At 41.0% G+C, this 122,675-nt stretch overlaps 1 protein-coding gene across 1 annotated transcript; it reads left to right on the top strand.

Annotated features, from left to right (window-relative positions):
- Positions 1-43,912: 43,912 nt before the first annotated feature.
- CACNB4 (calcium voltage-gated channel auxiliary subunit beta 4) lies at positions 43,913-114,605 on the top strand. Its single transcript, XM_075180880.1, has 13 exons — positions 43,913-44,159; positions 79,773-79,892; positions 83,233-83,355; positions 84,971-85,101; positions 85,276-85,352; positions 91,576-91,595; positions 91,681-91,761; positions 95,428-95,486; positions 96,193-96,302; positions 103,911-104,062; positions 105,209-105,304; positions 107,199-107,384; positions 111,418-114,605. Exons 1-13 carry the CDS (start codon positions 44,115-44,117, stop codon positions 111,676-111,678), a joined length of 1,461 nt encoding a protein of 486 aa, XP_075036981.1. The 5' UTR covers positions 43,913-44,114; the 3' UTR covers positions 111,679-114,605.
- The last annotated feature ends 8,070 nt before the right edge of the window (positions 114,606-122,675 follow it).

Below are 122,675 nucleotides of genomic sequence, written 5' to 3'. Positions count from 1 at the left end.
AAATGGAGTGGACATTAGGGTAGGCATGCATGAAGAAGTGAGTTTTGTAGGTGAGTAGTATAGGGGTAAGGAGGGGGGGGGGGGGGGCGGCAGAGGAGTGTATTACAGAGCGGGAAGAGCATTCCCAAGCCTCACTACATCATGTGACTGTAGTTACATGACACTGAAAGCTATTCAGATTTATAAATCATTTAAAGCAGACTGAAAAAGCAAGATTCATCTTATAGCCTCCTGCAATGATTTATGTTAAAAAAACAAAAACAACCCTCATTGTTTTTTCATTGGACTGCTGCTTTAATCTGCTACATCATATCCTACATTGACCACTATATATTCCTCTTAAGGGTTCTGCTACAAAAGTCTTATTTCTGCTAGACTCACTGACCTTGCACACTTTCCTTCTGTACCAGTTGCTGTATTAGTTCCCTATACACAATGAATATTGGTTTTGTCCACAAAATGTTTCCACTCTGTGTAGACCAGTTTCCCAAATCTGGTCCTTAGGGAGCCCCAACACTGCAGGCTTTACAGGTGACTAGTGAGATAATTATACCACCTGTGGATCTGTTACAATGTAGCAGTCAGTAATGAATACACATGTGCTCCAACAAGGAGATAGAGAAAAGATGCAGGTGGGAATTTAATTCCCGCCAAAGTACCGCCGCGTTAAACGTATTACCGTTATTACAGTAATGTTAACCCGGCTTTCTGAGCTGCAAGCAAAAATTGGCATTAAAACTACCGTAATAACGGTAGTAGTGTGCAGGCCGTGTTACTTTTTCAAGTAATGCGCCCAATTGAATTCCCCCTGCACTGTTGGGTCTCCTGAGGACCAGGTTTGGGAAACTGGTCTACACACAGTGGAAACATTTTGTGGACAAAACGAATATTCATGGGAGTGTACCCTGTGAATTGACAAGGCACTACCGATATAACAAATGCACTGACCTAATATTAATTAGGCACATGCTACATATAAAAAGCAAAATACTGGGATTCATTATGAAATTCTTATGTTTATAAATCAATCTTATTTTCAGACTATTCTGACTTATTTTAAAGGAAACCAAAATTTTTTTTTAATTTTTTTTTATTCTCTGTCTAGTATTAGTATGTCTGCTAATTCCAAATGAGCATGGAAACCTCAGACGTATATCAATTTCTAATAAGCAGATGTGTTATGTGTGCATAAGCTGGCTACAAATGTACAGGTTGTTTTTCTTGTATAAAAAAATAAATTGTATCTTTCACCATACACTGAGCAATCGTATTGTAATCAGAATGTTCATATACATTGAACAGCACATATACACCACAATTTTACATAGGTGAAATAAGCATTTGTTAGATTGTTTCCAATCCAGCCAATTAAGTTTATTTTCTTGATGTATAGTACCTGATCAGTCATTGCACATACAATAATCATGTAAGTCTACCCAAGCAGATGTATTACAGCTCTAGCAGCTCTTTACGTGTGCAGGAAAAATTACTTTAAATGCTTTTGTTAATATACTTCTTTGTTCATGCTTATTTGGAACTTTTTAGTATTTTTTTTTTTTTCTTTTACCAAAAGTAAGTGGTTACAGTAAGGGGATAGTGGTAAATATTCTAGGTTGTTAAATTGATTTTGCCTTTAAGATGGAATAAATTCCTATTTTTCCACCATATAATATAAGCTATGTCCTGTTCCTTCATATATGAAAAGAATGAAAGCTGGAAAAGGCTCTCTTTGAAAATTCATATACACAGCTGCTTCTAATTGACTTACCCGTCTAGAATTATTTTGTATTCTAAAATGTGCATGACCTGCTTGAACTTGTAGTTCCACAGCAGCTTCAGCTCTACCGCTTGTCCAGGTCTGCCCTGCATATTAAGTTAATGCCTTATATTTCTACCTGTCTATTTAGCTAGCATTGGCATCCCTGCAAATCTAAAGACTGTTCTGAAGTATCTCAACTCCTAATGAAACCTTCACTTCAAAGACAATTTTGCCCTGAGCACTGAGGAATATTCAGAATGTTAAAAATGGTTCTTGCATAGATCTCCCTGGGAAAGGCAACTTCTAGCTGCAGACTTAACCACCTTTCCCCACATAGCACAATAAAAGTGTGTAGGCGAAAAATCAGCTAATTACAAACAAAATTCTGACCTGTACGAGTTTGAGCAGTATTAACAAAAGAACTGGAGCTGCAAAGGTTTCTGTAGAAATACATTAAGTTCACTTTCACACAGGCTGCCACATTATATTTTTTTTCTTTCCTGGATTATAATGAATGCATGTTTGGATTCCAAATGCACTCGAAGAACAGTGACAATGCAAGAAGATCAAGGTACCAATTATCTGGCTGTCTTCCAAGTCATAGCTAAACTTGGTGCAGTATTAGAGATTTTGAGAGGCTGGAAAAAAAAAAAAAATGGGTACAATGACATATCTGCAGTTCTGCACAGACTGCCCTTAAGAAAGTAGAACATGATGATTAACACTCATGCATGAAGACATATGGCAGTGCCTTCTGAAAAGCCACTGTGAGTAGATTACAGCAAAACGTTTCTAAAATAATCATCAGAGCACAAAAGACCCCTAGAGTATTCATCAAAAAAAATCACAAGCAAGCGTATGTGAAACAGCACTGAGGCAGCAAGGTGAGGGTAGATCCACACAAACGAGCTGTCACAGCAAGAAGGCAAAAATCCATTCTGGTTCATCACAGGTTAATTCACATCTCCACAGTTAAGGCAGGTCCTGGGAGAATCGGCAGCCTATCAGACTCTTGATTTAAATCCACATTTCAAGACTGTCGGTCCAGCTCTCTCTTCCTGGAAGACCTTGAGAGGTAGGTCACAGCCCGTAAGCACCTTACTACTGAAGGGCTGGAGAAGGGAGCACATCCCAGGCTGGATTTGGGGACCTGCTGATGGACTGCACAGACTTTGCAAAGCACCAGTAACACAGACAGCATTCCTGTCCCTGCTCTCTGATGCCATTTTTGGAGTTCTGGTGATGATGCTGGCATTGGAGAACAAGGTGATTATGGAGAGCTAGTGAGATGGTAGACCAGAAGCCTGGTGAGCTTTGGTGATCCTGTTTAGTGATCCTCTTTTACTCCGTCTGAGTGGACATGCTCGTGTAGACATGTCCAGGAATTCCTACCCCAAAAACGGGATAACAGAAGCACTGCACACTCCAATCTTCCAGGTACAACTATCAGTCTAGAACATCTCTACCAAACCAACTCATGATGACCCCCTTCTAGTGTCTGGAGTGATGTGTAAAGACGAGGGCAGAAAGCCATAAGTGTTATTTGGGGATTGTTTATGTATTGGAAGATGTGTTTAATTTTTTTAAGATTAATGTGGCTATAAAATATGGTTTTCATTACTAGATTGTGATAGAAATTGGGAGTGCAAGTTTGTTGACCCTTGGAAGATCTTCAAGGTTGTAGCTAAAATAGATTGGTCGGAAAAGTGACAAGACCCAATATAAGAGAAATCAGTGTAGCAGACTCAATAATTTCTACATCTCTGTAAAAGTCTTGATAGATTTTAGGTAGACTTTGGTCTTCAATGTACTCAGGGAGTCTTCCATTGTTGTTGAGATCAGGTATCGAGAGGGACCTCGTCTAGAAGAAGTAGGTTGAAGAGATCGGATGGGAGTACTACCTCTACAAGCTTCATCCTTCGACAGGTAGGAGTCCTCTATTTGTTATTATATTTAATTTAATAGTGTAAATGTACTGTTTATATTTTCTCTAATACAAAAAATATTATAGTATCTCAATTCTCCCTTTTAAGTTTTAACCCCAGCAATATCTAAATCCTGAATGACAAATGAAAGTATGTGCTGAAGATATTTATTTTTAGGATATCTTGTTATCTTGATATGAAGTGCGAAGAGTATAAAATGCAAGAGATCGTGCTTTTTAAAGTGTTTGAAGCCTAATATTATTCAGTAAAGATAATATATAAAACCTAGAGTAAGATTTAAAGAAGCAAAAACTGAAGATGTTTATTTAGAATATTTGAGTTTCTTGAGTTATTATTTATTTGTGTTGCATACTCAATTATAATTTATTTTAGGGTGGTATCACATGCCTAATCGCTCCACACTGAAATCATTTATATGAGTTATAGGAAGTGGATGTCGCACAAGTGTTTTAATCGCTTGAGCGTTTTGTAAAGCGCCGATAGCAGCGTTTTGGACAAACGCTCAATAGAAACAAAAACTCTGCAATATTTTGCAATATAATCCATTATATTTGAGCAGACCCGGTCACACCATTCATTTTAAGTGCTCATTACAAGCTGTGAGGTGTAAATCCGTGCACTTTCCAATTGTGATAAAGACACTAGTTACACATGAACACTTCTGAAGCTAGAGAAGTGTTAGTGTGAAACAAGCCTTAAGCTGCAGGTCACTATTTACTATATCATTTCTGTGATCTATCTTTCATATAGGTTTTATAATCAGCTGTCAGCTGTTCAGACAGTAAAATAACACGCAATGTACAGTGTGAGACATGTTCCTTTGAAATTCATTTTGACTTTTATAATGAAACAGCATGTTAACCGGTAATTATATGACGCTCTGTACATAACTACAAGGTTTCACTGTTTATTCTCTAGTGTTTAGCAGCTGATTACGCTGTTGCGGGTTAGGTGGCGCTGGCTGGCTTTGCAATGAGATGGAAGACCAGATGGCCTGTTAGCAAGAACTCAAAACTCCTTATGTATCTGTTACTTACACACAGTGAAGGCAGCCATTTTGTGGGTGGAGTCAATATTAGAATGCATCTTACACATTAGCCCCACCCAGTTCAGGAAAACTCCACCCACCAACGTGCAAATTACAGTAAAACCCCCATCCCTTTTGCAGCAGTTGGGAGGTATATATTCACTAGAAACCAGATAGTATAGCGGACAAGTACACTTTAAATGCATGTATAATAAAGCATTACTATGTTACTATAAAAACTATTTCTAGAATTCAGAATTCTGCAAATCGATCTTTGCGTCATGGTGCTGCAGCATTTCATCATCATCATCATCATCATCACCATTTATTTATATAGCGCCACTGATTCCGCAGCGCTGTACAGAGAACTCACTCACATCAGTCCCTGCCTCATTGGAGCTTACACTCTAAATTACCTAACGTACACAGACAGACAGAGACTAGGGTCAATTTTTGATAACAGACAATTAACCTACCAGTATGGTTTTTGGAGTGTGGGAGGAAACCGGAGCACCCGGAGGAAACTCATGCAAACACAGGGAGAACATACAAACTCCACACAGATAAGGCCATGGTCGGGAATTGAACTCATGACCCCAGTGCTGTGAGGCAGAAGTGCTAACCACTATGCCACCGTGCTGCCCCATTAAATAAAAACCCTTTGTAACTGAATGTGGAAGCAGGAATTGCACATTGGAGTTGCCAGGGTTCCAAATGATTTCGAACTTCCTTTAGGTCACCCATTCATTTTGCATGCCCTATTCTCACTTATTCCCATGGCATGTGTTTGTGCACACAGAGGCTTGGCACCTGTCTGCAGTTGTGATTGTGACATCAAAATTAAGAACTCTTCTAAAAAATAATTTGAAAACCTATTCTGTCAGATAGTAGTACACGTATTTGGTATCCCTATACTCATCTGAAGTAGCTAGTTTAAATTGGCCCTGTGCAGCACGCACTCCGCTTGTCAAAAAAAAGCACACAAACCTCAAAATGGTTTTGGGTAATCTGGGCCCCTCAGTGCCCACTGGGTTCTAGACAGGAGCCAGGTAGGCTTAAGGGTAATATTTGGGGTTGCACAAATTCTCTAAAAAGTTTTGGAAAGAATCCTAGGCAAAGTGAATTATTTTATTTATTTTGTGCCCAATTTTTTCACTTAGTTTCGCTTTTCAAAGCTTGACCTCGAGGGCTGAAGATGGCGTTAGCTGTTCAATCCTATGGGGATAGCTTAGCAGGAGAGGGATCTTTGGATCACTCTCCGGCAGCTTTCCTGCTCGCCCCTGCGTTAACTAACCAGGTTGCGCATGCGCAGTAAAAGCTCTGGGTCAGAACCCTGGGTTTTCATCATTAGAGTCATCACCGGGACAGCCTCCTATCAGGTGGGCTGTACCAACATGACTTTAATAGTAAATTGCTCCGTTAAGTCATCTGTCATCACTGCGATGACAGATAATATTTAACAGGGCAAAATTGGGAATCATGTTATATTGGCCCCATGGTTTCCTATTGATTTTTTTTATTTTTACGCTTTTGTACAACCCTAGAAGTAGAGCTGATGGCAGTGAGATGAAAGACCAAACTCGTACTAGCCGTGACTGGAGGTGTGTTGTAAGCGCTGCTCCTGAATGGTTATCCTATCTAAGAATAAACTCCACACTAAACTTCATATTTATTATTGGGTACAGTTCACCAAGTTAGAATAAAACTCCGGTGTATTGGTAAGAGCCACCAACTTCAGCGGCTATGGAAGGGGGCCCCTAGAAGTTGCTGTAATGGGGCCCGAAATTCCTCTTGGCGTGCCTGTGCGGAGGGAACAGCACACTTCCAGCAGAGGTAGGATAAAAACAAGTCTGTGCTGAGGATAATCCAATAAGAAATAAAATGACCAAACTCAATGGACCAAATGGTCTTTATTTACAGTCAGAATGCAAGAACACTTCCATTTATAAATTGTTTCCCTGTAGTTTCCTTCCCTGCATCCTCCTGACATTAACAGGTGCCTCCGGCGGCCTAACCTCTAACAATACATCATCCATGAAATAAAGGCCTTGCTTTGTTTAAAGGTTCTGGATATAAATTTTAAGTATGTGCTGAACAAAAAAAAAGCTTTACAGTAGGTCTCTATTTTGTAGCCTTACATGTTAAGCCAGAGCTATCCTTAACTAGTCATTTGGATCCAGAGAAATATGTTCCTGTCAGGTAGAGAAATGGCCGTGCATTGATTAAATAACCCATAGTATGTATTGCTCAAGGACAAATATATCCTATATACCAGCACCTTGGGTGTCACTCATTCTTGCGGACGTCACAATCTATATCCTAGGCCTATTTTTAGACTGCTGGTGGGGGCATACCTGTGTAGCCAAGTGTATATACTGAATGATTCATCCTATGATGGTCAGGCAGAGAGTTAGATTCACATTTTCTGCTGCTAAATGAATGTCCTTTAGCGTCTAATCATGTTGTCATTGGTTGTGAATATCGCAGTCACCAAACCAGTGCTTTGTGTGTGTTAAATAACCAATCTATCTCCCATATTTCTGTGTTGTTTAAAATCTTGTTTTTTTTTTCAAACTTGGTCTATCAGAGACACAAGCAGTGCATGATGGGAGTGGGTTCTTATACCTAGTTTTGTCATCTAAGAACCGTGTTAGTAGATTGTAAGTACCAAGGCAATAAAATATAAATGTGTATATACCTTACTTGTTTAGAATACTTAAAGCTTATACATTAATTGCGTAGCTCGTGTGTGTAGCTAGACAGACAATAGCATGGAGTGCACAAAAAGGGCTTATTCATTTCTGCTGGGATGGTATACATGCTAACAATCCTGATTTGCACTGGGACTGTCCCCGAATTGCGACATCAGAAGTGGGAGTGACCTACCAGGGAAGGGGCTGTGACCTTCTGCAAAATGGGAGGGGCTTATGTTGATTTGAGGGCTTGGCCTAATGTCCCAGGATGGGCTTTTCTCAGGTAAATGCAGCCAACCCTATGGAGGGCTTATTTAACAAGGACATTGGCTGTCCTCCAATTGCGAACGCTATCTCAGGATAGAATTAGCCGGATGCCCACAGGGAATAATGCTTTATTATAAAAATACAATAACAAAAACATTTGCTCTGGAACCTGTGTGGCCTTTGTGACTCCACTGAGATGAACATTTATATAATTTGGTTCCAAATAACTTTCAGAAGCAATTTTGATTGATCAGTTTCCATAAATGTCCCCCCACTGTGTAATAAAACTTGTGCCGGTCAATTCTGACTCGCTGAAGTCACCCCTTATACCAAATTACGCCATAAGACTGAATTCGTGGAATAGATGCTAACCAGTGTGTACACTTCGGGTATCTTGTTCAAGCTGTAGGACTGAACATTTGTGCGGAATTCTACTGATGTCAATGGCTTTTTAGGATGCAGCCTATCATTGCACTCGGAACCAGTGACGTGCCTCATTGCTGATGCTGATTGGTCCTGAATGAAATGTTAGGCTGCCGTGGGTTGCTGGCTCATTGGCTTCATACTCATTAATGTTGGTTTAGCCCACAAATTGTCAGCCTTCTCTGTATGTAACTGGTGGGTAGACTTAAACATGGGTTAAATGCTTGCAGCACGATGTACATTGCCCATATTCATCCACATTTCTAGGGGATGTCTGGTAACCCAGGCAGGATGCGTTGTGTGAAGAGCCAAATTTAGCAACTTGTGTGGAAGTAAAATCAGACTTCGCAGAGAACATGATCTGCAAGAACAGAAAATAAAGGTGTGAATTTACATCACCACCTTATGTGATTTATTTAAATGAAGGACAAAAATAAGCCCAGACTGTAATTTAGCTGCATAATGCTGTCGCTCTGAGAGGGGGTGACAGGGCTGGGACTAACCAGCAGCTATAGAGCGTGTGTGTGTGTGTGTGTGTGTGTGTGTGTGTGTGTCTGATGTCTATTTATGAATGGGAGATAACCTGTTTTTTTCCATAGTTCCTCCTGGAAAAAACCGTTCCCATGCAAATCATAATGAAGCCTATTTACGAAGGATCATGGTGGTACACGTACGAACGTAATCCTCATATCGCTGCCTCCTGATGGCAATAGCTGAAGATGTTACATGAAAAAAATGTTTTATTTAGATAAAGCATTTTTCACTGCTGACTGGCAGCAGCAGCCTCATTATTATTTTTTTATTTTTTGTAGCCATTCTTAATCTTTTTTTTTTCTTTAATTTATTTTTTAATTGTTGTTGAAAGTGGAATTGTAAGCCTGTAAGTCCAGGCAAAGCCAGGTCACACATGTCTAGATGCGTTCAGGACTGGCTGGTGAAACGCTCACTCCTCTTAGCGTTGCCAGTCAGTATCACTCGGATGCTCTGGTGACATTGTCTTAATAAATTTTGACGATACAAGTTTATCTATTGCTGTGATAGGAGGCGATAGAACATCTTAGAGATGGCCGAGTTATAGTTAATAGGTTCCATAATATTCCTCACATTATATACACATCGTCATACGTTTATGGTCTGTAAAGTGTTGATTTAGCCTTGAGAACCGCGCACCCCTCAGTAACTCGAGGATTGGAAGGTGCCGGTTGTCCCTGTAAGATGCACACTCTGGAAATGATGGTGTTAAACTAAATACATTGCACAGGGTTGCACTGAACAGCAGATTGACATGGCAGCCTTTCAGGGTGGTTGCCTTATCAGATAACGATTTAAACTCTCTACTTTTATGCTACTTGGCTCAGAGGGAACATTGGTAGGCACAGCTAACTGCTGGGCTAGATTTATACAGGATGATAGTTGCATTCTGGAAAAGAGCCAATTATTTTTAAGCTTTCTCTCATTTCTATTACCAGGTTCTGCATTGGCTATTTTTTACTTATTACATAGCGTCTTGGCACCATGTGATGAGCATGGCCGTGTTTGCCCAGGAGAGAGCACATAATTAGTACACTCTCGGGCTGTCTGTACAGGCAACGCTCTCTCCTGTATGTAATAAACATCTCCTCCATATATATGAAGGGCACTTAAGTAAATTACTTAATTGCTTTTGTTACGATTCTCGTAGAACTGTACTTAAGTGAAGAGTTGTTGTTGGTTTCTCTGAAACATTACAATATATATTTTTGTTACATTCGTTTTCAATGTCCCTTTTTTAAATCCTGCAGGCGGGATACAGGCCTGTAACATTGTAGACAGGGAATTAATGTGGGACATTATCTCCTTTTCATCTGGCATATAGAGTTTCAATCAAAATTTCATTTGGGAACATAACCAATTACCAGGATATTAGGCTGAGGAAGTAAGTAGGTCAGCACTTGTCGTACTTTCTCATGATATCATCATTCTAATGTCACATTAATACCAATCCTTCACTTCTGCTTGCAAACTGCTTTATTTGCAGGAAGGATTGGTGGTGCAGTAAGACGATCCAGGGCCCTGGGCTGTAACTTTGCCATGGGAACCCACCCTACACGCTATAGAGTCGAGACCAGGGGCAGGCTGGGCTGAGGGGCAGAAAAGCATCTGCCCCCTGGGTCGGTCCCATAGTGGGCAGCACAGTGGTGTAGTAGTTAGCACTTCTGCCTTACAGCACTGGGGTTATGAGTTCAATTACAGACCATGGCCTTATCTGTGAGGAGTTTGTATGTTCTCCCCGTGTTTGCGTGGGTTTCCTCCCACCCTCCACAAACATACTGATAGGTTAATTGGCTGCTAACAAATTGACCCTAGTCTGTCTGTCTCTGTGTGTGTGTGTGTGTGTGTGTGTGTGTGTGTGTGTGTGTTAGGGAGTTTAGACTGTAAGCCCCAATGGGGCAGGGACTGATGTGAGTGAGTTCTCTGTACAGCGCTGCGGAATTAGTGGCGCTATATAAACTAATGATGATAGTGGGCTACCTTGGGCTGTGTTCCTGAGCCACCTGTTTTTTTTTGTCCTTTAAAGCCCCCGGGCTTAAATTTGCCAGCCCTCCCCTGGTTGAGACATACTTAATACGCTGTATTTAAGTATATTTACTTTCCTCCTATCTCTTTTGCCTCTCCTACCACATCCACTCTCCCACACGCTGCCAATCTATTTGTGTCTTCTCCCTCCCTTTAACATGTAAGCTCTAACGAGCAGGGTCCCCTCTCCTCGTGTTCTCCTTCTACTATTCCATCACCCTCTGTACCTCTAGGCCGTTTATCTTGTGCCCAGACCTACTTCACTTTGTATATTACCATCATTCTCACTCTCTATCCCGTAAATAACTTGATCTGCATTACCAAGTTATCTGTGTGGTCTGTTAACTAGTAGATGCCTGGTCTTTGTTTTATTACGCTTAGTCTAATAATGTATTAGGTAATGTGCTATGGATCATTGCTGTCTGTGTATACTACTGTGAATTTAATTAAAGGCGCTGCAGATCTTTTGTGGCGCCTTATAAACAAAGGATAATAATATTCAAATTGATTTTTTTTTTAGCCGGAGAAAGGTAAGAACAAACCAATCTATAGGAATAAGGTTAACATATATAGGGAGTTTTTATAGAAGGAGTGTATAAGGTGAGGGGGGGAGAAGGAATACACTTTGGATGAGATAAGGAGGAAGTCTGATTCAGAATAGATTTATCAAAAGGAAAAGTGGAGATGTTGCACATAGCAACCAATCAGAGTCTAGCTGTCATTTTGTAGAATGTACTAGATAAATGATAGCTAGAACCTGATTGGTTGCTATGGGCAACATCTCCATTTTTTTCCTTTTTAGAAGGTTTATAAATCCACCCCTTAGGGTCTCTGCAAATTTTAGTAAAAGCACATGAGAACTGGGGTGGGCTGAGAAGAAATGACACAAGGATTATATGCAGATATACATGAATCAGGATGCAAAGGTTCATCGCAATAACTGCACACATAAACTAGAGTAATATATCTATTTTCTCAGGACTTGCACCCAGAGTACATAAGACACGTTTTGAATCTTGGAATGTCTTTAAATCCACGTCGTCCATGTGACTCTTAACTTCTCATACCTTTATTGGGCAGACAAAGTAATTTCACCCATTGACATAAGGAAATGTCTTTTTTTTTTTTTTATATACCACTCTGTTATGGAGGGTGGGGTAGGCGGTCTCCAGTGAATCAGCGTCTTGGCTGCATTATTAAATATATAGCTATATACACACATTATATACATATATATGTTTGAACACAGACCCCTATACATATATGCAACACATACATATCATCTTATACCGTAAATAGACTTATGTCATTTTAATAAATACAACAGAGTCAGATCTAAATCTAAGTCCTGAGTTGGTCCTGCCGAAGACTCTTCCTTTACTGGTCCAGGGGTGGCAAGAAGAGTGACCGTTCATTCCAGCACAGAGCTGATTTACACTCGAAGGAGAGGCCAAAGGCTTGTTATTTTGTTGACCCAGTTCTCCTACGGTTTGGGGCAGGATCCCACTATGACTGGGGGGCCCTACCATGTTGCTGCAGGTTACTGCTTTTCAGGGATACACCACTTTGTTCCCGACAGCGGGAGAAGGGGCGTTACTATGTCACAAAGGGGGCGTAACCACAGTGCTAGGCTGCCCGTTACATACCTCCTTTCCCACAACATTCCCACCTGTGGGACAAACATGTTCCTGGGCAGGACAGAGCTCTATATTCATGACTGTCCAGCTAGAATATGCTGATTGTCCCTTTGTTTTAGCAGTAACCAGTCCAGGCTGTAGCACTGATGCTGGATATCATTTAAGGGGAGGCGGACCAGTTTTTAAAGTTGATTATGCTGATTGGCTTGTCCTTACTCAGTTTGTGTCTACATACCAAAGCGTATCTTTGCTGTGGCCGCATCCATACACTGATGTATCCTAAGATAACTGAACATGCACACATAATACTGAGATTTTACAACCACATTTTTGCACTTACGTTAGGGATGCATTTTAGTGACCTGCTCTAAATATAAGTCTATATTGTTTAGAGGTTATACATGGCTCTCTGCAGAGGGTATAATCAGGTGTGGTCATACAGGGCTTGATTCAGAGTCCAAATATTGTGTGCATGGGCGCCTCTAGGCCCATAGTGTTTAAATGCATTGTGTCTTTGTTAGGATTGCTAAAGAATCTTCATCTACTGTTACTAATTAACACTTTCATCAAGCACTGTATTATCGCTCCACACATAATGTCACATGATTCATGTATTAAATTCACACAATCTCACAAATTAGAGATGTAGAAGGCCATATATACAGGGATCTGCCCTTGAATGTTGATGCGAATATTCACAGTCCCTTGTGTGAACAAGGGGGTTGAGATTACAGGCGTCCGATGCACCTCCCACACCTCCGTTAAATAAATATTAACCAAAACATCCCAAGACAATAAAGAAGTACAAAAGAAAGCCTGCAGTACCACTTATGGCCTCTGGGTGACAGAGCTATTCCACATAACATGTAAATTTAATGTACAATATTTGTATACCCATTTGGGAAGAATGAATATAACATACTTGTGGTATGATATATATATATATATATATATATATATATATATATATATATATATATATATATATATATATATATATATATGACACACGCACACACTATATATCTAAGATATGATTAGGTATGTGACGGAGAGAAATTATTTGAATGGCACCCGTGAAATTCCAGTGTTCTCCTATGATAATTTCCATGTACTAGCTTTATTTGAATTTATCCCCAAATAGCCTTTACCTTTACATTCATCTGCTGAAAGCAAGAGTTTCTCTGGATTATTCGCTGTAAAATAATATCCAGACAAAGGTGAGGTGCTAGATTTACTAAACTGCGGGTTTAAAAAAGTGGATATGTTGCCCATAACCAGATTCTAGTTATCATTTATTTAGTACATTCTACAAAATGACAGCTACAATCTAATTGGTTGCTATAGGCAACATCTCCACTTTTTCAAACCCGCAGTTTGGTGAATATACCCCGAGATCTCTTTTAGATGTTTGAGTAATCACGTGTAAGTGACCAGAGGAGAGTCTTATTGTGCGAGGGAGAGAATAGAGTGGGTGCAGCCCGAAAAAGTCCTGTAACTGGGAATGGGAGGATGTAATGAGGGTGGATGAGAGACGCAGATCTTGTGCAGAACGGAGTTGGGAGATATTTTGAGACGAGAGGAGATGTATGTTGGTACAGCTTTGTTGATGGCCTTCTAACCATTATCACATTTTCTCTATAAGTCTGTTTCCCGAGGAATAAAATATGTATATATATTTATTCTGTAGTCATTATTATTGAATTTTAGACAATTGGTCATTTGGTATCACATTATGATATTTTGAATTTGGATATTTTGTAGGGAGATGTATGGAAAATGCACGGTCATGAATTTACTTGTTGTACTTGTTTCCGCTGTCAGTACAACATTGACTCTCTGAATCTTACTAGACCAAGGGGCTGAATCGTTTTCTGTCAAGTTATTTTATATACTTAATCTTCTGATTTTACAGCTGCTATAATGCAGAGAACATTTTTTTTTTTTTAATATCACTTGTAACGTTGACATTTTCTCTACATTTTCCAATTGCAGTAACCCGTGCTAAACTAAGTAATGTAAATAATAAGAATGCTGCCATTTAATGACCAGGAAACCATGTGTGATAGGATAGGCTTAGTCTGCCACGCAGCCCTCGCTGTTTACCTGTGGATTTACCATCAGTAACCTACCATTACTGACCACTGTGTGACTCGACCACCAGGCATTCATCGACTACAAGCAGTTGTAGGACAGTAGTCTCTGCCATCACCAGGCTCTCTCACTGGCACCCGAACATCTTACTTCTGGGTGTTTGTTACAGCTGCTGTAGCACCTCTTTGCTGATGACTGGCAAACCAGTGATTTTCGTGCCCCTGATTTTGCTGATGCCAGCACTGGTGTTTGTTTGACTCCAAAGCCTATCCTACAGTTTAGGTGTATCTTGCGCAAATGTGATAAATTTGCGAGTATCTTCGGATACCTACGACTCTGGCTGCTACACAAATTGCACGGTCGTAATTTAAACCTACGTTTTGGCGTAAATAACTTTCAACTCTACATGAGGCCCATTATGTTTAGGTGGCGATACCCCCTGTCAGTGGTCTATTACCTCCTGTGGTGTTGGTCGGCTTGGATGGGCTGCAGATCATCATCATCATCAGTTATTTATATAGCGCCACTAATTCCGCAGCGCTGTACAGAGAGCTCACTCACATCAGTCCCTGCCTCATTGGAGCTTACAGTCTAAATTCCCTAACACACACACACACACACACAGACAGAGAGAGACTAAGTTCATTTAATAGCAGCCAATTAACCTATTAGTATGTTTTTGGCATGTGGGAGGAAACCAGAGCACTCGGAGGAAAACCACGCAAACACGGGGAGAACATACAAACTCCACACAGATAAGGCCATGGTCGGGAATTGAACTTATGACCCCAGTGCTGTGAGGCAGAAGTGCTAACCACTGAGCCATTGTGCTGCCCATATGAGAATAACACATGTCAGCAACTCAATGTCTGGTGCAATGACACAAATACTGATACAAAAGACTCATGATTCATTGTTGAATGCTACAGGAATATTAAAATATTAAAACAAATAAAACCAGAGTCATAGCTATGAGTGTGTAAATTAATCACAAATTACAGCTACTTTGTGGCATTTACAATTAAAACCTAGTTTGCATACACTCCCCATTGTCATATCTCCAATTTATATTAAGACTTTTCCTGTTAGCTTGAAATGCAATTACTTCTGATATTTGACATAGTCTGCCTCTTTTATAATGCAGTTTTGACTACAGTGCATTTATTTTATTTGTAACCAATAACATGTTTACAATGAGCACAAAACTTTGTAAAATTTGGGGCTTGGTTTGTTTGCAGACTCGTACTTTATATCCTTGTTTAAAGAGCATTTCATGAAGTCATTAGTCATCTGTCATTTATAGTGGCATTATGCAGATTGGAAAGTGTGTAAAACAAAATGCTAATACAGTGTGCGTAGGGAGACAAGGATGAGTCAAGAACTTATCAAGCAGAGCATAAAGAACATTTTACCAAATGTAATGGAGCTGGAGGTACCTCCCACAGGCTGTCAGGAGTAGGGCCTTCAAAAATGTATTGCTTTCATGTCAAAAAGCAAATCTACCTACTCCATCCTTTCAACATCTCGAGCTTCACTGCTCTAACATATCTACGTTCAGGGGTGATTAGAAATGGTCTGTGCGTCAATTGCAGACCAAACTTTTCTAGTGTCCCTAGCATCCCTGGCAACAGTCATAGGATTGAAGCACTGATCCCATAAATGAAGCATCTTTGATGGTTAGAGACAGAAGGATACATTAATTCGATAGCTCACAGAATGAAAGTGCAGCAGTACAAGACCGATTTCTCATAGAATACTGTTCAATGTAACATTATTTATGTCCTAAATAACTTATGACAGTAAGGGAACATCTGGACTGTTTTTATTAATATGCCACAGTTGTATATTTTAGTTACATTGGCTTCTAGTGACATATTAATATTCATTATAAACCAGCCCAGTGAAGTATTCTGGTATACCTCCCCACTATCAGTACTCATCATAGGGATGCATGAGGCTGTTTGCAGTGATTGGTGTTGGACTGATTCTTCCTCCTACATGAGTGTATAATTAGGGTGGATATAGATATACTGGCAAAAAGTGTTTTCCCCACTACTGTGCACCTCATCCTGTATCTATAAGGAGTGCCAGTTACGGGTGCTGGGAGGAGATTAGAGAAAGGTGGATTGTATACGGTCATGACAAAAAGTTTTGAGAATGACACAAATATTATTTTCACAGAGTCTGCTGCCTCAGTTTTTTATGATGGCAATTTGCATATACTTCAGAATGTCATGAAGAGTGATCAGATTAGTTGCAAATAATTTCAAAGTCCCTCTTTGCCATGACAATGAATTTTATCACAAAAACATTTTCACTGCAATTCAGCCCTGCCACAAAAGGACCAGCGTTGACGAGGACAAGGCTGGAGATCACTCTGGCATGCTGATTGAGTTAGAATAACAGACTGGAAGCTTTAAAATGAGGGCGGTGCTTGAAATAATTGTTCTTCCTCTGTTAAACATGGTTGGCTGCAAGAAAACACGTGCAGTCATCAAGGGCTTCACAGGCAAGGATATTGCTGCTAGTAAGAGTGCACCTAAATCAACCATTTATGGGATCATCAAGGACTTCAAAGAGAGAGGTTCAATAGTTGTGAAGAAGGCTTCAGGGCACCCAAGAACATCCAGTAAGCACCAGGACCGTCTCCTAAAGTTGATTCAGCTGCAGGATCAAGGCACCACCAGTGCAGAGCTTGCACAGGAATGGCAGCAGGCAGGTGTGAGTGCATCTGCACGCACAGTGAGACAAAGACTATTGGAGGGTGGGCTGGTATTAAGAAGGCCAGCAAAGAAGCAACTTCTTTCCAGGAAAAACATCAAGGACAGACTGATATTCTGCAAATGGCACAGGGTTTGGACTGCTGAGGACTGGGGTAAAGTAATTTTCTCTGATGAATCCCCTTTCAGATTCTTTGGAGCATCTGGAAAACCGCTTGTCTGGATAAAGAAAAGGTGAGTGCTACCATCAGTCCTGTGTCATGCCAATAGTAAAGCATCCTGAGACCATTCATGTGTGGGGTTGCTTCTCAGCCAAGGGAGTGGACTCACTCACAATTTTGCCTTAAGAACACAGCCATGAATAAAGAATGGTACCAAAACATCCTCCAAGAGCAACTTCTCCCAACCATCCAAGAACAGTTTTGATGATGAACAATGCCTTTTCCAGCATGATTGAGCACTTTGTCATAAGGCAAAAGTGATAACTAAGTGGCTTGGGGATAAAAACATTGACATTTTGGGTCCATGGCCAGGAAACTCCCCAGACCTTAATCCCATTGAGAACTTGTGGTCAATCCTCAAGAGACGGATGGACAAACAAAAACCCACAAATTCTGACAAACTCCAAGCATTGATTAGGCAAGAATGGGCGGCCATCAGTCAGTATGTGGCCCAGAAGTTGATTGACAGCATGCCAGGGCGAATTGCAGAGGTCTTCAAAAAGAAGGGTCAACACTGAAAATATTGACTCTTTGCATAAACTTAATGTAATTATCAATAAAAGCCTTTGACATTTATGAAATGCTTGTAATTTACCTCAGTATACCATAGCAACATCTGACAAAAGGGTCTAAAAACACTGAAGCAGCAAACTGTGTGAAAACTAATACTTGTGTTATTCTCAAAACATTTGGCCATGACTGTAGACTTGAGTCAGCTCAAAATTTGAATGAACATGTCCTTTCATTTATTATCTCACTATACTTAAGGCAGGATAGACATCTACGTACCCCTGCTGCTCTCCCATACTCCTGCCGAACAACGTGCTGCCTGTCTGGAAAAATAACAGGTTGGTAGAAGCAAGGAGAGTAGCTGACATTGCTTAGGTCCTTCTTGTTCGAGCATACTCTTTATTCAGACAGGTGGTGCGTTGTCCACTGACGTTACACTATCAGCAGGAGTGAGTATAGGGATGTGCAAGACGTCAGGAGACTTGATGGATATCCTGAATGCCAAACCCCAGGTAAGTGATAATCCTTTATTTTCTCCACTTGTAGCAAGTAGATTAGGGGAAATTGGAAACTGTTAGATGCCAGCGTGGTCAGTATAGCCCAGGGCCAACGGTTCTATTCTGACCAGGGATATCAGAGGGGGGTTGTATGTTCTCCCTGTGTTTGTGTGGGTTTCCTCCTACACTCCAAAGACATACTGGTAACTTATTTGCTTCTGATAAACTTGGTAGAGAACCTAGACTGTAAGCTCCACTGGAGCAGGGTCTTATGTGAATGATTAAACATCCTCTGTAAAGTTCTGCGTAATGTTCTGTATAAAGTATAATAAGGAGTAGCTTGAATGTGTATCTGCTAGCACAGCTGGGGCCCCTGCATGCACAGCTGGGGCCCCTGCTCAGAAGAGCAGCATTGCCGGATCCTCTCCCTCTAACATTTTGCTGCGTTGTAGTCCAATGTTCCGCCCCTGCATACAAAATGGTTTTGCTGAGAAACTAAATCTATGCAGAATGTACCTGTTCAGCAATGATGGTCAGAAATCCAGCATTAGTCAAACGTAGAAATACTTGTATCAAAGGACCCAATATGACCCAACATGTGCAACAAAACACACCCTGTCCCACCAATAACAGCTAGCATCATAAGCATGTGTTTATTTCCACACTGATCCTCCAATCAGAATGAAACCGCATGAACTGGTCACAATTCCATTGGCTAGATGTTATGTAAGTGGTGGCCCGTTCTCAGTAAACCCATAAACCCAGCGCTGTGGCTGTTCCTGATTATCCTGGCACAGTAGGTGCCTACTACCAAGACACGTTCAAAGTCACTTCTTTGTTTATTTAATTTGCCCTCCTAATTACGTACTTACAGGGTCGATTGGTACCTGCCTACATGCATTTACAATACACTTTAAGTTTCAAGATGTAAACACAATCAACTACATGCACCAACATTAGTTATTATTGGAACTGTGTCGTTCATCCAGTTTCATGCATTTAGCAAGTTAAAAATTATAAGTAACTACATAGGTGTTTAAGTACCCTGAAAAGCACAATGTTCATGGATGATGCTCTTGCTGGTTGAGCAGTTAATTACCTGAAGGTGAACCTGAGAATCTTGCTGCTCAGTGAGGGGAATTTAGAAAAGGCTTTTTGTGATTTAATTCATTTGCATGTATAGCCTTTAGTAGATCCCCATATTTTGGATTTTTAGCTTCCTGCATTTTGCCATGAGAAAGGGACAGGTTTCAGTAAAAATAGTGCAGACCAGATCAGGACTGCAGCGTGATATGTACAGAAAGGTAAGCAGCATCATAGCTACATGAAAACAAAGAAGAATTGCAGCTATGCCGGCTCAGACCTGCTGTACAACAAGCTCAAAGTGTCAACTCAGCTCTTATAAATCTAGGGCATTGTTACCCATTACATTTCTACAAATTAAATTTAGGATCATCCACAACAGATTTACAGTCACACATATATTTCTACTTTTGAAACGTTCCTTGATTTTCAGTGTTCTGTAAATAATTCTAAATATAACTTTTTATTCTGCTGATGTATTAAATATTATACTATGTGATTATTTTTTGTAAGATATGAATTCACTAACATACACAGTAGGGTGGCAGCAACAATACGTTTTCTGGAGGTCCCGCAGTTCAGCTGTTTGCCACTAGATGGCAAATGTGAACGCTGTTTTTCCCAACCATTGCTGATTTGACACTTCACACATATGCTCTTGTAAAATGGTGAAAAACACATAAATAATTAACACACGTTTTGCATTTTTAAAATGTTTTCCACATGCTTCACAGGCGTTGCACTTTTATTGATGCCATCTATTGTATTAGTGGCGTGCATTAATGCATGAGATATTATAGGTCGTTAGGCGATGATAATATTTAAGAATGCAACGGTGGCACCATTGATTCTTAATTGTCCTGTTTTTGTGTGCTTTTCAATAATTAATAAATAAAGTGTTAAAAAGGTGGATAGGTGTGAACAAGTCCTTACGTACATCTTGATTAACTCTTTGTTAGAAGAGGGAGAATAAACGTTGCCCTTTTAGAGTGAACCAGGATTTACAGAGTCATTTATTCAGTTATATGGCCTGCATCAATACCCTCCCTCTAATAGTCCTGGTTTTGTTGGGGCTATCCCAATTCTCTGATCCCAAAAATCTTGGAGAGGGAGTTTTTTTGAGAGGTCTGTCTTGCCATACCTAGGGGTGCATGGCCATTGGCACTCTTCAAAACGATTTTTGCACCAGCTTGGAGCTGGTGTAGATTGTATCTGGTTTCGAAGTCCCCTGCCTATTAAACTAAAAGAGTAAAAAAAAAAAATGCATACACAATTTCCAAATAAGCTTTAATTGAAGAAATTAAGCCCAAAATCCTAGTTCACCACTTTATAGAATAAAAAAAAGATCAAATTGTTTCCTGTTTCGTTACCATTTGTAGTCCAAATGGAAATAAAAATCTTCCTTTTTTTATATTTTATGGCTTCATCCTTCATATTCCAAATCAGAAAAAGAAAAATCATGCAAAAACTCAACAAATCAACGTAGAAATCTACCCGCCCGCACTACGAATGTACGCAACAAAAAGATCAAAAGCTGTCATTGGCCTGGAATCCCCTTCATAGCCAGCCAATCACAAGCTGCCAGCATGGGTAACTACTTGTGAGTGGCTGGTGGTGAAGGGAAGCCCCAGATAATCCCAGCTGTGATCATTTTGGGTTGTTGTTGATAGATAGTGGTTGGGTCGTTTTACAGGGATTTTTTGTTTTTTGGACTTGGACTTGTCCAAATTGTTCTAGTCTAGCGCCCCCCCCTCCCCCAAACTCCCGCCAAGCCCTACACTATTCATTAAACACACCTATTTTAGATTCTGTAGCCTCACCAGTCTGGTATCATAGGAGAATATAGCAGCAAAGCTCCTTTTGTCAAATCATTTCCCACCCTTGGTCATTGAACTGCAGGACAGTTATAGAAAGGGGGAAGGAATCCTCCAGATCGTATTCTTTAAAGCTAGTGTATAGTGGCTGGCTCCCCTGAACTTGGAGCAATTGACTGGCATGCTACAATGCTACCGGAAATATGTGTAGCGGGACTCTCTGTAACGGAGCCATGGCAGTCAGATGTCTTGGGTCTCCATTCCAATCTGCCGTCCAGCTACCATAACTGTGACCTAGAGAGGACTTGTGGCTTCATCAGATCAGACTGGTGTACTCAAAGTCACTGCCTGAACTCTGGACCCCTCTCTGTTAGTACTCTGGTGCATTTTGGTACAGAGGTACATACTAGAAAACCCCTCTTCTCCTACTATGGAGATTTTATACTAAGCAGCCTGATAGGACAGACTATCATAAGTGAGCTGACTTCTGCCATATTCCTCTTCTGTTCTGACCCTGTCCTGTTTCATCATTATTACAGCTACATGCAGCAGCCAGTCGCAACTTTTTCTATGTGATCTAGATTTTGACTCTGTGCTCTCTGCAGGAAACTCTGTGTTACAAAGATTTGGCTGCCACTGTTTACAGGGCTTGAGGTTCTCATTTCCTTTTAAATTCCTAACTCCTTTATATGAACAGATTCCTGCAGGTAGGTATATGCCACCCAAGGTCGTCAATAATGAAGGAGCTGATGGTAAAAAGAGAGCTCTGCAAACAGCCAAGATTCACTCAAGGCCGTTCCCTCTCACTATGGGCTTCATGTGAGATCTCTTGAGCTATACTTATAATATGTTTCAGCACCCATGACAAGATTTCACAGTATTTATAGAAACCCTGGCTCTCTACAGCAAACACTGACTTAACTGAAGGAAACGTACTCTGAAATGTTGACTCCTCCTCAGCACAAATGCTTCTGTTGGAGTCACTGCGGTAGATGAACAAAACTCTCTAAGCTAAACTAGATGGCTTGGAGAACCAGTTGAAGTGCAACTGTCTTAAAATCATTGGTCTACTAGACAGTGAGGGGCAAGGAACGAATAGACTCTCCCAACTCCTGTGGCTGCCAAACAGATTTACATCACTTATACTAGCGAGAGAAAACAGATCCCAACCTGATAAAATATCTTCACTTTACAGATAACGTAGTCTTGCCAAAAGCCTATTGTTGACTGCCTGGTTGTCTCTATAATGACTCTAGGCTACTATGGTTCTAGAACCTCTCAACAGAGCTTAGAAGCCAGAATAAAGGGTTTACCCCTACATGAAAGCTGTTGCACACTGCCAAGATCAAATGTTGGTGATTCACTCGGCTAAACTCCCAAGGGTCTGATTCATTAAGGAAAGTAAACAAAAACAATTGAGTAACTTTGAACCTTTGCAAAATCATGTTGTATTGGAGGGGAGAGATAAATTTAAAAAGTGAGATCAGATTTTTTTTAATTGGGATAAAGCATGTTCTAGATCAACTTTAAATTTCAGTGTATAGAGTGCGGGGAAACCGGATCTCTTTTCCACGTTTTCTGGTTCTGCCCTAAATTCAGACCTCTATGGGACAAAGTTTTTGGGTTAATCCGATAAGTAACTTCGCTGACTATTACACTGCATCCATCTCTGGCCCTTCTCCAGCTCTATCAACCGGACTTTCCAGCTTATGACCCTTATATCACGGAACACATTTTAATTGCTGATAGAGAGGCTATTGCTCAAGACTGGAAGAGCCCGGCTCTCCCGCCCCTCTCCAAAATTATAGCAAAAACTCAACATAGCTATGTGATGGAAACTATAGGTTTTAAATATTCCCTCTGGGTCCAGCTAGGATTTTACTACCTTTTCTTGACCCCCCTTCTGTAGGGGCCACTACATACCCCATCTGACTGTCTACTTAAAGCAGCTCCAGGAGTTGACTCCATCCCCCACCTCACTTTTACCCTTTAGCTTGTGTTCTACTCCTCTCTCTGTCATTTTGGCTTGTTGTGTGTATATGTGTTAACAATACCTAATGCTTTTATCTGCCATTTGACCTTTGATTGTTCATGTATAGGTATATTTACTTTGTCCTATTTTACTTGCTTTATTTTTTGTTTTTTTCTTTGGAAAATCCAATAAAAAATGTTGAGTTAAATTTCAGTGTAATAATAAAGCTATCAAGTATTTATGTGCTACATGAAAAACAGCCAGTATTTATCTTATTTACAAAATAACAACTCATTGTAACATGGTTTGTCCAGGAGCAAACACTCATTTTTGCCTTACTTTCCTTAATGAATCAGGCCCCAAATATTTACTGTAGCCAGGCCAGAATATTCTTGGATGATTCCTGTTTTCTACCTTTGCCTATAGGAGTGACCTTCAATCCATACAGAATGCTGCAGCAAGGCTCATTTTCCTCTCCCATAACTTCTCTTCTGCTACTCCTTTTAAATCCCCTCATTGGCTCCCTATCTGTTTCAGAATTCAATTAAAGCCCCTTACCCTCACTTACAAAGCACTTTCCAACATTATCCCCCATACACCCTTGGCCTTGTCTTAAGATACATACCCACCTGCTCCGCTTTTGACCTCTGCCTCAATTCACCTCTCATTAGCTCTTCCCATGCTCGCCTCCAAGACATCTGCCGTACTACCCCCAAACTTTGGAACTCCCTTCCCTGTCTCACTCGACTCTCCGCCAACCTACAGTCCTTCAAACACTTGTTTAAAGCTTGCTTCTCTCCTACCGCCTATTAACCATTCTATCCACCACCTCCTCTTCCTCGTTTGCCATCTCCATTTTCTCCCAGTTGGTCCTACTGTTTCTCTAGTATGTAAGCTCTCATGGGCAGGGTCCTCGCTACCCCTTGTCCCTCGTTCGTCCTGTCATGTCTTTTTGCTGCACTTTTGTGTGAGTCCACATAGCATTACTCACACTCATCTGTGCTACTTATACGTATTGCCTCATCTACTTGTTACTTGCTTCTGGATCCGGCGCTATGGAATCTGTGGCGCCTTATAAATAATAATACTCCTGGGTGTTTGTGCGCTGAATGTGGGGACTGGCAAGGGGATATGGTTCCCACTTGATTGACTGGAATATCCGAAGGCGACTGAAATGCTGCGAGGATCAGCAAGTCGCCTTCCTTCATCAGGGTCTCTGTAGGGTCTTGTGGGTCCGCCGAAAGCGGAGTGACAGTGAACCAGGGCGGCAGTCTTGCTGGCAGAGCCAGGGAAGAACCAGTCACAGCATTAACATAAGCCCGGATTGGGAGCCCAGTGCAGCTACTTATAGATCGTTATAGTACTTTACATCTATGTCTAATATTTTGTTACACACCATAGGGTACCCCAGTATTGTGACAAATGGCATCTCTGTAAACTAGTCTAGAATATATTGACAAAGCCTTACAGCGGAAATGTATATTACTAAATGGTGTCCATATTTGATGATTTAAGGTATATGTAAGGCAGTGGTGCCCAACAGGAGGTCCAGCAAGGTAAGTGAAGGGAGCGTATCCTTCCCTAAAAATTCTGGGAACCACATTATAGTTTTGCCAATGGGCCCACAAATGTGTTGTACAGACATTAGTACGTCGAAACCTACGTGCATCTGTGTGAACACCCCTTTAATGTACTCGGCATACTTTAGACCTCTCCCCCCCTCCCCCCTTCTGCCTCTCCAGATGTGCACCATATGCATGCTCTGCCTTTGCGGGCATGTGCAGTGCAATTTGCCATCATCTATGCTACGCAAGCTTGCATAAGTGTAAGTCTGCATCAGGCCCAATGTATTTATATCTCAGTCACTTTGGCAAATATGTGATTACTCTATCACACGGTCAGGTATTGGTCTGGGATGATGTAGGGCAGCATGGTGGCTCAGTGGTTAGCACTTCTGTGTGGAGTTTGTATGTTTTCCCCGTGTTTATGTGGGTTTCCTCCGGGTGCTCCGGTTGTCTCCCACACTCCAAAAACATACTGGTAGGTTAATTGGCTGTCTTAAAATTGACCCTAGTTCTCTCTCTTCTATCTTCAATGGGGACAGGGACTGATGTGAGTTCTCTGTACAGCGCTGCAGAATTGGTGGTGCTATATAAATAAATGATGATGATGGGCAGATATTGGTGGGTAGGTGTCAATTTAAGGATGAAGCCGAGCAAGCTGGTCGAGGAACATTGCAGTACTGTCCTCCCTACCCATTTCCTGCCCTGACCTGGATTAATCTATGCCACAGTTGGCCTCCTTCCAACGGGTAACCTGACAACCTCTGTGAAAGATTATATATTACACTGACTTTACAAAACAGAATCACTTCACATAGAGCATCTTGCAGCGAATAAAGTTGATCCAACGGCAGCAGTCTTCTTGGCTTATGGAGATGGTGGTCACAGTAATGTGGTCACTACAATAATTATGGAGGTTCTCCTTTAAGAACTACAGGAAGGTCATTTGGCCTAGCTATCCAACCGCTTTCATAATGAGCAAATTGGCCTTCACAGATTATTTTTAGCTTCCATATGCATAAATGAGAATAAGCCGTGCTAAGACATGTCTTAATTAATCTTAGCCCAAAATATAGAAACCATTTAGTGCAAATAACATTCCTGCAATTACAATTTGCTGAACCTATTTCTGTGACGTCTTTAGAGCTGTCTGTTTTGCCATCAGTGTCAATAGAAAGTTAATTTTAGAAGCTCTCAGAGCTGCAGCCGGCCAAAAATGTACCACGCACTCTTATTACAGTAGGGAAAAGACACACGGGAAGAATTATGAGAAGGAGAATGATATTTTCATAGTGAAGCAGGTTTTATAGGATATGAGGAAACGCTCGGGACAATCTGTACTTTCTCTAAATCAACAAAGCCACGGGAAGAATCTTAGTATACACTTGTCACCTAGTCACCTGTACATCATGGGCATTGTAGACTCCCTGTCCCTGGAGGCTCCGTCCTCTGATAGATATCAATGACTGCAGGTGGAAGCCCATTGTGTGGTCTCTACAGTAGCCTGAGCCACTGGGGAATGGGTATATATTGTATTCTGGAACACTGGGAAATAGCCTTTGTTTAAGCCATCAAGGGATATATTTATAATGGGCCCATTAACCTCATGAAAAAAACTGTGGATTATTTCAAACATTTTAATAGATTTGTAATACATTTTTTTTTATTGTTGAGTAGAATATTTTAATTCCACCCCAAAAAAACAACTTTTTTTGGATGCATTGAGGCGAGATAAGTCAAATTAGAAAATGTCCCTTACCTGCTTCCACCCGATTCTGCAGGTTGTCCTGAGATGCCTCTGACAGTTAGAGTAGACCCACTCTCTATGGGTGGGCTATTTTCAAGCTCCCAACGGCGCTGTCGAGGCCCCTTCTCTGCCAGCCTCCGATTCTGATGAATGAGGAGCGAAGGAGAGGAACTGACCTTAACAATACTGATGGTAGTTTCAAAGCAGCCCACCCTGAGACGGAGAGAGGGTCTGCTGCTCAGAGCGTTAGAGGCATTGTGGGATATGCTGTATCGGAAGAACAGTGCAGGGCAGGTAAATACATAATTTCCTACTGTTCGGGAATTTCCGTGAGCTTCTCGAATTTCGGGGAATCCTCCCGGACTCCTGGAAGGGTTGTTATCCTCCCAGGTCTTGTTGGAGGTGGGGCTTAATGACTCGATTTGAATCATCAAGCCCCACCCCATCAGTGCAATGCTGTGAATTTCGGTATTTCATAGCAGGGGGCGGGGCCACAGCGATGGAAGTAACAGAGGTTTAAAAAGTCGGCAAGTATTGGTAAGTGACATTTGTGTTTTGTATAATTTTGTCATTCTGACTGTCAACTATGGTGGAGTATTTTGGTGCTTTGCAAATAAACAATGAGGGTGATATTTTAAATATCTCACCTAATTCCACCCACAACAAATATTTCTAGCGTTTGTTGCCTGCGTAAAACTATTGAGCCTTGTATAGAAAATCATAATTGTCTACCCTTTTAGAATGTTGGAGAGACTCCCGGATTACGGTAAGACTTCCGGGACTCCAGGAAGACTGCAAGATGGGCGGGGACATGATGATAATCATGTCATCAGCGCAGAGTTTGCCCTCACCCCCTCACCACCAGGCTAAAATTTGCCAGCTAGCCCTTGCATCAGTGAACACTGAGTTTGCAGGGGCTATAACAAAGCAATTAGGATCGCTATATGTTTTTCCTGCTCACTTCATTACACAAATTGCATCATAACGTCACGCCCACATCTTTCTATAACTTACCTTCCTGTCTCCCAGAAGTGCTGTATGAAAAGTATATATGTATGTGTTATTTATACTAAATGCACCGATAAAACGTGCAGGCTATAAGAAAGCTACTGCTCAAAAATCAATCAATCGATAATACATGTGATATAAAATCTTACGTATGAGAATCGGCTTAAGATGAAAAAAATATAACAAACGATACATTCATTTAATTTGCATCATATGCACAGTTAGTTTAATGCTTCTTTCCTTTTTATTACATTTATTCCTACATAATAAAGGTTCCACGTGTTAGATCAGTATTGTTTTCACTTTTCACAAACTACAACAGTGATTTATGGAGTAGAAAATGCCACTAGTAGGGCAGACTGGAACTACATTTGACTGTGATGCAAATTAATCTTACTGACCTAAATAGAGGACACCTGTATACTTCTGCTGCTAGATATACTCATATCGCAGGAGCTCTGTCAATGTGACTTATCTGCTTAAACCTTACAATCTGTTGGGACACCTTGCTGTGATAGTTTTGCTTATTGAAGCTGCACCACTTCATGAAGAGTGATTGAATGTGGTAACCCCTCTCTCAAATATACAGATGAGGGTGAATCGAACTAATATTCCTTCCTTTGGATGTCAGAACAGTTCCTCTTACTCATAAAAACATTCTGCAGTTGCTTACTGCGCACTGCCGTATTTTTTAAAATACACCTTACATTCCAAGTCCTGAACTTGGATCAATGAATACACTAAGGTGTTAGCAGTGAAATATGTTACAGAAGTCCTCCTTAACGGCTTCTATTTATTTATTTAACTTCAGCAGTGGTGGATGTGGGCTGGTATACGCTGGTATGCCCTATCGCCACTTGTTCCATTGCTTTAATTGTAAAACTATCAAATTCCATTCACTTACATTCCCATTACATTTTCCATGCCACCACTTCTAAATTTCCACTTCGACCACTGCACATCAGCATAAACCTTGGCTGTTGGTAGATACAGCACAGATTGTAGAACTTGGAATGAAATATCCCTCCTGTACTACCTCAAGAATTAATCCATCTCCTTCACTGAGAGTTAAAGTCTATGTACAGCTTTTGTGGACAGTCTGTATTTTACCAAAGGAGGCACAAATTTGGGTTGTTTTTGGAACCACCTGCCTCCCGGCTACAGTGTGTTAGACACATTTTCACGTGGAACGTATCTAATATTCAATTTGTGTAACCTATCCCTTACGGACATGACTATAATGAGGCAACCTAAGGGGGGTAACAGAATAACGGTAATAATTAAATATAAGCTAGTGCTATTTGCCCTCTTGGTAAATCTAAACAAAATGATAACATTTGTCTTTTAAAGTACATACAACTATTTATATGCATATAACAATATATACAAATATTTATATGCATATATTCTTTAATGGACATGTTAAGTCATACGTATCATTTTACAGTAATCCTTTTTCTCCCAAATAGCAGAACATTGGACTCTTATGTCCAGGACCCCGGCCATTTGTGTGATACAGGTCCCATATCCAGGACTGAGGCTTTTGTGGCATGTCCACTAGTCCAGGGGCTGACTGTGCTGGGGGGGGGGGGTCCGGTCCCATAGTGAGCTACCACGGGCTGGGTCAAGTGGGCCACCTGCATTTTTTTTCCTTTAAAATGTTCCTTATAGGCTGCTGAGTCGAGTTTTGCCCCCCCCCCCCCCCCCCCCGGGCTAAAATTTGCTGGCCCTCCTCTGCACTAGTCCCATCTCCTCCTGGATGTCTTCACGCTTTCTTAAAATTAACATCTCCAAAACTGAACTCATTGTCTTTCCCCCACCCAGACTCCCTTCCTACCATGACCTCTCTATAATTGTTGACAACTCCACTATCTCCTCTGTCACCCAACTCCGCTGCCTAGGAGTCACTCTTGACTCCTCTCTCTCTTTTGCCCCCCACATTCAATCCCTTGCCCAAGCCTGTCGCTTTCAACTCCGTAACATTGCCCGCATCCGTCCTTTCCTCTCTCAAGATGCCACCAAAACTGTCATCCATGCTCTCATCATCTCCCGCCTCAACTACTGCAACCTCCTCCTTACTGGCCTCCCCTGCTCCCACCTTGCCCCCCTCCGCTCTATACTTAATGCGGCTGCGAGACTCATCTTCCTCTCACGCCACTCCTCCTCTGTCTCCCCTCTCTGTCTTGCCTTACACTGGCTCCCCTTCCCCTACAAAATCCTTTTCAAACTCACCTGTTCCTTAAGGCCTACCAACCATCCACTTAACCTCTCACCTCTTCTGGTTCTCCCTGACTCCTTTTTACTCTCCCCTTTGCTTCACTGGCTCCCTCTTGTGCCTGATTTTGTCTACCCTCCCTTAGGATGTAAGCTCGTATGAGCAGGGCCCCTCTCCCCTCCTGTCTCCATACCTGTTCTTCCGCTCCATCTTTACAGTATTTGCCTGCCTGGAGTGTCTGAAGTTCTGGTACTTTGTGTTTATTGTTCTGTATTGTTTTACCCTGTATAGTCTACTGTTTGTACCATGTACGGCGCTGCGGATACCTTGTGGCGCCTAACAAATAAACGATAATAATAATAGTCCCGAATCCAGGAACCTATTTGTGAGATATTCACTGGGCCCATGTGCAGAACTCTCACTCTGTGAGATATTTACTAGTCCTTTTTCCGGGACCACCAACTTTGTGAAATATTCACTCCCAAGTACATCCACTGGTGCTTCAGACAGGAGAACTTTGAGTATTATAATTTCTGACCCCCAAAGTATTTATCGACTCTTAACTGAACGACTGCCAAACCCAATACTACTCCTCGGCTGGGCTTTAATCGTATTTTGATCATTCAAGCCCATTAACCGGCTTGCCTGATGCCACAGTACAAGCGCTTTGTCCACGTAGCCAACGACTACCACGGTTAGTTTGCGATATTCATTGAAAAAGGTGAAACCTGCATAGATTCTCTTCTCCCCGAAGACAGAGGAGCAGTGAGTCATTTTATGTGTAAGCTTCTTCCCACACATCTGACTGGATCTTTCAAAAGAAGCCTTTTTTTTCTTTTTTTTTTTACTCAGACACATTGTCATACAAAGAAATATTCCCTTTCTTTTTTTTTTCTTTTGCATTAACTTCTAATCAAGAGTCAACACGGAGGCTTCAGCCTTACATTGAAAGTGAGAATCCAGCTCACCCCATGGTAGAAAAAAAAAATATGCCGCAGTTCTAGAACAAAGTTCAGTTTCGAATTGGACCTATCACCATGGCAACCGTCCTTCAGTGAATAAAAAAAAAAAAGGGAACGCAGCAAGTTAAAAAGCAGCAAGTTTTACGCTTTCGTAACTTATCTACACAATAGAATTGCAGCTTGTTTTCAGTGCGCATTCACTTCAGATTGAATATTCTGGTTTTCAGATAGAACGGAATGCTCTGGACTGTTCTAATAATAGACACAGATAAAGACATCATCATTACAAGTCAGGTACAAAGGAATATTCTGGCAGAAGCTACAGAATATATAATAAGAGCTGGCAGAACCTGCATTAACGTAATTTCCATTTAAGGGCTAGATTTACTAAGCTGCGGGTTTGAAAAAGTGGGGATGTTGCCTATAGCAACCAATCAGATTCCACCTGTCATTTTGTAGAAGGCACTAAATAAATGACAGCTAGAATCTGATTGGTTGCTATAGGCAACATCCCCACTTTTTCAAACCCGCAGCTTAGTAAATCTACCCCTTAGTGTGGGAACCACCAGTTATCTGATAATTCTGAAATATGGGGATGTATGTGTGTGGACTTTTCAGCATCATAGTATATCACAGGGAAAACTGACGCCATTTTGCTTTTACATTTTGTGCAAGTACAAAATATTTTCAGTTAAATGTAACTGACAGGTACTTTATTTACACTTTGCAAGTTATTTTTCGTTTAAGAGCTTCTTAATAAGTCCCTGGCCAACCGGAGGCTGTCCAGGTGTTATGAAACTACAAGTCCCAGCATAACCTGTCAGCTAACAGCTGGCAAAGTATGCTGGGACTTTTAGAGAGCCACAGGTGGTGGAGGCCTGCCCTACAGTGTGTTACTATGGTTCACTGACCCTAGCAACCAGTGTTAAAGGACCACTAAAGTTAAATACACGTTGGCTTATAAAACATAGCTAAATTTATAAATAAATGTAAATAAAATAAAGATATTTGAGATAAAATTAGGAATACGTGGAGAGACATATTCCTAGGCTTCCTGTCAGGAGAGACTACCCGCTACTTTTAACCAACATTGGCAGAAAATGGTGAATAACAGAACAATAGGTTATACTCTGATACATAGAAAATGTAAAATACAATGGCCAACATTTAGAATCCCGAAAGCAGGACAAAATAAGCCACACCCCATTCTGATCAAACTCCACCTACAAATGGGCAAATTAGGACAAAACTCCACCCAGTTTCCTGTAAATCTCCACCTCTTATGTGGCCCACCAATCGGGATATCCCTCTAAATCGGTACCATTGGGAGGTATGCAATGGTAAATATCTCAAGTTCTGTCAAGGTATGGCTCTATGTACTAACAGCAAGCCACCGCATTGCTCCATTTGGAGGAGAGTGGTGTCATATGCAATAATTGTTTATTACATACGAGGTGAGGAATTATGGTAATGATTAATCTCGTTACCATGCATGGGTGCGGTAGCTCCTCCCTGACTCCTGCTACTAGCACCCAAAGCCACCAATGAGGATATATGAGAGAAAAATGTTCCATTATTTACTCCATATTTGCCATAGTACATAGATCCCATATTTCTAAAGGTTTTTTGTAGCTCTTTTATATAAAACAACTTATATTTTAGGGTTTCTGGTCCTTTAATCTAGTCATAGAAATCCATTGGAACTGGGACTTAGTAGTAAAATCCTATAGGCAGACAAGATAAGAGGCAGAGCTTGTAGAGCTTTCGGAAAACCAAGAACTGCAAAAGAAACAACTGTGTGCATTGGTGCAGCAGGTACGGTGTAATGGGATCCACTGAAAAGGGAACGAAATTGAGGCAAAATATACCCTGCATGATCAGCCACAACATAACCCATCCTGTTGCACTAAACCACAACGCTTTATTTACAAAACCACGCCCACTTTCTGACGGGCCACACCCCCTTTGGCATCAGCCAATCAAGACTTTTGAAAGGTATAATATTTTGCTCTGGGGTCCAGGAAACTTTTTGGAATTCTTATTGTAACAGGTTTTTTTTTTCAAAATGAATATATCAAAAGCATCATCATTTCTAAAACTACCTTTTTTATCCATAGCAGAAGTAGGACTGCTAGCGTAGGTATTCAGGGGTAAGTGAATGGATATGTCTGGTAAGCTAGAGATTCCATTTATTTTTTTAAGGGCACTGATCAGCTGGTTACTGTAAGTAGCTTAAATTAGTAACATATCTGGTGAGTGGTGCAGGATATCTTATGTCACACTTAGAGAGGGTGGAATGAGGAAGCTATGAGGAGCCTTGGTATCTTGTTCTCTAATGATTGTTGATTTCAAATAAATACACAGTAAACCATATATTATTCATTGCTTGTTTGGTACATAACTAACAATGACAACAAATTGATTATATCTACAAATTGCATAGCATCATTAAACTTGAGCGGAAGGAGTCATAAATTCTTTTGGAACCATGCCACCAGCGTGCCTGGGGCCAGGGTTAGGCAGACAAGGCTGTTGCCTAGGGTGTAAGTTCCAGTTTTCATCTTGCTGCAGGTGAACATGTTTCTTGTGTTTTCCATTTCCTTCCAAGCTCTCTTCTGGTTGTCCAAAGACCCCAAGGGCTAAATATATTAAACCTTCTACATTTTCTAGAATGCGCTAGGTAAATGAGAGCTAGAATCTTATTGGTTGCTATGAGCAACACCTCCGCTTTTTAGAAGGTTTGATAAAACTAGCAGCAGGGCAATGCTACATTGACACGTCATGAAGGACCGCCATGTTGGGAAACTGCCAAAACATCTTGACCCGCACCTAGCTACGACTGGCCAATATATAGTATAAAATGTAAATGGCAAACGTCCCTTTAACTGAAACCTGAGTATTTGTTATAAATATAAAAATATTCCTCTAACTGGGGTGTGCAGAGCTAAAGATCGCCCACTAATGACCTCCGGAAAGCAGAGCTGAGCTTCCTACCTTTTTCCTTCCTTCAATTTGTCAAAGTCTATCTGGAATGAGTCTGATATTGACACAATTGAAGAAAAATGAAAGGTGCATACATTAAAGCTTCACCATATCAGGCGAAAAACTGGGTAAAGTTTATGCAGCCACTACGAGTAAATTAATGTGCTGCGGGGGAAAATGACAAATGCTTCAAAAAGTAATTTTATGGTCTCATAAAGTTAATTAGTCCTGGCTTCAATTATACCATAAGCTACAGTCTGTGAAAAACAATATAATCAATACTTAGATATCCACAGCCCTATAATTGCTATTTGTGTCAGCTAAGAGACTAGGGTTGGACAATAAAAAGGCAACACTTGTAAAATGAGAGGCGTTTAGCTCCTCATACACTGGAAGACCATCTACAGCATCTGTACGTTCATATTTATGGCTTATTATTTAATATGTTACCTAATGCAGAAATCAGCCCCTATACTTATATTACTGCATGCCGCCTGAGACTGCAAACCTTAAGTGCAGTGAACTCTGATTGGCTGTTGGAGTTCAGAGGAGGAGGAGCAACCTTTGCAAATAATGATTGGTTACTTCATATCCATAGGCAAACTGAGGAGGGGTTTACTAGTGCCTGGAAACCCCCCTCCAAGCCTGGGACACTGTATAATTGAGGTGGCTGGACCGTGCCCCCGCTTCACACGGCTCTACTTGAAAAGGGAGAGCTGCGTGCACCTAACAGTAGTGCATGCAGCATTGCCCATGTATATTATGGGGATAGGAAGAGTTGGAGAACAGCTAAGATTATAGCTACGCTCCCATGTATGCTGGTCACACCCACTGGCGGCATAGTGTGGAAACCCCCCTCTACAAATCCTGCGTTTGCCCCTGATATCAGTGCATCTGGTGAATTGCTTTCATCCCAGCATTTATTTGAGGCACTATGACTCACAGGGGTGGCGGTGTAACATGGTCAAATAGTAAAATCAATTGGGGGCTGCACTTCATACTGGTCAGGTAAGGTCTGTGTTCTACATAGATCAAATGGGTGCAGTTCTGTATGCTTGTCAGAGGGATAGTGATTGTATACTTGGCAACTTGACACAACGCTATAGACTAACTGGATGAGTGCTACATTGTATCCTGGCCACACAGCTGTTTTTAGTTATGGTATACCGTGTGTATATATATATATATATATATATATATATATATATATATATATATATATATATATATATATATATATATATTATTTTTTTTTTTTAAAATAAAATGTAGTGTAGACAAATTACATGTAATACCTTTAAACTGGGGCTGATAACTTTATTTACTTTATATTGAAGTATGGCTTAAATACGCCTCAAAAGAGAAATCATTATTCCGTATAAAGAATGACGGGTCAGTACACACGTTTGTATACATGTAACATTGTGCATGCAATTCAAGCTTCACTTGGCATTTGTATGAAAAGCTCATATATAGCTACAAGTTAACCCGTGCATGATACTCATGCATTCTAGTCAAATCAAGCTACTTAAGGTGTTAAAAAGGTTCTTGTCATGCATTTGGGCCTAGCCCAAGCCTCCTCAGGGGAAGAGCGTTACTTCCCGACGCAAGCGCCCTTTTTTAACGTGGTTTTGTCCACATGTCACCACCTCATCATTTTTCTCCATCACCTCATCCTTCATCTTCATCGCCACATCCTTCATCAAGCTACTTAAGGTGTTAAAAACTCCCCACACAAGTTAACCCGTGCATGATACTCATGCATTCTAGTCAAATCAAGCTACTTGAGGTGTTAAAAAGGTTCTTGTCATGCATTCGGGCCATAGCCCAGGCCTCAACCACCAACCACTCCCCACTGTCACCCCCGGCAACCACCAACCACTCCCAACTGTCACTTCTCCTTCAAGAAATATATAGGTCAGTGTATAACTCTGCCCAGCAGGTGGCGCTGCAGTTTGGTGTTTTTTTTTCACACACGCCACTGGGCATTTATATAGTAGATCATTTGCCGCTTCCCGTCAACAAAAAGCAAACGTAGAGCAGGTGCCCGTGTTTGCCATACCGGCACAATAAAAAAACACTAAGGGCTAGATTTACTAAACTGCGGGTTTGGAAAAGTGGAGATGTTGCCTATAGCAACCAATCAGATCCTAGCTTTCATTTATTTAGTGCATTCTACGAAATGACAGCTAGAATCTGATTGGTTGCTATAGGCAGAGCCGGACGGGGTGCTTTATTGTAGGCTTGGTACAGATAGTGCAGTGTTCTGTAATTGTGAACAAACGAACAACCAACAAAATAAACGCCTTTTCTTTTATTGATATCTAATAAGGAAAGCGTTTGTTGCACATAAAATAAATGGATAAAAACCTGGGTGTGGACGTGTGCCTGGTGTAAACCTGACACATATGTTGCTGGTGCCGACCTGCATGGCGCAGCTTATACGCTATTTTTACGGCATATTTGAAAGTAAATTGTATTCATTTTACAGCCCACTCTGCATCAGGCCCTAAATACCAGCTACAGACCCCTTGTCTGTGGTCCCAAATCAGAACTCGACCCCCGGAACACATGTAGACACCAGAGAAGTACCGTTAGCAGATGTTAGAGACTTTTCTAGTTCTGGATAGTTGCTGGAATTCCGTCAGTGACGTCATCTGCTCTTCCTGTGAATGACAAACAAAGCTCTGCTGATGCTTCATTGGTAACAAAGAGAGGGAGAGAAAATCAAGAAGCCCAAGTAGCATATTGAGGGTAACAGCTAAACCCAAAAAGATACCGGGAGCCAGTGCGTTTGCTACACAACTACTACTTACAGTATGTTATGCCGCTACTTAACACTGTGCAACATTTCATTCATACAATGTTGTGTCACTATTGTTGGAATTTATTTAAAAATAAAGTGAAAATAAATGCTTATAATTGGTGTAATCCCTTAAGGAAAAGTAGTCACTCAATTTACATCAATAACCAAAATCATATGTCAGGAGTGTTCAATACTTCTTAATAGTATAATCAGTTATGTGATTCTCATATTAATCATTATGTATTAATCACTTTTCTATACATTAATGGGGATACTGTTATCAGGAAATCAGAGTGATAAATTACTCACAGCAACCAGAAAATACCAATCACCGACCAGGAATTATTATCGTTATAAATTATAAAATAAATATAAGATATAACCAATACTTTGCACTCTTTTAATTTATGATTGAAATAAGTAGCTAATGACATAATCACAATATTTAGAGTGATCTGCCCCCTTGTGTAATTATGTTATTGTTATGTTATATATATATATATATATATATATATATATATCTGTAATATAAATGTCTAGTGGCGTGTGTTAGTCTGTCTGTGTGTGGAAAAAATAAAACCAAGCTGCAGCGCCACCTGCTGGGCGGAGTTATACACTGACCTACTAAATTCTTAGTGTGTGTGTAAAAAAAAATTCAGAAAGTGCTGAAATTTGGTATACTAAGATGTCTTTAATTTGTTAATTTCATTTGTTAATTGTTAAAAGTGTTTATAAAGATTTTAAAATATATATATATTTCTTGAAGGAGAAGTGACAGTGGGGAGTGGTTGGTGGTTGCCGGGGGTGACAGTGGGGAGTGGTTGGTGGTTGAGGCCTGGGCTATGGCCCAAATGCATGACAAGAACCTTTTTAACACCTTAAGTAGCTTGATTTGACTAGAATGCATGAGTATCATGCACGGGTTAACTTGTGTGTGTATATATATATATATATATATATATATATATATATATATATATATTAAGTCACAACATTTTAACCACCTGCCTAATATTGTGCCACCAACACTGCTCTGACCCGGTGAGGCATGGACTCAACAAGACCTCTGAAGGTATCCTGTGGTATCTGGCACCAAGACATTAGCAGCAGATCCTGTTTAGTGAGTTGCGAGGTGGGGGCCTCCATGGCTCTTACTTGGTTTTCCAGCACATCTCACAGATGCTAAATCAGATTAAGATCTGGGGAATTTAGAGGCCAAGACATCACCTTGAATTCTTTGTCATGTTCCTCAAACCATTCCTGAACAATCTCTGCAGTGTGGCAAAGCGCATTATCCTGCTGAAAGAGGCCACTGTCATCAAGGAACATTGTTGTCATGAAGGGGTGTACTTGGTCTGCAACAATGTTTAGGTAGGTGGTAACGGTCATATTAACATCCACATGAATGCCAGGACCCAAGATTTCCCAGCAGAACATTGCAGCATCACACTGCCTCCGTCGGCTTGCCTTCTTCCCATAGCACATCCTGGTGCCATCTCTTCCCCAGGTAAGTGACGCACAGGCATCCGGCCATCCCCATGATGTAGGAGAAAATGTGATTCATCAGACCAGGCCACCTTCTTATATTGCTCCATGGTCCAGTTCTGGTGCGCACATACCGATTGTAAGCACTTTTGGTGGTGGACAGGAGTCAGCATGCGCATTCTGACTGGTCTGCACCTACACAGCCCCCAAGCTGCGATGCACTGTGTGTTCTGACACCTTTCTATCATAACCAGCATTTATTTTTTCAGCAATTTGTGCTACAGTAGCTCTTCTGTGGTATTGGACCAGACGGGCCGCCAGCCTTCGCTCCCCACACGCATCAATGAGCCTTGGGCACCCATGACCCTGTTGCCATTTCACCGGTTGTCCTTCCTTGGACCACTTTTGGTAGGTACTAACCACTGCATACCGGGAACACCCCACAAGACTGTGCCATTTTGGAGATGCTCTGACCCAGTCGTCTAGCCATCACAATTTGGCCCTTGTCAAAGTCATTCAGATCTTTACGCTTGCCCATTTTTCCTGCTTCCAGCACATCAACTTCAAGAACTGACTTCACTTGCTACCTAATATATCCTAACTCATGACAGGTGCCATTGTAACAAGATAATCAATATTATTCACTTCACTTGTTAGTGATTTTAATGTTGTGTCTGATCGGTGTATATATACATGTAACCACCAGCGCCATTTGGTAGCATATGTACACATCCTGTGGAGGAGGCGGCTTCACATCACATGACTGTACCCAGCTGCCAATGAAGCATAGTAGGAGGCTGAGATAGGTTCAGTCCCCGGGCCACCTGATTCCTGTACGCTGTTTGCTGTGTACAGGCAACGGTGAACTGTGTCATTCCCGTACGGTGCAGAGGAAAGCCAGTGACAGTAGGCCGGGGGTGGAGGGGCGGCTGAGCAATCTAGGAGTAATATTCTAAGAGTAAACTGTCACGTCAGCCACTATTAGGTCCATTATCAATTCCACAGTGTCTGCCGTATAACACCAGTTCCGACGTGTTCTAAGAGGGAACTCTGTACTTAAAATAGCAAAGACCAATCTGAGCCTCCTCTCATTGTTATTGTATCCCCCTCAACTGGCTCATTAAAAAAGAAAAGAACAATTTTAAAACCTGTTACAAATAGAACACAGGAAATCTAGAAACTAGAGTTGGAGCATTATTTTACCCCAAGGATCTGTACTTGGGCCAATGCTTTTTAATATATTTATTGGAGACATTATTGGAGACCTTGCAAATGGTATTGAAGGGACAGTATGCCTATTTGCAGATGATACAAAGATATGCCACAGGGTAGACACACCAGGAGGGGTAAAACAAATGACTGATGATTTAGGTAGACTAGAGGAATGATCAAGAGTGTTGTTGTTTAATGCCAAAAAATGCAAAATCATGCACTTGGGTCTCAAAAACGCGAAGGCTAAATTTAGTATTAATATATAATGGAAACTACTGAGGAGGAAAGGAATCTAGGAGTCACTATTTCAGGTGACTTAAAGGCAGGTAAGCAATGTAATAAAGTAATGAGAAACGCAAGTCAGATGCTTGGTTGCATAGGGAGAGGAACAGGGGCGGGCTGGGCAGGGGGGCCGCTATTAGGGCCGGGGGGGTAGGCCGGCCGGCCACCCCCGGATGCAATATACCACCTTTTCACCGGCGGCAACATCTGATGACATGATGCGGCCGCATCACATGACAGGCGGCCGCATCACATGACAGGCGATGCGGACGCGTCGGCAATGACGCGGCCGCATCCCGTTTCATGTGATGCGGCCGCCTGTGTGCCCCCCGGGCTTCCCTCTCCTAGCCCGCGCCTGGAGAGGAATGAGTGGTAAAAAGAAATAAGTAATAATGCCACTGTATAGGTCATTGGTACGGCCTCATCTAGAATACTGTGTTCAGTTCTGGAGGCCGTATCTCCAGAAGGATATAAATACATTACAGATTGTACACAGAAGGGCAATTAAAATGGTACATGGTCTACAGCACAAAACTTACACAAAAAGACTATAAGATCTTAATATGTATAGTTTGGAGCAGAGTAGGGAAAGGGGGAAATGATAGAAACTACTTCACAGAAAGGGTAGTGGATAAGTGGAATAGCCTCCCATCAGAGGTGGTAGAAGCTAATACAGTAGAGCAGTTTAAACATGCTTGGGCTAGGCATAAAGATATCCTTATAAAGAATAAAGGATCAAATAGGGTTTGAGGTTACCATATGTTAATAAAACAATGGTCAGACTAGATGGGCCAAGCGGTTCTTATCTGCCGTCAAATTCTATGTTTCTATGCTTCTATTTTATTTTTGTTAAAGGTGCAAACAGAAAACGTGTCTCTGGCAACTCTCCCCCAACCTTCAGTCCTTCAAACACTCAGTCGTAACTCAACTTTTCAAGCTCGCCTATCCTATCACCTCCTGACCATCTTATCCATCACCTCCTCTTCCTTAACCTGCCACCTCCATTTTTCCCCAGCTAGTCCTACTGTCTCTCACCACCCCTCCCTTTAGAATGTAAGCTTTCACAGGCAGCTTCCTCTCTACCTATTGTCCCATGTCTGTCTACTGTCTAACTCCCTCGTACGTCCTGTCATGTATTTTGCTGCACTCCGTGTGAGTCCCCATAGCATTACTCACACTCATCTGTGCTAATTATGTGTATAACCCCATAATAATTGTGCTTGTGTTGTGCAGCACAGTGGCCTAGTGGTTAGCACTTTTGCCTCAGAGCACTGGGGTCATGAGTTCGATTCCCGACCATGGCCTAACCAGTGTGGAGTTTGTATGTTCTCCCCGTGTTTGCGTGGGTTTCCTCCGGGTGCTCCAGTTTCGTCCCACACTCCTTAAACATACTGGTAGGTAAATTGGCTGCTATCAAAATTGACCCTAGTCTCTCTCTGTGTCTGTGTATGAGTGTGTGTCTATATTAGGGAATTTAGACTGTAAGCTCCAATGGGGCAGGGACTGATGTGAGTGAGTTCTCTGTACAGTGCTGCGGAATTAGTGGCGCTATATAAATTAATGATGATGATGTATTGTGTCTGATATGACATGGAAACAATGGAGACCATTGCTTGCTGTGAAAATGAATAACATCGTTTGCAAAGCATCTTATAAACTGGAGGATATGGATTAAGAGCAAACAAGTGAATATCTCCTTTAAAAAACCCGAGAATGTTTTCCTGCGTTCACATCCAGAAACTGAAGTCATTGCACTTTTTCTACACATTCAGTTCCATCGTACGAGTCAGCGAGCACCACCATGGAGACTGACCTGCAAAGCAATATGCTAACTCTTACCTCTCTGAGCCACTATTGGAATTTTTTTTTTTTCATCAATGCAGGCTATAAGTGACTTTTTATTGCTGCAATAAGAATTCATATTTATCACTATGACGGGGGTATTAATAATGAATAAACCCCTATGAATTATTAGTGCCTCTATTTAGTCATCAGCAGGAGACATACAGCATGTAACATTAGTGATGGGAAAAGTGTTTTGTACACTAAAGGTTTCATGCAAACATTTCAAGTCTACGTCACTGAAGGAGTACAGCAGCCCAATACAGAAACCCTGATGTTATTAGAAGGCTGGAAAATAATATAGGCCCTTTATTTTTTTATAAAAATGGACAGGAAATGGTTGGCTAAAGGAGAACTCCAGTGAACTTGTTTTTGGAACGAACCACGCGGCCCCAATATATTGATGCAGATTTGCAGGATGCTACAAATTATTATTATTACCATTTATTTATATAGCGCCACTAATTCCGCGGCGCTGTACAGAGAACTCATTCACATCAGTCCCTGCCCCATTGGAGCTTACAGTCTAAATTCCCTAACACACACACACAGACACAGGCTAGGATCAATTAGTTAGCAGCCAATTAACCTACCAATATGTTTTTGGAGTGTGGGAGGAAACTGGAGCACCCAGAGGAAACCCACGCAAACACGGGGAGAACATACAAACTACACACAGATAAGGCCATGGTTGGGAATTGAACTCATGACCCCAGTGCTGTAAGGCAGAAGTGCTAACCACTAAGCCACCATGCTGCCCAATACAGCATCAATCTGCATCAATACAGTACGGCAGATAATTTATGCTGGGTACACACTACAGAAAATTTCTCCCAATGCCATATAGTTAACAATTTTACCAACAACTGAAATAAAATAAAAAAAAGCTCAGCACGCCGATTCCTGTGTACTCACTATTGATGTTTTACAGATCTGTGCTTTTCACCTGTCATAACCATGAGATTGACTTTGTACACTTCATAAAGATCTATGGACACTGCTGGTCCTGAGTGCATACACACTGCAGTATTGTTCCATTGTTGAACAAGATTTTTCGTTCGGTTTAAAAAACAAATGTAACGATACGATGCGCTTTGGAACGATAATCCTTCATTGTTGCAGCGTACACAGGAATGCATGTTTATCATGGGATTGACCCCATAATCGGCTGAAAACCTGTAGTGTGTACCCAGCCTTAGACTTAGCTGCAAGGCTGCCAGGTGATGCAAGTTGGGGGCAGTGGGTTTTGCAATTCTCCGTTTAAAGTTGAAAATATTATTGCAGATTTGTATATTTGGCATAAGACGGTAAGAGGTCCCAGTAACAACACCTCTGTCTCACATACAAATATTTGCTATTTTAATAATTCTGCCAACAGTTGGGAGTGATTTCTCCAGCATTGAATGGAGTATCATCATCATCATCATCACCATTTATTTATATAGCGCCACTAATTCCGCAGCGCTGTACAGAGAACTCACTCACACACGTAGAGACTAGGGTCAATTTGTTAGCAGCCAATTAACCTACCAGTATATTTTTGGAGTGTGGGAGGAAACCGGAGCACCTGGAGGAAACCCACGCAAACACAGGGGGAACATACAAACTCCACACAGATAAGGCCATGGTTGGGAATTGAACTCATGACCCCAGTGCTGTAAGGCAGAAGTGCTAACCACTAAGCCACCATGCTGCCCAATACAGCATCAATCTGCATCAATACAGTACGGCAGATAATTTATGCTGGGTACACACTACAGAAAATTTCTCCCAATGCCATATAGTTAACAATTTTACCAACAACTGAAATAAAATAAAAAAAAAGCTCAGCACGCCGATTCCTGTGTACTCACTATTGATATTTTACAGACCTCACAGATAAGGTCATGATCGGGAATTGAACGCATGACCCCAGTGCTGTAAGGCAGAAGTGCTAACCACTGAGCGACCGTGCTGCCCCACATTCAGTTGATAACATACAGCACAATATTGCAACTGTTACATATTTTAACATTTATATTCCATACAAATTATTCTGACAGGTTGATTATAATCATGAAAAATATATTTATAATATATACATTTAAAAAATAAAATGAAAAGTTAATGGAGCAGCTACAGCACCATCTCTGTAGCACCGTGAATGTGCACGGAAAACTAAAGATACTCCCACAGGCAACTTTGAATCATATCAAACGTGCAGAATAATTTGTGACTAATTGTTAATATTTTCTTTCACTGTGCACCACGTTATATAGGAATTAAACTGGAGCAATTCTTGGCAGCAGCAGGATTTAAGTGCTAGATGTAACCAGAATACAATAGTGTGGGGTTTTGTTTTTTTCTGCACTCTCAGGCGTTTTAAAAAATGGTGAGTCCTAAGTAAGAATTAACAGGGAGAGAAGGGGGGGAAAAAAAAATCCAGAGAAGGATTCTTGCATTTTACAGTATAGACCTTCTGCTCGTCATCTTACTATCAAAGCAAATGAGCATCCAGCTGAGAGATTCTAGCCAATCACAGGGCACATTCCTGGGTCTCTCACCAGTCCTCGGTGGGGAAGGGTTTTGCTTTCATGCTCTGAATTTGGAAGAGAGATAAAAATGCCAGGTTTGAACTGCCTCTAGGGATAACCTTCCCTCTATAATATGAATGAACAGCATCTTGACTGGGGGATCCAAACAACAAAATTGACAGTGCAGGCTTGGTGTCTTCCTGAGGCCTTGCATTCTCAGCTGTGGTGTGCTAGCTATTTCGATTCTGCATTGAGAGGTGCATTGGATCCTAGACCTCCATGTACGACAATTTGTACCTACATGGGTTTGAAGATTCGGAGGCGGTAAGCGATTCTTCTCCTCTTCATCATTTCAGCTTGTGCACAGTAGAGAATGATGTAGACTGGATGTGCAGCAGCTAAAGGGATAGATGCTGTGATAACAATCTGAATGATTTTGTACCATCCTATATGTTATTAACCAGAAAAATTCATAATCCAGGGTTTTTTTCAGTTTTGCTGTTCTCTATATTTTTTTAAAGGGGTGAAGATTTGACAGCATCTGGGTTATATATCCAAATATTGAAAGGAAATGTACATCTATGATTTGGACATGTGTTTTAGATGCAAAATCTTGGTGAATTGTTGCATAATTAAACGTGGTTACAGAATAGAGTTTTATAAAAATGGATAGAAAACTACCTGTGTTAGAAGAGAGTGGTCATTGTCTTGGATTTGCAGAAATGTTACACATCTTTAACACTGACCATTACAATGATGTCTACACTGTGCTCAGGTATCTGTTTTTGAATTAAAATAATAGTATTGCAATTAATGTGCCTCTGATATTAAGGGTGGAAGGGCCCCCTCTGTAAGGCCAGTGTGACAGATGCAATAGGGACTCTTGGGACTCTAAGTGTGGATTATTGGTTTAGAATTCAGCGGACGCACAGTGGGAGTCTTGTAGGAACCAGCAAGGCAGCATTGTTTGAGAGCTATATGGAAGGAATGTTATGTAAGAAGTCATTGATTTTCATAAATGAGTCCAGCATGTACGTCATTGCAGATGTGTAAACTTACTGGTGTGATAACCACAGGGGAGCGGATAAGATTACATATCAGCCGTGGTACTGCGCTCTTTCCTCCAATAAGCAGCAGCAGTAATCAGGCTACAGTATAAAATGTGGTTTTCTGATGTCAGCTGCTGGTACTCGCACAAATTTAGCATCTCCTGCAATATTAACCAGTGAGGAGCTGCGTCTCCCAGTTCCCCTCTGTGTTTGACGGAATTAGACGTTATTGGAGTGTTTTGCATTTAAATGTAGAAGGTGAGGTTGGTAGGAGGAGACAGGGGGACTTGAAAGCTGCTTGCAAAGGATGTGCAGGATCCAGGGAGAGGATGGGAAGGAGGATGGGGGGGGGGGGGGGACCAAGTCTCCGGAGATGTAGTCTTTGTGTAGCAGCAGCAGCAGCTCTTGGAGGGAAAACCAAAAGCAACATTTTATTTCTAACTATACATATTTTGTGTGTGGCATCCATTGTATTACAGGTGCGATTGGACTATATTAGGGTTATGTATCAGAATACGGCTAACTGTGGAACTACAAATCTCAACATGTCCCAGCAGCCTCTGGGCAGATTTAGGTAAAGTGGCTCACCACCTGTTGTGGTACTATAAGATCCAGCACACCTTGTCAGTCAGCTGTAGCTGGCCAGCTGTTGTGGTACTACAAGTCCCAGCATTCCAAGCAGGGTGTGACTTGTGGTTCCACTACCGCTGTCCAGCCACAGGTTGCCTTGGCCTGTTATGACTCATTAAACAACCTAATTAGGCTATTTATTTAATCATTTGTATCTGAGCCATGGTACAAATTTCAGGCCTATTGTGCAAATTTGAAGTATGATACACTGAGGTTTTTCTGTAATTTAGGGTGTGATAAAATATTGCTTCTGAACGTGGGATAAAAGAGCCCCCACAGAAAGGTTAAAGGAGTTTGACAGCATGTTCTAAAGAATGCAAAACAACAGTTTATTGTATTAGTAACAATGAAAATGACAATCAGAGCAGGAAACACAATAAATATTTAGGGTTAGTTGCGCAATCTAAAGAATTTTACCACAAAACAGAGATCGCACATTTTGATACTGATTGTTTCCTATACGCTTTGCTACACACCAGGTTGGTTGTGTGGTGAGATGATCACGCAACACTGTAACTTAATAATCTCTTCCATAGTGTGTGATAACCCAAGTGATTCATTATAAGAGACTTTGGGCACAAAATGTTCAATTGAAATAGAGAACACAAGAAGGATTTGTGGTCTATGACTTGGTACACTCAAGCAATAAATCGGGTATTCACCTCTCGTAAGCAAGTGGACCTGTATACACTCACTTTCTGGCAAGATTCCCGTCAGTTATAACATTTTCTGCAGGGTTCATGAGCGTTAATGCTCGATACAATATGAAAACGCTCATTAAGTATATAATACAGTTGCCGTGAGGCTTTGAGAACGCGCTCTGAATGCTGTGTTGAAAATGAGTGCAAAATACAAGGTTTTGCCTTAGTTTTTACCAGGCATGGCGTTTCAATGCTTGTGTGTATCAGCTCTTTGGGCAATTCAATTCATGTGATTAATCTCATAAAATCACTTGTTTTTTTCTTAACTAATCTAATGGGATTTAATCTCACAATTAAATTAACCCGGGCCCTATAGACAGTACTTAAAGCAAAACTAATCCCCTCTCCCCCAAAACAATGACTATTTTGAATGTTATTGAGGAGAGTGAACTATAAAATATATGTCTTTTCTGTGTTTGTAATGGTTAGAACAGCTCTGCTTTCTCATCCAGAAGTTGTTCACTGCAAGCTACCATATTTAACTGCCTCATAACTAATTTAAATACACTTCCTTATTAGCAGCAATATCCAGTATTACTTAAGCTATCTACACAAGGGCTATTGGTTACAGCAATAGGGATACTTTCCAATTTTGACATGCAGATAGGCAACTCTACATGACTGATCTCGCTAACAGGTATTTCACTGTACCCAGCACAGTACTGACCACTGTCAGAGGTGTCAGCGTGACATTAGCAAAAGCTAACGCTGTGAAAATCATAAGATTATTATTATTACCATTTACTTATATAGCGCCACTAATTCTGCAGCGCTGTACAGAAAACTCACTCACATCAGTCCCTGCCCCATTGGGGCTTACAGTCTAAATTCCCTAACATACACACACAGTCAGACTAGGGTCAATTTATTAGCAACCAATTAACCTACTAGTATGTTTTTGGAGTGTGGGAGGAATCCAGAGCACCTGGAGGAATCCCACACAAACACGGGGAGAACATACAAACTCCTCACAGATAAGGCCATGGTCAGGAATTGAACTCATGCGCCCAGTGCTGTAAGGCAGAAGTGCTAACCACTTAGCCAAGAGATGTCTTATATATGGAATTTAAAGCTAGGCATGTATTTTTAAGGAGAGTTTAGTCCACTTAAAGCACAACTCAAGCCAACACTAATTATTAGTAATGGGTGTCAATGAGATAAAATGCAAATTAATACTAACCTGGTTTCCACCACTTGGTACCTGCTGCTTATTATGTTACACTCCTAGGCCGGCCGGGTCCTTCTTCCTAGAAAACTGCCTATATTTTTTTATTTTTTTTATTTTTATTTTGGGGGAAGTCCTGGTTTTATTTATAGACAGAAGACAGTACTTGGTAAACATGTATAGACAAAAGGAAGAACATAATAAACATTAATTGGATACAATAGGATAATAAACAATTATGGGTAAGGTATTTTCAGTGGTGCACATTTACGGTATAAATACAGGTCAGATATCATGTTATAGCGCAGGTAAAGCCTCTAGTATGTGTTTGTTTGTTTTTTTTACTGTATGGCAAATTATAAACAGCCCAAAGCTCAACACAGCTGCGGAAAAATAGTAACATTTTGCGTAGAGTTTTCAATTTATGCTTCTTTAAAGCTGTATATGAAAGTGTCAGCTCATATCGCTCCACTTCATTAGATGATCAGCACTTGCTAAGATTAATGTGGACTTTCTGCAGGTGGGCTACCATCCTACACACACTGGTGCCCTTAGCTGGCCATAGGGTTTATGAGGCTAGTGGTGACCACTGGTAAAACAGACAGTTCTCCTTTCTCCATTGAAGAATGGACCACACGCTAAAAAGTTGTGTTTCCCATTATCTCAGCAACTAGTTCAAAGTTTAGTTTTATAGCTTCAACAATAATTTCCAGAGAAGCACAGATAAGAAAAATAATTATTATAAATAAGAAAAGAAGAGGAGAAATTGCAATCACAGGATAAACCGTCCCACTGGGACAGACACTCGCCAGAGGGAAATAAGGAGAATTGTCTTACTGCAAACAATAGTGTTCCAGTCATGTCATGTAATTATTCCTCATAAGGAAAAATTATCCCACAGTTTTTATGGAAAAGATCACTCACAGTCTCAGAAATGAATCCTGGTCATTACTGTCTATAACACGCTGGTCAGTACTGGCTATAACATGCTGGTTATTACTGTCTATAACACGCTGGTCAGTACTGGCTATAACATGCTGGTTATTACTGTCTATAACATGCTGGTCATTGCTGGCTATAACATGCTTGTTATTACTGTCTATAACATGCTGATCATTGCTGACCATAACATGCTGGTCAGTACTGGCTATACCATGCTGGTTATTACTGGCTCTAACATGCTTGTTGTTACTGGCTATACCATGCTGGTTATTGCTGGCTATAACATGCGGGTCAGTACTGGCTATACCATGCTGGTTATTACTGTCTATACCATGCTGGTCATTGCTGGCTATACCATGCTGGTTATTACTGTCTATAACATGCTGGTCATTGCTGGCTATAACATGCTGGTTATTACTGTCTATACCATGCTGATCATTGCTGACCATAACATGCTGGTCAGTACTGGATATACCATGCTGGTTATTACTGGCTCTAACATGCTTGTCGTTACTGGCTATACCATGCTGGTCATTGCTGGCTATACTATGCTGCCCATTGCTTACTATAACATGCTGGTTATTACTGTCTATAACATGCTGATCATTGCTGACCATAATATGCTGGTCAGTACTGGCTATACCATGCTGGTTATTACTGGTTATAACATGCTAGTTGTTACTGGCTATACCATGCTGGTCATTGCTGGCTATACCATGCTGGTTATTACTGGCTATACCATGCTGGTTATTACTGTCTATAACATGCTGATCATTGCTGATCATAACATGCTGTTCAGTACTGGCTATACCATGCTGGTCATTGCTGGCTATAACATGATCGTCGTTACTGGCTATAACATGCTGGTTATTGCTGGCTATACTATGCTGCCCATTGCTTACTATAACATGCTGCCAGTTGCTTACTATAACATGCTGGTCATTGCTGGCTATAACATGCTGGTCATTGCTGACAATAACATGATGGTCATTGCTGGCTATAACATGCTGGACATTGCTGGCTATAACATGCTGGACATTGCTGTCTATACCATGTTGGTCATTGCTAACATGCTGGGCACAACAGACACCTCTAAAACAGTATCTTTCCTCAGCATTTTAGAGATTGTCCCCCAGTGTGGAATATTGAACGATATCAGCCTACCTCCCAGGACTTTGTTGACAGCTTGCCACAGGCACTTGATCCAATGATAGGTTCGGCTACAAGGGATGCCCTGGGTGGTTCAGTTAATAGCCCACATTCTATAGCTCCACTAGGCTCCAGGAAGTGGGGAGTGAATGCTCTGACTGTTATCAACAAAGCTCTGAAAGAGAGGCTTTCAGTCAAGTAGTGGGTCTTAACATGGAGATTTAGGTTTCAATCTTAGCAGGTGGCATTTACTGCTACATGGTTCCACAAATGGAATTCAAGGAGTCATGTGAGTATAAAGATGAAGGAGTCATGTGAGTATAAAGATGAAGGAGTCATGTGAGCATAAAGATCTAGGAGTCATGTGAGTATAAAGATCTCGGAGTCATGTGAGTATAAAGATCTCGGAGACATGTGAGCATAAAGATCTAGGAGTCATGTGAGTATAAAGATCTTGGAGTCATGTGAGCATAAAGATCTAGGAGTCATGTGAGTATAAAGATCTAGGAGTCATGTGAGCATAAAGATCTCGGAGTCATGTGAGTATAAAGATCTCGGAGTCATGTGAGTATAAAGATCTCGGAGTCATGTGAGCATAAAGATCTAGGAGTCATGTGAGTATAAAGATCTTGGATTCATGTGAGCATAAAGATCTAGGAGTCATGTGAGTATAAAGATCTCGGAGTCATGTGAGTATAAAGATCTTGGATTCATGTGAGCATAAAGATCTAGGAGTCATGTGAGTATAAAGATCTCGGAGTCATGTGAGTATAAAGATCTTGGATTCATGTGAGCATAAAGATCTAGGAGTCATGTGAGCATAAAGATCTAGGAGTCATGTGAGCATAAAGATCTTGGAGTCATGTAAGTATAAAGATCTCGGAGTCATGTGAGTATAAAGATCTCAGAGTCATGTGAGCATAAAGAGCATAAAGATTCAAGGAGTCCTTTGAGTATAAAGATTTGGTCTCCTCCTCAGTGGGGTGACACCTGGTCAGTCCTGACAATGACATTCACCCTAGAATTCAATGTATGACCTAATTTACCAGAATGTACCATAATATTACCAATATTATGCTAAGAAGGAGACCCCATAATAGAATATTCATGTTTTACAGTAGAGTCATTAATGGTAACTGGACAAAATACTTTAATTCCTTTCGTATTTCATTTATCGCTACTCACCCATCCATCTCCCAACTCCTATGTGAGAGACCAACCCCTTTGATCCTCTCTGTCTTCTACTTGTCCTTCATTTTGTCCTCCTTTCAATTCCCATCTCTCTCTTTTCCCTTGGTCTTATCTATACATAAAAATCTGATATGATGTTACTCAGTCTCTGTTGTGAGTTGTGTGCAATGATTGTTTATTACTTTGTAAGCATTAACTTGTGAAAAATAAAGTAATATATGATGGACATGATAGGCTGTCCAGCATTGAATGTAATATACTGGGGACTGCTGGTTACAACATGCTGCGTATTGCTGAGTGTGATAAACTGAGCATATTTCTATCATATTGCCGTAAGGGTTTGTACGAAGAGCTAAAGCTGCCAGACTCCTCATGGGTACTGGCAACGTTATCTTAGCTGTTGGACAGAGCCACTGGCGGATCCAGAGGGGGGCAATCACCCCCCCTCCTAGCAGCAACCTTCATACCTTAAATTTGCTGCTGACAGGTCCGATCATCTGGAAAAAAGGGGATGGGGTCAGTCGGGACACCCCACCTAAAAAAAATTCTTGGACAGGGCCTTCTCCTAGCCATGTGTCCACCTCATTGTGACTGATATTCAGCTGGTCCACTTCTTCTGGCTCCGCCTGCTCCAATCTCTCTTTCTCAGATTAATGGGTTTCTGCCAATTATCTAACTTGTTGCTTTCCACTTCTGTTAAACTTTGGTTGTTTACCTGTCCACCAAATCCAGTTCATTACTGACTTTGTACCTGCCCTGAATCCGGCTTACTTCTACCTATGCCGTAACTCTCAATTTGAGCCCCTGGCCTATTTGTTATCCTATATTCTGGTCTACATTTTTTCCAGACTCTGGACTCTAAATATGACTTTAGCTTCTTACAGCTTCTTCGTGTTCATATGTAAGGGTATAATATAATGGTCACGTTAATATCATTTTTTGCTGGGATTAAAATATTCCCCTTTTGTTTTTTTAATCTATATTTACTGATTACATAGTGTTTTTTTTCTCTTCCTCTATATGCTGTGGTATATGTGAAGGCAGTATGAAGAGTTCTTGTTTATACGTTAATGTTCCGTAATCTATGAATATCTTCTACATGTTTATCTCAGTACCTACAGTTATCTTCACCCTCATCTAATCTGTGCTCACTATTTAAAATAGCAATGTCCACAATTTTCATGCAAAGGGTACAGTGTTCCAACATGCTTACTGTATAGTTCACCCTTGACACTTTATTTAGGATTATACCCCTGAGCGTCAAGCATTTTACTTTTATCTTTTAATCTGTTTTTGTTTTGTACATGCTCGACTGTGTATGATGCATATGGTTGGGTGCAGAAATAACTTACCATTAAAATTTCAGATTTCCACCGATAGGTGTAAATTGATAGGTGCGTAATAATAGACACCTAAGATTTTAAAGCTATCGGTTTTTATCTCTTCTGTTCCCTTTCTAATCCTGCATCTGAATGGAGACTGTTGCCAAATTTGGTCTTTGATAGACAATTCTCTGGGTGGTGGCATGAAATAAATTGTGAAATAGTAGGCTGAAAATAAATTCAAAGGTTCCCTTATGGCTATATGATGCCTGTGATATATTCCCAGATACCTGTCGTTCAAAGTCGTCTCTAGCCAAAAGAATAAGGAGAAAAAAATGGCTGGGTAGACAGTGAAAAAAGGCATATATTAACTTAATATATAACTTTGTATAGAAACATTGCCAATAGTTGCATGATGAGCATTTGTTTTTATGGAAACATCAACTCTCCATCATGTGACCATATCATGTGACCACATCATGTGACCACACTGGACAATTCTAATGCTGAACTAAATTCAACTTATAAATTTGATTAACTTGTGACATCAGTTATTTTGGTGGACTAGACATTTTGGCTGATCCAATATTCATGAGATTGTAGCCTATTGTGTCACTCCATTCCAATGACATCCTAGAGGCATTTTTCAAATTAGTCAGGTTCTGGCCACACTCAGACTAGGATTGGCATTTTCCACCCCCTTTCCTCCCCAGGATGTTTTTTTGTGCCGTGCTATACACTCTTGGACCTACAGCTCTAATTTTCTGTATCCCTCGTGTATCAAATAAATACGTAGAAAAAAATTGAGCACGGTGGCTCAGTGGTTAGCACTTCTGCCTTACAGCACTGGGGTCATGAGTTCAATTCCCGACCATGGCCTTATCTGTGTGGAGTTTGTATGTTCTCCCCGTGTTTGTGTGGGTTTCCACTAGGTGCTCCGGTTTTCTACCACACTAGAAAAACATACTAGTAGGTTAATTGACTGCTAACAAATTGACCCTAGTCTGTGTGTGTGTGTGTGTGTGTGTGTGTGTGTAAAGGAATTTAGACTGTAAGCCCCAATGGGGCAGGGACTGATGTGCCTGAGTTCTCTGTACAGCGCTGCGGAATTAGTGGCGCTATATAAATAAATGGTGATGGTGATGGCTTATAATATATGAATGATAAAGTATTAATATCCAAAATAAAATATGTATGTGCAGGGTGACTAGAGCACAGTCCTTAAAACTTTGTGGCCTTTCCAGGAAAGTGGACCACCTAAGACATAATTAAGAACTTCAGTGAAGTCACTGGTTCCCAGGGGCGGATCTAGAATTTTTTTCTACCCCGGGCGATATAGGGGGGGCCATTTAGGCCCCGCACCCTTTCTAACTTCTAAGGCTGCCGACGGCTGCACAGTATGTGCAGGTCCGTTCGGCAGTGATAATGTGCTGTCCCGCTGCTCTGATTGTGTTTAAAACACAATCAGAGCAGCCGGGCAGCACATTATCACTGCCGAACGGACCTGCACAGTGTGCAGCCGCCGGCAGCAAGCCCTCGCTAGGGGGGGCGATCGGGGCGATCGCCCCCCCCCCCCCCCCCCCTGGATCCGCCACTGCTGGTTCCTACCGAATTAATGTGGTGTATGTTCATGATTATAGGCTCCTCACAAAAATGGCTTCCTCCACTGTGTAAGTGACAGATGTTATTTTGCATTCCAAAATACACTAGAATTCCAATGATGTTCTCTTAAGCAGATGAGTAGAAAGGTCTGAGAAGAGGATATGACCTGGTCTGATTGGTAAGCTTCATCCAGTAGTCACATTACACATATGATACCTCCCAACTATCATAATTCAGAGACCTGGGAATGTAAGTGGGCGGAGTTTCACCCAAAAGTGGATTGGGGCAGATTGGGCGGGGGGCAGGGTTTATTTTGTCCTGATGTCTAAATATTTGGAGGTATGCAGATTAGATGTGGCCTGAGTGTCTACTAGTGATTGGCGGAGCGGCGCTTGCACCATTTAAAAGTGTGGAAAATTTGGGGTATTTCGTTCCTAGTGCATTGGTAAATTGCATTCTCATGAATATTGATTGAGCTTAGAAAATTACTGAAACCACTATAGGCAACGGTTACACTTTATATTCTTGCATTTGTCTGTGCACACAGTATAATTTTTCGAACAGCTTGGATGCCATTCAGAGCTTATCTATGTATAAATCACAATATATGCATTAATCGTGCACATAGGAACAAAGACAAAAAAAAAACACGATAAACTAGCAATGCAATAGAGAATTTGAAGGCGAGAAAAGCAATATGCGATTCTCATGCATTTCACTCTATGATATTTAGCTGGGAATTAAGTGTAGCTGTTTCTTTTTTGTTTAAAACCCCAGCGGACACTATGATTAATGTGGGTGATGTGCTGGGAGAGAGGTGTGGGAGGAGAGAGAGTATATGCTCTACTAGATTGAAACTAATTTTTCATGTAGCCTAGAAAATAAGATATTTTGTGTCAGGAGCTAGTTAATAAAGTTGATACCTGCTACTTTCATAGATGTCTGAGATTCCTTTTCTAAGTGGATATTAAATAACACATGGCACTAGGTAAAATAGAACCAATAAGTGTATTGCCGGTGGCAACGGGAGTTTTTACCAGCGGTAGATCTTTTTTTCGGTTCACCCAATATACCAAATGGTTACCGCTGTTGAAACCACTGCTCGGCTCTGGGCCAGTATCATGGGGCAACTGAGTATTGATATTTTCTTACTAAATTGCAGTAAGTGATATCTTACCATCCAGATAAATGTCAGCAAAAAATAATTCTTAGAGCCACATCTTGATAAATATGCCCCAATATCCTAACTTTCCGTGGTATCATCATCACCATTTATTTATATAGCGCCACTAATTCCGCAGCGCTGTACAGAGAACTCGCTCACATCAGTCCCTGCCCCACTGGAGCTTACAGTCTAAATTCCCTAATATACACACACACACACACACACACACACACACAGACAGACAGAGAGACTAGGGCCAATTTGTTAGCAGCCAATTAACCCACCAGTATGTTTTTGGAGTGTGGGAAGAAACCGGAGCACCCGGAGGAAACCCACGCAAACACGGGAAGAACATACAAACTTCTCACAGATAAGGCCATGGTCAGGAATTGAACTCATAACCCCAGTGCAGTAAGGCAGAAGTGCTAACCACTAAGCCACCGTGCTGCACTAACACATGTCAGTGCTGTCACCTACTTACGATGGAGGTTGGACTGAAGCATTGGCGGATCAACCAGAGTAAAAATTGTAGGTCCACCCCTGGACTGAACCAATTTCATTACTGTGCAGCCAATCAATTCATTAAGGTCCAGGGCCTTGGCCTGAGGTGCCTCAGTGATGTCACAGGTTGCTTGTGAATTGATAGGCTGCACCATTCCTGATATGCAGAGGGTGAGTGTCCTGATTGGATGGATTTTGTATCCTTCAAAGGCACTACAAAAAATGCTTTTGTCCACTCCCTTTTCACCTTGGCTCCTAGATGCTCATAGATCTAGAGCTGGTTTTATCTTATAACCTTGGTCTTGATGGAATGAGGTAGGCTTTTGATAAATAATTGGCTTTATTTACATACGGTGACCTTATGACTCCTGAGTTACTTAGAATTTTTTGGGACTTTCTAAAAGGCTTGTAAAGATGTAACTAATTTTTCACCTAATTTTGCTTTATGGCCTGTACCAAACATAATATTATCAGGTGAACATTTAAATCGGTAAATAAGTTATAGTTTTAGTTAACTTATTAAAGGGAATTAAACAATATGTCCTTCTTATTAAACAAGTATGTTAGGAACTAATTTGTATTGTTCATTTTCCAGTTTAACTTCTCTCTTTAGTTCACCCAGCTCCGCTCTCAATTCAAATATTATACTTCTCAGTTCTTTTATGCTTTCACAATTCAACATTGGTATTGAAAAAGTACAAGGCAACCTAGGTGATAGCCTAGTGCCTGGAAGGCACGAGGGACTGATCATGACCAAGTTAAATTTTTGCCTCATGATGTTTCATCAGCAACAGAGCAAGCAAAGTGGTTGCAACATCCTGAGCCAGATGTAATGTAGACAAGAATCAAAAAGGGTCATTGACGAATGTGCACAATTGGGAAAGCCCTGTCCCTGGTGAAAACACCCATTTTCTGCGGAGATAGGACTTTTCGTCCTATAATAAATAGACTTGTTAGTCTTCTGCCAAGGATGTGGAATAGCAGAAGTAATCTTGTGGTCAGGGCCTGCACGTGCTGACTTGTCATTCTAGCTGTCCCCCCCCCTTTACAGTTATGCACTGTCCCCCCTTTACCATCGGGTGTCCCTTTCCCCGACCCCCATAGGCACAGGTATGACGCTGTCAGCTGCTGCCCCTTCATGTCAGCGGCCAGCACTTAGTGAGGGGGTGCAACAGTAAGAATAGACATTAAATCAGTGACATAAGTCACAAATTAGGTGCCCCTTAAACCCTAGTGCCCTAGGTGACTGCCTCGGTTCGCCTGCTGGAAGAGCCAGCCCTGATTGTGGTAACCACATGTGACCTCTAACACACCTATTTGTGGACCTGTAGGAAAAGGTGCTGTTATCATAACCATATATGGGCATTGCTGCTATAATGTATGGTACTGCTGGAATACTGAGGTATGGGCACTATACTACTCTACTGGCATAATATTGAATGGGCACTGGTGATATAATTATGTAAAAGCACTACTGGTATTATGTATGGATACTGCTGGTATTATGTATGGTACTGCTGGTGTATTAATGTATGGACTCTGCTGGTGTATTAATGTATGGTACTGCTGGTGTATTATTGTATGGATACTGCTGGTATTATGTATAGTACTGCTGGTGTATTATTGTATAGACACTGCTGGTATTATGTATAGTACTGCTGGAATACTGAGGTATAGGCACTATACTACTCTCCTGGCATAATATTGGACGGGCACTGGTGATATAATTATGTAAAAGCACTACTGGTATTATGGACTCTGCTGGTGTATTAATGTATGGTACTGCTGGTGTATTATTGTATGGATACTACTGGTATTATGTATGGTACTGCTGGTGTATTAATGTATGGACTCTGCTGGTATTATGTATGGTACTGCTGTTGTATTATTGTATGGTATTGTGGGTGTATTATTGTATTGACACTGCTGGTATTATGTATACCGTCGCCTCTCCTCCACTCTAATAACCTCATCCCACTGCACTGGAATGACCTCCCTCGCTCCATCCGTCTATCCCCTAACTTGTGCTCCTTCAAACGGGCCCTCAAAACTCATCTCTTCCTCAAGGCTTACCAGCCCTCCACTTAACCCTCTTTCCATGCTCGCTTTCATCTCCTGGATCCTCCTTTGAAAAGGGTGCGCTTGCTCCCCTCCTCTGACTCCCTCTGTGCCGATTGTCTGTTGCCCTCCCTTTAGGATGTAAGCTCTAATGAGCAGGGCCCTTATCCCTCCTGTCTCTCTACCTTCTCTTCTGCTCCAACCTCAATATTCTTGATTTTCCTGGAGCATCTGAAGTCTCGTTATTACTCGTTTATTGTTCTGTACTGTTATTCCCTGTACTGTCCATTGTTTGTACTGTGTTCGGCGCTGCGGAAACCTTGTGGCGCCTTATAAATAAATAATAATAAAAATAATAATAATGTATGGTACTGCTAGTATTATGTATGGGTACTGCTGGTATTATGTATGGTACTACTGGGTGTATTAATGTTTGGACACTGCTGGTATTATGTATGGTACTGCTGGTGTATTAATAAAAGGTTCTGCTGGTGTATTAATGTATGAACTCTGCTGGTTTTGTGTATGGTACTGTTGGTGTATTATTGCATGGTACTGCTTGTATATTATTGTATGGTACTGCTTGTGCATTAATGTATAGTCTCTGCTGGTTTTGTGTATGGTACTGTCGGTTTATTATTGTATGGTACTGCTGGTATATTATTGTATGGTACTCCTGGTATTATGTATGGTACTGCTGGTGTATTAATGTATGGTACTGCTGGTATATTATTGTATATTACTGCTGGTTTATTAATGTATAGTACTGCTGTATACTATTGTATGGTACTTCTGGTATTATGTATGGTACAGCTGGTGTATTATTGTATGGACCCTGCTGGTATTATGTATGGTACTGCTGGTGTATTAATGTATGGTACTGCTGGTATATTATTGTATGGTACTGCTGGTATTATGTATGGTACTGCTGATGTATTAATATATGGACACTGCTGGTATTATTTATGGTACTGCTGGTGTATGAAAGTATGGTACTGCTGGTATATTATTGTATGGTACTGCTGGTATTATGTATGGTACTGCTGGTGTATTAATGTATGGACACTGCTGGTGTATTAATGTATGGTACTGCTGGTGTATTAATGTATGGTACTGCTGGTATATTATTGTATGGTACTGCTGGTATTATGTATGGTACTGCTGGTGTATTAATGTATGGACACTGCTGGTGCTATATATGGTACTGCTGGTGTATTAATGTATGGGCTCTGCTGGTAAATTCATTTATGGACACTGGTATATAAGTTGATCTAGAACTTTGAAGTACAGGTCAGGAAAACCAACAGCATAGGTCTTATAGGGGGGAATGTTGACTGTTGACTGGAAGCCATGCGTCTGAGCGTTAAGAAAGTACTTAGTATTATTTTCAAGCTATTTGCCGGCTTTTCTAGGAAAATTATTTGCTCCAAATTGAAGAGGATCAATTAGCTTTCATATGTAACAGTATCCCGCGGAGTAAGTACGGGTTCCACTGTAATCTTTACCTGTATGATTGTGCAGCATTTGAATTAAATTTTCTGTAGGCTGTGAAAGATGGCCTCACCCTGTGAACAGCAACAACATAGGGAGAACCGCTGAATGTTTAATGCTTTACTGGCTGCTTCAGAGCGGCTGTAAATATCACACATAAAATCATATGGCTTTTCCTCCTTCTGTGTCAGACGTTGCTGGTAAAGGAGGTTAAACACAAGCAGTGTAAAAAGACAAGTTAAAATTGTTTCAGTTTGTAAATTGGCTTTAGCAGTATGGAAGAATGGAGTTCTCCCAACCTTTTGATCATATATTGTTGGGATATAGCCAACAACAAAAGGGTTGTCACCTATCATCATGAAAAGACACTATAAGCCATAACTAAAAATGTTCATTGGGGGTGGTCTTTAAAGTAGTCCTTACAAAAAATATTTAGAAAAATGCTGCCTACCATTTCACTAGGAACTAGTGATATCACTGAGGCATTAGGCACGGTACATTTTTAAAGTGGTACAGTATCCCCTTCCACTATTTTTGTATGAATGGAAGCACTCAGCCGCCTCACCAACACTTTATTGTTTGTGGATCTCCTCCAAGATGGTTATATCAACTTATTCCAACTGTGCTACTGCAAAGAGATTAACTAAAACACGCACTGGATGGGTGAGGGGGGAGCTGCCATGGCAACCACAGTCACATGGCACATTACTGTATTTCCCCATGTATAAGACGCACCTTTTTCCCCAAAATTTTGGGTCTAAAAACTGGGTGCGTCTTATACAGGGGTAGTAGCACTTACCCTGTCAGATGATTCCTCTGTCCGGTAAAGTCTTCTTTCTTCTGTCCTTCTGATCCTGATGCTGGAAAGCAGCTTAAGGTCCTCTTCGCGATGACCGATTGTCCTTTCAGGACCTTGTCAAGGACCTTTCAGGACCTTGTCAAGGTCTTGAAAGGACATCCGATCATCGCGAAGAGGACCTTAAGCGGCTTTCCAGCAGGTAAACTGCATCAGGATCAGACGGACAGAAGAAAGAAGACTTTACCGGACAAGGGGAAAGGGTAAGGCAGAATCCAATTGTGCATTGATATCAGCAGGTAAACTGTTTTATTTCCACTGCACTGGGATAGAAAACAGCTATACAGTGCTCTCTTGTGTTGTATCCCAGGACGACAGAAGATACCCCTCTGTCTGATATGAGTTCATGGCTGCAAATAAAAGGAGGAAGCCAAAATGATATATCAATGAATATGGTAATGTTTGCCGGTGGGTGCATACAAGCCAATAACGTCATGATATATACATTTTTGAAATTACTCCCAATGGGTCTTTGAAGTACAAATATACTGAGCTTCGTATTGGCGCTCTCTATCCACACCCTGCTCTGTTCCTGTGCAAAAGGTGGGGAGTCTCATTGCTATGATGACCGTACTGCCAAATTGTTTGTTTGCTTGATAAATAAGAACAATCAGCATTGAGTGGGACCCCGTCCCCTTCTTACAGTTCCTGCTGCCATATTTCTGAGCCCAGCGTTCCCTGGGAGGGTGAAGTCACTGGGCAGGACTCAAACACTTTTCAGCTGGGAGGGTGCATTGGACATGTGCCATGTTTACTCCAACTTTTTTGCCCCCAACCCCCAAACCGTGTTTGTTGCCCCACGTTCTTCCAGGATCGACATCCATCCTCTATCATGTTATGAGTAGGAGATATAAATATATTGTAACAGAGGCAGTCATAAGGAAATGGATAGGGTCCCATGGAAGGGCCCCCACCGCACTGCTACCCAGGGGAAAAGTCTTTCTTTTTTTAAGTTATTTTTTAACAAGTGTCCAACTGGGCTACTCTCCTGGGCGTTTCGTGGCCATCCCTGACAGCCTTCATACAGTCTGCTCTGTGCCATCATTGTTTGTAATAGTAGTCATCCCGCAAAGACATGCAAGGGCCTGATGCATGGTTGGCTGCAATAACTTATTTACTCCTCTATATTGAGCCATACGCAATCACAAACAGCCAATCACAAGCAGCTAATTAGTGCTGGAGGCCATCGCCATCATCATGATCATCATCCACTATTTGCTCCTGTCCCTAAGCCCCCCCCCCCCCCCCATCACAAACTGATTCTCAGGCAAATATGCATCTTTTCCCCGGGCTTCATCTGTTTGCAATTGCGTGACCATAACCTTACTCTAATTGACCTACGTTAGAAGTCCCGCCTCTCCGGGCACAGGATGGCGACAACGGCAGTATCACGCAAATCTGCATGAATCACTTTCTGAACATGTGCAAAACGATTTCACACAAGATACGCTGCTCAAACTGGCGTGTGTCCACACTGCACCAGTGTCATAGTGCTAAAATCCATGTGGTCTTTATGTAAAACTTGGACAGCGTTTCTGTAACATGTTCATTGCATCACCATACCAGGATGTCCACTGCTTTTCCTACCTCCTCACACTGCACATTGTCTACACTAGTGCCCCATTTAAACTGGGAAAGTATTTGCCCATAAAATGTGCTCCGCAGGCTGCTGTCTCAGGTAGCAAGTTTTTGGCTCAGCAAAATTAAGGGAATCCATTACAAAAAAAATCTATTTTTTATGAAGGTGTAAACTAGTAATACTAGTTGTTTACCTTGTTTGTAGATATAATACTATTTACAAATTACAACATTTCTCTTTTAAAGTGCACACAACCCAAATGCAAAGGTTTATGGTAGTTTGTATATGGGATGCCAACAGGGGAGGGCTGGAAAATTTTAGCCCAGGGGTCAAGGAACATTTTAAAGGAAAAAAAAGCAGGTGGCCCAGTGATCCAGCCCAAGATAGCCCACTATGGGACCGTCCCAGGAGGCAGATACCCCCCCCTAACCCCCAGCCCAGCCGCCCCTGGATGCCTATGCCTAGGTACAGCGCCGTGCCTATACCAATCTGCCTATATGTGTCTATTGTGTGCTTGCTATATTTATATGTCATACTGGTTCAGGATGAGGTGCTATAACTCTGAATGTTATACATCAAGAAGTGTGAAAAGCAGTCAGTGAATCGGCACTGGAAGCGTCTGGCGAGAACGGGTTAAACCCTGTGAGATGTAAAAGCGAAGGCAGCGTGTGTACCGGCCTTGACTTAGGTGTAGAGAAATAATGATGAATTGTGAAATGAGCATAATGCATTATGTAAGCAGACATTTGCAGCATAACAGGAGAGACGTCGGTAAATGAGACATCTCTTAGTGACTTACAGTATACTGCTGCTGCTGCTGCTGTTATTTGGACAGAGTGGGCAGTAATCTCTGGAGTATTGTATGCTGATGAAATGAGGGGGTGGAGGTGGGCTGTGTATTGATAAGCTGAGGAGGACACATTAGAAATTACGCCTAGATAGACTTTAATTGTCTCCTTTGTCTGTGTTAGCAATGTTCTTCTCAGTTATTAAACATACGTTACTTCTTGCATTATGGATAATGTCCCTGACATTATATAAATATATATAACATGACTGACAAACTGCACCTCTACATCTGTTGTTTTGCATGCTGGATAAAGTTATACATAGGTGCTCTCATTGTACTGAAGAGGAGAACATACAATAGTATGGTATTCTAATAATCCGCTTAATGGGTGACATTTTACCTTTACAGTGTTACTGACATGAGTTAACATACCACTATGAAATAAAGACACAGAGACTTTGTTTTGGCTAAATGAAAGGTCAGTAATTTATTGAAATATTCAATATATTGAGAAGAGGTGGCCAATATAAGCAGACCAATCAGCCCCTAAGGCACACCCATGCGCTATCTACTCCGCCCCACTAGATTGGGTACGGCTGGGGCCCGCCCGCCCAAGCGGAGCCCCATAACCCCGAAGGGGTATACTCCCTAAGTGTTCACCCCTTAAGGGGAGAGTGCCTACTGCGTCATGAGTGTGACCAAATTGTCTGCTGACTGGGCTGCTTACCTCCACAGCTGGGTCCCGCTAGGAACCCAAGCCCGCCACCAACTGACCTCTCATAGCCAAAACTCTGAAGATCTGCTCTTTGAAATACTCTAGCCCTGTATCTGCCAAATGCACCCCATCAGGCCTATATAGATTTGTGAAACGTGCTCTGATGCCCGGGTAGCTGATAAACTCGCCCCCCATTTCTAAGAATATTCTCCTCGCCACCCTGTTAACCTTCCCGCGAGCCTTTTCAATACGGGCTGGCCTGTCCGCTCCCCTCCAGTTAATTCTAGGGATGTTGTCCGACCAGATGAGGTGTACTGTTGGCCAATGTCGTTTAATCGCTCCAATATCCGCTTTGATCCTCACTATCAGCTCTACACCTTTCCACTTGCCCAAGTCATTGCCCCCGAGGTGGATTATAATTACCGAAAGGCGTCCAAACCTGACCTCGCTATCCCTTAGAACCTTCAATAGCGACTCCCAACCGAGCCCCCTGCGACCTATCCACCTCACTGAACTTGCCTGGGGGTATCTGGCCTAGCTATGAGCGGGCCCACTTTTACCAGCCCAAAAGATGAATGAATGACCCACCAACCAAATATTTTTGCCATCCTGACGGGAACCTGTAAAATGGATTGATATGTGTGTCAACCAGAGCCGTAAAACACGTTTAATAACTATCGAGAAGGAAAACACCACCGCTTGTGTAAGATAGGGTGACCCATGCGGAGGTAAAACCAGAAACCCCGGGGTGCCAACAGCCAATCAGGCCCCTGAAGAAAAGAAAATGGCGAAACCCTCTGCGCCTCCTTTCAACAAGGTAAGCAACCTATGTCATGGGTCAACCTCCCGGAATTGATGCCCACACACTACCATGCCACAGGTGGTTGAACATATTTCATAAAACACTTTGACTTCCACCTCCCCAACTTCTTAATGTCCTGCTCTGAAGCACCCTCTTCAGCCGCTACGGTAGCTGCTCCTATTCTGAATGAATGTGTCCCATAATATGCGATATTCAAGCCAAGCTTCGCAGCGCACTTCTTGAAAACAGCTGAAAACTGGTACTTCATAAGGGGGGAACCGTCATGGTGCCTAAACCAATTATCGCCCGGGGAGGGGGCCATGCCCTCATACAACCTAGCCAGCTCAACTGGACAAACTGTACTGTCTCCGCTCCGAATCAAGGTAATCCACCGCCCTCTACTCAGTGGATCTGTCTTTGACCTATGTATTTTACATGCCAAGTCATCGCTCTGTACCACCACATTCCTACGAAGTAACCCTGACGCGGATGCCCACCTGGAAGATGCCACCAACTCGCTTATTCTGAAAGCACCGAAAAAGGCCATTGAGAAGGATAACCTAAACAAAGCAGCCTCAAAGACATCGCTAGCTACCAGCGGTATAACCTTGATCAGCCCTGCCAATAATACTTTATCAATGGGCCTACGTCTGTCTTCCACCGCTGGGGACATCCTAGCCCAGCCCTTTACTGCCCTGCGAACCAGCATCTGCTTAGTAACGCCTGGCCTGCCGTGCAACTGCAAAAAAAATGAAATACCTGCCAATGCTGACACCATGTAAGGCTGAGACTTACCCACCTGAAAACAATGCCACACAAAAGACAATATGGGCTGCTGATCAGTCTTACCTGCGGCCTGCCTTGATGCAGTATACCCTTCCCATGATGACCAAGCCTCCTGATATTTCTTCAAGGTACCTGGCGCTATCGACTGCCTTGCCAAGTCCGCTATCCCGGCTTTATAATCTGCCAGACAAAATCAGGGCATGAAACACCAGACTCCTTAGCCTCAGGGGCTAGCAAACGAAACCTCAACCAATCAAACCGAGACTAAGCATCTGCAATCCCATTATCAGACCCAGGTACATGCCTCGACCTGAAGATAATGTTACATGATAAGCACTTGAATACCTGATGCCTCAATAGCCTCAGCGCCGGAGGGGAGGTAGCCTTCTGGTTGTTGATAGCGTGCACCAAAAAACTATACTCTTATCTCTTAGGCAATTTCCTCACAATTCCATCGCTACAATAATTGGGGACAATTCCAGTAATAAAAGATTTCTTGTGAACCCTTCCTGATGCCACGACGGAGGCCACGCGGCCGCACACCACTCCCCCGTTCATCTACGCCCCAAAACCAGACGAGCCAGCCGCATCCGTAAACAATTGAAGCTCCGCATTATTGGCGAAAACCACAAACAAACCCCATTGAAGTTCTCCAAAAACAAACGCCACATGACCAGATCATCCCTAATCTTACTGGAAATTCTAACCATATGACAAGCCTTCATCACCCCGACTGTAGCCCTCTCCAGTTTCCTGCAAAAAACCCTGCCCATGGGGATAACCCAACAAGCAAAATTAAGTAAACCAAGCAGGGATTGAACCTTCTTTAACTGAGCCTTGGCCCTGCCCTGCAACGAGTCAATCACACCCTTCAGCTTAGCTACCTTCTCCGCAGGGAGCCTACAACACCCTGCTCTGGTGTCAATTTCAATACCCAGGAATGACAATCTCTCAGTCGGACCTTCTGATTTGTCCGCAGCCACTGGAACTCCCATAATTCTAAACAATGACTGAGCCGAAAACAACAAATCCTGACACACCGTGGCCCCGCTTGGCCCAATGAACAAGAAATCATCCAGGTAATGGGCCACACTTTGATGCCCTGTCCCCGCAACCAGATACCAATGTAGAAAATTGCTGAAACACTCGAAAAATGCGCAAGACACTGAACAGCCCATAGGCAAACATTTATCCACGAAATAACCCCCTGGCAAATGAAAACCCATGTATTTAAATGAAGATGGATGCAAAGGCAGCACCGCAGCGCTGCACTATCAACAAAGCGTCCTCAAATGATTGATACACCACTGAACATTCAGATTCTGCAATTGCGTCATTCACGGACATACCCTGAGGGTGAGACAGATGCTGTATCAGCCGAAACTTACCCACCTCCTTCTTTGGTACTACACCTACCGGGGAAATTGTCACAATGGCCCCCGTTATATGCAAAACACTTCCCACGAAAGGGCTGGGCCAATCTACTCGGAGGTTACCTCTGCCTCCATGCCCCCGCATCACTTGCTCCTGGTCTGGGCTGTGTCACTTCCAGCCACACTTCCACATCCTTACAGCCCAGGTCCATCACTAATAAACCATCTTGTTTCCTGCGAAACGCTTCGTCATACCGTCTCCACATGTTACCTCTGGAGCAAGTGTGCATCCCTTGTATCAAGAATATGTATTTAATGATGTTCATATGTTCCACCGGCCTGCTTTCCAGATAACAGGCTGCGAACACCAGGAACCCCTCTAACCAGTTGTTAAAATTCTTATAGACCTCCTCACCCACGCCAGAACGTGACATTGCTGATGCCAAATCGTCCTTCGCCTTGTTGGTAATGGCAAACATGTCTACAAACCGACCTGTGCGTATCTTGCCACGCACTCTGTTTCTTATGTCCCGCAGGACAGCTGTATTGGAACAGCGCACCACATCGTCACCCGTCAACCTGCCACTGGGGCTGTTATTCACCACCTCCGCCCTCCGGCGGGTACCACTCAACTTCCTCTCCAGCAGCCTTATTAACCTCGCTTCCGAACTCCTGGACCTGGCTGGAGCCTCACTCTCAGAGGAAGAAGAGCCTGAGTCAGAGCTCATACCTGACAACCCACCGGCAAGATCACCGGTTGCCTCCTGGCTACCACCGTCCGCTCCCGATGATGCTCCGGCCGTGCCCGCAGCGACTTCCGCATAAGAAGCGCGCCTGGACCGCCGTCCCGATGACGTATGCATTTTGGAACCTGCAGAGATGAAAACAGAAAGGGGGCTCCCTGGACCGGGAGCCGAGGACCCCGCAAGCACTGACGGTTCTGTATTATGCGCTAATAATCTGGGTTCAGGCGCCGAACCCGCACCGGCTTGCTGGGTTGGGGGAACTAAATTTGAAGCGACCGTGCAAGGAGTGACCCGAGAACCCGTCAGAGAGGATGTCTGACCCTGCCCTGCGTCGGGCCCTCCGGCCACCAACTGCACGTTCTGGGAACCTGATGACACTAAAGGGGCTAATGCAGATGTCTGCGTGCAATCTGCCCCTGCGGGGGTGGGCGCGATGGAAACTGTGGAAGCAAAGGCACCTGTGGTTAAACCGTAACTGCTGGGACAGGGAGGAACGGAAAAATAAGGGGAGAAGGTAGAGGAGGTAGAGGGGTTGGAGGGGTAGCAGGTAGGAAGGCTGAGGGCTGGGTCCGGAACGGGGTAAGGAAAGGGGGGGAGACCCTGGCTATGAGGCGCCCAGCCAGAAGTACCGCTCATCCAAGGGAAGGAAGGATGAACGAAAGCGGGAAAAGACGTGGTATTAACACCCTGAACCACAGGCCACGGGGGGGGGGGTGGCCTACAAAAGACGGGCAGGATGTGGCTGGGTGGCCGTGAAGCACGGCGGAGGGAAAGGAGGAGGGGACCATGCGGGGGGCCGGGGTGCCTGGGGGGTTGGCGGCCGAGGAGGGAAACAGGATGGGCTGGGGTGTCAAGGGGGTTGAAAGGGGGATAGGGTACTGGGGAAGGATAGAGGGAGGGGGGGGGGGTGGGAACGGCTGTTGTTGCTGCGCCCGGGGGGTTAGGGGCCAAATGCTGCTGCAGCAAGGGGGGGGGGGTCACTTCCTGCTGCCCAATGCTAGGGGCCTCAGACGGCCTGCATGTAGGGGGAGGGGTGTTATGGCTGGGGGGGACATGGGGGGTGGGAGATGCTGTAGCGCTGCACTGTGTCCCCAAGGCTGGGGTCTGGGACACCGAGGTTAACCTAATGGCCGGCAGGGGAGGTAGTAGAGGAGCTGGGGGCCCACTAATGTTGTAATCCCCTCCTGCTGTATTGATATGGCCCTGTGTACCTGAGGGGGGGTGCCGCTCCGGGTGTCAGCTACAGCGCCAGGATATCCCCCAGCAGAGCCTGCAGCGTTGCCCTCCCCGACCCCCGCGTCAGCCCGGTCCCGGGTTGGGGGGGGGGGTGATTGCCAGCGGTAACCGCATTGGTGGCAGTGGAGCGGCGGCCGGGTGCTCCTGGCGCGCCCTTTTCCAAAATGGCAAAATGGCCGCCGCTAACTCAGTGGCCGGCCGCGCATGCGCAGACTCTCTCCTTCTCCCCGGCCCTGGAATTGAGGGGGGGAGGGAGTAATGCACAGCGGAGAGACCTGGGCTTGCGCTCTCCGCTGTGCAGCAGCTGCTGTGGGAGTAGTGGCCTCTGAGAGGCAGAGTGGGGGGACTCTTGCTCATTTGGCTCTGAGCATGGCGGTGGAAGGGGGGTGGTGGGGCTGTGTGGATTTAGGGCTAAAGGACTGACCGGTGAACCAGGAGGGAGCGGAGAGGGTGGAAGAGGGATGGGGGAAATGAAAGAACGGCAGCAATTAAGGGAGGAAGAGGAGGGTGGGAGGATGCAAGATAAGGGGGACAAAAGCGGACAAAGGAGCAGGGAGGGAAGATATGGTTGTTAGGAGGGAAATAGGGGGGGAATGCAGCAAGAAGGAGCAGGGAATGAAGTTATTAGTTGGACAGAGAGATAAAGGGGCAAATTAGAGGGGAACAGCAATATGTTACCATACAATATAATACAATATAATGCAGACAAAACAATACTATATTCACAACAAATGCAGAGAAAAATTACGAACAAATTAGCACCGTGATACTCACCTGGACTGAGCCATACGCAATCACAGACAGCCAATCACAAGCAGTTCACTAGTGCTGGAGGCCGTCATCATCATCATCTGTATTATACACTCTGCAACCAGGTATACTGGGCTCTGTATTACACACACTGCAACCAGGGACTGGGCTCTGTATTACACACTCTGCAACCAGGGACTGGGCTCTGTATTACACACTCTGCAACCAGGGACTGGGCTCTGTATTACACACTCTGCAACCAGGGACTGAGCTCTGTATTACACACTATGCATCCAGGGACTGAGCTCTGTATTACACACTCCGCAACCAGGGACTGAGCTCTGTATTATACACTCTGCAACCAGGGGCTGGGCTCTGTATTACACACTCTGCAACCAGGGACTGGGCTCTGTATTACACACTCTGCAACCAGGGACTGGGCTCTGTATTACACACTCTGCAACCAGGGACTGAGCTCTGTATTACACACTCTGCAACCAGGGACTGAGCTCTGTATTATACACTCTGCAACCAGGGACTGAGCTCTGTATTATACACTCTGCAACCAGGGACTGAGCTCTGTATTATACACTCTGCAACTAGGGACTGGGCTTTGTATTACACACTCTGCAACCAGGGACTGGGCTCTGTATTATATACTCTGCAACCGAGGACAGAGCTCTGTGTTATACACTCTGCAACCAGGTACTAGAATCTGTAATACACCCTGGGTCATGGCTGTGTTATGCACTGGGCCAACAAGTACTAGACTCTGTATTATACTCTGGGTCTGGGGTGTGTGTTATACACTGGGCCACAAAGGACTGCGCTCTGTATGGTCCACTGCCCACACCTTCTCTCTATAAGACACTCCCACAAAATAAATGACACTACACACACATTCCACAACACTACAAACATTTCTGGATTCTAACCATCGTGGAATGTTGGCATGTCAATACAAACATTGAAACACAGCAACATCCGACCAATTGATTCATATCGCCTGTGATATTGCAGCGTGGTGACATTAAAATAAACAAAAAGGAAAAATTAGTGAAACTGACAACAAAAACAGCAAATAAGAATCCATACAAATGAGATGTAAGACAGATCTTCTGCTATATCTGAAAGTGAGGGGTTAAATGTTTTCATTTTCACTTGAACTCTGTATAGCTGTTTGCATTTGTCTGAAAGCCGTTTTCACGAACACACTCAGCGTGAAATTATAGGTGTGTAGTACGGCAGTTCACGTTGAGAAGATGGAAGCTGTTTACATTCTTTCTTCCCTTAAATCTGTAATATCCACAACTTATCCTCTTGAGTGATATAATTACGTGAATTGTGAATCATCACAAGTCTGAGCATCTTGTACTCTCCACCACGAAGACCAGCAACGTTGTAGAGTGATCAATCTTGTGCTAGTTCAGGTTTTTTGTTCCTTCATCATCATCATCACCATCATCATTTATTTATATAGCGCCACTAATTCCGCAGCGCTGTACAGAGAACTCACTCACATCAGTCCCTGCCCCATTGGAGCTTACAGTCTAAATTCCCTAATATAGACACACACTCACACACAGACAGAGAGGGAGAGACTAGGGTAAATTTTGATAGCAGCCAATTAACCTACCAGTTCCTTCATCATCATCATCATCATCATCATCATCATTTATTTATATAGCGCCAGCAAATTCCGTAGCGCTCTACAATTGGTGCACCAAAACTATATTGTACATTTACAATAATGCCCTATTTAAAGTTTCTTCTATTATAAGTGAATGGTCATCAAAAATAATGTTTTTTAGTAACATTTATTGTAGCAGCGCAACTTAATGCTTTTATCTGTGATTGTGGATAGCACATTTCATTTCTATTGAAGTACACACAGGAAGGGTCATTTACCAAAAAAATGAATGCAAAATCTTGGACTGTAATGCTTCCTTAGGTGCGAAGTGCACCTACTTGTTCACCAAATGCATTTCAAGGTGAACGCGCACTCCTTTGTCTTTGGAAACAACTCTGCAAGTCTGGGCTTAGTTTTGTGGGTTGGTGAATATTCTGGAAAATATGCAGCGTGGAAAGATCATTTACGTTGTTAAAGTCCAACCTATTAAAATCCATACTTTAATTTAAACATATATTACCTTGATACATCCAATTGGCTGGGACAAACAAATAATAAAGAATTAATACATTAATATCAAATATATTCTCCAGTAGAACTAAAACTAGGCTTTAAAGAGAATGTATGGTGATCCAAAAACAATATGAAGTTACTACACACTCAGTGATCACTGTGTGGAGTGCAGATGTGGCAGTTATCAGTGGCGCACGCAGGGGGGGTTTCTGAATCTCCAGAAATCCCCCCTGCGCTAACTTAGTGCCCACCATAGCGGCACTGTCCTATACAGCAGCCGTGGTGCTGTCAAAGAAGTATTGTATACAGCACCGCCGCGGACGCTTCTTTGACAGCGCCGCGGCTGCTGTATAGGACAGTGCTGCCGAAACAGAGCTGCTGCGCAAGCTCTCTCTCATGTTTTTTTTTTTGGGGGGTCAGAGGGGAGAGGGGGAGGGGGATGGGGACCCCCCCCCCCCTGACAATCCTGCGTGCGCCCCTGGTTATACGTCTGAAGAAAACTGCATATAAGAAATATAGGCAAGCCCCAATCAGAGCAGGATAAACAAGCATATAAAGCTAAACCATAATAGTCTAAGCACACAATAAAATGTGCTAAAGTGCAAACAGAAAAAATAAAATGTGCTTAAGCGCAAACAAACAAAAAAAATCTGCAGTCAGTACAAAAGGTCGACAAAACATATTTCAGGTACAAAGGCTTAAAACTCAAGGGAGAGACATATGTTGAAAGAATGAAAGAAATTGCAGACTGCATAAATAAATATTTTTGCTCTGCATTCTATGTTTTAATTGAACGTTTAACTAGGTTGCCCTCATTAGAAGGGAGATTTACAGTGTACTGAAGATACAAATATATTTACTGCAGAAGAGGTGTTACTTAAGCTCTCAAAATTAAAAGTAGACAAGATCATGGTTCCAGATGACATACATCTGAGAGTATTAAAAGCACTATACTGCCTTCCCTATGCCTAGCCATTTTGGGTTCTGTTATGTTTAAAACCGTACTACAAGGTAGGATGAAACATCACCCTACCCAGAGTGGCATTTAACAGGCTCTATGGTTCGTCCCTTTAATACTGAGTAGGGGTGTGAGACGGAGGACCAATCAGAAGCTGCAATCTCTGTGCTTGCGGATTCTAGTTGGTCCTCCTGGTCACAATCCTGCAGCCCTTATAAAGTGGTTAACTTAAATGTTCCGCCATGGAGGTGGAAGGTACGGGAAGGTATGTCTTTTTGCACAGGAAACAAAAAATGTATAACACAGTTTGCAGAAGGGGTGAAACAAATGTGTAGTAATTTATAGAAAATAGAGGAAATGAGTGGTGCGGGGTCTAATACCTCAAAATGTAAAATGATACATGTGGTGCACAACAATCCAATAGTGGAATACAGAATGGTGACAACAAGAAAGGAACCTTAGAATTCCATATTAGATGAAGAGAAGCAACTGTTAGTAAACAGCGGGAAATGGAAGTAGAATCCCTGGCTGTATTAGTAGCAAGAAGAGCGAGGTTATATTACCACTTTGTAGGCCTCTTGGAAGACCTGGCTTTGAGTACAGTGTACGGTTCCCGAGGCCCTATGTCCACAAAGACATTAATAAAATAGACTGAAATTCATAGAAGGGCTACTAAACTGGCAAATAGGCTGTATAACAAAGCAAGAGCTGAACATGTAAAGGTTGGAGACAAGGGGCCAAGGAGATGAGATAGAAACATTTAAATGTATCAAATGATCAGGAAGGCTGTATTCTCTTGAACAAGAGGACACACTTTGAAACTGGGGTGAGTAAGTCTGAAAGGTATTATATGTAAGAAACGTTCTAACAGAAATGGTGATAGATCCTCCCAGCAGTTGTGATGGGGACTCAGGCAGTAAAGTAAATCAGGAATGAATGGGACATATTACTATTGTTAAATATTATATAAAATATTAAGAAAAATGCAAAAAACAACAATCCGCAAAAAAACAAAACACACAAAAAATTAGAGATGCTCTGGCTCGGTTCTCTGAAAAACGAGTCACAACCGAACTTATGGGATCCGAGTAGGCTCGTGAGCCGGCTCGATCCTTTTTTTTCGTCCTCGGATCTGAATCGAGGCAAAACATCATTGTTGTGTTGTCGGATCTCGCAGGTTTTGAATTCCATATGTACCTCCCCAGCGGCGCACGCAGAGTTGCTAAGGGGGGCGGGGTTCCCCCCCTCCCAAAAAAAAAGAAGAAAACACGCGAGAGAGCTGCTGCGCATGCGCCCGCAACTCCGTTTCGGCAGCACTGTACTATACATCAGCCACGGCGCAGGCAAAGTAGCTGTATTCAATACAGCACTGCCGCTGACTCTTCTTTGACAGCGCTGCGGCTGCTGTATAGTACAGTGCCAATATGTGGGGCACTTAGTTAGCGGAGAGGATGGGTTTCTGGAGACCCAGAAACTCCCCCTGTGTGCGCCCCTGCTCCCTCCCCAGGAGATCCAGCGCCATTGCTCATAGAGAAACAGGGGTAGCACTTGACAAAAATTTACTGGAAATGACTGGAAATTAATGTTATTGAGGTTAATAATAATGTAGGAACAAAAACAGAGGCAAATTATGTGATTTTAGCAAAAAAAAAGTTCAGCGGAGCAATAGCTCCTCGGAGATACTGGCTGGCAACGGTAAGAGGACACTTAACGCTTCTCCAGCCAGTCTGATCCTCTCAGGGTATGTGTGACCCGGCATTGCCAGTTCACACATGTGCAGTAGAAGGCCAGACTTCCAGAAGTATTAAAAAAGTGTAAAAAAAAATAAAATTAAATACAATAATAAAGCAAAAAACATTGTAAAATAGTTGCAAAAAAATACTTTAATAAAATAATAAACCATTTTTGCTGACTGCAAGAGGCTGCAACAGCGCTGCTGCAGCCCTGGGAGGTGGGGGCTGAAGAAGATATTTCTCCCTGGTAGACCCTGCGATAGCGTTAAGAGGATTCCAGAGGTACATCTACCGCCAAGACCCTTCTTAAGTAGGTTCCCAGCCAAACATCCGGAGACGGCTACTGTCCTAGACGTATTGGGAGAGAACCTAACTCCTGGCATTCCCTAAAATTTTATTTGCCTGGAAATCCCCCTTCAAGCCTGGGTGATTGAATAATTGAGGTGGCTGGACCCTGCCCCCGCTTCACACGCCTCTGCTTGAAAAGGGAGAGCTGTGTGCACCTAACTGTAGTGCACGCAGCATTGCCCATGTATATTATGGGGATAGGAAGAGTTGGAGAGCAGCCAATCACTGTCTAATATTATAGCTACGCCCCCATGCATGCTGGTCATGCCCACTGGCGGCGTGGTGTGGAAACCCCTCTCTACAAATCCTGCGTTTGCCCCTGCCACTCATCCTAAGAAAATTCCCTCCTCACACTGCAACTGCCCCTTTCACTCCTCCTCCATCGTCTCCATTTACTAACCTGATTCTTTAATGTGAACTATCACAAGTATGTCCTCTCTACTTCGTATCTCCTCATCCTCTCTGTAATGTTTCCCTTGCTCTAGTTGTCTACTTATGTACGTACCATCTGTATAGTCTCTTGTATTGATTTTTACTGATTCTATTGTTCCTCTTGTCCTTTGGTTATCTGTATTTTTTCTGTTTAGTTTTTGTTGATGGTGCTGCGGATTCTGTAGAGCCGTATAAATAAATTAAGATGATGATAATGAAGCAGGGTAACGGGTATAAGGAGGGGGAATGTATCAAAGTGCATTTTATCATGTGATTTCTGAAGCGGCATTAATCGGTTGCAGTTTCAGACACAAACCACAATATTTATTAATCTTGCATAAAACCTATCCCATGTGTAGCGATATCGAAAGAGGCAAACCCTAAGTGGCTTACTGCAAACTGCATACGGGTTGGGCAAACTATATGCGAGTTGTAACAAACCATTGGTTTGCAACAAACTGAACGTCATGCAAATAGCGTCCATGCAGGCCTGTTGTATCTGTGCTCTAGACATATCTGTACAGGGCCGCCGAGAGGAGGGGGGGGCGGGTACTAATTACCCGGGCCTGGGCATGCCAGGGGGCCCGGCCCGGGCCTTCGCTGTTCACTTTTTTTTTTTTTAACCTACTTTTTTTTATCTTTATCTTTGTCCTTTTTTTTTTGCAGGGAGAGGGGGGGGGCGGGGCGGCCGGGGCGCTCGGTGTATTTATGTTCATTAATTTTTTTCATTAGGTTTTTTTTTTTGCAATTTACAACCAGCGGGAGGCGGCCTTGCGATTGCTGGTGTTTTAAGTGCGGTCTGTGACAGGCCAGCCGGACATGCAGGGTGGCGGTCCCGGCTGTGAAGGTCCCTGCAGCCAATCGCGGGGCTTCTTGTAGTTGTGCTGGGGCTGCAGAGGCTGTGACACCCAGACGGACGTCTTCTGTGCCACAGGGAGTCCGGATCCAGTGCAGCGTGCAAGACTGGTAGGAGAAACAGAGGTCTGCCATTAATGGGTTGATTCAAATAAAATTGCAGTATTAACTGCAATGCCTGTATTAATCTTAAATATTCTTAATAAGGAGTCCAATACTTATATCTTGGCTTCAAGGCTCCACAAGTTGAGGATTTTTTCATCCTCAAAAATAAGGGGGGGCCCCATGAAGTTGTTGTACCGGGGCCCTGAATTCCTCTTGGCAGCCCTGCATCTGTATGCTATATGTAAAGATGTAGCAATCAAAAGAATGGTGTCTTAATGGTATTTAGTCAGCTACTTTGTGGCTGCATTTCAGCGATCAGCTGTAAATCAAGCACCTTTGTATATAGATATCATACACCAAATGCACGTGATCTGACCAATCACGTAATGAGGACCACATCTAAAAAATGTGCTCTTTTTGTGCGATCTTACAAACCATCATTTGATACCCTGCACCGTTTGTATCGACCCCAGTTCAACATAAAATCAGCATTGCAAAGCTAGTTTGAAAATCAGCGACTTGTGCAATTTTCACTTTGATAAATTGCATGGTTTGAATACGGCACATTTTAAATTGCGGTTTGGCATAAATTGCACATTTGGTATACTGGTTTTGCTCTGAAATGTATTAGTATGTAGCTGCTGGTAAACTGTATTATTCACCTATGCCTCGTCTGGTATATTTCCTAATATGTGTTAGTAGAAGATATTTTACTCCTAATCTGTACAGTATTTCAAGACAAAGAGAGGGGGAAAGTGTAACAGAAGCTTCATTCTGGGAAATGCAGCTAAGGAAGTCATGTGACCCACACCTCCACTGCAATACTCCTCCTGTAACTATAGTGATGGGATAATGCAGGAGATACACAAGTTATAGTTTCTTAAATTATGGAAACACTCAATTGGTTTTGCTGCTTTTTCAGCACTAACCTGTTACATTGTATTATACTACTTATCTTGTTGGCAATATCTGTTCTAGTGCTATATAAATGGATAGAACTGTTTCTCTTCTTCTGTGTAAATGGATAGTACTGCATCTTTTCTTCTGCTTCCCTTATTCTGTATATATGGACAATTGCACAGTACTACTTCCCTTATGCTGCATACATGGACAATTGCACAGTTCTACTTCCCTTATTCTGTATATATGGACAATTGTACAGTACTGTTTCTCTTATTCTGTATATATGGACAATTGCACAGTACTGCTTCCCTTACTCTGTATATATGGACAATTGCACAGTACTACTTTCCTTATGCTGCATACATGAACAATCACATAGTACTACATCTATTATTATGTATAAAGAATATATTCTCATATTGTATTGTTATGTAATGCAATGACATGTGTACAGTGACACTTTGTGTGTGACCTGTATACATTCCGAATAGTGGTGCAGTGTCTTTAGTGCTTTGACAATGGTAGAGGTTTTGTGTGTCATGTGTGTATGGTTGTCTAATTGCAATTAATTTGCATAATAGTCTGCATCTCATTGACAATTGATCGCTAATGGTGACAGAGATTGTTCCATATTTTGACATAATGTGACAGATCATGTTGGGAGGAGGATGGGGCAGAAGAAAGGGTTAAAATTACAAATTAAAATTATGGACTTAATATCAGAGCCAGATTTAGACCTCATGGGGCCCTATTCAAGATACTGGTTTGGGGCCCGCTCCCTGAAAAAATCCATAGCACTATAGTTTTTAGCATAACATATACCCCTATTCAGGGGCTGGCTGGCAGAATTTAGCCCAGGGGGGCAAGCACATAGCACTGGCCCATAAGTAGCGGCCCATTTTTAAAGGTTGGTCTCACCGCCGGCCCTGTGGGGACCGCTGGGCCCTATTATTATTTTATTATTATTAATTTTTATTTATAGGGCGCCACAAAGTATCCGTAGCGCCTTACAAGGACAAACAATGGCACAGTACAAGGTGAAACAGCACAGTACAAGTAACAGTAAGCACTATAACTCTGGGGGCTCAGGCACAGCATGAAAGAGAGGGAGGGAGGGGAAAAGTGAGTATAGGCAGGTAACTATGGCCCAAGAGGGTGGGCACGGATGACAGGTTGAGAGTCACTGAGGGGAGCGGAGAGAAGTGAGAGGAGACAGAGGGCAGAGGGACCGAGAGGCGGTGAGCAGAGTAGCTGGAGAGCGCATTTAAAAGTGATGGAAACAGGAGGTAAGCCCTGCTCAAAGGAGCGAACAATCTAAAGGGAGGGGAAGACAGACAGACACATGGATGAGACGGAGAGACGGGAGAAACGGAGACGGAGTCGAGGAAGGGGGAGAAGGGAAGAAGGGATGAAGCAATTGCCCTAGGCAATTGCCTAGGTTGCCTAGTGGTAAATCCGGCCCTGCTTAATATTACTGTTAAAATCCAATTCAGCTTAAGATTGGAGTTTGTTTTTAACAGAGCAGCCTTGTTGGTACTGATATTTTGTTAACAGGAAGGGGGGATAACAAGGACAAGGGCTTGCAGCTTATTCTGAATCGGGGTGGGGGTTGCAATAGAGAAAAAAATTCCATTAAGTGAACATTAGAGATCAGTGACACCAAGGTGCGCTTCTTTAATGAAATGTGAATAGAATCATTTGAAAAAGTGCAGCCAAGACAATTAAGGCCACTGTGAATGTGAAAATAAAAGAAAATATAAAACAAACAATAAACAAATCACTATGAGGTAGATTTACTAAAGCTTGTAAAAAGGAGAAGTGGGGGTCACGTTCCTGTTCAAGCCCCAAGACATTTAAAGCAGCTATCAACAGAGGGGAACATTTTGTGCTATTCTATAAACTTAAAATAAATACCATTTATTCCCATTAAAGTGTTTGCAAATTATTTTTCCACTACGGGTAGAGAATAAATAACCTGTTGTCACGATAAGAAGCTGCAGTAAGTTGCAGCTTCATGAACGACTGAACTGTCTTTCCTGCTGACACATGTAGAACACACTGGCTGTAGTTCCAGCTGACACATGTAGCTCACACTGGCTGTAGTTCCGGCTGACACATGTAGCTCACACTGGCTGTAGTTCCAGCTGACACATGTAGAACACACTGGCTGTAGTTCCAGCTGACACATGTAGAACACACTGGCTGTAGTTCCAGCTGACACATGTAGAACACACTGGCTGTAGTTCCTCCTGACACATGTAGAACACACTGGCTGTAGTTCCAGCTGACACATGTAGAACACACTGGCTGTAGTTCCAGCTGACACATGTAGAACACACTGGCTGTAGTTCCTCCTGACACATGTAGAACACACTGGCTGTAGTTCCAGCTGACACATGTAGCTCACACTGGCTGTAGTTCCAGCTGACACATGTAGAACACACTGGCTGTAGTTCCTCCTGACACATGTAGAACACACTGGCTGTAGTTCCTCCTGACACATGTAGAACACACTGGCTGTAGTTCCAGCTGACACATGTAGAACACACTGGCTGTAGTTCCTCCTGACACATGTAGCTCACACTGGCTGTAGTTCCAGCTGACACATGTAGAACACACTGGCTGTAGTTCCAGCTGACACATGTAGAACACACTGGCTGTAGTTCCAGCTGACACATGTAGCTCACACTGGCTGTAGTTCCTCCTGACACATGTAGCTCACACTGGCTGTAGTTCCTCCTGACACATGTAGCTCACACTGGCTGTAGTTCCTCCTGACACATGTAGCACACACTGGCTATAGTTACAGCTGACACCACACACATAGACATTCTGGGCCTGACTCATCAAGGAAAGTAAATTCCGATATGTGCCGTATCTTGCGTGAATTCGCACTGCGCATGCTCAGAAAAAAACCATATGCCACAGAACGCAGCAATATCCAATTAATCTTGGAGCGCAGTCTTACTACAGCCCACAGTTCCCAGGCTGGGGTGGAGAGGGGACTGGGTGTATGCATGTAGTCAATGTACAGTATGGGTGTGCCAAGCTCAAGCGCACGTAGCAGCGTCCGATTCAAGATTTGGGCATGTCAAAGGTACTTGATTTTCAGTCGACTTGCACACGCTATAGGTCTGGTGTAAGTACCGATAAATAGTGATGATAGCTGTGTACACATGCTACAACATGTGTTTGCAATTAGGAGCAACTGTAAAAATGCATTGTATGTACAGTAGACATTGATAGCATCGTCATAAATATATTTTATGGGAAAATATAACAACTTTTTTTATTTTTAAATGATTTGTCATTAATTACTATATTATTTACAGGTAGCATTAATTTATTTATTTTTTGTGCGTTCTTTTGTGACTTTATATTCCACATATGTATTGAACGTATCCTGCAGTTAGAGCAGAGCGGTCCTAGACCCGTATTCAACAACAGACGTGTCTTCACATCCGCTCCTTGTTGAATACTGACTTGCATATGCCCAATATATGTGTGTTTAAAAAAAAAAGTATAATACCTTTGTTTTGCGTTCCATGATGATTCAGGCCCTATAAGAGCAGTATTTATGCAGGCTGCCCTACTATCAATTAAAAGCTATATATATATATATATATATATATATATATATATATATGTATATGTAAGATTTCTACACAGATATTGGACTGCGAGAACTGCGTATCATAGATAAGTACACCAACATATATAATCATAAGACAGTAAATACCATTGAATACTGTATTTAAAGTTATGGGTCATGTTCATCTTTCCATAGTAGAATAAAACCTGATATAAATGTCTATAGATTGTATTCCCTAAATGACCTAGTTCCTGTGGTGTGTTTTCCAGGGATCAGCAGATTCTTACACCAGCAGACCATCAGACTCGGATGTCTCTCTGGAAGAAGACAGAGATGCCATACACCAAGAGAAAGAACAGCAAGCTGCAGTACAACTCGAGAGAGCCAAAGTAATGTGCTAACTCCGCTGAGAAACTAAATGGCAATAAATACGACATAAAACATACAGAAAATTACAATTGTATCATAACTAAAATATCGCAGTAATAGGACTCGTGTCAACTACACTTTTGCTTAAATTCATGTACTTCAATTGATTAGATTACTATTTTTTTCATACATTTTTAGGCTTCACCTAAGTGTTTTTTTTTAATTTATTTAAATGTACCAAATAGTTTCCAAAGTCTAACCCATATCTTATCTGTAACATTTTGCTAATTATACTCTTTAGTAGAGTGTATATAGTACTGACCTGTTTCGTAGCTTTTATTATATTCGTTTGAAGGCTGTAGTCAATCCTCTATCTAAAGCTAGGCACACACTACACGGTTTTCGTCCAATAATCGGCTCAATCAGCCGACATACGACCGCTCGTTCAAAAGTCGGGTCAGTGTGTGTAGTGACACGATGGTCGAAAGTCTGCCCAAATGGACGATTGTCGCCTCATTTGGTTGGTCGTACCGTTAAATATTTTCGTTCCAATCTCGTTTCCGTTGTGTAGTGTATATAAGTTTCCGACCGATCCACAACAGTGAGTACGAAATTACAGTCATTGCTCACGACAACATGGCTGTAAAAAGTCGTCGCCAAATAGACGTCCGCACTTCCCTTTATCGTCCTAAACAAGGCTAGTGTGTATGCAGTCCATGGACCGAGCGATCGGACCACCGATCACATGTAAAATCGATCGGCATAAAAAGTTGGTGGAAATTTCTGTAGTGTGTACCCAGCTTAAGGCAGTGGATCCCAAACTTTCTCAGTTCGAGGCACCCTTAGGGTCTCCATAATTTTTTCAAGGCACCCCTAAGCCAAAATAATTACTAAGTAGTCCCCCGCCTTGATTACCACGAGCCCTGGCCACGGGCACCCCTGTGCGATCACCACGGTACACCAGGAGCCGCGGGGCACAGTTTGGGAAACACTGGTCTATGGCCAGCCCCCTCTGCCACATCATCAGCTAAGAACAAAGTAGCGTGAATGGAAGTTTGTGCTACTCAGTTATAACTCAACACAATTGGGCGATGAGGGTCAGCCATAGACAGAGAGCTAAGTTTGACCTACTGAAGAAGACTGCTGGATTAGTAAGTGATATATAGACTCTACTAAAGAGAGTATATAGCCAATAGTTACAGACAGGATAAGGGTTATATTTACAAACAGAGCCTGTTATTAAAGTGAAAATAATTGCTTGTCCAATCCAGTTGCTTAAAAGGAAAATTAATACATTTATTAATAAAACATTAGTTTAAAATTGAATTACGCAGCGCTGCTAACATTAGCTTAGAGATTCATTATTGAACCCTCTGACCATAGTAAGTCAGACTGAAATTTTATACTATTTGAACAACGGGATCAGTTCACACATATACATATGTAATTACAGTGTTTACAAAATGTTCCGAAAAAGAAGTTAGTTATAATATTCAATAAGTTCTGTCTCTCTGGACGGATGAAATTGCGTCTTTGTTTTGGTCCCTCAGGCAATGTTGACATCTGGATCTTTGGTCAATTAATCACAGGTAAATCTTAAATAGAAATATTATAATTAGTGAAGTCATATAAGTCTTAAATTAATAAGGATTTAACAACAGATATGATAGTGACATTTTGCAAAAGCTCTAAACCTTTTACATAATACATTTCTTATTAATAAGATACTGAACACTGATTCCAGTCTATCTCAGAATGTTAATCAGGGCCTGGTTCCCATAAGCATACGTTCTCTTAGTATGGAAACCTTTTTATTACTGTGTTTGACTTATGAATACAAGAAAAAACTGTTTTTATACAAACTATATGTGCAAATCTAGTTTTTCTCATATTGATTAGGTTTTACAAATTTCACATGAGACTCTAATTAATATTCAAGCAGTTTGTTTAAGACAGGGTATTTTATTCAAGATAGAAATCTTAGTTTTTTTTCTATCTTACTTATTAAGGACAAATATAGCGTCATCGTAAAATACAGTGAACTGACAATTAAAGATACAATCATATCACATTTATTAAAAATGACACTTACTCTGTTTTACACTTTTATCCCCCTCTCCCAAGAAAAAGGTCCAGGAAAATGGATTTAGCCTTTAAAATGACAGCTTTTCCGCAGCAAAAAGTGATAGCTGTTTTACAGAGAGTACACCATTGTTGCAACAATGTAAAATGTCACAGGAATCTTGGCTTCCTGCCAAGTTTTATTTAGTGAATAGCGAAAGGACTGCATTAATAAGTTATCTTTTAACCCCTTCCAAGATTTTCTACACCACTTTCTGACTCCAATATCAATAATTTTTCTGTTCAGTACCCACACAACTGTACTTTTTTTTTTTAAACAACTTTGTAATTTCAGAATGTACCATTGGTTTCTTCATTACCCCAAGACTACAATGCACAGTAGTTTCTGGGAATAGCAGGAAATACCACATTCCCCATTTATTTAGCAGCTCTTTAGATAGGAATAGTACTATGCTTGTAAGGGTTGTATATGTTTACTCCTGGCATTGCTTACTCAATACCACTTTTAGGGGTATATTTACCAAACTGCGGGTTTGAAAAAGTGGAGATGTTGCCTATAGCAACCAATCAGATTATAGCTGTCATGTTGTAGAATGTACTAAATAAATGACAGCTAGAATCTGATTCACTTTTTCAAACCCGCAGTTTAGTAAATCTAGCCCTAAGTGTGATTTTTTGTTTTTGAAATATGAGATGTGAGTATTGTTATGGGTGAAGCGGCACGACTCCGCCACTCCCTCCCCCTTCTCCCAAAAAATTAGTAAGGGAAGACATAGCATTGTGGATACTAGATAACCTACTGCATAAATCTGGGGTCAATTATCTTTTAAACCTAAACTTGGAATAGTTTCTAATAGTTACAATAGTTTCCACGTGTAGTGCAATAGAGGGAAATATATCACATTTTTCATTTATTTACTAGATTAGTTTAGCAAACGTTTGAAAAAAAGTAAAAAAGGGATTGTCATATTTTTATGAATAGCTAGTGGTCTGCTGGAGCTATTTTGTCAGTAATAGTAATGGGTTTATCTCGTCCCCAGTTGACCCATATGATACAAATTACACCAAGACCTAAATTACCATTACACTCAGCTTGCCATTGACTACAACACAGCACAATAATTCCACAATGGTTTTTCCGGTTGGGTGCTAATTGGCAGTATACTTTATGTGGAGAAGGCTAAATCAATATTGGCTATTTAATAAGAGCTGTATGATTACAGTATAAGATTTATACGGATATTGCTATCTATTTATGACGGGTATATGTGTCTTTAGACTAAGCCAGTGGCATTTGCCGTAAAGACGAATGTGAGTTACTGCGGGGCTCTCGATGAAGACGTTCCTGTGCCAAGCACTGCCATTTCTTTCGATGCCAAGGACTTTTTACACATTAAAGAGGTAAATCTGGGATAGATTTTTCTTGCCACCTGTCACTAACTAATAAAACATCAGCGGTCAGAACCACAGCTTGTTAAGGCTAAAAGGAAAACTGACCAGCTGCCAGGCCTCGGAAGGAAGGATTTGATTAACCTCTTCAGAACAAAAGGCTTCGCCAGCCATATATTAGATGTAAAGATGATCTACTGCAGGACAATACAATTGTGAATTTAATATGTATGGAAAACAGATGTCAGTAATGTACTCTTTTCTGAATGGATCATATAATAAAGTCTATCTGTCTCCTAACCACTATAGAGGCAGCCATTTAGGTAGAGTATCAATTAACTAAGAACTTATGACATTACAGAGGTATGAGGCGTAAAGTGAAGAGATACTAGTGCTTCATGCCTCAGTACGAGAATCTTATGCTTCAGTATTGATGATCTCTATGTGAGTTTCTGTCAGTTTTGGAGTTAATTAATGCCTGTGTTCACTTTAGTTATTATTTTCATCACTAAAAGTTAGGGCTAGATTTATCAAACCTTCTATAAAGGAAAAGCGGATGTGTTGCCCATAGCAACCTATCAGATTCAATCATTTTCTAGAATGCACTTGATAAATGATAGTTAGAATTTGATTGGTTGCTAAGGGCAACACCTCCATTTTTCCTTTCTAGAAGGTTCGATAAGTCTACCCCTAGGTGTTTTGTGATGTCTGACATCTATGTTTCAGTGATTTCACGAGCTCCCAGAGAATTGATTAGCTGCCATTTTATTAATACTGGATCGGCCCAGCCCACAAAATGGCTGCCTATACTGTATGTTGCATACCTCTCAATATTTGTGAATCCAATATCGGAAAAGGGGGTCGTGGACACAATTTTGAAGTGCAAGGTTGCCCTGTACTCTCCTTCCCTCCCCTCCAAACACCATTCATTGCACCCGTTCACTGCTGCGCTGCCATGTTGAGCAGCAGTGAATGAGACGTACCTCCCAATTCTCCCACTCTCAGGACAAAGCTGTACCAATCAGGAGGCGGGACAGAGCCCACCAATCGGAACTATTGGGAAGTATGGAGTTGGCAACAGATAGACTTTAAAAAAAACACCAACAAAGATGATAGTAATATCATGCTATCATTATGACTCAGGCCTGTACTTCAGCCCTTAGTCCTCTCTCTTATTCTGAAAGTGTCTCCATCATCTGGTGAAGCAGTTGCTAAGAACCGTCTCAATGGTGCAACAGGTTCCTTAGTGTTATTATAATAACAATTAATCATAATTCTTTATTTATATAGCACCTTTCTCCCTAGGACTTACAGCACTTTACATTGTTGCAGAGGGTGAGGCAGCCATCTTGGGTGCGCTCAGTTGCTATGCTATGGAATCACTCACATCACTCCCTGCCCCCTTGGAGCTTACAGTCTAAATTCCTAAGGTCCATTTGCTGACCAGTGCAGCATGTAGATGGTTTTCAGGGATGACTGAGCAGCATGATGGAGGCTCATTATAGGATAGAGAGTGGAGTCAGTGCTGGATGCCAGTTGTGCTTCTTTTATGTGGTAATTTTTTTGACAAGACTTGATTACAAAACTGAAAATATTATGAAGTAAAGCAAATATTTGTCCATCCCAGAAATACAATAATGACTGGTGGATCGGGAGGCTGGTTAAAGAAGGCTGTGAGATTGGCTTCATCCCTAGTCCCCTAAGGTTGGAGAACATTCGAATTCAGCAAGAGCAGAAGAGGGGACGATTTCATGGAGGGTAAGTCATAACATTTAGAATTTACAATTGGAAGTAAGGTGCCTGTTTATTCCTGGGGGGTACAGATGTCTCCTCCTTGTTAGTTATAACCACTAAGTACTCTATTATCAGTTATAATTGTGTTACACTAGTTTGCTTGGATGATCTAATCATTTGTATTATTTAATTTAACAGTAAATCAAGTGGCACTTCTTCTTCAAGTCTTGGGGAAATGGTATCAGGGACATTTCGGGCAACCCCTCCATCTGCCGGTGAGAATTTTTATACATTGGGTTTTCCTGTTACGATTTGTGTGATTGGTAAGCACACATTTTACATTGGGGAGGGGGGGGGGGGGTCATGTGCTAAGTCATAATATGTGGCATTGTTTAACCACTTACTCAAGTGAGTTGCACTATAATTTCAATCAACGTTACCATATCTTCTCTGCTGCCATGTAGTATTTCTCATGTTAGACAATGACACCTATATTGCACGAATGCTTATGGCAATTTTGTATGCAACAGAATTGGCTGTGAATCTTTTGAGTGTGCTCAGTCACTATGAACCAATGACATCACTCTATGCCTCAGTGATGTCACTAGTTGCTAGGGAATTGACAGATTGGTTCAGCCCATAAAATGGATGTATGTAGCCAATAGGTGATTTTGGTGGAACTTCCTTGCTACAAACATTTTCTGACAGGGACTCTACTTACCTATATTACTCACATTTTATGTAGAGATGCTCAGGCTTGGTTTTTTTAAATCTGAACCCCCCCCCCCGAACTTAGGCAATCCGAGTACTGAGCCAAGCCGGCTAGGTACTTTCGCACATCCTCGGATCTAAAACGAGGCAAAATGTCATTGTTGCATTGTCGGATCTTTTAGGTTTTGGATTCCATAATAACCTCCCTCCCCAGGAGATCCAGCACCATTGCTTACACAGAAACAGGGGTAGCAGTGTTCTTGTCACTCTCCAGTCTCCAGTGACATTGCTCAGTGCCATTGCTCACACAGAAACAGGGGTAGCAGTGTTCTTGTCACTCTCCATTCTCCAGTGACATTGCTCAGTGTCATTGCTCACACAGAAACAGGGGTAGCAGTGTTCTTGTCACTCTCCATTCTCCAGTGACATTGCTCAGTGCCATTGCTCACACAGAAACAGGAGGGAGTACAGAGTTCTTGTCACTTGACAAAAATTGACTGGAAATGACTGGAAAGTAATGTTATTGAGGTTAATAATAATGTAGGAACAAAAAAAATAGCCAAATTATGTGAATTTAGCATTTTTTAACAACAACAAAAAAAAGCATCCAGAACCAAAACCAAAACCAAACCACGTGAGGGTGGTTTTGCCAAAACCAAAACATGTAGTTAATAAAGATCCAAAACCAAAACCAAAACATGTAGTTAATAAAGATCCAAAACCAAAACACGGGGGCAGTGCGATTTTAAGTCACATTTAGCAAAGAATTATGATTCCTTCAGAATTTTGTACTTGTTTATATAGGCTATTTGTGAGCCAATGGCTTCATATGAAATAAAAAAAAAAACAATTAGGGCTATTTGTGTGCATAATCAAGGCTGCGAGGTGATTTATCCACTGAATAATGACATGTCTGAAGCTTGAGATGTGAGAAAACCAGTTATCTTTAGAAGCCTGTCAACACACATAATGGGGCTGGGGAGTCGTGTTCTAATATTAGAAAGGCAGAAGCACTGACATCAAAACGACTGCGTAAATGATTGTGCTAAGGACTTGTATGCAAATCATCAGATACTGGAGGAATGTTACTCTCCCCTTGCTCTGGCCCTCACATAGCACCAGTATTCTTCTATTCTCAAGACCACATTTAGACAAAAGCTGAATTTAAACAGCAAGAAACAGGGCAGGGCTGGCAAATGTTAGTCTCAGGGGCAACACTCGACTCAGCAACCTATTAGGAAATTATTATTATTGGTAAAGGGTGAAGACAATGAGTTACCTCATACTTGCCAACCTTTGAATAGTGAATTCCGGAAGATCCCGGGCAGGAGGCGTGGCTGGAGGGCGGTCAATTGAGTCATTTTGGCCCCACCCCTGTGACAAAAACATCATTTTGTTGCAGGGGGCGGGGCCAAAATGACGCGATTCACCACGAATCACGTCATTTTGGTGAGTAAATTGCAGTATGCAGGATACTTGCCTGCTCTCCCGGGAGTCCGGGAGACCGGATTTCGTGAGTCTCCCGGACATTCCGGGAGAATTGGCAAATATGAGTTACCTTTGGGTGGACGTTTGAGGAAAAGCGAGTAGGAGGGACAGGGATGGCGACAGCCAGGGGAGGGCTGGCAAAATTTAGCCTGGGGGGCAAGACTCCACTCAGCAGCCTATTTTAATGGGTAAAAAATACAGATGACCCAGCCCAAAGTAGCTCACTATGGGACTGGCCTGGGGGAGCAGATGCCCCCCTGCCCCCCAGCCCAGCCTGCCCCTGGCAAGGAAGCTAAATGAATCATGAGGTTGAAAATTGAATATCTGCAATCAAATGGGAAAAGAAAATATTTACTCAGAAATCAGTGCTTTTGACTTGCCGCAGTCCCTTTTCCGCATATGCAGGGGCATCTCTGAACACTGGTCCAACGAGTAAAACGGGTGCGGTTGCCCATAGTGACCACCTTATTACACAGATCTAAAAAAGCTTATCACATCTTGTAACACAACCTGCTGAAAGACGCTTCCCGGACTGAAAACAGCGGGCGTTCCAGGCCAATGAGGACAACGCGTAATTGGATGTCAGCCAGAGATTGCTTGATGTGAACACACATCAAATCACATGTGAGCTTTCAGCCAGAATGCTTTCCTCATTTCATTCAGTGCAGTGGATCACGATGACCAACTATTGCAAGACTGAAAAATGAGTAGCCGCTTTATTTATGTAAAATTTGATTTATTGAAAAATGATCAAATTGATAAAAAATATTATTTTTCTGCTATAAAACGATTACTACTGTTTACAATTTAAGACTACTATCATTTAAACAAAGGGGTGCATGATCCTTTTAAGGTGTTTGTACTCCACTCCAGCAACAACTATAGTCTTAAAACATATATAGGGTCCTATAGTGTTTATCTTTGCTTTATTTCTCTATAAAACAATAGAACATATTTCATGCTGCACAGAGAAACTTAAAACTATTTAACATGTTGCTCTCTCAACTGAAGTTTATATCGGCTAGAGACCAAATAAATAGTGCCCAGGATGTCTAAATTACCATGAAAATGAAAGAATATTTGCAATCCTTTAATAAGAAATACATTTACAGCAAATTACTGCCCATGCTCAGGGCTGGGGAAACCAGTAGGTGACCTAGGGGACCGCAGTAAAAGGGTACATAAAAACCGTGATATTTCCTGAGTCTGTTATTGGTCTCCAGTAACACTTGAGGGTCCAATGGTGAGATAAATATACTACTATGCTAATGACCATTAATACCTACCTTCATTACAACTCACAAAGGGCAGGTTCTAGTTTAAACCCATTTCTATTTCAATGTCTGCACAATTTACTCTGATACACACAGTATAATACAGTAAATAAGGATAATCATATCAAATGATTTTCCAAAGTCTCATTTAAGATGTGTATTCTTATTAACAATAGGTATTTTCAGTAACAGTCTTTACACATACAAACATATAACACAATGTAGAAAGCATAATATATATTACACCAAATACAATGCATTGCCTACTTAAAATGTGTTATCAATGTGTGCCTGTCCTATCTCTGTATAAATGTATGTATCTCAGATTTGTGTGCACATGTGTGTGTGTGTGTGTGTGTGTGTGTGTGATAGATTTAGATACAATTCCCTTGCTATCTAGATTATTTCAGTTCCTATCAGCAAGCACATGGCCCAATGGCAGCCATCTTTAGCACATGGCCCACTGGAGGACATTTTTAGCACATGGCCCACTGGAGGCCATCTTTAACAAAACACAGTATTTATACCATTCAATCCCCATGCAGTAATAATCTATAAAACAAGTACAGTATATCACTAATCCGACCTATATACACAACTATGTAACATGCTTATCACAAAATACAGTCCGTATTAAACTATACAATAGCAATATCAATACTAAAACTCCAAAAGTAACAATGCAACCTTTGGAACTATAGCAACAAGCCCAGTTCTTAATGTCAACAATAATACATTCTATTACTAAAAGTCCATAACACACATCTTTGTCTAGCAGCCATTACTTACATGGAAACTATTACTGTTACACAGACTCAATTTGTCCAGAATGAAACTGCATTTCTTCAATCTAGCCATCGTTAAACCAAAATCACACACTCCAGGCTTTACAAGTACCATCAGCGTCGGACTGGCCCAAAAAATCACCGGTAGGCCCCGCTACCCTACAGCCCCACCCCCTTCTAGAAGTGGGCGGAGCTCATCCAGCTCACCTGGGGGTCGATGTCCTCTTCGGCGTCCCAGCTGTCCTCCTCGGCGTCCCCGCTGTCCTCCTCTGCGTTCCTGCTGCTGCAGATGACTGGCTGTCAGTGACAGCCAGTCATCTTTCACATAAGATCGCAGTTGCGATCATGTGACCTGCCCCCTCCTCCTGTCAGCTGACTGTCTGCTCCCTGAAGGACTAAGGACCAGAGAAGCTGCAGCAATTTTTTTTACAGGACTTGCAGCATGAGACAGAATTCTCATATATATATATATATATATATATATATATATATATACATACATATACATACACATACATATATACACACACATTATATAAAAGTGACAACAAGAGGTAGGACAGTTTGTCAAATGTTCTGATTCTAGCGCAGGCTTGACTAACCTGTGGTACTCCAGGTGTTGTGAAACTACAAGTCCCAGCATACCCTTCCAGCAATAAGCTGCTATATATTGGCAAAGCATGCTGGGGCTTGTAGTTTCACAACACCTGGAGTGCCACAGGTTAGCCAAGCCTAATTTTTGGTGACTGTTCTGCCCAATCTAAGGGGCAGGTCAAGACTGTATATTCTTTATACACATACTGCATTCTTTATATACTACAGTAAGGTGCTAGCTGTCCTTAGTGGACTGACCACTCCCCCTCTAGTGTCTGGTCCCGCCTCTATGATTGCTGACCACACCCCCTCTGGTGGGCCCCTAGTGTTGCAGTCCCCCGGTGGGCCCTTCATGCCCCAGTCCGACACTGAGTACCATGTAACTTTTCCCAAGTAACAATCACTTAAATCACTTACAATTTTACTTACTAATCCAAAAACTATCTTTCCCATTTAAGTTACAAGATCCAATTAAAACAACCATTTTCTAACACTTAACAGTATCACTTATTGTACAGTGTTAACTTAAATAAACATTCTACAAACACTTTACCAATAAACATTGTGTGTACACACACACCTATATATATATATATATATATATATATATATATATATATCTATATCACCATACCATTACCACTAAACACTGAACATATTATACACGTTTAACCATTATATATTCTTTCATGATCAAATATTACCACAGACTAGGAAGGCTTATGAGCGTTCCTGTGCATTGTGTCCATTGAAGAGGGAAGAATGTGTGTCTCTCAGTGTCCAGCTTCCAGAATAGTGAATGAATAGACCCACACAGACTTATTCAATTCCTAAAGAGAGGAGCAAGGAATTCCACAGGAAATTGTCTGACAGCATTTGATATGTAAATGTAGGCAGCTTCTCAAAGAAAAAACTAGTTAAGTTTGCCATATAAGGTGGGGGAGGAGAGTAATGTCCAGTTACTTGTAAAAATGGAAAGTCAGATATTATACTCTGTTTCAGCTGCCTAGGGTGCTAGTGTTCAGGGGGTTTCTAAAACACTGCCGGTTGTAGGGTGGGGGGGTGTAAGAGGTGGGATGCGACACCTAGGGTGTCACCATGGTTGTCCTGATATCAATTGTGTTATGCTCCCCCTTATCTGTAATGCTAAATGACCAGACATGTGGGTAATTTGGTGAGGCCTAAGAACCATAGAGACGTACCAGTCTTGCAAAGTTTTAATTTCAAATTTACTTTGAAACACATTGAGTAATGTTTGGTAAAACAATGACCCAAGACATCTGCCAATATATGCCAACAATAACCTGAAAGGACATGAGCTGTAGCTGTGTATTTACATTTTTGAAAGTTGCAGTGTTGCCAACTCTGGAATAAATACATTTTTATGTGAAAATATTTTTCTCAAATTAACAGACGATCACCATTTTTTCCTGACACAGCATTTGAAAATTATACCAACATTTAATTTAACAGCAATCTTCAAGATACAGAGACATGTGTTGAAAATCAGGAGTTAACAACGCTACTCAGGCCCAAAAGATTAGATTAGTACATATTTTACTGTTACCGATACCCCTTGCCAAGGAAAATCTATATATTTAAGTTGTTTTGATGGAGTAAATGACTGCACTCTCTTTGTTTTCTAGCCAAACAGAAGCAGAAAGTGGTGAGTTGCTTACGCTGCATTCCACTGATCGGTCTCTGAATGCCAGTGGTATGAGTTCCCTAATGGAATATTATTGTGATTTCAGACTGAACATGTTCCGCCTTACGATGTTGTGCCATCCATGCGGCCGGTAGTATTAGTTGGTCCGTCACTGAAAGGTTATGAGGTATGTAAATGAATTACAAGTGATTATTGGAGTAACGGATTTAGGTGCATCATCCAACAGGAAAATATGAAATATATGTAATGTAATGTACAAATATCAAGGTTCCGTCTTCATTAACGTCCGTAATAGAATCAAAGTATTGGCAGGACATATCAACTTTAATATAGTGTGTTGGCAAAACCCGGTTTATATCTATTCATATGTAGCTGGTCATCTTTATCCTCATGGATACAGCAGAATTTACACTGGCTGCTAGGATATCACAGGGCGGAATGGGGCTTATCATTCAAAGAGGAGTGATTTGTTGTATTGTGCTGTCATGACCAGCCCACTTCCCCATGGCTGGTGACTGTGATAAGCCCAACCTCTCAGCGTGTGTTTTTTACAGACCTGCATACCGCCCAACAAAATCTAGACACAATTAGGCCCTTCCTAAGATCCCCCTAAACCACGCCCAGATCCAACCAAAACTCAACAAGGACAAACCACGTCCACAGTACCATGAGGCCACACCCCTTTTGTGGTCTGTGAATTGGGACAGTCCAACCAATAATAGAGAATGTTTGTTGGTATGGACCTGTGTAAGGCAACAAACTAACATTTGCATAAACAAGTCCATTAATTAGAGGTGCATGTATTAGTTGTTACTCATTAAAGGAAATTTAACACACATACACACAAAATAATAATAATGTGAGCTTTCAAATCCTGCAAAAATGACTTACCTCAGTTTCCCAGTCACCATCCTCCTTATCTTTTTTTATCCATCTGTAACCTTTATCTATATTGCCTCTGCTCCTTCCTTCTGTACCGTGTTTATGTGGCCTACAGAGATCTTACCAGAATTAATCTCTTATCTGTCAGGAGTTTGAAGTTTTATTGCATAAATCATATATATGTGCACGGTATTATAGCATATCTATGGATTGAGCAATTGTATAATGAAAATATATTGTAATAATGTAATATGTGCAGTTAATAAAGAAATAGCAAATCTTAAAGGACAATGCCACCTTTAAACAATTGTAGTTATAAAACTTATAGCAATGTGTCTCTGAGTTAGTTTAGGTTATTCTAGGAATAAGTAATGACTTATGAAAGTTCCTGTGCATTGTGGCTTACTTCCAAAGTAGTGAATAAATAGACCCACCAAGGCTTATTCAATTCCTCAAAGGAGGAGCAAAGAATTTCACAGGAAGTTGGCTCACAGCATTTGATGTGTAAATGTGGGCAGCTTCTCAGAAAAAAACCCCTGTTTTTCTTGTTAAGCATGCCTTATAAGGTGTGGAATTAGAGTAATATCCGGTAAAAATGGAATATAATATGTTATATTCTGTTTCCGTTGCCTTGGACCCCAGTGTTTTTTTAAACTATGTCTTTTCAAAATACAGCCTTACTGGAGAAGGGTAGCCCGTAGTTACATGACAACTTTGTGGCAAAAAAAAGTACACAATCCATCACACATTACAACTTCGTAAGTATTAGAAAACAACTATATAACATCTTTCTCTACATGTGACTTCATGATACATGCAGCATTGTTACAGCAACTAGCGTTTAAATTCTGAAAGCCTAACATCTGCAACAAAGGTAACACAAAATGTAGTTTGAATTTGAATCTGCAGTTATCCATAATGATTAAGATACTTCTTTGAGAGTGGAATTATAGTTTTATCCTGCAAAACATATGAAGAGAGCAGGAAAAACTTACAATATTTTTAAAACCATGTCATTAGTAACTGAGGACTAGCAATTATTCTTGTCACCCTAACATAAAGCTGCAATGGCAGCAATAACCGACAAATTAGGATTTAGCTAGATGACTTCATGAAAAAGAAAATAGAATCTTATATTATTATATTATCTTTCCACAAACCAAAGCACAGTGGCAGGGAACATCTTTCTTTTTACAGTAATATGCTAAAGACGGCATCTGATAGGCATCTAATTGGTTGTAGCTGCTGACAACAAATTTAGATGCCGTCCTCTAAGGCACCAAATGCACCCCCTCTCCAAAGCACCCCCAGTTAAATGCTGTCAAATCCGATGCAGCAAACAGTGCTTTACTCAAGAAATTACAGCAGACAAGGGGAGATGCAGATTAAAAAAGAAAGACCAAAGCTGTCTTGAACAAACACGACAGGTAAATTCACTGTAAAGTACATAAGTACAGGGGGACAATAGATAGCTGGAATCCCCCTCAAAAGAATGAATGAGCTGTTTAAAATATGAACCTCTTGCACTACATACAGCTGTGTGATTTCTAGGTTTTTCAAGAGCATTTATAATATAGTCTATAATAGATAGAGAGATAAACATATATATGAGAAAGATAGAGAGATAGATATGAGGTAGATGGATAGATAGATAGATAGATATTTGATAGATAGATAGATAGATAGATAGATAGATAGATAGATAGATAGATAGATATATAGATATTAGATAGATAGATAGATATGAGATATATATTAGATAGATAGATATGAGATAGACGGATAGATAGATAGAAAGATATTAGATAGATAGATAGATATGAGATAGATAGATAGATAGATAGATAGATATGAGATAGATAGATATGAGATAGATAGATATGAGATAGATAGATATGAGATAGATAGATAGATATGAGATAGATAGATAGATATGAGATTGAGATAGATAGATAGATAGATAGATATGAGATAGATAGATAGACACATAGATATGAGATAGATAGATAGACACATAGATATGAGATAGATAGATATGAGATAGATAGATAGATAGATAGATAGACATGAGATAGATAGATAGATAGACACATAGATATGAGATAGATAGATAGATAGATAGACAGACACATAGATATGAGATAGATAGATAGATAGATAGATAGATAGATAGATATGAGATAGATAGATAGATAGATATGAGATAGATAGATAGACACATAGATATGAGATAGATAGATATATAGATAGACACATAGATATGAGATAGATAGATAGATAGATAGACACATAGATACGAGATAGATAGATAGATAGATAGATAGATAGATAGATAGATAGATATGAGATATATAGATAGACACATAGATATGAGATAGATAGATATATAGATAGACACATAGATATGAGATAGATAGATAGATAGATAGACACATAGATACGAGATAGATAGATAGATAGATAGATAGATATGAGATATATAGATAGACACATAGATATGAGATAGATAGATAGATAGACACATAGATATGAGGTAGATATTAGATAGTGATAGCAAATACCCAATAGAAACACAATGTTAATGGAGCAAATAGGATAAAAATAAAAATTGCTCGTCTGTCTGTTAAAGCTTTATGAAGTGACTCTCTCCTCCCAGCACTGAACACTGTTTCTCAGAACTGGGGCATTTTGCATATTTCCCTTCAAAGAGAGAGAGAGAGAGAAACGTGCAAGAATATATTTGTGGGTGATAATTGATTCCTCTCTGAGCAAACAATAAGATTAGATTATTAATACATTGCTGATTACTTGTAGTTAACTCTGTCTGCAAAATATACAGAGCGGTTGTTATTCACCTTTACGCTGTCCTTCTCTGTTTACTCTCCTTTCTTTCTTACCTTTCTCTATTTTTTCTCTCCATTCCAACCTGAAATCCCAATCTCCTGGAAAGGTGACGGACATGATGCAGAAAGCTCTTTTTGACTTCCTGAAGCACAGGTTTGATGGGAGGTGAGGGAAAGAAAAATCACGGACATGGCCATGGCACATAATATGGGTTGACAAATATTACATAGCAAGCAGGCCTTGTGTTATTTGCTGTTTTTAGTTCCTTTGTGAAGAACAATAAAGTTTTACACAAGTGAACAGATCATGTTTATTGTGGACAGGGAGATGGCTCATGCAAGGGCAAAGTAGCACAGCGGAGGCAGCCATTTTGTGGGCTGAACCAATATGCTTGAGAATGCTGCCTGTTAATGCAGTAGGATCCAGTGATATCAGTGAGACATGGGGGTATATTTACTAAACTGCGGATTTGAAAAGGTGGAGATGTTGCCTATAGCAACCAATCAGATTCTAGTTATCATTTATTTAGTTCATTCTACAAAATGACAGCTAGAATCTGATTGGTTGCTATAGGCAACATCTCCACTTTTTGAAACCCGCAGCTTAGTAAATATACCACATGATGTACAGTGCATCTTGTTTAGCCCACAAAATGTCTGCCTCCATTGTGATAACAATTTATGGTTTACTCTCATGGAAAACATGCACAATTACACAATATTTGAAATTTGGTTGCAGGTTTTCAATTGCAAAAAAAAGAGAGAACCCATGCATTATTACCCTAATCTACATGGATTTTGTTATACAAATCATGTTTTGCATACAAGACTTTTATTTTAATATGTTACGGTTTCCTGTTTTTTTTTTAAAGGATATCCATCACAAGAGTGACTGCTGACATTTCTCTTGCCAAGAGATCAGTGCTGAACAATCCAAGCCGGAGGGCGATAATCGAACGCTCAAACACTAGATCCAGTTTGGGTAAGAACTTTGTGCAAAGTAAATATATTGGGAGAAAATCATCCAACAATGCAACTTTATCTTAAATGTTGAATTAAGCAGTTATACTGATCATGGCGGCCTGGAGAAAAGGAACAAATAGCCCCCAAAGCCTTGCATGGCAGCATTACATAAATGGGTTTGTTGGGCCACTGAAAAGGCTGGTGTGCTGTTAAGATTTTGGGATTACAGTTATTGTGGTTTTCTTACTGTGTATGTCATACTTGTCGTTTTGGTTGGTTTGGGGATCTTGGGCTTCTTACAAAGACCCAACTTGTACGTGATACCAGATATGCACCACTGGTACCAGTTATTACCACTGTGTACATAAATCCACTTGGTAAAATGCTCCCCCTACCCCCGAGGGCTGTTATATCCACTGTAAATGCCATCACTCCAATTGGCGCTTAAAAGAACATCTCTTCTTCCCTCTAATTTGACCTCTCCACCATCGCCCCTCTTGGCTCCCCTGTTCCGTCTCAGCTCACCAAGTGTACCTCCATAAATAACTCCATCCATTGTATGTTTCTTGGCCAGAAGTCTCCTGATTGGTCGTGAGACCCCTGTGTTTGTGCTCAGCCATAATTTGATTATGAAACTTGTAAATTTATATTAATATGACTAAATGTTATGATACCGTAAAAATATAAGGTTCACGATTTATAAAACCATTAATATTAATCTGTTTTCATGGTGTAGTCATCTATTATCTCATTGATTAATAAGTATTTTGTGTGTACCCATATTCAGTGCGCTTTTTAGACTTGGCGCATTAATTGCATCTTGACTGTTAGCACTTTTGTATTATTTGTTTTTTTCTGTTGGTGTTGAATAACGTTATCCTGCTTTACTCTTACTTTGTTTATTCCCAAGATTATTTTTATTGTTGTTATTCAGTCATTCTTTTGAGAAAAGCTGTAATCATAACAGCCAGTGTCATTTACTGTTAGTGGAGAGCAGCCACAAACATCATCTGGTGCCAAAGTTTTAAAACATTGGCTGAGATTCAATGCAAAGCGATGTAGCACTTGACATCACAACATCCGGCTGAGTACATTTCCGCATATTACGGTAAGAAATCTCCGCTCATTTTTCTGCGCACCTCGTCGGGGAGGGAGGGAAAATGAGCTGAGATTTCAGGCTGGACATCTCCTCGGGGTGTCTCCGCAAGTTGTTCTGGAGGCACATCACATTGAATTGAATCTCGCCCCCCCCCCCATAGAATCTGAAAGCAGAAAAGAGCCATCCACTGTGCTCATTATAGTGTCTACATAAAATGCCTGTGATTAGGGACAGAGCACCCTTTTGTTGTCGGTCTTCATTCCTGCTCATTTATGTGTCCCCGGTTTTGAAGTGGGCAGGGATAGAACTACCTATAGCCAATCGGATCATCAGAATGCTCTAAACACTATGGAGCATTTCAGAACATGAGTCTCCCGATCTTGTGGGAGGCAGTGACCCGTCCAGTTGTGTGACTCTGTTAGTGAGGACAGGGCTGAATGTGACAAAGTCAGTGTCAGTATAATGAGGAGGGGAACAGAGGAAGTAGAGATTCACAGACTGAAACTTAGATAGTGGAAAGAGCAGGGTCCCCGCAGCACAGGGTATTGAGTTGATATTGGAAGACTGTATTGTCAAACGATGAATTTCAGACATCCAGCTTGCCATGTTTATGTTTGTTTTTATTATAAGGCCTTTCAATAGAACTGCAGAGGGCTAGACTGTTGGTAAATACTGATATAACAACATCTTTACTTATAAAAATGGTAGAGAGGATCCCAAACTATGGCTGGCTGACATTTCAGCATGTGTGTTGGTGGACTAGTGGAATAAAACACAATCATCAGGCCCAATAGCAACATTTGGGAGGGGGGAGGGGGGTCATTTCCATCCGCTCTGTAGGACCTTGTTTTGTGACTAAAAGCAAAGACAGGGCTTCAGAGCCTACGTGCCGTCTTACACGTATGCTCAGAATAGCAGAGTGGGGGCCTATGGCGCGGATGTACCAATATCACCGGAACCCAACATGGGCTCCTCCAGTGGTTACACCACTGGCATACTTACCAACTTTTTTTCCCCTTCCCTCCAGGATATCCCGTGTACCAAGTGCGGACGGGGGCATGTTTTGCCAATCACATTACATAGGCCCCGTCTTGCTATGAAATGCCACAATCCCGTCATTTTGGTATGGGTGGCACGGTCAAAATGATGCAATATAAATGGAGGCCCCCAACTCACCCACTTCACTTGGAAGTAGGCAGGGTGTGATAGAATGGCCTGCTCTCCTGGGAGTCAGGAAGACATACCCGGAATTTCCCAGACAGTCCGGAAGAGTGGGCCAGTATGGGCAGGTTTAAGCTGGAAGTTCTGGACGCCATAAAGCCAGCAAGCTTCATTGTACAGCATGACAGAATAACAGAGACATGAGTGAATGGTTCACTTCCTAGATATCTGTATTGTATAAATATACAGAATATGAGTTGCATTTGCTTTGCAAAAGCTATGTCTTTTCTGTTCCATCCAGTGCTTGCTCTTGCATGAATACATATTTTGCATTCATGTGTATGTTTGCACGCTTATTTGGTAAGGAAAATGCTATTGTCATTTTATTCATTGCGTTCACAGTAGTATTTCAGGCTAATTTTTACTGGCAACAGCTAGACATATTTGTCTGTACACATTTCCTCACCTAACAGCTCAGTTTTAAAATCAGTTTATGAATTGTGCTCCGGAACGCTAGGCATCTAAAGCAGTTTTCTAAGGGATGAGTGACACAGCCCCATAACACAGGCTCCGCTCCCCGTGACTGACAATGGGTGTCACTCTGAATTACTGTGTAGTTTAACACAACAAATTCAGTTACATTGTGATGTACGCTGGAAACCTTGCCAAGGTTGTTGATGTGGAAAGCAGGGATCAGGCACAAAAATCAATAGTCTGAATGAAATGTTAACCAGCAGGGGCTTACGCTTGTAATTAAAATCCAACACCAAGTACATTGTTCTGTTTAATATATCCATTGATATTTTATTTTATTTTATTAAGAACAACACTTGCCATACAGGAGTCCAGTGAGCATTATATTATATATTATGGCAATCGCTTTTTTCCACCTGTGAAAATCATTTAATGGAATGTTTCATTAAAAATAAAAGCTAAACAAGAAAAAAGTGCAGCCTATTATAGTAAAAGTAATTGCAACATTATTCAGTTTATTAACATAGACTATAAAATAGTTAACGTTCTAATTAAGCAACGCCACCTTCTTTTGAGTTACATTGGTCATGCGTCACATGACAGTGAAAACCATATCCTATGACTCTTGTACGCTGAAGTCACATGCAAGGACCATATTTTGTTAAGGTCACCGGATACAGACTCTTAATACAGATGCCTTGATAAAATTTGGACTTTGTTATTCAGTCTGCATATGTGCTAGTTTCCTGGTTCCCTGGTTCCTGTGTTTACTTTGTGTGTGTGTATATATATATATATATATATATATATATATATATATATATATATATATATATTACTAGAACAAAGCACAGGCAGGGCGCCTCATAGTGTAATACCAGGATAATAAAGTACAGAATGGGTTTATATATGCGTACCGTCAGGTAAAGATGTATGATCTAGACTCGAGTGGATCCTCTTTGAGAACTGTAACACTGGATCTCAACTCGGGATCAATCGAGGAATGTGGAAAAAGGCAAACATAGCATAATATTGTAATGCAAAGAATAATGCACCACGTGAAACTTGAAACACCACAGGATATTTAAAGGGTGTAGAGTTCAAAATTCACCAGGGTATATATATATAAAATATCTAGCCCAGAGAAACCACACACCACTTATATGTGTGAGCAATAAATCATATGCGTACCAGAAATATGAGCATAATAGCCAGAAGATGTTTCCTTGTAGGCAGCTGTATCCTAGTACATAGGCACCCTTCCAACGGCGGTATAATAAATGGAAGAGGATACAATGTAAAAAACAATACAAATTTAATAAACAGAGTAACAGTATGTATATATATATATATATATATATATATATATATATATACATTGTGATGGTGACGCCCAGCAGATAACAGACACAACAACTTGTTTCTTTTTTATTGTACCCATCACAAATAACACAGCACACTTTTGTCAGGATGACACCAGACGTCCCTGGCTCTGTCTAGGCACAGACCTCCTGCCTAGTCGCCGGGCCAACTAGTTGGCATCGGTCACCCCACCCACAACAAAACAGCCTGCTATTCTGCTCCCAAGCACTACTTAACCAATAAACACCTGTGTGTTTGTGTGCTGTAATAATCATGTTAAAATTCAAATTTAATTCATGTTAGTATTTAGTGTAGGACTGACCAGAAGGAAAGGGACTTTGACGTGGGTTCGTTAGCATAATATATATTGTAAAATGTGGAACTAACATGTTTTTAATACAGAGTAAAAGATCTATAATAGCATTAACAATGTGCCTATTCAAGTAAGTCTAAATAAAATACATTATCACCAGTGGCACTCAAGGACGTAATAGGAATCAAGAAGTCAAATTCCAGTGGACAACAGTTTACCAAATAAACCCTGATGACATTTCTTTAGTCAATTGAAATGTTGGAACTTGTTTCTGTGATCTTTTGATACATTTTGAATTTTGAGTGCCACCGTTTGTAATGTATATATATATATATATATATATATATATATATATATATGTATATATACACATAACATATATGACTGAAGAGTAAGACAACTAATTAGTTTGCTTCTTTTACATCCATACTGTTATCTTGTGAATATTCTCACTATATTTTAAGCCTCATAGTAAGCACTGAAGAAATATACAACCATCACTGGGGAAAGTGATAATTAGATGTGAATTGCAAATGTTCTAAACTTGATAATTTGATGCTGTGTAAACCAGATGATTACAGATAAGGTAGATAAGGTATATATTAATATATCCAAGTTAGTCTGATGTTATTCATGGGGTTTGAATAAAAATATACGAACATGCAAATATAAATGCATAAAAGGTTTGAACCTGTCGTCATGCCTCCCAAATACTTTTCATCTACAGGAATATCAGCTTTCATATATTAGTTTATTTTTAAATTGTACCCATCACCTACAGACAGATCATAGAGCCATTCTGTGGGCTGAGCCTTGATTCAAACTATCAATTAACTAGGAATTGAGGCATTAATTACAAAGTACCTCGTATTTCAGTGATGTTCCTAGTTCATAATGACTTGATAGACTGCACTTTTATAAATACTGGCTCAGGCCACAAAAATGTCTCCACTGTATGTAGATGTGAAACCCTTCTGGTACTACAGGAACTCCTACTTGTGGGGCCAAGAGTAGTGTGGCACCCCCCCTCCCCTCGCTGTATCTCTCCCCTTAAGCTCCAGATACGACGTGGGTATAACAGGTCTCCTGATACACAGGTGTTTAATGCAAGTTGTATGGAATGGGCGCTATTATTGGTGCTGTGCAAAGACAAATAATTTTTTGGGCACCTGACTATCTCTTGATATCAACAATAGATAACTTAGATAGTATGGGACCATCAATCCCCATTCACGGTATGGGGGCACTTTTCAAGGGGGCATTCCTCTCACTGCTGCTCTGACAATGAACCTCATATCTAGGCTCTCTCTCAGCCACACAGCTTCTGACAGGGCTCTTCTCACAGAGAGAGTAATCCAGGCTGCTCCCCTTACATCCATCCCAATATCCAGGACCTCCTCTGTAGCCACACTGCTTTACACTGCAATGCACTGCATCTCCCACATTCTGAGTGATAAACACACCGACCTCCACAGGTCAGCAGCTTCTTTCTAAGGCTCTTCTGGCTACTAGGGCCATTGCTTGCTGAAGGCTTTCCTCGTCTTGGTGGCTTCTCCATGGGGTACCCCTGGTAGTTGGGATCCAACTAATGAATGGGGGCCTCTTTAATTTAGGGGCCTACTAATGGGTCTTTGATGTACAAATAAATTTCCACCAAAATAAATGGTCCCTTGCTGTATAGGCCACGATCCACCCCCTTGTCTAGGAACTGGGCCCACCCTCCTACCTTCCCATATTTCTCCGCTACATGCAAGAAACCAGAGGCATTACTATGAATATCAATTCAGGCCACAAAATAGCTGCCTCCTTCAAGAGACAGGGAAATCTAAGGCAAAACTATCACTTGTGATCATCAATTCATTCTTATTTTAAGCACTATTCAGAGGCTCTCAGCCTGTGTCTCTCCAGCTGTTTATGTCTCTATATGTATATATGTCTATATATATATATATATATATATATATATATATATATATATATATCTACTATATAAATGCCTAGTGGCGTGTATGGGAAAAAAAAACCAAGCTGCAGCGCCACCTGCTGGGCAGAGTTATACACTGACCTATATATTTCTTGAAGGAGAAGTGACAGTTGGGAGTGGTTGGTGGTTGCCGGGGGTGACAGTGGGGAGTTTTTAACACCTTAAGTAGCTTGATGAAGGATGTGGCGATGAAGATGAAGGATGAGGTGATGGAGAAAAATGATGAGGTGGTGACATGTGGACAAAACCACGTTAAAAAAGGGCGCTTGCGTCGGGAAGTAACGCTCTTCCCCTGAGGAGGCCTGGGCTATGGTCCAAATGCATGACAAGAACCTTTTTAACACCTTAAGCAGCTTGATTTGACTAGAATGCATGAGTATCATGCACGGGTTAACTTGTGTGTGTGTATATATATATATATATATATATATATATATATATATATAAAATGTGAGAATGCTTAAATTGTTTGCTTTATAACCAATGGAGAGCCATAGGTGTCCTATGTATTGGACTTTTGGGGGAGGGTTGGTGTGTGACATCTCTGAAAATTGGTGAAAAGGAGCAATCAACAAGTCAGAATTCAAGTGCGCTTAAACAAAAAAAAAAAGACTCTGATTGTTTGCTACACCATCTCTTTCTAGAGTGACTCTTAAATGCTATAAAAACTCAATTTGAATGTTGGTCTTGTATTTTCTGTTGCCAGCAGAGGGTACTGTGGAGAAGCGCTATTTACTCCACGTGACCCTAAAATATACAGAAATACTGTAGTAGTGCTTTATTAAAATGTATGTCTTACTTGTTAATAAAGAGGGCACTGCAGGAGCTTAAATATATGTCCCTGGGAATGTCCCAAATGTTCATTACTAACTGCACAATAAAAATCTCTTTTTTGCATGAAGATATAGTTCGTACAATCTGTGCTTTTATCTGTAGGTTTTACAAGGTGATATTTATTAAGGAGGAGTAATTAAAATGCAAAAAAAAAAAGATTAAATCTAGGAAACATGGAATGCTGGGGGTTGTAGTACTCCATGATTGCGGGTATCATGCTTAGATTTACAGGTTCAGCAGCAAAACACCCAGGGAAATTATTTTAATTGTTTTGGAAAGTATGAAAGAGGACAGTTAAAAATGAATACTATTTTTGTTTGTTTGTTGTTATTTGCTTGTTCATATTTGATTGGGTTATGTTTACATAGTACTAATAATTGTTGTCATTATTTATTCCCAGCTGAAGTACAAAGTGAAATAGAAAGAATCTTTGAGCTGGCTCGTTCTTTACAGCTGGTAATTCTAGACGCAGATACCATTAATCATCCAGCACAACTAATCAAGACATCATTAGCACCAATTATTGTTCACGTCAAAGTGTCTTCTCCAAAGGTAACAGTATTTGTCACTTCTTTTCATCTTTACGGAGTCTGTGACGCTGACATCTGTTTCCATATCTGCTCCTTTCTTTCCAGAAGTTGTAGCTTTATTCATCTGTGCGACGTAAAGTGCAACAGTCATTGGTACATGCCATGTTGTGGGCAGAATCTGTATTAATCAGCCAATCATTTCACTCGGAATGTGTGACATCACTGAGGAATCAGCTGCCAAATGTATTTTGGTAGCCACAGAATTTGTACAGATGTTCGTATCTTTCAAACTAATTGTTTTTTAATCATCAAATTGCTACGTTGAACAAATAAAATGTTCACGCCTCACTGATTTCACTAGCAATTGCATTGGTGAATGATCAGACTAGCGATCAATTTTACCACACGCAGATTAGGCAAATATAGAAAAAAAATCTGATCAATCAATTATCACACCCTTCATCTGCAAAAAAATAAATTAATAAGATCTGGCACTGTATGTCAAAAATGACTGTTTTAACAAGAATTAGCCGATTACAAAAAAATTACTCATGAATGAGATCGTTCAAAGATGGCCGGCTTCCGAAATGTTACAACCTGGCCAATTTTCTCAATGATTTGCTTAGATGTTATTTCAAATTATTTTTCAGTTTGTTTGGAAACGATCAGTTTGCATGACCATACTGAAGTCTGTGGGCCTGATTCAGAGTTTGATGTATGCGTATATGCAAAAAATGCGCTTAATCAGGGCAGCACGGTGGCTCAGTGGTTAGCACGTCTGCCTCTCAGCACTGGGTGCATGAGTTCGATTCCCGACCATGGCCATATCTGTGTGGAGTTTGTATGTTCTCCCCGTGTTTGCATGGGTTTCCTCCGGGTGCACCGGTTTCCTCCCACACTCCAAAAACATACTGGTAGGTTAATTGGCTGCTATCAAAATTGACCCTAGTCTGTGTCTGTGTGTGTGTTAAGGAATTTAGACTGTAAGCCCCAATGGGACAGGGACTGATGTGAGTGAGTTCTCTGTACAGCGCTGTGGAATTAGTGGCGCTATATAAATAAATGATGATGATGATGATGATCCTGTGAGTCCAGCTTTAGAGATACGCTCTTTTGAGAGAAACGCTCTAATTAAAATGAAGTCTGAAATATGATTCTCTTATTCTAGGTATTGCAGCGGCTGATTAAATCCAGAGGAAAATCCCAAAGTAAACATCTAAATGTACAGTTAGTAGCTGCAGACAAGCTTGCACAGTGTCCACCAGTAAGTATATACTTCTTTTATGTCCTTCATATTCATAGTTGAGGAGAGCACTGGTAAGTCACGCTAGGCTCATGGAGATTTACTCTGGTTGGAAACTGTAAATGTGAAATCAACAGTAACCTGAAATGTTTTCTTTGCGCAATTGTGCTTGTCACAGGGCAATGTAAAGGTTCATTCACAAACCAAAATAAATGTGAACTTGCACTGTTCCTTTATATATGTGAGTGCACCTGCCTTACTTGCTTGTACATCCACCTTAAAATGTACATGGGGCAAAGAGTGAAATGTCACTTCATTAATTAATTAATTTCCATGTTTCTCATAATAGATGGCTCAGTTTATCCTCCTTTCTGTCTTAAATGAATCATATCAAGTAACTGATATGTGTTCTGTCTTTAATATGTACCTTTTGTGGCATAGATTTACTGGCATTTGGAAATTAAAATGTGTTACCTAAAAGACATGGGCTATTCCAGCAAAATGATCTTGTAGTGTGAAGGAATATATGCACTTTATTTGGTAGGTTTTGCAAGGATTAATGCAAAAGTTGTGTGGAGCATCACAAGGTGTCAAAAGCACACGATTGGTCTGCCGCTGCACTCATCCAATCACATGTCTTCTACACTCAAAGTATTGGGTCCAGTGGGCAGTGATTGGTTCGTTAAGTTGAAAGCCAATAGATTTAGTATAGAAGCAGAGCAGGTCCACAGGAAAAAGACAGCACAATCCTTTCCTCCCAAAATGTTGAAACAATGTCCTAGACTTTCATTTGTTTGATGTTTCCCTTAGTTTGCAATTCATACTGTTACAATGCATGGAAACCGGCTGAAAATTGCACATGTAAATTAAACCTTAGACAGAGTTTGTTCACTTCCTTTAATTACTAATAATTTTTTAAATCCAAAATAGACAATATAAACTGAGTATGTGCATATGAGTGCCCCCCACCGCTTGAGCTTTGTACTATTCAACGGAATGCAGCTGAAATGGAACTTTAAAAAAGGATCATTGATCCCTATGATGATCACTAGGGACATTGGGGGAGAAGCAGGGTGAATGCTTGACAGATTATAGAAGAAAACACATACAGTAACTTGTGCTTCCTCTTGTGTCTGTGGACAACCCTATCCTTACCTCAAAGATGTCAATGATCCTTTGTTAAAGTACCATTTCAGCTACATTCTGGTATGGTCAACGTCAGTATAATGGAACACAGCTCAAACAGAGAGCAATGTGGGCCGAATCCCCACCTGTACCATAAACCCTAACCTTTCTTCAAATTCATTGTGTGGACTGAACTAATACCCCACCTAATGGTTGTGCCTCATATGTCAGTAATTAGTTCCTTTTCAATCGTTAGGCTCAATGGGCCTGATTCATTAAGGAAAGCAAAGCAAAAAAAAAAAGAGTAACTTTGGATCTTGGCAAAACCATGTTGCATTGGAGGGGAAGGTAAATTTAAAATATGAGGACAGATTTATAATTGTGATAGGGCATGTCTTAGATCAACTTCTAATGTTAGTGTAAAAATAAAGCTATCAAGTATTTGCGTTCTACATGAAAAAGCAGCCAGTATTTTACATATGTGCAAAATAATAAACTAATTCGCACCCCTTGTATTGCAACATGGTTTTGCCGAATGTTCAAAGTTACTAATTTTTTTATTTTACTTTCCTTAAAGAATCAGGACCAATATGTCTAGTTCCCTGTCAGTTGTTAAGCTCAATATGTATCCAGCCCACAAGTAAGCTGGTTTTACTGCATGTAGCCGACAGGTCCACACTAAGAATTCAGCACCCAAGTTCATATAGTTGATATTTTCAATTATCAAGGGTAACTCACACTCACATATTGACTATCAGAATGAAATGTGGTTTGTATATTTGGCGAACAGGAAATGTTTGATGTGATTTTGGACGAGAATCAACTAGAAGATGCGTGTGAGCACTTGGCGGAGTATCTAGAAGCTTACTGGCGAGCCACACACACCACAAGCAGCACTCCTATGACCCCTCTTCTGGGAAGAAATCTAGGATCTACTGCACTTACTTCATATCCAACAGCAATCTCTGGATTACAGGTACCACGTATAGGAATATCCAGTCATTTAAAAGCTACACCCGTGTAGTAGTTCAGAAATTGGGCTCTACAGATGCTCTAAACTCTCTTGTTGAAGTTAAGGTTAATGCCTTTAATGTCTCCTTAACAGTATGGGGTATATCTACTAAACTGCGGGCTTGAAAAAGTGGAGATGTTCCCTATAGCAACCAATCAGATGCTAGCTGTCATTTTGTAGAATGTACTAAATAAATGATAAATTTAATCTGATTGGTTGCTATAGGCAACATCTCCACTTTTTCAAACACGCAGTTTAGTAAGAGGATATGGTCTGTTTAGGTCCCCCTTCCTCCTGTTTAGGTAGTGCTTCGGCATTATGTAAAACTTAAGTTATATTAAGGATTAGAGGGTGCAAATGATATGGAAATAATAGTGCTAAATTATTGGTAGCTATTCTCTAAAGTAATGTATGCTTAATGCAAAGTCAAAAATGTAAGTAACACCTATACCTCATAAGAGGCTTTTTAGTAATTATGAAGTAACAATGAAATGCTTAGTGGGAAACTACTTAAATAATCACTTTTGCACACGTGTAGAGAGAAATGGAGGTTCCTTACTTCTGGTTTAAGTAGAGACATTATTTAAGGTATCTAATTTACATAGAGTACAACACGTTTGTTTCTTTTAAATCTCATACTTCCCTTACACACTTTAGAGAATCTCTAGACTTTAGCAGATGACTCCACACATGGAAACATGGATGATCAGCCAACCAGATTGTCTCTTAGAAATGATCAATTTTGATTGGACTAAATGTTTGTTTAACCAAATATACTACGATAGCAGACCCATTCGGTCAATCAAATTGGTTGACCATATCTGCATGTGTGTGGCCAGTTATCTATTTTTAGGTATTGTTGAGTCACTGGAGAGAATAAGTACACTGAACCCTGCCGTCTTCTTTTTCAGTAAAAGGAATGAATAAACTGTGATTTCAAATGGAATAAAACGTATGAAACTAATTTATAAAGCCGAAAAATAGTTATAAATATAAGTGGCCAAAAAAGCTCAGGTGAAGTATACAATATGACCACTTCATAATTATAGTAGCCTAAGATCACATTAGTGGACCATCGTTGCCCTTTGAGGGGAAAATTGCGACAATATCTCTAAAAGTAGGATGTGGGGAGTCTACTTGAGAGAAGTTTTCATTGGTGCAAATGACTGAGGGATTAATACATCTAAATCATTTTAGGAGTAAAAGCACAGATTCTTTAGGATAGTTGTAGAGGTTGAGCTGAATTTATGGTTAGACTTGGATTAGGGTTTGGGCTATGTCTAGGCATAAAACTTGATGTGGGTCCAGATTTAGGACTTGGGTCAATGTTAGGGTCCCTCCCACCAAATGAATTGTTCTTAATAATAAAGTTCAATAGTGCATGTGAGCACCAGAAATAGGACAGTCTGGGAGAATATTACCACTGTGCTTTGCGGTTGAGAAGTCCGGGATGTCACCTCAACGGTAAGAAGGGGAAGTGACAGGAGAGTGGCTAAAACCTGCTGCTGCCATGTTAGAGTCCATAGTTGTGAGAAGAAAAGTTATATCCGGTATGGAGCTGTAGACTCAGGTTACAGTGTGTCCTGATGGCTGAATTACCCACCTATTGCCCCACCCCAGTGTAGATCAGGTGATGATCCTAATGAATCACTGACAACACAGAGGGTCTCTTGTCTTCTCAAGACACCAAGGGGGTGAGACAGAAGTTCTTTAAGTGCCTCTCTTTACCAGCCTCCATTACTATGAAGTCTAATGTCCAATGGTGAGCCTTATGTTCTGGTGGCCACATGCCCCTAATAAGGTAACCCTTTAAAAAATGCTGCTAAAAGAATAATTTACTTCTTAACTAAAGTCATTGACTTTTGGGATCTATTTTTACAGAATTTGCACTGAACAATTTTTGAATAATTTTACATAGTAACATAGTTGATGAGGTTGAAAAAAGACACCAGTTCATAAAGTTCAACTTTTTTGGATCTCCTGCGATCCCACACTTATATTTGAAATTGATCCAGATTAAGCAACCGCCAATCTGTTTCAATCAGGAAAACTCCCTCCAGACCCAATATTGTAGTCCTATTTTTTCCCTATATCCACTACTATCCTTCATGTTAATTAACGGTCGTATCCCTGGATACACTTTTCTGCTAAATATTTGTCTAAACCTTTCTTAAACATATCTATTGAATCTGCCATCACAACCTTCCCTGGCAGTGAATTCCATATCTTGACTGCCCTTACTGTAAAGAACCCCTTTCTTTTCTGGTTGGGAAACTTCCTCTCTTCTAACCTTAGTGGGTGACCGCGTGTCCTGTGTATAGTCCTTGGGGTAAAAAGTTCCCATGAAAGTTCTCTGTATTGACCCTTAATGTATTTGTACATAGTAATCATATCTCCTCTTAGACACCTCTTTTCTAAAGTAAACCTGCCTAAACTGGCTAACCTTTCCTCATAACTTAATGACTCCATACCCTTTATCAATTTTATCGCCCTTCTCTGAACCCATTCTAGTTCCAAAATATCTTTTTTTATAGAACTGTACTCCATATTCAAGATGAGGTCTTACCAGCGATTTAAACAGTGGCAAAATTACACTGTTTCCCTTGTGTCTATGCCCCTTTTTATGCATGCCAATACTTTATTGGCCCTTGCAGCTGCTGCTTGACATTGAGCACTATTGCTAAGTCTACTGTCTACGAGAACTCCCAAATCCTTTTCCATTATAGATTCCTCTAAATTAATCCCATTTAATTAATAGATTGCATGCTCGTTTTTGATCCTTAAATGCATAACCTTACATTTATCTTACATTTATCTATGTTAATCCTCATATTCCATTTGGCCGCCCAATCCTCCACTTTATTTAAGTCCCTCTGTAGAGAAGCTACATCTTGCTCTGATTTTATTACCTTACAGAGGTTAGTGTCATCTGCAAAAATGGAAACTTTATCCTTTAAACCATCACCAAGGTCATTAATAAATATATTAAAAAAGTGGCACCAGCATGGAACCTTGAGGTACTCCACTTAAAACTTTTGACCAATAAGAAAATGTTCCATTTATCACAACTCTCTGTTCCCTAGTCTCTAACCAGTTTTCGATCCAAGTACAAATGTTGTTTCCTAGACCCAGTTCCCTTATTTTGTAAACCAACCTCTTGTGTGGCACTGTATCAAAGGCCTTTGCAAAATCTAAGTAGACCACATTTTCTGTGCTGCCCTGGTCTAAGTTCCCACTAACTTCCTCGTAGAAACTAATTAGATTGGTTTGACATGACCTATCCCTCACAAATCCATGCTGATTCCCACTAAAGTAATCCTGAATACAATCCCTTAATATACCTTCCAGTGGTTTCCCCACTATTGATGTCAGGCTTACAGGTCTATAATCAGGAGTGGGCTGGGCCGGGGGGCAGGGTGGCATCGGTCCCCCGGGCCTCTCAGTCTAACCACTGATAGGGACGGCTGCCCAGCCCCCCAACCCCCACCCCCCGGATGCAATATTTCCTCATTATTACCGGCGGCCGCATCGCTTGTCATGTGATGCGGCCGCCTGTGTGCCCCCCGGGCTGAAACTTGCCAGCCCGCGCCTGTCTATAATTCCCTGGTTGTGATCTCGTCCCCTATTTAAACAACGGCAGCACCACATCTGCTATTCGCCAATCCCTTGGTACCGAGCCTGATGAGATTGAACCTATGAAAATTAAGAATAGCGGTCTAGCTATTTCTGAGTTTAGCTCCATAAGAACCCTTGGGTGTATGCCATCAGAACCTGGAGCTTTATTTATCTTAATATTCTTCAGTTGTCTTTGGACTTCTTCCTTTGTCAGCTAAGCATTAATATTAATTTTCTGAGTAAACAAAATTGTTCTTACACTCAAGGAAAAGAAAGTTAACATTGTTCACTCATTTCTGTAACATATTAAATATTGTGGAGGTGGGGGGTGAATTCCACATTAAGCACCACTAATAATATATCCATCCCACTGTTATTTCAGAGTCAACGTATGAGGCACAGTAACCATTCGACTGAAAATTCCCCCATCGAGAGACGAAGTTTAATGACCTCAGACGAAAATTATCACAATGAAAGAGCTCGGAAAAGCAGGAACCGCTTGTCTTCCAGTTCTCAACACAGTCGTGATCATTACCCTCTTGTGGAAGAAGAGTTCTCCGACTCATACCAGGACACTTATAAACCTCACCGGAACCGCGGCTCTCCTGGAGGATATAGCCATGATTCCAGGCACAGGCTTTGAGTTTTGGGAACTGGAGAAAGAGTAGTGGTCACTGACCAATTTGCTGTCCAATAAACCTACAGTGCATTGTTTTTTTATGCACTGCTGGTTAGACAGACAACAAAGAGGTCATGTGACTTGGAGCAACATAAGGTAGATAGAATATACAAACCATTTTATTTTGCCATCTGTAAGAGTGTCTCTTGATACTATATCACAGGCAAAATACTTACCATATCCATATAAATATATACGTGTAGATAGAAATTGATTGTGCCCTATTCACAGATCTTTTATTTTGACATCGACATTAGTGCAGTATGTGTTTACATGGAGTATTGCACACATCCATTTGTAGTCTAGGGCTTGGGTCCTCAAATTTAGTTCTCAGTATCCTGGGCAGTTGGCATCTTGGAGGTCTCCTCGCATGACCGGAAAAATGACTTAATCGTATAGGCATGTGTAGGCCTGTCTGTGATTTCAAAGTGATTTTCACTGATATGATCTCTGGTATCGGTTTCCGCACATAAGCCAACAAGAGGTCCTATCAATAGCACGGTTAGGTCTTTAAAAGTGAGTTGGCTTGAAGGTAGTGGTTTTCTTAAATGAGCAAACTCGGAACCTATCAGTAGCATGGATAGATCTATCCAGGTGAGTTTACCAGTTGCCCTGCAGGAGCTTGTTCTCTCACATGAGCAAACAAGAGATCTATTGATGGCATGGGTAGGTCTGCCCAAGTGAGTTTACCAGTTGTCCTGCAGGAGATAGTTCTCTCACATGAGCAAACAAGAGATCCTTGATGGCATGGGTAGGTCTGACCAAGGGAGTTTACCAGTTGCCCTGCAGGAGACGGTTCTCTCACATGACCAAACAAGAGATCTATTGATGGCATGGGTAAGTCTGCCCAAGTGAGTTTACCAGTTGCCCTGCAGGAGATAGTTCTCTCACATGACCAAACAAGAGATCTATTGATGACATGGGTAGGTCTGCCCAAGTGAGTTTACCAGTTGTCCTGCAGGAGATAGTTCTCTCACATGAGCAAACAAGAGATCCTTGATGGCATGGGTAGGTCTGACCAAGGGAGTTTACCAGTTGCCCTGCAGGAGACGGTTCTCTCACATGACCAAACAAGAGATCTATTGATGGCATGGGTAAGTCTGCCCAAGTGAGTTTACCAGTTGCCCTGCAGGAGATAGTTCTCTCACATGACCAAACAAGAGATCTATTGATGACATGGGTAGGTCTGCCCAAGTGAGTTTACCAGTTGCCCTGCAGGAGACGGTTCTCTCACATGACAAAACAAGAGATCTATTAATGGCATGGGTAGGTCTGACCAAGTGAGTTTACCACTTGCCCTGCAGGAGAAAGTTCTCTCACATGAGCAAACAAGAGATCTATTAATGGCATGGGTAGGTCTGCCCAAGTGAGTTTACCAGTTGGTCAGCAGAAGATGGTTCTCTCACGTGAGCATACAAAAGACCTATCGATGGCATGGGTAGGTCTGTCAGAGTGATTCATCTATTGATAAGTGTAACAGTACCCATGTTAGAAGATTCTGAAGGCTTGCACGGCCCAGGACTTTTGAGGATTTTATCGGGGAACTTTTGTTTTAGGGTACTTGTCAAGGCACGTATAGGTACAATTTCCTGAACTGGGAAATTCCAAATGAACAGTTCCAGTTGGAACCAATTTATAAGCCAATTCCTGTTGGAATTTGGATAAATTGACTAGAAAGTCTACTTGAGCATGTTGCATTCACTTTAAAATAATAATCTGGACAGCATTATGGGTGGGGTGGGGGATATAGAAAAGAAGATGTTTATTAAAAAAAAAAAATCTCTATACCTTTATTTTTACTATAGAGTATAAATGCATTTCTTTGGCAGGTTTCATAACAATATGCTAGAGAGAGTACACAGAGCTCCAAAGTAATTTTTACAATGGTCCAAAAATTTAATTTGATGTATTCGAAATTGTTACACAAATGCTCAGATGTTTCTTGTGTTGTGCGTTTAACTAAATGAAACCGGGCAATAATGGCATGTCAGCTTGTGCACTAAAGTACAATAAGATATAGTATTATTAATTTGCTAGTGCAGAAAACTGATTTTATTATTTCTGATTGTAACACATTGATTTGCTAGTTGCTGTGTATTTATGAGATGGACAAATCAGAAATCAGGACTATGTTGATTAGTTAAGATTAGTCAGGCACTCTTGGCTGCTGTGAAGAATAATTAACTCTTTTTGTGCTGATTGGTGATATCAGTTTATAATAGGCCTAGGTGAGTGCTTCCTTAAAATGTGCCTGTGGCCTACATATACTGGAGGCAGCCATTTTGTCAGCCAAATCAATATTCATGAGAATGCAGCCTATCCGTGCACTAGAAATCAGTGACTTCACTGAGGTACTTTTTGCTTCTGTACAAACCCTGATTCCTAGGGATTTGATAGGTTGCACTTTGAGGCCTCCATGAGGGCACTGGTTTTCAGTGAATTGATTGGGTGCATTTTCAATGATGTCACTGGATTCTTGTGTATTGATAGGCTGAATTCTAATACATATTGGTTCACCCCACAAAATGGCTACCTTCACCTTGTGTAGACAAGGTGCAAAAAAGGCTTATTTCATAACATGCTGGGTGCTGTCACCCATAGCAACATATCCTATAGCAGCCTGATCAGTCTAGGGTAGTTAGCCTGAAAATATATTGGTTGCTATTTGATACTGTATATTTGTACTATCTACACACCAAAGGTGATTTTCTGAAATTAAAAAGTTTAGTGTTTATTCATTAATAATTATCTATAACACCTAACTTGAAATTGTCTTTTGGGCACTTGTGAGAACATGTTGTTGGGTTGTCTTCCCTGCAGGATGCCCCTGACACGTAAATGTTATGAAGTAAGTCTTCTGGGTATATTTACTAAACTACGTGTTTGAAAAAGTGGAGATGTCGCCTATAGCAAACAATCAGATTCTAGATATCGTTTGTTTAGTACATTCTACCAAATGACAGCTAGAATCTGATTGGTTGCTCTAGTAACATCTCCACTTTTTCAAACCCGCAGTTTAGTAAATATACCTTTTCATGTCTGGTATTGTGCAGGATACAACTCATTGTCACTTAATCTATTCAACTCTTCTGCAAATGGTGGCATTTGTGTTTTTAATTTTTTGTGGTTTCACAGAAACGAACAGCTGAGACATGGAACTACACTTGTTGCTAAGTTCCTGGCTAAACTGGAGATTATACTGTATCTGACATTACGTGTAACATATTAGATTTCTCTGCTTGGCACATGTCACGCAGCATGACATTTACTTTGGGTGCTTACAAAAGACAAACAAGAAATAGTTTTCGACGTGTTACAAAGTATGATTTTTTTTTTATATATACTTAGGCAAATTATTTTCTTGCCGTCTTTGGAATCGATATACTTGGCAACATGCTTAAATTCACTATTGTATGAACAAGCTAGTATTCCGTAACTGAAGATCATTGCCACCTCACCCATCTGATGCAGGTGTTTTTTTAGTTACATGCATGAAAAATAAGTATTTGTAGATATATTATGCACCAGGGCTAAAAATAATGACAGAATGCTCAAAGCAACATCTTATCTCTCACAACGTAAATGCCTCACAATGTGTACAGATAGGGCCCAAGTTCACGAACTTGGAACAGGTTTTTGAGGTATTCCCCCATAGGCCCAAAATATTAGTGAGCACCAATGGCATGCTTAAACTAGAGAATAACTATATTTTAGAAGAGAATTTTTGTATAAATGTGTTTACATTATTCGTTACCTATAATCAAGGTACCATTTGTTCACCTTAAGGGTGGTACTTTCTTTCTACCTTCACGTTTCTTTAAATGCCAAAACATTTCTCACAGAATGAATATGCTAGAAACTGCCTATTATACTGGGATATGGTCTTATCGAAGATGAGCGTAGCTTCACATGACTGATTCATATGAGATTACAATATCTGCCTCTCCTGTGATATCACCCACCTTGATGGCTGTACTTGCCAACTCTCCTGGGTCCCGCCCACTTCGCTAGTGGGCGGGACCTAGGACCGGGTCCCGCCCAAGTGGACGGAAGCGGGACTTGATGACATGAATCGCATCATCATGCTGCGAATCAAAGGAGGCGGGTCAACGGTGACACGTGTCCATTCCCCCTCCTGCTCTTGCCACTTAACCTCCTTTCCGGGATCTTCGGAAAGGGAGATTATAAAATTTGGCAAATATCTTGATCGCGCTGTTAATTTACCAGATTCTCTGGAACCAAAGTTCTCTGTGCTCATTCACTCATCTTATTAATTTATTTCCCATAGTTATGACCTCAACTAAAATGTCCCTGCCACCTACACACAGTAGAAGCAGACATTTTGTGGGCTTAAGTAATATTGATGTTAACGAAGCTTTATATTCACAAGGAACCAATACCTCACAAATATTAGTTAAATTAGTTATGCAGTATCTCAGTGATTTCAGTGTTTCTTATTGAATCCACAAACTGCATTCTCATGAAAATCAGTTCAGTGCACAAAATGGCTGACATCTCTGTATGTTGGTGGCAGGAGCCATTTAAGTGTCCTTGCATTTTCATTTTTAATTTATTTTTTCTGTAAAAAAATATTTTTAGGCTACCTTCCTAATTTAATGTTACTTAAGTTCCCAAAAGTTGATGTAGTTTGATGTCACCAGAGTCTTACAATAGTTTTTTACACAGTTTTTCATTAAATTAAGTTCCACTGTAGATGACTGGAATCACAACACCGTTACACCTCAGAATGGGTGTAGAAAACAGTAGAGTTATAAATTAAACGTAAATTAAAGGGGCTACAGTCAATGCATTTGTAAAAATTAGTTATTAGTAACAAAGACATAATTATGTACGAGTGAGCCGACTAGTCATACATTGAGTGGGGTTATTATGGCCTATGATTTGCCTTCCTCCTTCTGGATTGTAGATATGTTTGTTGTATAGCTATTTGTTAGCCCAGTTCTGTTAAATAAATAATAATCATAATAATAATCATAATCATATAAAATAAGAAAACGCTGGTGCTTCAAATATGTTCATCACTTATATTGCAGCACGTAAACATTTTTGACAGCTTAAGTAATGTACAGACCTGTTTTCTACTGTTTGTATGTGAGTTTGTTGAAAGGAACATGGAAACAGCACTGTCAGCGTTATATTGCAGATTCTAGATCAAAGGAAATGTTGAGAAATGTCCAACAGGAGTAGGATGGTTGAAGACAAAAGTAATCTTTGCCTTAAGTGTTTTTCTATCATATCAGTAGCACTCCAGCACTGAACAGGTTAATGGAGTTGTCGTATACAGTCACGTGACCAGACTAGGTTGACGGTAATGCCTGTGCACAGATCTGCCTGCACCTCTGCTGTATTTCAGAAGAGAGATGTCTGGAGATGAAGGATTCTATTTTGCATTGCTCGATTCCCATCTCCAAGGCCTTGTAGCAAGCTGTAAAGGTGCATGCGGTTTTGTAGACTAAAATATCTATATAGACTAATGCTTTAATCTTTTTTTCTCCTCATATAAACTGACAGATATATGTGCGTTGATAGCGCAAATTCAAACTTTCATCTGGCATAAATTAGAGTGTACCTGTGTAAGATTAGATTTTGTTAACCTTGCCTAAACAAAATCTATGAAAATAGCAGTTGAGATGGCTCCACCCTCTTCCCCAGTGATGTCACAACCCCCGGCATACCTCCCGTCTGTCCCCATGAAGGTGGGGCAGTCCGGCGGGTCAGGATGTTGGGCGGTATCTCAGTTTCACCACGAGCACCTGCATGAGGGTGCGCTTCAAAAGCACTAGACATACCCCCTTGGTGTGACCCCTTCACAAAGTAGTCATGCCTAATGTCCCAATTCCCACCACTCCAAAGTTGAGAGCTATGCCCTCAAAATGTCATGCCCATAGGCAAACAGAGAGGGGGGGGGGGTCTCCTAGTGCCTGGAAACCCCCCTCCAAGCCTGGGGCACTGAATAATTCAGGTGGCTGGACCCTGCCCCCGCTTCACATGGTTCTGCTTGAAAAGGCAGAGCTGTGTGCACCTAACAGTAGTGCACGCAGCATTGCCCGTGTATATTATAGGGATAGGAAGAGTTGGAGAGCAGCCAAGCACTGTCTAATATTATAGCCACGCCCCCATGCATGCTGGTCACGCCCACTGGTGGCGTGGGGTGGAAACCCCCCTCTACAAATCCTGCGTTTGCCCCTGATGCCCTGGCTTCCACTGGCCTATCTTCTAGAATCTAAAGACACACAGTACTGGGAGCTCCATGTGTGAAATGCCAGGATGGAATTTACCTAGAATACAAACTACAACGCCACTTGGGTTATAAAACTATCTGGCATTCAAAAAGTAACACGAGTTTTCTTTTTGAAAGTAAAAACTGTCATGCCCAGGTTTACGATGGAACCCTAAGCCCAGGGTGCCAGCAAGTAAACTGGTTACAGGAGCTGGTCCTGCTACTTGTCACTGAAGAGCAGGATCTGTCCTGACCATTCAGTACTAAGGCCGGAATTGAGCGGAATACATGGGGAGGCCTATTGATCTTTTTGGCAGATGACCACTCACACACAGGTAGTCAACTGCATTTATAGACATGCCCAAAAATTACCAAGTTCATTTCAATCAGACCATTGGGCATTACACTTGCCTGATGTCACCAGTGATATTGTTGTGTATGACCAGCTTTGGTCCAGATCCTTACTGGCTGAGGACAGCTACGATACATACAGCAATGTTTAGAGATACATTTCTAACAATATTTTGTACATTTCATAGGGCTGCTTGTATACTGTACTTTCATCTGAGTTTTGGAGAGACAAGAATATGTGCATATTTACCAAGTTGTGCATGTCATATGGACAGTCCCGGATCGGTACATGGTTTGGATCGATTTAACCAATAACAATGAATCACGGATGGGCTCTGTGATGTGGAACAGGAGTAAGTTATATCAGTAAGCTATGTCAGATATATATATATATATATATATATATATATATATATATATATATATATATACACGTCTCTATTATTCTGAATAAACATTAGTTTTGGTGGTCATTTAAATAAATTCAAGTTCCATCAAGTGGGTAAATTTATCAAGCTGCGGGTTTGAAAAAGTGGAGACGTTGCCTATAGCAACCAATCGCATTCTAGCTGTCATTTTGTAGAATGTACTAAATAAATGATAACTAGAGTCTGATTGGTTGCTATAGGCAACATCTCCACTTCTTCAAACCCGCAGCTTGATAAATTTACATTTGTATAGCACAAACTCTTTGAAAACCATACACTCACTGCTTGTTGTGAATCTATTCTCAAAAGGTAAAACAGTCTCCTTATCAGTGTTTAAAGACTCCCAGGTAAATGTATCAATCAGCGGTTTGCCATTGTTTTTTAAAAGAACAATTGTATTAATGGCAAAGCCCATCTTTAATAAAATTGCCATTTTAAATTAATGATGCCAAGCCACTGAGAATCGTCAGTTTTAAGTAACCACACAGAAGTTAGCTGTAACATGATAATACAATTTTAATTAATTCAATATTATACTGAGAGCCATCTCTGATCACATGCGAAAATTATATCTCTATAGTTTTATATAGACTTGGCAACATAGTAATATGGCTAACAAATATAATGGTCTGTTCAGTAGAGAGGATAGTTGGGAAACAAATATTAATTTAATTAGTTTTTATATCCATTGCCTGCTTTAAGATTGTGGTATATTAAATGTATTGCAGAACAATTCAAAGCAATTCACTGTTAATCAAAGGCTATGTAATACTGAACTGAATAATATTTATAGCTATGATGTTTAAAATTTACTAAAAAAAAGTCCACTGTACTCTTTTTTGCCCCTTTGCAGAAAGTTTCAATGCTTTTAGAGATGGTGCTTCTCTACCTCACATAATTATGAGCCAGCAAGTATGAGTGGCAGGCTTGTTGACTTGAACTGCAGAAATGCATTGTGCGGCTTGGTTGATTCATACGTAGAATAGAGCCAGAGGTGTCACAGTAATTTAACCAACATGCTGTGCTTTGAAATCCCACATATCTATCCTATATCAGATCCCATTAGGATGGGGCCAAACTAGAAACTTTTAGGAGCGGATTCAACTAGACACGAGGTTCTGTACGAACCTCCCACAATGTTTTCTTGTACAGAAATTCCGCAATCACGGTACAGGAAATATTGCTTATTTTTCCTACCTAAAACATTGGATCTCCTCCTTAGGGGTATAGTTACTAAACTGCAGGTTTGAAAAATTGGAAATATTGCCTATAGAAACCAATCAGATTCTAACTGTCATTTTGTTTAATGTACTACATAAATGATAACTAGAATCTGATTGGTTGCTATGGGCAACATCTCTACTTTTTCAAACCCACAGTTTAGTAAATATACTCCTTAGTCTCTAGCTTATATAACTGCTAACCCACAGGTGCTCAATGTGGTTCCAGGTGACATAAATCATCAATATGAACTGAGATAGATAATTATTATGTTGTACGTGTTAATGCATGTGCTGTGTATTGAGGTATTTACAATATGTTGGGTATGTACAGCGTATATATGGATTTACAATGGGATGTTAGATAACAGCACATTACTTTGGCTAGTGGGATTGACATTTCTTTGACTAGCTAATTGAAATCCCCTTGCTTCCCACTTGGCTGCATCTTTGCAGGTGTGTAAACTGTGTTGAGCTATCTCCAACCAGACTGCCTTACCTTACGGTAAAGAATACAGATTCTCACAAACAACCATTGCAATGCAAAAAGCATTATACCCAAAAGGTGACCTGCTATCTTAAAGGTAAAATAGGTTATTTACAAAGCTGCAGAGATGTGGGCTGCAGTACAGGTGCTGTCTTGTTAAGGCATTCAACTAATTTTGCACTATGGGATCAGGGCGTTCTTTTGCTGATTGTAGGCATGGGGCAGGAAGGCATCTTGTAGCATTACTTATTTTTATTATCCTTTATTTATAAATCGCCAACCAATTACGCAGTGTGAAGGCATCATAATATAAACAAGTCACATACATTGACATGAAACAGGAGGTAAAGATGGCTAAATCTAAGAGGTGTAGGGAGACCATTGTTACATAGTAATTGTAGCTGTTGGTGGAGAAAGTTCCCGTTTCTATAGTATGGTAGAAGCGTTGGCAGCCACCATTATTAAAGCAGCCATTGGCGATCAGGGAGTGTGGTACGGTTGGAATGTAGAAATCTTACGAAGTCTTCAATGCCACATGTGAAATTTAAATTGTATTGCAGAATGTGTTTCAAGGGTGGAGATTGCACACGTAGGGTGGCACTCCCAGTTTAGAGGGTGGTTATCCCCTGAAAACATGCTAACGGTGGTGGAGATTGGCCTGTACTTTTTATGTGATACGTTGCAAACCAACCAGGTGCAATTTATACATAAACACGCATTTATAGCCGCAAATCTACCATTGTAACAAAAACAGCAAAAACATTAAAAACCACAAATGTTCGGCAAACTTGCTGCTTATTTTGTGGGTTTTAAACAGCCTTTACAAGGTCTTTTGGATGCTGACAAGTCTTGAAAAAGAGCCACTCACTGAAATTCCATTTATCATATTAATGTTTTTCAAAATTATATGTTTACATAACTTTTCTTTTTATTAGTTGTTTGGACACTTTTTATACTGGAACTGGGTAGAAATGTAAGAGGTAGTATATGGATGGACAGAGGTAATATGTAAATGTATATATTTAAGGCATAGCACTCCAAATTCCAGAAACAAAATCCTTATCTAGAAAATCCCAAGTCCCAATCATTCTGGATAAGGTATCTAATATGTAAAGATCTCTTTATGTAGTTTAGAGAACTTTTTTCTTTTTTTAATGTCATGTGTACAACACTGTTGTTATGAATATAGAGTGACAAGTAACAATTTGAACCACAAACTTTGAAAAGAATGTGTCATATATTGGATGCATAATGATTGCTTGCATCACATGCACTAGACCAATGCACGGATGAGATTTAATGTGACGAAGACAGATCCACTCCATGTTACCTTATTAATTTGCTTATCTGCCGCTGTCATCTTGTGTTAGAGCTAGCTGAGAACATCTTACAAAATGTATCTTTCCTTTGAGTACTAGTGGCAAATTAACTACCTATATACATTCTAACTTCATCATTTTCTGCAATATCTGTTTTATGTTCCATATGCTTTCCAAAATCTAGGCCACAACAAAGCAAATGACCGTAAAAGTGATTGCAAATTAATGTCATGCTCTGCGTTCCCTTTCAGCAGGGAGATTAAACTCTAGGGCAAACAGGGTCACACAAAATGTAATTCTATGCAACTCAAGTGTCTCAATTTGGCGAATCTACTAAACATTTTAATGGGAAGTTATGAGGTCTCGTACGTGGCAGTGGCTTGTTAACACATACATGAACTTAACATGTTTTTTTCACCTTTAGACAACTTTAATTTATTGGGTTTGTACGCGCTCTTCTGCAGCTTTTACTAGATACATTGATTTACCGTCTGTGGTTTTCCCTACATCTTTTATACAATTTAGGCAGATCCGTTTATGTTTTTGTTGTATCTAAAATACAAAACTGCTTTCGGGGTGAAATTATCCAGTGCAGAAAGCAGAGCTGATCTGTGTTGTGTCCAAAGGTAATAAAAATAATTAACTGTTAAACATTGAAAAAGTAAAATGCTAGCAGATTACCGTACAGTTAAATGACCATAATCAATGAAAGCTGTAATATATATATATATATATATATATATATATATATATATATATATATATATATATATATATTATATATATAATAAATACACAATTTACCACTATAAAGTATTTATTTACTTTTGTTAAAATTTAAAAGGTTCAAGTGAACCTTTTATTTCAATTATAATGTATAAATTCCTCTAGATGGATACTTGACAGCCCCTATAA

Source organism: Mixophyes fleayi, chromosome 7 (genome assembly GCF_038048845.1).
Source record: "Mixophyes fleayi isolate aMixFle1 chromosome 7, aMixFle1.hap1, whole genome shotgun sequence".
In the NCBI taxonomy this organism is placed as follows: Eukaryota; Metazoa; Chordata; class Amphibia; order Anura; family Limnodynastidae; genus Mixophyes; species Mixophyes fleayi.
The sequence above is the reverse complement of the archived record's forward strand: the minus strand, read 5'-3'. Positions and strand labels throughout refer to the sequence as shown.

What these genes read in the sequence shown, in the direction of transcription:
- CACNB4 (XM_075180880.1), top strand. Translation starts at nt 44,115, where the DNA reads ATGTACGACAATTTGTACCTACATGGGTTTGAAGATTCGGAGGCG. An exon ending in GGTTTGAAGATTCGGAGGCG is followed by an intron (nt 44,160 to 79,772) that starts GTAAGCGATTCT and finishes TGTGTTTTCCAG; the next exon opens with GGATCAGCAGATTCTTACAC. An exon ending in GGCAACCCCTCCATCTGCCG is followed by an intron (nt 85,353 to 91,575) that starts GTGAGAATTTTT and finishes TTTGTTTTCTAG; the next exon opens with CCAAACAGAAGCAGAAAGTG.